Raw genomic sequence first — 134479 nt, 5'->3', positions numbered from 1 at the left:
GACTTGGTGGCCTGGATAGAGGTCTCAGAACTTTAGCCAGGTTTGTGAGTGAAAAACCTGTTGCTTTAAGATGCAGAATCAATTTTGAAATCCCCTCACATCCACGCTTTCTTCTGCTCACATCGTCACATTAAAGAGTCATCTCTTTTTTTCTTCTTCCACATTTGGCCGTTGTCTCTCTCAATATTGTGTTTATTTACTGTAAATCATATTCATATTAAATCAATGGTATTGTTTGATGCGTGTTTGATTTCTCACATCTGACTTTTTATGTCTATTTTTCTTATTTTTTGAAGCACATTATTCGCAGAAGTAGCTACAATGCATTAAATGAACTTTTCTCTCAATGTTCCCTCTACTTTCCAATTTCCCACTTCCTTCTATTAAATCAAATAATGAATAATTTCTTACATTATTAAAAACCATAAAGCCAAATTGTTGATCTTTATTGCACAATATGTTGTATGTGTTGAAGATGTATGTGTGTGTGTGTGTGTGTGTGTGTGTGTGTGTGTGTGTGTGTGAGAGAGACATTTCAAGTTTATCACCATTAGAAATTAGAAACTGGATATATCTTCAACATATTAACAGGATTATAATGATTTGACATTGAAGGGAGTGGATGTCCAAGAACATGCCTTCTAATTTTAAACAAAGGAAGCTTAAAATAATATTGACACATTCCCGTGATCTGTTTTCTGACATCCCCCCCACGCTCCCTCTGTGTTGTACCTGCAGCTCCAGCCAGGAGGGAGGCTGTGTCCTCGTCCCGTTGACAAACGTCCGTCTCAGTCTCTCCTCACAGTACGGAGCATAACCCGGCGGTCCGCTGTTGATGAAGTTCCTCAGGTACTGTTGGAAGAAATGCAAAACAAAAAAGATGTAAATTCCTGAGGTAGCATCCAGAGGGCAATATAAGAAAAACATTTGTTTTACAATAAATGACACAGCGTAGGATCGGGTTGTAAATGTAAACGTATTATCTTTTATCACAGAAAAAGAAAAACACTCCTTCAATCCTTCCTGCTGTATTTCTAAATTAGGATCAATTCAGGAAACAATCAACTGTGGATCTATGTGGACTTTAAGACGTCTTCCTTCCTGCATATTTCAATTGAGTAGAAAATAAAAATCCTAAATCTTTGTCCTGACCTTGACAAATTTGTCTGAGGGGGCGAAGCAGCCGACACACAGAGAGATGAGGATCCAGCCACGAGCGTGAGAACTCTTGGACGGGTTCTGACTCAGCTGCTTGCAGATCTGACAGTAGATCTCGTCCCTAACACACACGCACACACACAAACACACACACCATAAATTATAAATCCACAACATGTCTCAGAATCCGTGTGCTTTCATTTCTCTCTGCATGGCAACCACTGATCAGATATCTCCTGGGCTCTCTCTAAAGTTTAAGATAACGTTTAAATATCTGATTAAGAAAATCTTTTCCTGACACATTTGGATACATAGAAACATTGTAATGAATTGTCTGTTCTTCTTTGCTGCTGCAAATTAATTCATTAAATGTCATTTTAGGAAACCACAGCCTCATGATGATGTGAATTAATTTGTGTGTGTGTGTGTGTGTGTGTGTGTGTGTGTGTGTGTGTGTGTGTGTGTGTGTGTGTGTGTGTGTGTGTGTGTGTGTGTGTGTGTACCTCAGTCCTGGTCTCAGGATCCCGTTGCCGATGATGAAGTGAAGTTTCTCCAGGTTGGATGTTGGCCGGTCCTCCAGCATGCTGTTGCCGTGGAGACCGTGCTCGCCGTCGTTAAGGCGCTTGGTGACCTGAAAAGCATCAGATTGTGACTTTTCTGCAACATGCTGCCGACAGATGGATCCACCAGAAAGGTAGTTTTTTATTCTCTCTCTCTCTCTCTCTCTCTCTCTCTCTCTCTCTCTCTCTCTCTCTCTCCCTCCCACCTCCTCAGTGATCTTGGATTTCTTCTTCAGGGTGAGGGACACCAGCTTGTGTCGGACGCTGTTCTTCTTGTGGCTGTCAGCGTGAGGCGTCTGAGGGCAGAACATGGCAGGACAGAGGTATAGTAAATGACCAGGATGTTCACTCTGTGAGAAAAACTGCTTTGATTTGACATCTAACATAAAGGCATAAAAGACATGCTGAGAATATGACAAGCAACTGGACAAGAGTATTAGATTTTAATTAATTAATAAATCTTCTATTCTGCCATTCCCGACTGTCTTGCAGAGTTTGTTCTGTTTTGGAGGGGCTTTTTTCTTATTTGTTTTCTTATTTCAAGCAAAACTCATAGATGAGAAGAAGATAGTTTGAGCGAGTGAAGAAATAAAGAGGGAACGGTTTGACGTGAAGTAAAATGCGACAAAGAAACGCCTTCCTAAAGCGAACTGGTGAATCCTTCAGTTCTGGCATGAGGCCCTGTGCGGGTATTCTTGAGTCTGAACAGTTAATCATAAAATAAGTACAAAGAACATTTTAAAAGTATTTCAGAACTCCCTGAGTTCAACTAGCAGTCTTCTTCTTCACGTCGCTCTGTTTCTTGATGCAATACGGACACTTAATCTTGTAGATTAAATCTTTAGTCTCCAAAATCAATGTCATTATGCTGCTCACATTCAAAGTGTGAGAGTATGGACCAATAACAGGTCACAAGCAACATGGAAACTAGTGGATCTACAAAAAACAACTTCATAAGATTCATAATCTATTGGGAACAACTGAAAACCAATGCTTAAAGAACACTGAAGAAAATGCTGAATATAGAAAAAATGTTCAGTTTTAAGAGAAATACCTAAAAGGTCCAAGATTTCAAAGATCAATTAAAAAAGAGAATATTTAAACATATTTTTGCAGATAATCAATAAAAAAAAAATGTCATCAGAGGAAGTGCATTTTTTTGTTATATATCTCCAGGTTAGAAACTATCTTTACACTCTTAAAAGTTATGAAAAACGTTTAAAAAAAAGTTATTTAAAAGCATATTTAACATTTTAAACATGGACAAGATGAAGATATACTGCGGTTGAAAGTACAGGGCCGATGAACTAACTGTATGAATATATAATATATATAAATTCCCTCTCCTCCCCCTTACCTCTCCCTCCCCCTGCAGCGCCTGCAGCTCTCTCTTGTACGTCTTCTTCCCCAGCGTCTCGTAGATTTTGGTCATGACGGGGATCTTCTCGCTCCCGTCGCTGATGGCCGTGTGGTACTTGGGCTCCGGCAGATCTCCCATGAACCTCAGCACTGTGATCCACACTGCCAGAGCAGCCTGGGCCCGGAGACACGGAGGATACATTTGTATTCATCAAGTTTATCAGATGGAATCTTATGTCCAGTTGAGAAAAACCCTCCTACTTCTGAAACAAAATAAACTATTTGAAAAGCCTCTCGATCAGCTGGAAAATGTAGCGGCACAAAGCTGAAAACATGATTCATTTGAATGTTTTTGTTTGTTTGGTTACAATTTCAGAGCATGTTTAAAAAAAGACTTGTCAGCCAAACACAAGCCTATTTCAGACCAACAGTAAATATCTGTACAGCTGTATGAAACGGGTTAGACCCACCAGCTGGTCTCCCTCGTCGTCGTGGAACAGCAGAGGCTGCTTGAGAGGCCGCCGGACGTAGGTGTGCGTGGTGGTGCCCTGGAAGTAGGTGGCAGCGTACTTGGCGAACTTGTACTCCGATAGATCCTCCTCGTCGTCGTCCTCAGGCAGAGGAAGAGCCTCGTCCAGATCCTCCTCCTCCAGCTCCCGATGGGTCCGCTCCAGGTCCTGCGGAGGAGACAGGGGCTTCAGGTGAGACCATCCAGACTGAAACTTTGGTGTTTGCTTTTCAAACGAGACTCTTCTCTTCAGTGATAAGACAATTCTCTGACCTCTTAGTCAAAATAATGCGCCGTCACATATCTGTTAAATCAATACGGTTATTAATTAAATGTCATACTTCCCCTCACTATTTTCTCCCCCTTTCAAATAATACAATTAAAATAACATCAGACATTATGCAAACATAACTCCTCTATGTCTCTGTGTTACATCTGTTTACCTTGACTCATATACATATACGATTTTAATGCACTTACAGCTGAATAAATGTAAACTGTCACTTGCTGTACTCAAACCCAACACGTAAACACTGTAAAGGAAAAGTAACTGCAATACGCTTTGTTATTCTATATGGAATTGAGGTCAAGAATATGCAATACAATATAAAAAATTGAAACAATTTACAATCGGGAGGGTTCCCTACAGTTTTTGATTGTTTAAATAACTTAAAGAGAATATATAATATATTAATCAATGCAAGATTCTTTTTTAACCCTAAAGACATATGTTTATATGTTTTGTTGACTCACCTCAAAGCCGGCAGGGGCCTGTCCTTCCTGGCCCGGGAAAGAGGTCGTTGTCCCCAGGAAGCCGAACATTTTGTCCACCAATTCGGAGTCGTTGACGGGCTCCAAACGTGCCTTCTCCATCTGCTCCACCAGCTCCTTCTTCCTCCGGGCCTCCTCCTTCTCCTTCTTCTCCTGCTCGGCGTCCTCTTTGGCCAGCTGGGCCAGACGCTCCTAGGAAAACAATAATAAGAATAATATCTGTAAACAAAACAGGCATCCACGCTCTATTTTTCACTTGTTTCCGCTGCTGGATCGATTCGCAGCTCAGAACAGGAGGAAGGTGCCAAAGTTTTAAAAAAGCTCACAATCCGTGTGGTCACATGCACCTAAGTAACCCGATCAATCTGCACTGAAGAAAAAATATCAATAGTAATGTTAAGTATTTATGAAAAAAAAAGTGTAAAAATATGAAAAAGCAGGAAACACAAGCACATGGCAAATTAACATACAGAAGTGCTGTCCGAACATCTGTTAAACATACTGATTAAGACCAGGATTATGAAGAAAGTCAAGATATCCCGAACTTGGGTGATGCATTACAATCCATTTGAAGATGTTTTAGAAAATGTCTTCAAATATCAGAGGTCTTTGTTGAACTCCCACCTGGTGTTTGCGCTCAGCCTCGGCCTTCGCTCGCTTCGCAGACATCTGATTCCTCAGTTTGGTCTCCTCAGCCAGGCGTATCTTCTCCGCCTCCAGCCTCCTGTGGTACTGAGAGAGAGGAAAGAGTCAACTGTCAGAAAAGAACAACGAGATACCAAAAACAACACAGGCACAACCGCGGCGGGTGCGGCTGTAGCTCATGGGGGGAGTGGTCGTCCTGCAACCACAAGGTAGCCGGTTTGATCCGCAGTCTCCCCATAGTTCGCATGTTGAAGTGTCCCTGAGCAAGAAAATGAACCCCCAGTTGGTCTCCGGGCGCTTCACTAGGGGCAGCTCACTGCTCCTTAAAATACTAAGGATGGGTCAAATGCAGAGAATAGATTTCCCCACTGTGGGACTAATAAGGGATTATTCCTATTCCTGTCAACATCTCAGTTAAAAATGGAGTGATATGGATAACATTAACTTAATGGTTAGAATTAAGCAACTAAGTGATACAAAAATCATATAAAAGCTATCATTCAAAGTCCACCCGTCCTCATCAGTGTGTGTGTTTACCTCCCCCTTCAGCCTCTTGTACAGCCGGCGAGCGATCATGCCTCTGGTGAAGGCCTGGACGGTGATGACGGCCCACAGTCGGTGTCTGAACGCCCGGCGCACCAAGAAGCCCCGACAGCGGCCCTGGAAGCCTGTGATTCGCTGACGGGCGACGTTGTACGACGCACACAGCTTCCTGGAACGAACCAGAGCCTGGAGGCGAGAGAAGCCCGCTCGCATCTGAAGGGGCATAGGAACAAAACAAACGAAGAAGAAGAAGAAGAAGAAGAAGAAGAAGAAGAAGAAGAAGAAGAAGAAGAAGAAGAAGAAGAAGGATTCGCTTTTCAACCTTTTCTGATAATAATGAATTACTCGAGCTGAGTTGCATCATGGATCACAATCATGCGGGATTAATGTGTGTGGGTCCTCACAGCTCCATAGTTCTTCCGACACTGGTACCCTCTCCACATCTTCTGGATCAACACAGCCGACTTCTTCATCTTCAGGAAGTTAGATCTGACGACAGGAAATGAAATGAAAAATAAATGACTTTAGTTTGAATCCTTACATGACAAAATATTTTATCACCTAAATAAATAAATAACTGCATTCATCAAAATGTGATGGGCGGTTTTAGAGAGTGACACGCAAGACTGGTTCAAATTCCAGTTTCATCCAACATTTTCACGAGACTGGAATCAGTTTTTTAAAAGGCCGACCTGTCTTTGAAACCTCGAACCACCTTCTGGATGAGGATGACCTTATCTGTGATGGCCTTGTCTCTCTCGATCTCCAGCAGCATATCATGGTGATCCTAAACAGCCGGAGAGATAATTTGTATATAACACAAAATACAGTTTTAAGTTTTTTTTAATCCTGTTTGCAGAAACAAAAAGGTTCACACTTTGGATATTTTTGGTGAGGAAATTAAACAAGGATTATCACTGAATATTTAAAAAAATACCGTGCTTCTGTTTTACAATTCAAGTAGACAAATTGATGACAAAATGATCAACAGCTGTCTCATTATATAACTAGATAACTAGCTAACATCATTCCATAGAGGGATACAAAAAACACTAACATTTTAAGAACTGTGGGTAGAAACTGTTCTGCAATACCAAAGTAGTGCACAAATGAAAATGTTGACCTGCTGATGGGGCCAGACAGAAATGTCAGGAGATCACAAGTCAAAATACTTTAGCCTCTAGAAACCATAAATGTCTGCACAAAATGTCATAGTATTCCATCCAGTAGTTGCTGAGATATTTCAGTCCCAAAGTAACTCCAGCAGCTGAACCAACTTCAGCAGCTAAATATAACCACCTTCCCAAATTGCTGAAACTGATTTGTTTGTCATTCTGAAGTCAGGACGCAGTAAACCAAACGCGATACTACAGCACTTTTCCCTCAACACGCTTTGATCTGACAGCTTTCCAGTTTGCTAACACGACACCTAACAGAACATTAACTTCTGTCTCCTCCTCCTGTGATCTGTCCATCCGTCCTGTTGGAGGAAGTGTGGGTACTGCCCTGCCTTCAACCCCCCTGCTCTTTCTACTTCCTGTTCTGCTTCCTGTCCAGGCGAGCAGTAAGGCCTGACAGAGATTAGCCTTAAATCCGGAGGAGCCAAGACATTTGTCTGAAAATTGACCTGAATAATCAACTTCCAACACAATGCAGGGACGTGATACAGAAAAGTGTCCTCCAATCTCCAGTTACTCGGGAGCCGTAGATTCACCCGGTTCATCAATGTGAAAACTTTCTCTCTACCCACCCACATCATTCTCTACAGACAAAGCCAGACAAACCACTTGTGGCTGCTGCATTTGTTATGAAGGACACTCTCGAGACCAGTTATACAAATCATAATAATTTTGCTTCTATATCAACGCTGTCTCTTTACAGTCTAGTCTAGTCTTGACAGTCCTCGCTGATATGGAACTGAAGTCGTTACATCCATCGAGGCTTTCTTCAAAGCCGCAAGACTCTATAAACAAAAACAGTAACATTACTTTGCAAAACACAGGAGTTACTGGCCGTCCGCTGCCTCGATTGGTTAGTTAGTGTGTGTTATTGTGTGACTAAATCATCATCAGCTGATATTTTCATTTAACCTCTAGGGAAAGGAGTGACAGTGTCACCATGGCGACTGGCTAACGGATGTGCCTCACCAGTGACCTCTGGACAACATCTGTCCTCACTGGGCGGGAAACCAAAACACACATATGCAGCAATACTACTCATAAAAAGTTTAAATACACACAGAAACATATACACAACTGATGGGAACTTAAACACTTTTGGTAATTTTCTCTTGTCACACACACACACCAGGAAACTGAAACACACACACTTTCCCGTCAGCAGACATGTGACCTGGAAACAAATACAGCAGAGCCTCACTACTGGGATGAACTGGTTCATTCCCAGTCAGCTGCTGCTGCTGAGCAAGTCCCCCTTTGCATAACATGTTGAACGCTCAGCAAAACAACTTAACAACAACTAGAACAGTGCACTCAGTAGAGTGCAGATCTCCAGCAGGTTTGTCTGTAATGACAACTGCTGTGAACGAGTACAACCAGTGCTGTGAAGCCTCGACAAACCGTGAGCTGTCAGCCAAACCCACCGTCCAAAACTGTGGTTTTCCCCCAACTGTGTCTCCGAGCACAGCGGCCACAGAGTAGCGGCTGGTGCATTTAGCCATGTTATCACTCGTGGCCCCTGGTAATGGCAGTATAAAACAATGAATAAAAGCTACTTTGAAAGTGTGAGTCAACACAACCCATCGAAGTCCTTGAGCATTTAGCCATAACTGGCCACCCAACATATGATGCGGTTTACTGCAACAGAATGGGAAATTAGTCGTGGACAGACACAGAGGTGCACGCTCGCTCACAGCCACAGACGCACGGACTCACGGACTCACAGACTCACACAGTAAAACACATGAGCGAATGCATGACCTCTACCCAGGCCGAAGCCGAGATAATAATGTGAGACGCTCAGCCGCCACTTTATTAGTCACACCTGTTGATTAAAGCAAATATTCATGTGAATGATGTGTCAATCATGTGGCAGCAAGTCAATGCATAAAACCACCAAAGGTTCCACTCTTCTCGGCTAAGAAAATGTAATTAAATGCCAGCAGTCATGACAACAAAGGACTTACTTTAACCTCACCCATATAGTCAAGTTTCTTTTTTAAATTCAAGGTCAGATACGGATTTTCTTGTACTTTATTTCTCCTCAGGATCCACCCACATATCGTGCTGTTTCATCTTATCGTTCATCAGATCGCCGAATTGAGCAGAAGTCGTACCTTGAGGAAGATCTTGGTCTTTCCCATCTTCCAGTCATCGTCCCTGCCGAGCACCGCCTCGGCGATCCTCTGGCAGGTTCCCCTCAGGTCCTCCTGGTGGGCGGGAGACACCACAGCTGTTTGACATGTCTTAACTTGGAGTGCCTGAGAGGCTTTGAGCTGACTGTTACAAGTTAACATGCTAACATGCTCCCAGTGATCATGTTGAAGAAAAAGTTTATAGTTGTCTGACACCAACGATAATTGTGTGTATTAAAGCCTAATATGTCTTCTCCCTTCCTTCCATAGAGCTAAATTAAAATACATCAGTGAGTCACACTGTTGCACTGGGTGACATGCTCCTTCATTACCATGAGCACATGCACACTGTAGTTTATTCTTCTTCAGCCAGATCACAGGAATTCAACAGTATTGAGAGAAGGACTAACATTTTGTTGGTTTCGGTCTTTTCATGGGATTTGTTGACAACAAGTAAAATATAGAAACATACCAAACTGTGAATTAAGACACACACACACACACACACACACACACACACACACACACACACACACACACACACTACTGACATCATAACCAAAAACAAAAACAATACACGCGCCTTATTTGCTACCGTGGACAGGCTAACAAACCCTCAGGTGTCGGTAACGGCTACGCTCCAATCCACCTGGGCATGCAATCAATTTGCCTCCTATTTTGCTGATAAAATTCAGAGAATTAGACAAGCAGTCGGTGGCTCCACACCAACCACAGGATATGTGTTGTCCCCATCTTTAAATAGCATCCATTCAAATATCATGATACAATTTCACTCAATTAACCAAAGAAGCCTAGGAGACATTATACAACATCTGAACACATCCTCCTGCTGCTTGGATATTCTACCAACACACTTTTTCAAAAATATTTCACACTGCATGACCGCTGATCTTTTACAAATTGTAAACATATCCCTTCTCTCAGGTGTCTTTCCACAAGCCCTAAAAACTGCAGTTATTAAACCACTTCTAAAAAAATAATGAAATAATGAAAAACTATAGACCAATATCAAACCTCCCATTCTCAAGTAAAATAATGGAAAAAGCGTTTTTTCAACAGCTGAACAACTTCTTGGCCCAAAATAACTGTTTCGATGTCTTCCAGTCCGGCTTTCGTCAGCACCACAGTACTGAAACTGCTCTTGTTAGGTTAAGGTTGTTAAGGTTTAAGTGGATGTCAAAGACATCCACTTAAACACAGGCAGTGGCAGAATCTCAGTCTTAGTATTATTGGATCTCAGTGCTGCATTCGACGCGGTTGATCATGACATACTACTAGACAGACTGAAAGTCTGGGTAGGACTCTCTGGCGCAGCACTTAACTGGTTTGAATCCTACTTGAAGGGCCGACAATACTTTGTGTCGGTAGCTAATTACACATCAGAGCTGACTAGGATGACATGTGGTGTTCCCCAAGGTTCAATACTGGGGCCTCTTCTGTTCAACATCTACATGCTTCCACTGGCTCAGATTATGAAAAACAAAAAAGTGTGTTATCATAATTATGCAGATGACACACAACTCTACATAACTATATCCCCAGGGGACTATAGTCCCATACAAGGGCTGGCTAAATGCATTGAAGAAATCAATAACTGGATGTGCCAGAATTTTCTTCAATTAAAACAAGATAAAACAGAAGTAATTGTTTTTGGTCCCAAGGACGAACAATTGAAAGTCAGCGCTCAGCTTCAATCACTAATGTTAAAAACCTCAAACCAAGCCAGAAATCTAGGTGTAGTTATGGATTCAGACCTCAACCTGAACAGCCATATCAAGACAATTACAAAATCAGCCTACTATCATCTGAAGAATATATCAAGGGTTAGAGGACTTATGTCTCAACAGGATTTGGAGAAACTTGTCCATGCATTTATCTTCAGTAGACTTGACTACTGTAACGGTGTGTTCACAGGCCTCTGTAAAAAGTCAATCAGAAAGCTGCAGCTGATTCAGAACGCTGCAGCTCGAGTCCTCACTAAGACCAGGAAAGTGGATCACATCACTCCAGTTCTGAGGTCTTTGCACTGGCTCCCTGTCAAACAAAGAATTGACTTTAAAATCCTGCTGCTGGTTTATAAAGCACTGAATGGTTTAGGGCCTAAGTATGTTTGCGATCTACTGCTACCTTATGAACCATCCCGGCCACTCAGGTCGTCTGGGACGGGTCTACTTTCTGTTCCAAGAGTCAGAACTAAACATGGAGAAGCAGCGTTCAGCTTTTCTGCTTCATATATCTGGAACAAGGTCCCTGAAAGCTGCAGGTCTGCTGAGACCCTCAGCTCCTTTAAGTCCACATTGAAGACTTTTCTGTTTGCTGCTGCCTTTAATTGAACCAGATTCAATTACTGCATCTCACTACTGCATTTTATTTCTTAAACTGCACTGCAACTTTTATTCAACTTTTATTTTTTATGTTGCTTTTTCTACTTTTATTTTGCTTTTTGACAGTTTTAATGTTTTCTTAACTGTTTTTAAATCTGCATTATGTTTTGATGCTTTTAATGGTTTTATATGAAGCACTTTGAATCGCCTTGTTGTTGAAATGTGCTATACAAATAAACTTGCCTTGCCTTGCCTTGCCTTACCTGTTTGTACGCCGGTTTGACTCCAGGCATGAGCACCCGGTAGCGGTCGACAAACTCCACGAAGGTGTAGCGGATGGGGTATCCTGCGCGGCGGATGCGAATGGTCTCCATCATGCCCGAGTACCTCAGCTGACGCACACACAGCTCCCTGTCAAACAACTACAGACACAAACACTGTGACAGGAAGGCTGATTTTACTGACCTCAAAAATCAGTTGACACCTCAGGTGTTAAGTAAAAGTATGCATTCTCTCTACTGACCAGCACACTGATCTCCTCTGGTTGTATCGAATCTCTATAGAAAATAACTCTACTTCTCTCTTGATTTATTCCCTCAGTAAACATTGTAAACATTAGTTTATGTCTCAATCTCTAGTTTCAAGTCTTCTTCAATACAGCATGATGTTCATTAGTAAATTATGGTCCATTTAGAGCAGACCTGGGCATCTTACGGCCCGCGGGCCGTCAATCAAAAATGAAAAATAAATAAATAAGGTGCACGCCATGAATGCAATACAAATGGCACTGCTTTTACTTATAAGCGATTTATTTATGTGTGCGCGCACGCGCGCGCTTATGCAGCCTCACGACGAGCAGTGTTGCCGACTTGGAGACTGAAGTGAAAGCGTATTGTTATGCAGTTTCTGTCGCGAGACCCCCGCCTCCCAAGGAGCCTTGCGCTGCAGTCTCTGCCTCCAGATTGAAAATGAATCGCGCAAAGCCGCCGCGGATCTGACCTGCGGTCTGATACACTATGGCAGAGCACTTTAAGTCAGGATCACTTCTGGATTTTTATTCTTCTCTCAAAGAGGAGAACGTTCCTCACATGAGGAAAGATGCTCAGAAGATGTTGGTTCTCTTTGGATTTACCTACATGAGAACAAACATTCTAGTGATGAAGTTCAACAGATCAGATCCTCTCTCTGATACCTGACAGCTGTCACATCTCCATCTCATTCAACCAAACTTCATGCTCTTGTTCAAGCCAACACAGACTGGACTTTTCTCACCGAGTAAGAACAACTGAACTGGAAATCATCAAAAGCACTTATTGCTTTTGCTTAAAGTTAATACATTGCTGGTCTTTAACATACATATTTAAGGTAAGGTTTAAAATTACATTTGTTTTACTTATTTTCATAGCCTTATTGTAACATGCATTCATACCAGTAGCAGCTCAAACCCATATAATTTACAGTTTTTTAATAAAGTAATAACATTAATATTGAGTTAATTGAATTAAGTTCAGAATTGGTTCGGCCCTCCACAACGGTCCAAATTTCTCATGTGGCCCTTTGAAGTATGAATTGATAACAGACATATCTGACTCCTTCATAACTGCTGCATTTAACCTAATGTGACCTCCTCTGTGCATTAAGATATTATGAGACTTAATGTGATCACGTTATTCTGTCTACCCCACAACTCCGTTTGAATAGTTAGAGAACTTGCTGAGAAATGTTTTGCTTTCTAGCTGCTGCAGAGTCAATCGACGAGTAACCAAGTTGTTTCACTTCTATTGCCCTTGCTTGTCAACTACAATCCCTTAAAAGTAAACTTATTCTATTTCGATACAGAGTGCAGACACTCACCATGGGTTTCTTGTACTCGTTGGGTTTGATGCAGCGAACGAAGAAAGGCTGACAGACACTCAGAGTTCTCATCAGCAGCTCCAGAGATCTCTTAAACTGACTGCTCAGAGTGGGTGAACGCTTCCTGGTCTCTGCCCCCTAAACACACACACACACACACACACACACACACACACACACACACACACACACACACACACACACACACACACACACACACACACACAAGTGAGACAGCACAGAAAGTGTCAGGGTCTGAAACAATGAGGACTCCTTTCTCTCTTCCTGAGCTATGACACTAACCTTCTGTCTCTAAATATAAAAGTATTTGTCTGTCTAACAAGCAGCAGCTAAATTTGAGCATAAACAACAATAACTAGTCGATTAATCGATGAGTCGATCAACATAAAATTCACAGAAATTGTTGGTTCAAAAATGTATATTTGTCAGTGGGCTCAAATCAAACTTTTAATTGATTAATCCAGAAAAGAATGAACAGATTAATTTATAATGAAAATCATTGTTAGTTGCAGCCAGAGGTCGAAAAAGTATTCAGATAAATTACTTCAGTAAAAGTACAAATAGTCAAAGTCCTGCATTCAAAACCGTACTAAGTAAAAGCTTGTAAGTAGTATCAGCCAAATGTGCTTTAAATATTTGAAGTAAAAAGTGTTTTACTATCATGTGTGATGTATCTGGATTAATATTACTGCTGCATTAACGTGTCTGTTACATTACGTCTGTTACGTGTCTGAACCGCGTATCTCTAAAACGATATAAACAGCTGTTTTCAGCTTTGTGACAATGTATTTACTCCCCACCAGTGGTCACAGTGCGGAACTACAAGACACTATGTTCAATTAGTCTGCTGTTAGTCTGCTGTTCGTCTCAGTAAATGGACCAGTGTTGCCTCCTTTCTGCAGAGATGTGGGTTAAAGAGGGGCGACCCGCCACAGATGCCCCCCCTCTCCACAGAAAAACGTAACAAGACGACAGCGCTCTACTGCAAAGTTGTTACGTTCAAGTTCTGAAATTGTTTTACAGAGGTTCACTTCAATAGCGGAAAAAGATAGCCCAACAGGCTGCATAGTCAATAGGTCCACTGTGGTTTGTGATTTATTTTCATGAATAACAACTTTGTTCATTTACATGTAGGAACTTGATGAAATAATCCCACATGCATCTTGTCCTCCGCGTCCTTCTCTACCCCTCATTCTGTGCGTGTGTGTGTGCGTACGTGTCCATTACCATAGCAACGTCAGCCTGGAAGATCTGTTTGATGAACTTGTTCTTGGAGGAGTGAACCAGCTGGATGATGTCACCGTATAAAGTGTCTCTGTTCTTCTCCAAGAAGCCTGCAGGACGTGCGCACACACACACACACAGACACACCCTGTGTCAGAGCGAGCACATAAAAAACACAGACGCATGTAATCATCGAGTCACAATAATAAATAATAGCATAGCTCGAGAGATAGAACAAAAGGAAACGCATCAAACTGGCTTCACTAAACATCTTATAAGTTCCTACAGTCTTTATCGCCTCCCGGTGTTATGGAGTGACTCTGACCTCTCGTTTCGTAGTAAACCACTCCAGCAAAGTGCTGGATGCCAAACTGAGTCTCGTGGTTGTTCTTTGGAGGGATGTAGTACGTGTTGAGCTTGTGCTGAAAGTTCAGCTTGTTCAGCATGGTGGTGTCTGTGCCCTGCAGGACACACACAGAGACGGAAACAAAAAGGCAAATGTGTATATTAACCAGATGACCATGTTGGTGTGGTGAATATAAGTCTGTAATTTACTCTCTTTCAGCTCCGGTTTAGGTCCCCACCACCTTCGGTCGCTTCACCTGCTAAATGCTCCACTATCCACTGTTCACCAGCTAGTGTCTAACTCTGACTGTCTGTCTGTTTCTTCTGCTGAGCAGGTATAGTACAGTGGTCTTTTACAGCTTCTTTTCCATAAACGACACTTCAAAAATGAACCAGAATAAAGTTTGGTGCCGGACAGATACAAATAAATGAGCTGAAACTCCCGATATAGAGTTCCTCAAAGCTGTAGATTCATCTGACAGTTCTCTGTAGGTTTATCACTGAAGGCGACAACTTTGACTTTGTCATTTGACACAATATTGTTGTAAAAAATGTTGATTCTAGCTACTTTATGTATTCCCCTATAACAATAAATATTCAAGCAATAAATAAGCAGCACACAGGGCTAATGTAAGACCAAGTGATGGTGTATCATGTAAATTCACTGCCTCCCGACAGCAACGCTGTTTCCATGAAATCAAAAACTTGATGTTTAGATGGTACTGACTAGATTTTGAGTCAATCTGATTATTTCTCAAAAAGGAGTTCACAGCAGTTAAATATCTGCGTCCCACCATTCAACCACCCGAGTGTGCGTACCTTGGGGAATCGGCTCTCCTCGTCGATGAGCGAGATGATGTTCATGGGTTTGATGGCGATCATGTCCAGTGCGTCCTGGTTGTCGGTGAACTCGATGTGCTGCCAGTTGATGTGCTCCAGGTTGTACTCCTCCTGCTCCAGCTTGAAGACGTGACGGACGAAGAACTGCTGCAGGTTCTCGTTGGCGAAGTTAATGCACAACTGCTCAAAGCTGGATGGAGGGGCGAGAAGCGGCGGGAAACAACAGAGACAAAATTATTTTGTGCTCGGTGGCTCATCGAGTCAGGAATAAGCGAGGGTGAGAGGAAGAGGTTTGACTTGACATTTATTGAAATTGTAAGAGGCCAGTTTTGACAAATCAAGTTGGGATACAATAATCAATAAGATTGATAAGAATTAATCTAGATCTAATGTAAAATCAATGCATAATATCAGAGAACATGCGATTGGTCCTATAAAACTCTCTTAATGTGAAAATACAAGTGCTATTAGGAGGACGCTAATTAGCTCAGCTGGTCATGCTACTGCAATAGTCCCGTCTGTGTCAGGTCTGAATGCTGGTCTTTGAGACGTGTTGTACCTGTTGACAGTGAAGTTCTCAAAGCCGAAGATGTCCAGCAGTCCGATGGAGCGTCTGAGAGCTTTGGGCTGTGAGGACGTCGGCTTGTAAATTGCCGCGTTGATCTTCTCCACGATCCACACAAACAAGCGGCCGTAAATTCCCTGCATGCACACACACAAAAAGCGGGACTTAAAATACTGAAACACATTCAACGCGACAAAAAACTCCACAGTGCGTCTTTTACCTCCTGTAATGGATCTTAATTTCGGCTTTATATTTAAGGTCGTATGTAAGGAAAAGATGAATACAGGCGTTTTAATCAAGTGTTTCACCTTAACGAAAGCGTCCCGTACATCCAGAGCTTGTTCACTGCTGAGTGGGGTGGAGACGGTCTCTCCTCTGGTGATCAGAGTTCGGCTGGTCAGACAGTTCATCAGGTCTTTACCGTCCACCTAAACACACACACACACACACACACACACACACACGTTTCATCTCCTTCAGTAAGACAGTATTCTTTATATAGTGCACATTAATCAGCATTTCCGTTTCCACCTCAATGTAATTGTGCCAGAGTTAGATAGAGTCCCTCGGCAGGTTATTACAATTTAGTGGCCTCGTATTATCAGTACAGTTCAACAGCAAACACTATGGTACAACACTGTACAGCACAATACAACACAATGGTATACAATACAATAAAGTACATAAATACACTATAAAAATAGCCGATTGGCAAAAACAATGAGAGTGATGGCAGTGCCAGGGATGAGGTAGTATGATTGCAGATTTGGTTTGCTTTAAAACATCTCTTTTGTTTTTGTTTAGAGGTTAGCTAATTCAACCTCAACTCATCAAACTAAAATGAAAAATACAATTTCAGGATATTGATTATTGTAAAAGTACACACAATTGCTTTAATTTAAGGTCAGGTATTTTCCAAGGTTTTTGATTTGCCAGTATTGAAAAGTAGCTTGGCCTCAAGGGTACAATCCAGAGGCCCCTGAATTATATATATACACTGTGTGTGTGTGTGTGTGTGTGTGTGTGTGTGTGTGTGTGTGTGTGTGTGTGTGTGTGTGTGTGTGTGTGTGTTTGTCACCTCCAGCAGCGTAGCAGCAGTGGTGAGGTGAGGGCTGCGGACCACCTCGCAGGCATCCAGGTTGTCGTAGGTACGAGCTGCAGGGCCAGAGGTCAACAGCTAAAAGACTATGAAGCTCGTCAAGTGGCTCACTCAATGTTGGAGGAGGGTTATACTGCCATACCATAATAATGCTAGCATAACAGAAACTGGAAATGCTTTTTAAACCTCTGTGATGCAACCTTCCTTAAATACCTTTTATTTTCTTTGAAGATATCTGATACTTTCTGATTGCATTTGCATATTTTCTACAAAGATAATTTACTACTTACTACAAATTTGACTGTATCATCTTAGGACAATATTAATTGTCAATAAAAATATAAACAAATAATTTTTCTTAACCCAAAAACATATGCTGTCAACCTTTTCCAGTCCTGAATAGTGGCTACTGGTATTCAACAACCAGCATGTGTGTAGCCTGAAGCCGTAAAGACCCTCGCCCCCTGCTACTGCTAAGCTTTATAATCGAAGGTGTTCGTTAATGTGGACTGTGGTGGCTGGACAGAATGAACAATGTCCAGAGAGGGTTTCGTGAGAAAACCAACCTGGAACTATGAAAATATGATTCATGCTCCTGTTCAGAAGTGCAATAACAGAAACGAAGCACAGAGGAAGACTGACTGGAAACATACCAGAGCAGCAACAAACCGATGAATTGTGTCGGAAAATTCACAAAGAATCCTTTTAACTGTACCTTCGTATGTGAGGTTCCCCAGGTGTAATATAGCAGCCAGCAGTTTAGAAATCTCCCAGTTCTCTTTGTCTGTGAACATTAGCACCTGCAGAGCAACGGCAGTCATTTTCAGTTTATTTCAAAACGAAGCTTTTAATCCAAGAGTATTATTTGACTTTAAGCAGCTATTAAAGCGCTAAAGTTATACATGGAGCTAATGTCTCTTTGCTGTGGTATATTCCGTGTGTGGATTTAATCAGTACCTTCATTGCAGAGCGGATGTTGGAGTACTCTTTCATGTCGTCACGGCCATCACACACTGTACACTTACCCTGCAGAGAAACAAAGAGAGAAAGAGAGAGAGGGAGTCACTTTGTGGTGATCCAATTTTTAATATCATTGATTTGTATTGAGCATTTTGTCCTTTTATATTTCAGTTTAAGGGTCTTTGCTGTTTGACAGTAAAGGACAAAACATAACACATTGTTCGTCCCCAAAACCTTCTCTGTTATCAAACTCGTAGTATAGCTGAAGAAAGCATCTCACCGTCTCTTCACATCATCTGTTTGGTCAGTGTTTAGGGGGGACGTTTCCCCTTTAGAGCTGTTGTGAAGTGTGTTACGTGCACTACCTGAGCGGCAGGATGCCCTGACACAACCCCGCAGAATAAAGGACAGTGTTCTAGTTTACAAGTAGAAAAAGCAACTGAACGTTCATGTGTTTTTTTTTCAGACTTTTCCTGTTTTTTTCCAAACAGTGATTCCCATCTTGTCCGACATTCTTAAATGTACAAGGTCTACTTAAAGATTATAATTTTTTGAAGATGTCATTCATAAGCTGTTTTCACAATTTTCTGGTACTCCAAAACCAGTTCCGTCTGGAGTATTGCTCTCAGTGGAAGTATCTCAACTTCTTATCCGATCATCTCTGTTTTATCAGTGTTTCAGGGTGAATCTGTTTGTTGTTGTTGTGCTTCCACTGAGCGTTTAAATGTCCTTACAGTTGTCTTCACTCGAGTGACCGTTCACTTACTGTGAAATGTCAAAGTCTCAACTGCTGCAACAGCTGACTGGTTGCTCACTCAAGGATGGAGGTGACGCAGTACTCACCATGGTCAGGTAGGTGAAGTCGGTGGCCTTGCTCAGACCCAGTTTCTTCTTCTCCTCTGCAGTCATGCCCTTCAGCATGCAGTAGAAGACGTGGTAGTTTCTTTCATCGTGGGCCTGCAGAGAGATAGAGAGAGAGAGAGAGAGAGAGAGAGAGAGAGAGAGAGAGAGAGAGAGAGAGGGGGAGAGAGAGAGAATACGTGTTGCACCGTTAAGTCAAAGTGAACATTAAAATTCACATTACAGCAGCACAGACACTGGCTGGGGTAAGAAGAGGGCTAAGAAGCAGATGCATAACTATTTGAATGGGATAAAAATGAAATAAGAAAATTAAAAAATATATAATACATCCCCAAACTATTTATGCAAGTTGTGTCATTATTTTTGTGAAAGAAATCCTGGCTGCAGAAGTATATATATGATTATGTACATAAATAATAATGTATTGAAGTAAAAAAAAAAGAATCCGAATACAGTCATTATTTCAGTGTATTTGTATCTAGAGATTGGTGTTTAGAAAAAAAGGATGTATTCTTTATTTGCCTTCTTCACTACTTTATACCCTGCAGGAAGATTATAGAAACCCTCACAGTTTGTCTTTCAAAGTGTGCAAAGGTTAGCACACTCACCGTAGCATCTTCACTTTAGCATGCTAATGTTAGCATGTGAATGTCTGAAGGTATCCACTCATGAAATGAACAACAAGTGGACATTTAAGCAGACCATTTAGCTGGTAAAAGTTGTTTGCCATGTTGTCAGAATGTTGTGAGCCGTACCTGTCGACAGACTCTGGATTTCTCCAGCAGGTATTGTTCGATCTTGGCTCCCTCTATGGCTCCTCTCTTGTTGAAATGGATGTCGATGTATTTCCCAAAACGAGACGAGTTGTCGTTGCGGATGGTTTTAGCATTGCCAAAGGCTGGAAGAGAAACCAGTGGTGATGATGTCACATGTACGCACAAATAACCCAGCTGCAGGTGTGTACTTCTGTGAGTATTTGTGTGTTTTCATAGAGTTTTGTACTCTCTTCTTTCTTGCTTGTGTGTAAACGTGTAGCGTCATGGAACCTAATGAAAGCACACATCGAGTGTTGATGTGTGCTTTCATTAGGTTCCATGACGCAGAACCGAAAGACTTTAAAAGACTGAAACATTAGATTAGGGGTGGGCAATTAATATTCCCAAGGGGCCACATGAGAAATTGGGACCGTTGTGGAGGGGCGAACCAATAGGCTGAACTTAATTCAATTAACTCAACTTCAATTAATCAATGTTATTACTTTATAAAGAAACACTGTAAATTATATGGTTTTGAGCTGCTACTGGTAAGAATACATGCTATAATAAGGCTATGATTTTTTTTTTTTAAGATACCATAAAGCTTTAGCGTAAATATGTATGTGCAGCAATTGATTAACTTCATACAAAAGCAAAAAGTGCTTTTGATGTTTTCCAGTTCAGTGTTTCTTACTCAGTGAGAAAAGTCCAGTGTGTGTTGGGCTTGAACAAGTGCATTAAAGTCTGGTTGAATGTCTGAGGTGGATATGTGAAGGACAGCTGACAGGTATCAGTGAGAGAGGATCTGATCTGGATTTGTTGAACTTCATCACTGAGAATGTTTGTTCACATGCGTAGGTAGATCCAAAGAGAACTAACATCTTCTGAGCAGGCCTCCACATGTGTGGAAAGTTATCCTCTTTGAGAGAAGAGTAAAGATTCATAAGTGATCCTTAAAGTGCTCTGCCAGGTCAGGATCAGCGGTGGCTTTGCGTGATTAATTTTCAATCTGGACGCGGAGACTGCAGCTGGGAGTGGACTGCCTGTGAGAACTTTGGGATCGACGGAGGGGCTCGCACAGGGGCTCACGGCAGCACCTGCATAACAAAACGTGCTTTCACATCAGTCTCCAAGTCGTCAAGTTGGCAACACTGCCTGTCGGTGAGACTGCGTAAGCGGGCGCACACACATACATAAATCGCCTTCAAAGTAAAAGCAGTCCCGTTCTATTGCATTTATGGCGTGCATCGTATTTTTATTTAGTTTTTCTACCAGACTGGGAGAGCCGTAAGATGCCCAGGTCTGTATTTGATGCATGTAGCTTGGTGTGATTATTATTTTTTTTTTTGAGGCGATCACACTGTGCTGGATCAGAGTGTAAATGAGGCATCCGTCTCTCGTCCCCATAGAGAGCAGGATCGACGTATTTCTATCACCTGCTCAGACATAAAGTACACCTGAAAAAAAAAATATATATATATATATATGTGGTATGCACACATCACTAGGTGACCATTTTATTATCTTGTGCCAGAGTTCAACCGAAGTGGACTACACTGTCAGTGTGTGTGTGTGTGTGTGTGTGTGTGTGTGTGTGTGTGTGTGTGTGTGTTCTTACCTTCTAGTATAGGGTTGGCCTCCAGGACCTGCTGTTCTATCCAGGAGTGTTGACCGCTGATGGCTGCCAGGAACTGCAGGATCAGTTTGGTGCTTTCTGTTTTCCCCGCCCCGGACTCACCACTAACAAGTCACACAGACACACACAAATTGTTTTGGTACCTGCACTTTTGTCAATGCCTTAATTTGACTAAACAGATTTTTTATGTTTTCTACAACATACTAAACTAACTTTTTAAATGCACCAGTGTTTCTACTTATCTACTTATCCAATAGCTAGTCAAGTCCTCTGTTTTGACAGAGGACTTGTACATGGCTATTTCTTTGACATTATGTACATATTTTGGTCAGTACATTTGAAAAATGTCCTAGGTTTAATTAAATCCTCTCTCCTTTTGGACCAGTGTGTGAATGTCTACACTACACCGCCAGAGTGTGTTTTACTGTTACTGAAGATTTCTAATGTTACTAATCATAATGATGTCATAGGGCTCAAAGGTGAAAGTAACTAAAAGCAGAATATAAAATGTCAGCTTCAGGGTGATCACTGTTTTGCACAATTATCCATCCAATAGGGGTCGAGATTTTTCCCTGGAGGCCAACCCTATACTAAAGAGATGGAGCAACCAACCGACAGACAGTCTCAAATCTTTGCCACATATTGGAGATTTGCACTTGAGCAACTTCTACATTGCAGCCTGAACTTCCTCCTACCTGATGATGCAGCACTGGTCGCGGTTGTTCCTCTGCATGTTGAAGTAACAGTTGTCAGCGATGGCAAAGATGTGGGGCGGCATTTCGCCGATCTTCTTGTTGGTGTAGAGGCGGATCTGGTCGGCCGTGTAGATGGGCAGCAACTGGTACGGGTTGACGGCCACCAGGATGGAGCCGGTGTACGTCTGCACACAGAGAGGAAGAGGAGCCGGTTTAAGTCTGAGGATGACAACAACTTTGAGCCATTTCATGCCGATGATTAGTGAACACAGTAATGTACCATTTTTGAATGATTATATTTTTGGAATGAATATCATGTGTGCATGAAACATATGAGGTTCTGTGTTGTCTGCTTTCACAGCAGGGTAAAACACATGAGGTTCTGTGCTGTCTGCTTTCACGGCAGGGTCAAACACATGAGGTTCTGTGCTGTCTGCTTTCACAGCAGGGTCAAACACATGAGGTTCTGTGCTGTCTGCTTACACAGCAGGGTCAGGGGGGAGAGAGCAGCGAGCAAGCTCGAACTTGGAGGAAGGGTGGATATGGAGACGCAAGGCGTCGCAGCTCAGGTGGTGAGGGACGACAATGAGGACGTATCAGTGTTCGCTACGAGAGAGCGGACGGCCATGTTGGAAACCAAAACAACATGTAACGTCCAGGCTGGAGCGCTGGGAGAACCAGCATCGTAAAACAGGACACCTTTACAGCTTCAGCGATTTGGAAAAGCAGCTTTTTTCCCCCCACTGCGAGCCCATTTAGTTTTAGCTGTAAGCCATGACACAAACTGTATTTTGTGACGATAGCAGTCACCTATCACAAACATCTAGATGCAAAGTTTGTGCAGAGCAAAGTAGAATAAATTGACTTTCAAGTTTCAGGCTTTAAGAACGTATGAGACCACTGACATGAAACATTCAAAATGTGCAACAAACATGTGCATACAACGTGCAGTTTGCAGATGCAGTTTGACAGGAAATACACTGCATGTTGCTGTTTCTGAGGCCGTGCAGGTGTTTGTGCATTGAATACATGTGTTAGGTGCATCATTTTTAGCCGAGGTCGGATCCGTCTCCAGCCATGCTTGACGTGCGGGAGCTGACTTACCCTGCCACCACAGTTTGTCTTCAGAGGCCACAGGGAAAAAGGAAAGGAGAAGGAGAAGGAGGAGAAGGAAGGGAAGGAGAGGAGGGCCACAGAGAAGATAAAGAGGCAGGAGATTGAGGTGAGAGCAGGAAAAACAGCCACCAGCAGACGTCTGAGGTTGGTTTTGTGAGATAATAATAAGGCAGTCTAAGGCCTGGTTAAAGGTTTAAACAGCTCTGGTAGTCCTTAAAGAGGTATGAAGATAACGTAGGAGCAGTGTTGGTGTGATGTAATTTATGAATGGACTACGGTCACTGTTCAAGTTTTCGAAACCATTCACGTTTACCTTTATATTGTTACTTTACCTTTGCACACTTACTGTTTACTAACTGTTTACATCTCTGTGTATATGAAGTATATGTATGTATGTATGTATGTGTTTATATCTATATTGATTATTATATTGTTTATAAATATTTGTATTTCTTTTATCATGACGCAAATACATTAACTACATTTGTTATGATGGGGTGTGTTTTGTGTTCCTGTTTTATTTTGTAGTCCTTGTCTTGTGTGTCCTCTGTGTTTCCTGCACTTCCTGCCCCTGTGATTGCCTGTTGATTGTCCTTGATTGTTCCCTGGTGTGTCCAATCACCTGCCCTCTCCAGTGTATTTAAACCCTGTTTGTCGCCTGCCTCAGTGTGGGATTGTATGGTGTGTTTGAGTGTGAGTAGGCTGTGTTTGTCCTGTCGGATTCCTGGGTTTTTGTGAGTCTTGTTCCTGTCTGTTTTTTGATTCCTGTTTTTGTTTCTTCCACCGTTTTTCCTCTCGGCATTTTGGAGGCTTGTCCTTAGTTTTTTTTGTAAATAAATATTATTTTTTAACTGTTGCTTTGGCCTTTGGGTCCTTTTTCGTACCCGACCCTGTAACAACATTCCTGTTTACTTTACAGTTAATTCACTTTGCAATTATGTACTACCACAAATACATGTTATCTTATATTATACATGTTATATTTCATAACTTCTGCACTATTTTATTCTGAATAATTCTCGTTTCTTAATTGCATTTTTGTTTTCATTATATACACAAATCAATGAGCTTTGTTGGAGAAAGCCTGAAAACTAATATCTTTATTTCCAACTACTGCTTGTCCAGTAAATAACTTCACCAGTAAGTGATCCAGAAGTTTATTTACTGTTTTGATTGGCATAATATCAATGGAGCTATCTAATCAATTAAAATATTTGTTCTCCACACTTCTCAAGTGAAATTTGACATCTGTATCTGGATGAGACAAACGTGCTGTTGCAGGTATAAATGTGTGCAGAATGCCATGTGATCGCATATCAAATGCAATCTGCACAAATTGGACACACTTAAAGAATAAACACCCAGGTCACCTACAGTACATTAACTCTACCAACTGTACTTCTCTGCCAGAATGTGTCGTATTAAAATATTTACGCTTGTTAATAAAAACGCAGGTGAGCACATATCATTACTGAGGTACGGCATGTTAATAATGGGTTTATGGTGGACTGGTGAGTTTTTTTGTCACTGATTAGAAGGTTGTAGTTGACCAGTGTCATGGTGCAGCAGTAGTATTAGAGCAGTACTACTCACATATATGAGCTTTTCTCGGTATCTGATGAGCAGGTTGCGGAGGATGCCAGCTTCGTTGAGGTCTCCCAGGCGGATCATGTCCTCCACACCGTGGATGGAGGTGGGATGCATTGGCTTGATGTTGGTGGCATTCTGGGGGGAGATCCAGTGCTCCTGATGGGGGGGGGGGGTATCATAGTGCATTATACACAGTTGCAGTATTGTGTGTATGTATATGTATATGTATATATATGTATGTATATATGTATATATATGTATGTATATATGTATATATATGTATGTATATATGTATATGTATATATATATGTATGTATATATATATATATGTATATATATATATGTATATATATATGTATATATATATATATATATATGTATGTAAATGTATATATAAATATATATATATTGCATGCTCCCACAGACAAAAAGAAAAGTGAATGTAACAACATATATAAATATATATATGTATGTATATATATATATGTGTATATGTGTATATATATGTATGTATGTATATATATATATGTATGTATATATATATATGTATGTATATATGTATGTATCTATATATATATATATGTATGTATATATATATGTATCTATATATATGTACATGTATGTATATATATGTATATGTATGTATATATATAAATATATATATATATTGCATGCTCCCACAGACAAAAAGAAAAGTGAATGTAACAAGAAAAGTGTTTCAGCACTTACGTTTCCTTCGTCATCCAGCACCTGGATCTGTCCCGAGTCACAGAGTTTGACCACCGCACCGATCGGCACTTCAAACTCCCGACCGGTCTTCAAGTCCAACCAGACATAGTCGCCCTGGGGAAAAGAAAAAAAATCTCAAATTAAACTCGAAACCAGGATTAGGATTGTGATCATAAATGAGTCGAATCACGGTCAGAGAAAAAAGGGAATCAAAATTCTAAATCAAGGTTAGAGTCAGAGCAATAAGGCAGATTGCATGATAAATCATAACCATAAATGAGCGACGCCTTTATGACATGCAAATTGATCAGACCCGTGATTAGAATCCATGTTTCTTTGTTTCAATAACCAAATCATAACCATTTTCACATTGCACCCAGACCAGGCTTAATGCAGTCTGGAGACGTGAACCCTTTCAACCCAATCATTTCCTCAGTCTACAGCTATGGGCTGAGCTGTACTTCCTCTACTATGTTACATTGAGACCCAGCAGGGCTAGTGATTTCATTCTAGTGTTTTAAATAAATGGTGCAGTCTGAAGACGGTGAAATGAACCCCGGATGATCTCCTAGTGCAGCCTGGACTGGAAGCTTCTGGAAAGTACAAGACACAAAATGTGTACCAGGAATTTGCCGAGGTGGACCGGTAGGACATCTAACCAGAAGACAGTCGGGGACAGGAGAGAAGGGTTAGTACATCAGAGGTGTTTACACTCTGTCAAACCTTTGAGTTTCAAGCTTTCCGCCCGTCGGCCTGAACAGCGTCTCTGAAAAGTTACTCCCTCCTGGATGCAGGTAGTCTGTACTATAAACCCAGCTGGCAGTTTAACAAAACAAACTGCTGCTCTGAAGGGTTCTTCTAACATCTGGCGAAAAAATAACTTTTTTGTTAGTTTCTTTTTTCTTCACCCCATGTATTAATAAAACATTGTACCCAGAAATAACATATGTCATAGCTTAATGCAGTGGCGGGCCGTCAGGGCCTGCTAAGCCTTCTCTGCTGGTCCTGTGGACACTGTATAACACCTTGTCTGTACCCAAAAGCAAGAACATGAAATAGAGTCCAACTGGAGAAACAGTGTGAAAAAAAAGGGTTAGGAATATAGCGCTACAGTTTTCAGTTTGGTTATTTTGTTTGCCAGCAGGATCACGGACAAAACTACTGCCTCGATTTCCATATAACTTGATGGGCAGAAATGTGGGCACACGCATTGTTTTTGCCAGCGCTGGAAACAGCCAAGGCGGAGGTCTGAGTGCCATTTAGGTTTTTTTATAACATGGGATGCTCAGCCCTGTGACCGATTTTAATGTAACACTTAGTAATGCATGAGAGGTAAAGACTGGGGCGAAGTCCCCACATGGTATCGAAACAGCTGTCTGTCGCTCACATCCAATGCTAATATTCAGAGGTGCGTTAAACAAAGAGAAACAGCTAACCAGTACAGTAAGAAAGTTTTTTACATAATTGCAGAATTTGTATCTTGTGTTTCTAGAAGGTTAAGCATACAGAGCATCAGAGGTGAAGTTTGTTTTGGAAATCGCTTTGGATGTACAGTAACTTACCACTGGAATGTAACGTTTAGTTTGTGAATTGTGATACAAACTTTCCAGATTCACCTTTTTAAGGCTAAAGGTGGTGAGGTTTTGAAAAGTTAGATTCTGTTTTTTTGTTGTACCTTGTTTTATTTCATGACCCCGTGCAGTAAGTTTTCTTGCAGGAATAGTAGATATTTTAAGAAGGGTGCTCGTTTTGCTTCTTTACTTTTTCTTTGTACAGAGCCAGTGTAGCCCCGTTCCCAGTCTCAGCTCAGCTCACCGGCTGCTGGCTGTGGCCTTATGATTAATATCTGAATAATAATTGATAATCTCGCTTGGAAGGAATAAGCATATTTCACAAACTGTCTGACTGTTCCTCAAAGGTGCATAGGAGAAAGAGTTTGTTGCTTGCAAACATGGCCACAAATCGTTGCCTTTGTGCCACGGTTTTTAATAACACACACACACACTAAAGACTTAAACACAGTTTTTAGATATACAATTATGATTCGTAACTCCGAACCGATTCAAAACAGAAAGCCACACTTGTGATTCATGTATAATTATGTCAAGGCACAGTTCTGCAATATTAGAGAAGACAGCATGTCTGTCTGTCTGTCTGTCTGTCTGTCTGTCTGTGTCTCTCTCTCTCTCTCTCTCTCTCTCTCTCTCTCTCTCTCTCTCTCTCACACACACACACACACACACACACACACACACACACACAGTTGCGTACCGGCATCAGCGTGCTGTGTTTCATCACAGTGTTGACGTTGCGTAGCAGCGCCCATTTGGCCAGATCCTTCTCATAGAGTTCCACATATTCCCGGCGCTTGTACATCTTCACGTGCACAGAACAAACTCTCCCACACTGACAGCGGAATCTGATGTGAGCAGACTTCTAGTCCACGCGGGCGTTGAAAATATCCACAAAGCACAGGCGGAAAGGTGTGTGAATATATCGGATGTTTGTATGATCGCTTCCTAAACACACGGTGATCAATTTCCAAATATCCCAAACAATAATGGTTCAACAGCTTCAATTCATCACATCTTAAAGAAGACCTGGTCCAGTATCAGACGTCTTAATCCAACAGGGTCAAACATCCTGGTGTGTGACCTCCAGCCCCATGTCTCTCTGTGTACTCCTGCTTCACTTTGAGGAAAATCGGTTTAAAAATATCCAGAACATCCAGAACATCCAGCCTTTCTGCTGATTTTCAGATCACTCTGAAGTTTCCACTAGAGCAAACAAATTTGGGACAATCCTCCCGCTCGCTCTCTGTCTCTCTCTGTCTCTCTCTATCACACTCACACTTTATGAACCCCCCCCGCCCCCCCCAACAACCTCCCCTGTTGCCCATGGCAACAAGATGTCACTTCCTCCTCAGGTGTGTGGTATGTTTGGTGTTGGATTTCTGTCCAGATAGATACAGCCCACACTCTTACCGCAATGTAACTTCTTAAGTTAAGCAGGAAAAAAGTACTTTGTATTTTCAAACTGAGAAACATTTAGGACAATACTAGTATACTAATAATGCAATCTGATAAAACTAAAAGTTTAGAACCTTGCGTTACCTTTTCCTGAGGGAGACATGAAGGCACAACATTTCATGGTCATCCATATAATGGTTGTTGGGATGTTTAGGATATCTTAGACTGACAGACAGATCGTTATCCCCAAGCCTAGAGCCATGTCGCATGTGTGTGGCTCAAAAAACATGCCAAAGCTTTGCTATTCATGGGGAAATGTTTATAGTTAGTTCATATTTAGCTTAAGGTTACCATTGACGGCGGTATTGTTTTCACCTTGTGAGCCTGTGTACGAGTCCTCGTGGTGTTTACATGACATGGAACTACCACCGAAGAGATAACTTTGCCAGGTGTTTATACTTCTGTCTCTCTGAGGACACATTTTGTCACCAAGTTAGCCACCAGGAATCTGGGACTGGTTTAACGAGCACCGTGGCACCGTTTGAGGAGGTGACTGGGGGCCAACTCTAAATGTAACATTTACAAAACTGCAACAAAGCAATCCTACTCATTGTGCCTCAGTTATTTGACTACTGAACTGTACATCTTTGGAATTAGCAATTAAGATATTGATATTGCCTGACACACAACAGGTTTAGTTTTTTTATGGAAATATTTCGACAACTGTTGAATGGATTGCTGTGACATTTGGTTTGCACATTCATGGTCCCATGAGGGTGAACTGTAATAACCTTGAACCATGCTGCTGTTAGCATTTAGCTTTAGCCTATCTTGTGAGATAGATGGTAAGAACACTACTGTGTGTAGCATGAGATGTGAATCGGTCACTAAGGGTTGAGTGTGTGTGTGTGTGTGTGTGTGTGTGTGTGTGTGTGTGTGTGTGTGTGTGTGTATGTGTATGTGTATGTGTGTGTGCGTGTGCGTGTGACTGTAGTGAATGGTTTTTGAGTGTGTGTTACTTATATGTCAGTTTAATTAAGTAAATACTCCGTCTGGCAAACTGAGCCACCTGAACATTACACCACCAAGCACCTGTCTCTCTCTCTCTCTCTCTCTCTCTCTCTCTCTCTCTTTCACTCACACACACACACACACATACACAGTTGCGTACCGGCAGCTTGTGACAGAGCAAACCGGGGCAAGCAGGGCCAACTATCAGAAACCGCAAGCTGAATTATTTAACACAGAGGATCTGTTTGGTGTCTGTCTTTTTGTCTCCTCTGTTATATTTCTTCCTCAGTGGATCTGTATTTCTTTCCCTTCACCTCTTTCTCCATCCCATCATGCACACATGCATCTCTCACAGTGCTGATGGATAACAGGTGAGCTTGGTAACTGACCAGCTTGTAGAGACAACACTGCACTTCTGAGTTGACTTCAGTTTAAAGTACCGTTCCTGTGCTCATGTGATGTGAGATGACAGAGTTCAGTTTGGGATATACTGTTAAACATAAAAAACACAATTATTAAAAAACTAGCAAGAAAACCATCAAACCAGTCAGCCACCAACACTATTAGTATTCTGATGCCATTCTGTAGTTTTGTTTTGGTCAACAAATAGCCTCAACTATCAATGAATTTTGCGTAATTTACAATATTAATAGTATTCTGCGTGTCTCAAAGCCTGATCTGTCGTATTCCTCTGTACCATATAGACTCAATTGTTGTCCAAAGAGACACACCATGAACATACACACACTATAGTTCACGTTGACTCAATCCCACATACACTATCCTGCTGCCACAAATACTCAGTAAAGCACCAAATGTGAAATATAGGAGGATCACACCAGCTTTATCCTTTAACCTCATTAACCTGCGCCCCTTTTTTTTGATCTCACGGAAATGAGGAAGTGTGTTTTTTCAAAACTAAAACTGTACTAACTTCTCATCCACAGTTGTGAGAAAATACGTGTCCGTTTAACTTTTTTTAAAAGATCGTTACATTTTAATAATTTCTTAAACTCCTCAACATGAAAAACATCAAAAAGCGATTATAACGTTTCACTAAAACGCTCCTAAGTACCCCTAACAACGGCTCAAAGTACCTTGCCTGTAACCGTAGGTACTGTGTGAATCTAACAGTAGTAGTGAGAGCACAGTGTGTGATCAGTATTGGGGTCTCTGGCTGCGAAGCAAGAACAAGAGTTTTGTTTCCTGCTTTTCGAGGTCCTGCGATCTCATTGGTTCTCAGACTCGTCTGAAACCGCGTCAAATGACACACGTGGAAGGAGACGGTCATTTGAAGTACACCTAGCTCATGGTGTAACCAAGATTCAGGTCAAAAATGTAATTTTTCTATTTCTGAACCGAAAAACACGGTTTTGGGACTGAAAATGCTTCAAAACATGTGAAGGCTTGTGTTTCTTGTGATTATTATTGCAGATTGAGATGATGTAGGTTGTAATCTTTCTAAAGAGGTGTAATATTACTATGGGGGATGATGGGAATACACCGAACAATACAATAAAAAAACTCGAGGAGCAACATGTCTTTCCTTGAAGCCTTCAGTGCCCCAAATAATCTGCAACGGTCTGTAGAGTTTATAATGAATTTAACAGATTTGACGCTGATTTTAAACTGACCAAAGTCCATCAAATTTACCAACAAAATACAGCGTTTGGCTACGCTCTATAATTACACATTTAAGCGTTTCTGATCAGCAAAGAATGTCTGTGTCTTACGAATCCATTACAAATGTTGACAAATAAATAATTACGATGTGACAACACCAAAAGTTAAAGAAATAATCTTCAAGATTTTCATTTGAATAAATGTTTGTTAAGTCACTGTCTCCTAACATAATGGTGACAGAGTGTAGGGCCCACTGATGAAAGCCCTTGCATTTGCAGTTTTACAAACTCTCTGTATGTGGCGACATTCTAGCGAAAAATATCAGAGCGGCGACATTGTTTGTATCTCTGGTCAGTGAGATCCATCCAGTACCGGCCCATCTCCAACCTCCCCTTCATCTCTAAAACACTTGAAAGGGTGGTTGCCGCACAATTACAGTCCCACCTTGACATAAACAACCTCCATGAACCATTCCAATCTGGTTTCCGTCCAAAACATAGCACTGAAACAGCCCTGGTCAAAATCACCAACGACCTCCTCCGTGCAGCAGACTCCGGACTCCTTACAATTCTCATCCTCCTCGACCTCAGCGCAGCATTTGACACCATCTCGCACCCTCTGCTTCTGGACCGCCTGGCTGGCATTGGAATCACTGGCGCTGCACTTTCTTGGTTCAAATCATACCTCACTGACCGCCAACAATTCGTGCAACTAAGGAATCACAAGTCTGGGTGTTCGGGTGTTTCACTGGGAGTGCCCCAGGGGTCAGTCTTGGGTCCCCTTCTTTTCACCATTTACCTCCTCCCCCTGGGCACACTCCTCCGTCACCATGGGATCCATTTTCACTGCTACGCCGATGACACACAGGTCTACATCTCCTCTAAACCGACAGCTGCCATCCCTCCTACCTCCCTCATCACCTGCCTTGATAACATCCGGAGCTGGATGAGCAGGAACTTCCTAAAGCTAAACGGCAATAAAACTGAGGCCCTGCTCATCGGCTCCAAATCCATCATCACCAAATCCCTACACACCCCAGCTCCACCCATCATCATCGACGGATTCCCTGTACCCTTCTCCCCCCAAGTCAAGAGCCTCAGCGTCATTCTGGACAGCACCCTTTCATTTGCACCCCATATTCAAAACATCACCCGGACTGCATTTTTCCACCTTCTCAACATCTCCAGACTCCGCCCATCGCTGACCCAGTCCAGGACCGAAATCCTGGTCCACTCATTTGTCACATCCCGCATCGACTACTGCAATGCCCTGCTCACCGGACTCCCCACCAAACTCATCAACAGACTGCAAATCATTCAGAACTCAGCCGCCCGGATCATCACCTGTACCAAATCATCGGACCACATCACTCCTGTACTCATCCAACTTCACTGGCTCCCTGTACAATACCGCATTGACTACAAAAACCTTCTCCTCACCTATAAAGCTCTCCACAGTCTAGCCCCCACTTACCTTTACGACCTCCTTCAGGGATACACTCCCTCCCGCACTCTCCGCTCATCTTCTTCTGGACTGCTATCCATCCCCACGCCACGCCTCAGTACCATGGGTGCCCGAGCCTTCAGCTGCTCAGCACCCAGGCTCTGGAACTCCCTTCCCCCACACATAAGACAATCAGACTCCATCACATTATTCAAATCTCAACTCAAAACTCATCTGTTCAAACTGGCATACACACTATAACTGGTCCCTGTGTACCTCACTTGTTTTTATGTTGATGCTCTGTTTTACTGTTGTTTATATCTTTTATGCTTATCTTTTACCCTGTATTATTTTATTGTAATTGTAAGGTGACCTTGGGTGCCTTGAAAGGCGCCTCCAAATTTAATGTATTGTTATTATTATTATTAGTTGTATTAAAGTCTATGAGAAAATGACTCTTCTCTCTTGATTTATTCTCTCATTATAAACATGAGTTTATGGTCTCAATCTCTAATTTCAAGTCTTTTTCAATAAAGCATGATGTTCATTTAGTCAATTACGGTCCATTTAGAGTCAAACAGACCATGAAGCAGCTCAATTCCAAATATGGTAACTCAGATGTAGTTTATTGGTTTAGTTTATCAGGAGATACAAACCAATGGGTGAAGTCACGCTGACTACGTCCACATCTTATATATAGTTTATGGTTTAGGCACAAAAACAACTTTATTCGGCTCAAGGATTAGTGACTGTTTCATATATTGTTATATTAATGAGCATTTAATGTACATTTATAATGTCTTTCTTTTGGACTTTGCCTTAATGCTTTTTATATTTTATGTAAAGTGCTAAAGTCAATTACCTTGTAGCTGAAATGTGCCATATAAATTGCCTTGCCTTACCATGTCCCAAATCCATGCTACATACTATAAAGTAGGCGGATATACTACAGACATTAAGAAACAAAAATATGAATGTATTTGACATTTTTTTAATCAGGAAATAAGACAGTACGTGAAACTTTGGAAAACTAACTGGCAATTCAACTTCCCAAAGACAAGAGACTCAAACCCATTAGAATCAGTGTGTAGCATGGAATGAAAACACAGGGAAGGTTTGGGTTACACTACGTTTCTCAGGTGTAAGGAGCTGTTAAGGTCAGGAAACCTCCGCTGTCATGGTTACAGTAAATTAAGGATGTGGAACGATATTTTAAGCATGTTCATGCACAGTAAGTGTCAGTCTTATATCTTGTTGGTGGTTTTCTTCCCTCTGTTATTTTTGGTTCCCCATTTAGCAGCTATCATTTCCTCAGGAGTTAGTGGGGACCAAAACTAAAAGAAGATGTTCTACTTTATATTTATCTGGTGGACACAACTCCAAATATGATTACTAACATATTAACCAATTCAACTTCATAAGTTGAATTGGTTAAGTTGTGTTTCTGTTGAACAAGACGATGTGATGGAAACACAACGCCCAGGTGAACATGCTAGTTGTTTACACAAGTCGCTAAAGATCGACGAAGCCCCCGGGTCAGCTAACCGGACACCACCGCGGTAATTCATGACCCACTGGTTGTCAGAGGATCCAGCAGAGTGGCTTGTTTTCAGCTCCCGGCTCGCAGGTTTTTGGAGGAAGCCCTCATGCAGGAAACGTTATATGATTTCCATGAATCGTTTAAAGATCTAAAAGTATTTAAATATGTTTCTTCCTATATATGTTTATTTATTTTATTCAACCTCGTATAGCAGAATCAGGCCGTGTTTTGCTTTAATGGAAGTTCATAATAATGAATCAACCTGGGTCTGTTAAATAAACTCCCCGACCAATATTGTAACTCGTAGACCTCTTATACCATGTTGCTAACACGTGAACATAAATGTTTTTCACAGGACACATTCAGAGAGGAGGACTTCCACCATGGATACAACTACTACCCTAACATCACGCATTCTGCTGCTTTGGACAAACGAGATCGAGACAAAGCACGGTGTGGTGTTAGCTGGACGGCCGTGATGTCATGTCCTTGCTGGCTGCGTTGGATTGGTGCATGGGTGCTAATCATCCTATTCTTCAGGTAAATAATTCAAGCCAGACATGAGCCGGGTATTCACTTACCCCTACTAATGTCACTCCTGTGTGGAAAGGTTGCAAAACCGCACAGAGGACAGACAGAGATAGTGGTTTCAGGTTAAGATGCCGACCGTGAACCACGACATTGCTGGTTGAAATCAGCTTGGGCGCATTTGTTGCACGTCTCTCTCCATGACTTCCTGTTACACTAAAAAGGACAAAAAGTTAATACAAAATAAAAAAATGAAGAAGAAAAAGTGCTTTCACAGATCACCCCCTTCAAAATCGATGAAAATATAAAATAATCTTCTTTTAAAATGGTTTTGGTTTCTTGTTTTTGTGAATACACAGTTTTTCTACTGTTTCTTCCAAATTAACTGGAAACGTTGAATGTATAACTGCCCGCCTGGAATTTTTGTTAATGTGTTCTCAAACAGATAAAACCTATTTAAACATTCAGCAGATATCGAACAACATTATCATTCATTCAAAGTCATGTTGAGTCATTGTAAGTCCAATATTCACTCATCTTTTAGCTCGGTTTTTGGTCTCCACCAACTCCTGAGAGGAATATACGTCTCTTTCGCTGCTGAATGCTCTGCTATGTTCATCAGCTAGTCTCTAACTGTGTCTGCCTGCTGTCTGATGCTGAGCAGGTGGAGTACAATGGTTTTATAAAGCCCTGTCTCTGAAAACAGCTACCGGCTGTAGAAAAACACAACACTGTGAGAGAAGTGAAAGTGAACTAAAACAGGTCGTGTGACAGGAATCCAAAACAACCAGCTGTTGCTATATAGCTCCAAAGAGGGTTGGTTGGGTCAAACAAGCAACAGACTTTCAATCAGGACACCAATGTTTGTATCCTATGTGTAACCAAAAGAATGTTGTTATGCATTGTGAGTTTCTGCTAGCATGATATAAGGCTGATATGAAACATATTTTGTTCAGGAACCTCAACATTCCTCGTATCCCGCGATTTGCAGAAACCTACCTACAGTGGTAAAAACATGTCTGGCGACTGGGTTGTAAAGACACATTTTGCAAACAAGATTTTATAATTCGATTAGATAACAATATTGTACAAGTTATCATTATTATTTTTTCAGAGGACTCCGTAACAAAAAAGTTCATGAGATTGAGTTACTGACTGGTAATCATAAGCTTCCAGAGTTAGCTACGGATGATCTTGATTTATTTGTGTGAGTTTTGTCTGATGTAATGCAGAACACAATTCATTCCATTGAAAATAAATCTGATTATTTATTGTGTGATTCTGCACAAATTTGCGAATATCATGACTTATATTATTACTGGAAATTTTTCATATAAATATAAAGATATCGACTCGAGCCATATCGCCCTGATGTATTGACGCTACTAATTCTTCATACACTGCTGTGTAGTTAAACCAAATTGTTTGGGGTGGGAAATGTGAATCTTCAAAGTAACAAGAGTAGAAACTGTAGTGGAGTAGAAAGTAGAAAAAAGCAGGAAATATAAATACTCAGATGAAGTACAAGTACAGAGGCCCATCTTATAGATTCTGTCATTTCAGCTCAGGCTTAAGTCTTGCTAAGAGCAACTTTGTAGTATCTTGTTACCCTCAATGTGTAGTAGTTCAGTATAAGTGTACACTAAGAAGTCTTTTTCCCGTACGGGTCTGCCCTCTGCTGGTTTTTATGACATTTTATTACCACTTAAAAAAACGTATTACACTTTGTGCGGCGGAGTGTTTCCAAATATTTGTTTCCCATGAGACAATTTACATTTAGACCTTTACGGGATGCTGAAACTCAGTGTACCCCATTAATTAACAGGGGAGCGTCACCCTGGTCACCCTAGAAGGTCTGAGGTCCACCCTCCCTGGTCTCACAAAATCCTGCAGACACTGCAGATCATCCAATTACTTTAGAGTTAGGAGTGTTTTAAGGCAGGGGGACACAAGGCTATTAAAAGGCCATGTAATTAATAACGGCATTTCCATCTCAACCTCATTTGCATTTAGATTGATCATTTTGAAGTCAAAGGTTCTCTGGGTGAGATATAGTGACAAGCAAATTTGTCCCTGAATAAACTCGCCCGTAAAAAACACAGAGACCAGCTCCCTCCCTGCCCGCTTCAGTGGACAATTAACATTAACATGTTGTCTCTATTTGGCCTCTACAAGACGGCAAAGGGACAAAGCCAGCAGCCACAGCCAAAATGCTGGGAAAATATTATTATTGAAGAAACAGTGGTGGAAGATTCAGATCTTTTACTCCAATAAAATAACACAAGGCTCATCATTCTACCAGTTAAGCTCAGTCTAAAGTCTCTCTAACTGCGTAGTAGTATCTTGTTACTCTGAATGTGTACTAGCTTTCAGTACATGTTATATAAATGTACACTGACTGCAGACTGCAGCTCAGAGGTCTTCTTCAGGTACGGGTCTGCCCTCTGCTGGTTCATGACACTTTTTTTAATCACCACTTTTATCAAAACTCTTAGTTCTCTACAGTTACTTAAGAAGTAACATACAGTTACCTCATAATTATACACTTAAAAAAAGCTCCTTGTTATTTATGCAGCCCCATATTGTCATGGTTTGAGTTTTTCTTGTTTCCTGTTTTATTTTGATGTCCTTGCGTCGTGTATCCTCTGTGTACTTCCTGCCCCTGTGATTGTCTGCCCTGTTCCTGATTGTTTCCTGCTGTGTCTAATCACCTGCACCTTCCCCGTGTATTTAAACCCTGTTTGTCTTCTGCACCAGTGTTGGTATGTACTGTGTGAATGCCTGTTAGTTTCCTGTTCACACCACGTAACACATATGGGCTGCTATTGCTGATTGTTTGTGAACTCAAACGCGCATATGAACCCACATAGACAGAAACACACGCACACACACACACACACACACACACACACACACAGATCTCATTGTGTGTGTCCAGTAAATGAGAGAGAGCTGCAGAATGAATTAATGAATACCAGCACTCCACCGCAGTGGAACTTAACGTGACACTGAACACAGCAAAGACAGAAAAACAACCACTAAACAAAAGATATGAACAACAAACAAACAGGCTTCGTGGAAAGTTTTCTAAAGTAATTGAAATTACAGTTGGTATCATCATTTTGCACATCATCGGTTGTGAATACGAAAAAACAACAACAATTAAAGTATCATGTGTCTCCCGAATATATAATGTGGCTGGTAAATAAGTCATTGATTTACATCATATTTAATTTGTTATTATTTGTTATTATAAGGTTACACTTTTATAAGGTGTAACCTTATGGATTCATGGTTGTTGCTTTAAATAATAAAACAAATATATATAATACAATTTCAAAACCTTTTAAGAGACAGGTTACAGTTATATAATGATTTACTCAAAAATCTAATCTTTTTTATATGGAGTGTATTAATGCATCATTTAAACTCCATTAATTCATTAATCTTTTTTTTTTTTAATTAAAGAAAAACTAAAGCTTCAAACTAAAGCTTCAGTTTCGAATATAAACTTAAAATGTGTCTGCTGTAAACCCATCGGGAACTCTGGGTCATGGCCTTCCAGGCCCTTTACATTTAGCAAGAAAAGGCTTTTTGGGCGATTAGATTGCATTCGAACAGTGCTGGACCGCGTGACAATGAAGCAGCCGTTAGCCAGTTAGCGGGCGAAGCTACAAGCAAAAAAAGAGTTCATCAAATCTCTGCAACATAATAAGTGAATAAAAAACAAGCACAATTGCCACCAAAGGACTCACTGACAGCCTCACTTGCCAGTTCATAAGCCAAGAATAAAAAAAAAAAAACATATCCTTTGGTGATGCAACAGAATGGCAAGCAAAACCCTCGGTGGGAAAGTCAAGCAAGTGCACTGAGAGCATCGTACTTGGTGGCTAACCGTATTGCTAAGGCGAAGAAACCTTTTACCATCGGTGAAGAATTGAGTCATTAAAGTCATTAACCACGTCAAAGCACATGCCCTTGACTCGCGTCTGTTCGAGCAGCTTTGTGAGGAGATGGACGCAGAGTACAAACGCCTTCTCTTACACACAGAAGTAAGATGGCGGCACATTTCTGTAACAAGGAATGGGTCTTAAAACACGTTTACTTGTATGACATATTCAACCTGCTCAATGAACACCATCTGTCACTTCAGGGGAAAATGACAACTGTCTTCAAGTTGGCCGATAAAGTCGCTGCATTCAAAGCCAAACTGGAATTGTGGGGATGGCGAGTGAACAGGGGAGTATTTGACATGTTTCAAATATTGACTGGGATATTGGAAGAGACTGAGGCTGAGCCATCATTCTCCCAGCTGGTGCACGATCACTTGTCTTTGCTTTTAAAAGAGTTCGAGCGGTATTTCCCAAACACAAAAGACCCACGGACTGCGAAGGAATGTATCCGCGACCCATTTGTGAACAAACTCGCTGAATTGAGCCTGTCCATGCCAGAAGAAGATCAACTGCTCGAGATCGCAAATGACGGTGGCCTTAAAAGTACATTTCACACAACAACTCTGCCGGTGTTCTGGACCAATATCAAGGCAGAATATCCCAAGATCGCCAAAACAGCACTGAAAACCCTGCTTCCATTTCCAACGTCATATCTTTGTGAAGTGGGGTTTTCTGCAATGACAGCAACCAAAACTAAGTTAGGAGTAGACTGGACATAAAAAACACACTTTGGGTTTCGTTGTCTCCCATCACCCCGAGATGGGACCGGCTCGTTGCAGATAAAACAAGCTCAGGGCTCCCACTAATTCGGCGTAATGGTGAGTTGTATTTTGATGCACTTTATATATCTGTTTTTATGCCGGTCGTATCATTTTATTACGTCATGTTTATCGCCCACACTGTGAAGGCCGGTCCGTTAAAATATTGTCCGACAAGAAACCGGGCCGTGGCGCAAAAAAGGTTGGGGACCGCTGATATAGAGTTTAAACCACAGACTGTGGTGGAAACATAAGTATGACAGAATCCTGCACAAATCAGAAACCCTGGGCATGTGGATCTGTGGTGACTTTACATTTGTACGGGGTCGACTCCGAGCCTGAATCGCCCTGAAACTTTGTGTTTGTAAAGCAAGTTTTCTAAAAATAAAATCAGCGACAATCTTTTACCTGGATGAGGGTGGCGTATCTGAAGGTGAGGCTGCGTAATTTGTCGTCCGAGCCCTCCAGCGACCAATCAGATCCCTTCCCGTTCATTTTCACTGCCATGGTTACCACCTTAGCTAAGCTCGACCACCGACTGAAACAATGATCGCTTCCTTCTTGTTCTGATGTGTCAATTGGTGGATGTTATGTTGTAAATTGGTGACAACCGGTCTCCCAACCATAGTTATCTATATATTTTTTAAGATCTTCTCTTAAAATCTCTCTTAAAAAATCAGACTCCCAATGCAAAATATCCTTGGCTTGATGGAAAAAAAATCAAAATGAAGAGGAAATCGTTATAAACGGAGCTAGAGCATCTTCAGAAAATCTTTCATTTTGTGACAAAAATACTTTACGCTCTTTCAAAATAAATTTCTAAATGAGCCACAAAAGAGAATATAAAATATCATCCACAGTCGCCGTCTTCTTCTTCCTCTCTCGTATAAAAACAATGAATAATCCTTTGTGTGATCCGGCGACAGAAGAGTTTGATTACACCTGAACAGTTTGGATGGAGGTCAGAGTGTGTGTGATGAACATTCACATAGAGGGGCTGATCTGTGTGTGTGTGTGTGTGTGTGTGTGTGTGTGTGTGTGTGTGTGTCTGTCGCTTGTTTTATTGGCTCGTCCCATTTGGGCCTCCACAGCGGGGGAGCGCTGTCAGAGCTGATTAGTCGATCAGAAAGGCAGACAAGTTCAGCAACGCATTAACCGAGAATCAAAAACACCGACACTGAGGCCAACGCATGCTTGCACACACACGCAAATGCACTCAGCGTCTAATTTATGTGTGTGTGTGCGTGTGTGTGTGCGTGTTTGACTACAAAGAGGGTTTGGTGGAAACAATGCAGCGTAATGAGCAGCTGATTCCTAATGAGTATTTCTGTGGCTTCACTGCTACGAGCTGCACACTGTGGTTACTTTAAAAAAAGTTCAACCGTGTGTGTGTGTGTGTGTGTGTTTGTGTGTGTGTGTGTGTGTGTTTACCTGCTGTAGAATGACCATGGTTCTCGTTTGTGTCCTTATAACTGGACATCGGCAGTCACCTGTGGACACTGAGAAAGACAGAGAGAAGGATAAGAGCATCTATTGATCACGATCATTGAGTATTGTGTATTCCTACAGGAAGGCTATCATATCTTACATTACATTGCACACAGCAACAATATAAATGCAACAACAAGAAAAGAAAAGAAATAAAATAGGGATGACCAGTCCTCAGTGTGCAGGGCAGCTACACACACACACACACACACACACACACACACACACACACACACACACACACACACACACACACACACACACATACACACATGTAAAAAGAAAGAAAAGTCTGTTTGTTTTACCTATAAACATGTTCAAAGGAGCAATAGACACATAAAAGCTGTGCTTGTTAAAATGCTCTTGGTTTCAGACTAAATTAAATAGTAGTGCCGAGTCTGCTAATAGGATTCATGTAAAACGCTGTAGGTAACACACACACACACACACAAACGCACGCTCGCACATACACATAGACACACACGCACACACGTGTAAAAAGAAAGAAAAGTCCCAGAAAGAGCAGCGTTAAAATGTTGATTTAGAATGTAAATGTCAACCTCATGAACGTAAAAACGTTCTTATGAAAGGTGGGTCCTATATAGGGTTGAGTACCGAGAAACCTACTGGTTTCCCTACGCGTGCGTGCGTTGTCTTCACTTCCCAGCTGCAGCGGTTTTCTGTCTGGTCACCAGATTCGTCACACATTCACAAACATATTGCTGGAGATCTTCAAGCCACATTTCATCTCCATTGCAGCGATCGTGATTGTATAAGTGAGCGCTGCATCACAACCACGTATGAAGAAATACATTAAAGAAAATATATTTATAAAAAGATCGCAACGACCTGGATTCGATCCCTGTCGAGCAAAATGCAAATCTACTGAAAGACGGTGGCTCAACCTATAGAGCCACCTATTATTAAAACAACTCAAGTCATTTCAGGTATCACTCATTTATGTCACATCTCCTCTGTGTCCAGGGAACCTCTTGGTCTAGGTGAGCTGAAACAACTGGTTACCTATATTAATGGTGACGTGTAGTCCAGTAAAGCAGCATTTTGTAGAATCCAACAGTGTCTGAGTTCTGTTGCACCAGTCCCATCAGGCCACCTGATGCGTGTGTCTGTTCTTTTTTTTAAATATATATTGTTTATAATTTGAAGTTAAAAGGTTTGAAGCTGTAGTTTGAAGTCAAGTATATTTTGCATGTATTTATTTATATTTATAATATACTTTAAACAGTTAATTATTGTTCAATTTGAAGAAAAGAAATTGCCTTGGCAATAAAAAAGTATCGGTTCAGGCACCGTTTAGGCATCGGTATCGTTTTAAAAGTATCGGTTTAGCACCGGTATCGGAAAAAACCCAAACGATACCCATCCCTAGTCCTATATAGAATATGAAGCCTGTTGGGCTATCTCTGGCAGCTGTTGAAGTGATCTTGTGATCGTTAATGAAACAGCTTCGGAATTTGAAACTTAACCTCTGCATTTGCATGAAAATGTTTCTATTTACTATCAATCAGTTGCAGATAAAGATCAAGTGTGCGGTCGCAGGACGAACACAAAGACACACGTACATGTGTGTGTGCACGTGCGTTTAAACGGCTGAGAGTTGTACTGACACACACAGACGCACAAACATACACACATATGTAGCTTTTAGGAAATAATCACATGCTAGTATGTACATCGTCCTCCATGATCCTTTCCAGCCGCCATAGTGTGTGTGTGTGTGTGTGTGTGTGTGTGTGTGTGTGTGTATTAGCCCTAGTAAATTATTCAGCCGTCCCTTAATGAAGCTTTAGTTTGATCCTTTGACTTTTTTGACACATGGCAGCCGTGACACCTCGACCTCATTAGACGTTTTGTTCGGCCTCCTCTTTGAGAGGCGAGTCAGGGTTACACCTGAGCTACCAGACAGAGTCTGAGTTTAAAGTTAAAGTCCTCCCTCCAGAATGCAATGTCGAGTTAGACCCTCTTCACAGATAAGACGGGGAACAGTTACTCTTTAAACATTACTCAGGGAGTGAAAAGGGATTTGGGGGATTCTAAGGCACCAACAACAAACATACGCTTCAAGTTTCAATAAAACATTCTTAGTCTTTCTCATGAGTAATCACACAAGTGAACAATGGTAAGTTTATTATCACAATTAGGTCAATAGTTGCAGTCAACAGTTTACCAATGTGGCATAAAACCTGCATGCGTATACTTAACCACAGTAAATTATTCACTCTCTCATTATCCAGCTTTAATTGGATCATTTGACCTTTGACATCTGGCAGCAGTGACAGCTGCCTTTCAAAGGGACAACTGACTCTTTGAAAGCAAAAACTCGAGCTAGAGAACGAACAAACAAAAAAAACTTCTCTGTAGAATAGACTGTAGGTATAACCGGCGAAAAGCCATAAACTAACCTTCACAATAAAGAGGAGGGAGTTGAACTCCATGTCTTCCAGCATTGTTGTCTGTTGGACTTCAGTGACTGACATGACTGGGCACTACAGTGTTGAGGTTTTATATTGATTATTTCAATGAACATATGAAATATTAGTATGTAGTTATTACATAGTCAGTCTTGCCTAAGATATAAATAAAGGTATCCAAGTTGGAATAGTGTTTGTCTGTATCTTATTCAGTTTTTATTTGTATTCATATATTTATACTTCTTTTTAGCTTATAAATTGTTTCAAAAGAATGTATAGAGAATATGGAAATGAAACTCAGTGGCCGCCAACAAGAGCAGTGGAGCAATATGGTGGCGAGAGAAGTCGGCCAAAGTCGGACAAGCTAATTTTGATCAGGACATACATTGTCTTTTGTTTTGCTGTTGTTAACATCATAAGCCAACAAGGATTTATGATATAATGTGTACAGCACAATATTGATTGCTGTTATTCCGTGTGGTGTTCCTCTTTACAGAAATGTACCGTAAATCAACTGATTTCATAGCACAGCTTAACAAACCCCTTGTAAATCAAGAAGGGAATTTGGTTTCAGCTTTAGATCTCCTGCCGCGTCTCACTTCTCTCTCTCTCTCTCTCTCTCTCTCCCTCCCCCCCTCTCTCTCTCCCACTCTGTTGACTCTCCAATAATGAAAAGGAATGCCATAAAAAGGTTTAATAATAGTAGAGTAATAATAAAAATTGTGTGAGTGACCACCACATGCACGCAAATACGCACACATTATGAATATAATGAATGCAAGCGTGCCTCTCTCTGTCTGTCTGTCTCACACACACACACACCACACACACACACACACACACACACACACACACACACACACACACACACACACACACACAATTAATATTTCAGCATCTAATTACCCCAGCAGAGGTCTGGGACAAAGGTTGTGTGCAACCACGGCCTCTGTGTGCGTGCATATGTGCGTGTGTGTGTGTGTGTGGTGTCTAAACATATCAGATTTTACACCTGTAGATTAAGGACAATTACCCACGTTTTCAGACAGTCTCTCCTGGAAGCCGTTTATAGTGTTGCACTCGTTCATACACATCAACAGTGACAGAAATAGATGTGTAAAGGAGGGCAAACCTCCTTTACACGCAATTTGTCGCAATCTGTGAGCCCACATCTAATTCCTTCCCACTCACCCCAGCCCCACTGGGGGAGGCAGACTGGCAGAGTGAAACACTCTAATGGGACAGCTGTGGACTAATATCGAACCCAAAAGGCAATTGATTACGAGTAACTCTCTGAGTCGACCCAAATGGAAGTGAAAGGCGTAGGGCTTTTACTGTGCAAAGGAGGTTTGGACACATTCAAATTTCTAGTGCAGTTTGGTTGTTTTTGTTTGTGCAATATGGGCAAATAAAATTAATGGAAATGATAAATAGAAAACTTTTACGAGAGAAGACGATAAACTATAGCACCGTATTTAGCTTTGTGAAGCTGTTGCACGGTGTTCTAAAACGTTTGTTTTGAGCACGTGGTTATTCTTGTGCAACAATGTGACGTAGCTACGTACTAACTTTGTAACGTGTGTGACTTAAGATAACTTCTTTTCATACAAGACACAAACCGCGGCCCCCTGGGTGAAAGTTCTACGGGACTATTTTGGTTGTGCGGATCTATCTGTTTGAGTAAAAAATACAACATCGCTGGTTCTGCTTTTGATACTTTTTGATTAAAGTGTCTATCGTGAGTCTGACATCAGTTGAGGTACACATTTTTGAGGTACTGGACTTTTAGATAATTTTACATCTAAAAATTATCTATTGCTGGTACAGTACAGTAACCAGTGGTGCGTTGAATTTTCATTTCCATGATTCCCTTTGCGTGTGACTTTGTGACATGGAGTTGATGGAGATCAAAACAGAGCTAAAAGAGGAGCGAAAATTACATTAGGAGTAAGGCTCTGACTGTTGTTTGTGGCTCATAAGTGTACCTGGTACCAGAACACCTTAGGCCGGAGATCAATGATCGACTTTGTAATCGTATCATCTGATCTGCGGCCGTATGTCTTGGACACTCGGGTGAAGAGAGGACCAGAGCTGTCAACTGATCACCACCTGGTGGTGAGTTGGCTCAGATGGCGGGGGAACCGGCTAGAAAGACCTGGCAAGCCCAAACGTGTAGTGAGGGTGAACTGGGAACGTCTGGCAGAGGATCTGAAGAAGGAGGCCCTTTGGACCTGGCTGGCCCATGGATCTCCTGAAGCAGCTGAGAGGTACCGGCAGGCCAGAAGGGCTGCAGCTGCGGTGGTCGCGGATGCTAAAACTTGGACATGGGAGAAGTTCGGGGAGGCCATGGAGAAGGACTTTCGGTTGGCCTCAAGGAGGTTCTGGCAAACCATTCGACGGCTCAGGAAGGGAAAGCAGGGCCTACTCCAGGCTATTCCTAGCGGGTAGTGGGGGACTGCTGGCCCGGACTGTGGACATTGTCGGGCGGTGGAAAGAGCACTTTGAAGAACTTCTAAACCCGGTCAACATGTCCCCCGGAGAGGGGGCAGCGCCTTAAGAGGTAGTCAAAAAGCTCATTGGTGGCAAGGCGCCGGGGGTGGATGAGATCCGCCCTGAGATGCTGAAAGCGCTGGACGTTGGGCTGTCTTGGCTGGGGGTCGGGAACAGTGCCCATGGACTGGCAGAGCGGGGTGGTGGTTCCCATCTTCAAGAAGGGGGACCGGAGAGTGTGCTCGAACTATCGTGGTATCACACTGCTCAGCCTCCCGGGAAAAGCTTATGCCAGGGTGCTGGAAAGGAGGCTCCGACTTGGAGAAGGCCTTCGACCGGGTCCCTCTGGGGTTTTTGTGGGGGGTGCTGCGGGAATATGGGGTGCCGGACCCGTTGGCACGGGCCCTCCGATCTCTGTATGCCTGCAGTAGGAGCTGTGTTCGTATCCTCGGTAATAAGTCGGACACGTTCCCGGTGGGTGTTGGCCTCCGCCAGGGCTGCCCTTTATCACCGGTCCTGTTCATGACATTCACAGACAGGATATCTAGGCGCAGCCATGGGGCAGAGAAGATCCGGTTCGGGAATCTCGGGATCGCCTCTCTGCTGTTCGCAGATGATGTGGTCCTGTTTGCCTGCTCGGACCGTGACCTCCAGCATTCACTGGGGCGTTTTGCAGCCAAGTGTGAAGCGGCAGGGATGAGAGTTAGCACCTCCAAATCTGAGGCCATGGTGCTCTGCCGGAAATCGGTGGATTGCTTCGTGTCGAAAGGAGTCAACTGAGGTGGTTCGGGCATCTAGTCAGGATGCCTCCTGGATGCCTCCCATTAGAGGTTTTCCAGGCACGTCCAACTGGCAGGAGACCCCGGGGAAGACCAAGGACACGCTGGAGGGATTATATCTCCTGTCTGGCCTTGGAATGCCTCGGGATCCCCCAGAATGAGCTGGAAAGTGTTGTGGGTAAGAGGGAAGCCTGGGTCGGCCTGCTGAACCTGCTGAACCTGCTGACACTGCGACCCGACCCCGGATAAGCGGCTGATAATGGATGGATTTGACAAAACTTCTTTGCAATTGTTTCTCTTTATCTAAATAAGCAGCTGTTTGCTAAAACATTCACACATTTTTATTTAAAGTGACAGTATCAGATCTTGCTTCCATTCCCCCAACGGGCCAAAAATATAAATTAATTCAGCTTTAATGAACTGACGTTGCCGTGTCCTCAGCCGGAAATTTGCCCACATCGGCAGGATTGTGTTGAAATGTGACGCGTTGGCACAACCTCGGCTACACCCAGCTCAGAAAATGATATCGTAGTGTGTACATCAAGATAAGCGTATAAAAGCGTTGTGAGTACTCAGGGAGGGGCCAGGAGTCAAACCCAGCCTGCTGCACAGTCTGCTCAAACTCAGAGGTTCTAAATAAAACTTCAGTAAAAGTTTTGCTAGTTTTTTTTTATACACAAACATGTAATAAATAATATAGCACAATAAATGTATTTAGAAGTTGTGTTATTACTACACTATCTATCAGTATTACTTCTAAAATTATTTATTCCAACTTAAAATCACAGTAAGCCCTCCCTAAAGCATACCCTGCTTTTTGGTCTATTTGACTCTAAATGGACCATAATTTACTAAAAGAACATCCTACTGTATTAAAAGAATACTTGAAACTAGAGATTGAGACCATAAACTCATGTTTACAATGTTTACTTTCAAGAGAGAAGTAGAGTCATTTTCTCATAGACTTCTATATGATCAGGCTTCTTTTTACAACTGGAGGAGTCGCCCACTGTTGGTCAGTAGAGAGTAATGCAAGTTTCAAGACACTTCCGCATTGGCTTCAATGCTGCCCAAAAAACAAACAAACCTGGTGTTGATTGGAAAACAGGTGTTGGTGTTGGACCGACATCTCTCACAATAATGGAAACGTCTACCATTAACACGTAATTAGCATGACTAAGAGCTGTTTCGGTTTGATTAAACGTTGAATCACTAAAAGCAAACAGCTGGAGGTGTGTTGGGTTTGTGTTCCCTGCATTGTTGACATATCACAATACACTTCTGGAGAAACCTTTATATTAAATATTTAACTGCCAATATGTCAGCTGGACATCAGAGCAAAAATACACCATAGCCCCCTGTAAAATGCGCACACACACACACACACACACACACACACACACACACACACACACACACACACACACACACACACACACACACACACACACACAAACAAAGTAAGGAGATTATGCATAAAGCCACCGTGCCTCTATAAGCCTACTGACTGTTTGTCCTTACCCGTTCGTGTGATCTGAACTCTTCTCGTCCTCTCGCTCTTCTGTCCTTCCTGTGTTCCACTTTTGGTCTGATCAAAGACGTCCTCCTCTGCAGACGCAGGGATGAAGAACCAGTGTAGAGAACAACACAGTTAATCCCAATGCAGGAGCTGTAAAAAAAAGAGGAACACCTTCATTTCTATTTTTCCTCCACCCTCAGACCTTTGTGTTTATGTCCTCTTCTTTCTCTCTCATCAGTGTGACTCCCTCTATCTATCTCTCAAAGATCTTTGCCTCTTTGTTTCACTCCATACTTCTTATTCTCTTCTTCTGTTCTTTCCTCCTTCTCTCCTCTCTCGTTCATGTGAAGGTGTACAGAGGTGGGAGTGAAGGACTCCTTCCTCCTCCTCCTCCTTCCCACCTCCCCCTTTCTTGTTGGTATTAATGGTGACACGGCAAGCTGCTCATTCACTGCCACTGATCCCTGTTACAGAGAGAGAGTCAGTGGGGGGTGATGAAGACAATAGAGGAGGTTGTAATTAGACACAGTGGCGCACACACATCCCAGTAGTGGAAAGTACATTTACTCATGCACAAATACTGTATTACTTAATACCGTAATACTGTACTTGTATTTACTTCAGTATTTCACTTTTTAGCAATGTTATACTTTCACTCAACTACATCTTTCAGAGGTAAATATTGTAATTTTTATTCCACTTCAATTGGCTGACAGCTTTTTGCCCCTCTTTCCTGTCCACTGAAAACTGTATCGCCAGATGTGTTGATGTTGAATGTTTGTGATAAACTGAAGGATGAAGTGTTCCTTTATGTGTTGAGTAAATCCTCCTACTTCTTCAGCTGAATAAACTCTTTAAAAAACAAACTCTTGAATCAGCTGGAAAATCGTCACAAAGCTGAAAACTGTTTTTCTTTTTTTAGAGATAGATACATACATATACACATATGCATACATATATACATACATATATATATATATACACATAAACATATATATATATATATATATATATATATATATATATATATATATATATATATATATATATATATATATATATATATATATATATATACACATATAGGTGAAGGGCTTTTAGTGTAAAGGAGGTCTGGACACATTAAAATTTCCAGTGCCATTTGGTTTGTGGAAAATGGGGAAATAAAATGAAGTTAATGTGGATGATAAGCGGAAAAATATATTTTTTTTTTAAAGAGAAGAAGAAGATAAACTATAGAACACAGTTCTATTTAGCTTTCTGAAGTTGTTGCACGGTGGCAATGTTTGAGGGGACGGCAGCGCCAAGTTGTCCTGGAGGACCGCTGTCGCCGGTTCCGGTTCCAAGGACACTCGCCGATCATCCCTTCGTTTATGCCCAGCAGCTGAGGGATGCAGCAAGCGGGTGGCTACAGACAAGAGTCCGCTGGAGCGGAGGGTGCTGGAGAAGGTCATTAAACAGTTTGTGACTTCCTGCTCCCCGCAGGAAGTCCTTCACTCCGGCCTCGGTTCAGCATCCCACACCAGCTCACCGATTTCAACCCAAACCTAACTCTCCCTCTGTTTCCACCCATTTCCAGGTTTCAGCTGTTACAGGCACTGTTCCCAACCCCACATGGGGCCCTTCAGGCGCAGGAGTGTTGTTGGTGGGGGCGGCCCAGTCACTTCCGCAGAGAGTGCCCACTCATGGAGGTCGGCCAGGTGATCCGGGTTGCCGGCACCCTCCCCCTGTCTGAGGGGGACATACCGGTAAGGATTCAAGGGGGTGTACACCAGGCGATGGTGGATTCGGCTGTACGCAGTCTATGATTCACCAGAACCTGGTATGTCCCGAGGCTTATAAGGTGTGTGTCTGGGGACGTTCACAGATATCCTGTTGTTCCAGTGGAAATTAAACACAAAGACAAAGCGCATAGAATTAGGGCTGCACACCCACTGATTTTAGGCATGGATTGGCTGGGTTCCATAGATTGGTGGGGCAACGTGTGCTGTGCTCAGTGGTGATGTGGGGGATGTGGTCATCATGGGGGAGAGGGAACCTGTGGGGCCTTCACAAGGGGCACTTGAGCAGTCTCGCAACAATACTCTACGCTTTGCCTTCGACCAAGTGATGAAAATGTATGTGTTCTACCCTGAGACACCCCTGACATATCCACACATTTCATTGGCTAGGGATAAACTGTATGGAGTGAGTCAGGACACTCAGACAGGAGAAGAAATCCCTTAGTGCCGGGAAGCCGTCGGGAAATGGTTTTCCGGGCGGCTCACTATAATCCAATGGTGGGTCACATGGGGTATGACAAAACACTAGACCAGATAATGGCCCGATTCTATTGGCCTGGGATTCAGAGAGACGTGTAGTGTTGGTGTGCCTCTTGCCCTGAATGCCATCTAGTGAACCAACCGGCCATCCCAAGAGCCCCATTGCGGCCATTGCCACTAATTGAGGTCCCATTTGAGAGCATTGGCCTGGACCTCCTACGGGGATATCGCTTTGTCTTAGTCCCAGTGGACTTCGCAACGCAATATCCTAAAGCGTTGCCGCTGCGCATTATCTCTGCAAAGAGTGTTGCGCAAGCACTGTTTCAGGTCATCTCCCGAGTTGGAATCCCCAAAAAGATTCTGATTGACCAGGGCCCCTCGTTCATGTCACGTACAGCAAGGGAACTGTACGGATTAGCGGGCGTCAAGGCAATTCAGACTAGGGTAAACAGACATTTACGGGTCTCAGATAAAACACAGCAAGAGCCTCAGGTTTGATCTCCACAGGCCTCCTGCTGGATGTGTAAGCTTCTAGAAAGTAAACTTCCACAATGTAAACCGACTCCTTGTGCCAAAAAGTTAACCCTTACAAGGGCGGATTGGAAAAACCTGCAACTTGGAAAACTTGCGGGCTGGACGATTTTATTTTCCGTGGCGTGTCTCAGATGTTGGTGAGCACCGGGCTGGTCACTATTGCGACAGTGAGGGTTCCCGACAGGTCGTTGTCGCGGCGATCGCCCTTGTCCCTCAGGTGGAGCGTCTGAAGGAATTTGCCCTGCTCAGCGGGCAGCGTCACCTGACCCAAGAAGGAGTCCATCAACGTGTGGTGGTTGTAGATCTGAAAGGCACGGAGAAACAGGAAGTCCAAATTTAGGTACATTTTTTACGTACTTGTATTTAACACATTAATGCATCAATAGTTCCAATACAGCTGTTACGTGTCAGTGTTGTGTTCTCCCCTCCCCTCTTGTTTTCCCCCACAGGTTTCTATTGGCTAATTGTTTGCCACCTGTGAAGGCCAATCGGCGAGACGGTCGGCCATTTTAAAAGGAGGAGGTCGGAGGAGGTCGGAAGAGTTCAGGGCGGATTTTGTTTGTTCATTCCTGAATGCACACTGACAGGTGGAAGGTTTGTGGTGAGAGGTTGAGGGCAGTAGGTAAGTTTGGGGTACCCTGTACACTGGTGCAGACACGTAGGTACTTTGTGTCTAGAAACACTAGGTTATTGGTCGGTGCTCCCTCTGTATATGTTTTGATCAATCTTTTGTAGAGAAGTTAGAGAAGCCATTTTGTTTGTTTATTTCAAGAGGTAGAGAGCTAGGCCTAGTTTTGTTTTCTTGATTTCTATTTGTTTGGCACGATCAAAAGCTGTCCCCAATCTCTCCCACGTGACAGAACCTTTTCTGTGTTGTGAACCGCCAGCGTCGAATAAATATTGTTTCTTCGTTACTCCTATTTTCTGACTTTGTTTCCTTTATTCTGTGGACTGACCTGTGTTCGTTCCCCCCTTATCCCCTAGACGGGAAAGGGGACGAAACAACAGCAATAAAATATATATTGTTCTATATAAATATTCATTCTGCATGAGTAGACTACGTTACACGTTTGGTTCTTCAGCATATTTTGTACTTTTACTGAAGTACTCAAAATTTGAATCCAGGGATTTAACTTGTAACAGAATATTTCAGAAGTATTGCTACTTTGACAGAAAGTTTAGTTTGGATCTTTTAAAGTGGGGTTGTATGAAGAGTACCAGCACGGAAGTATAGGGCTGCGGATGTATTTTAGACATCTAACAGAATCAATTTCAGTTTAAATGGTCGCTACATTTACAATATTTTCACATCTTTACCTTGCCTTCAGACAGACTTTACGTCGGCAATTAAAACCATTATCTATGCTTAATTCATACCACTATAATTTTACCTCGCAGAACACAAGAGTTTATTGTCTACCGCTGTAGGTGTATACACCGACTATAGATAAGTACCTAATACAACCCCACTTTACAACAACACTACAACTACAACAAACAACTATCCCTTGAAGTAAAATATCTGAATGCTTTGTCCACCTATGTGCAATTTTCTGTCAGACACACACACACAGACCTCGATTCTGATTGGCTGGTTGGCTTTCTTCCTGTAGAAGAGCCCTTTGGTGTCAAAGTTGGGGCTGCGTGTGTTTTTATGGACTGGTGAGCGAACCTTCTTCCCTTCACAACGAATTATCACGTAGGGGTCTGACACTGGAGAGAGACACACACACACCATCTCTTTCAGTTTCATAAACTTGATCCATTATTGTTCGATTTAAGATTAGGAAATGACATTTTTATATAATTATATTCTGAAATGAGTCATTCTGTATAACGAGAGCTTTTGGTACTTTAAGTATTCTTTGATGAAAATACATATCATTTTGAATAACCGCAAACACAGCATAACCTAGAATGAATACAAGCCTTGCAGCTGTCTGCTATCATGACTGTTTTACATTCAGACTGGTGTAAATTGCTGCTGTGCAAGAACTCCAGCAGCAGTCGCTGACATTACAAAGTTGCTACTGCCATCAACTGGCCAAAAACCAGTACATTCAATTGTCCCTCTCGAACAAAAACGACATTGTGCTACAGACAGGGGTGTTTCTAGGATTCAAAGAAAGGGGGGGCTTAGCCCCAAGGGAAGATGTTTGCGCTGTCCGTGTAGTTTTTACATACCAGTGATATTTTATGCTCATGTGGACACTATCACTGAGATAAAGATGAACTAGTTCAGTGTCAAATATACCATTCAATGGAGAGAAAAAAACACATGAATAACAAAAATAAGAACATTTTAAGGGGGCTTTATGTATAATTAAATGCAACAATAATCTGTTGATGGTTATGGAGCAAATATCCTGTAAAGTGTCTAATGATGACTCAAGAACTCAAAACTACCTCCATCAGAGTCTTGTCCTGCGAGTCCATTTGCATTCAGTATGTGGACCTGAGTGACCAGAGAGGGATAACCACACAACCCGGACCAGCAGGTCTGTGCTGGCTCATGTAGAGTCAACTCCCTGCAGGTCAGACAGACAGACAGACAGACAGACAGACAGAGTGAGATGGGGAAAGCGATACTTGTATTAGTTCTTATGTTTATGTTGTTGTTGAAAAAGGGCTGCTGCTCTGTCATGAGCTTACTTAAAATCAGGTGTAAACTGCACCTGTGTGGTTTAGTCCAGATACATTTCTGTGTCTTGAAAAAGGTATCTGCAATGCAGCCAGAGATCATTGTAACTGAGGTGTAACTTAAACCTGCTGCCGACCTGGAGACATATTCACAAAACACCTGAGGACTAAAAGTAGCTCCAATGCAGAAATACTGGAGATGATGGTTCTCACAACTGTATGCTACTTAAACAAGACCGCAGCTCTGATGATCTCAGATCTGTTTGACAGTTCATTGAGTGCACATTAAATAATCAGCAACTGCAATAAAAACACAAACGCTGGATATAACATGACAATCAATCATCAAGTGAAATCGGTGCAATATATAGTAATCAAAAGAAATTGATAATCTGTTTTGTCAACTGAGGAAAGAATATTGTATGAAAAAAAGGTATTGATGCCAGACGCAAACTATTTAGTTAATATTTTACTGTATTTCATGTTTGCTCACTCAGTAACTAACTAACAAAATATAATTATATAAATGATGTGTTTTTTCTTTTTTGTAATTTCACAATATCAGTTTTTTTTTTACAATATCCAATAATGCTGCTGAACAACAAACTCTGAAACGAAACAAATAGAAAACAACAACAGCTCAAACTAAAACGAGCCCATTGAGTCCCCACTCACTTGCAGTCGGACGCCACGTCAGTGAAGGTACGGAGCAGGAAGTCTCCCTCCAGGTCAGGGTCAAAGGTCGTGGTTATGATGACGTACCGGCCCTCCGTCAGCTTGATGCGTCTGAACACAGACCTTGAGTTGATGTAGAGGCTCCCGCCAACCTCCTGCTGGGTGACGTGCATACGGTAGATCCTGTTGAACTCCACCTGAACACAGAGAGAGCGCAAAGACTTTAATACCTGAAGACCAGAACAGTATTTCAATATTGTATTGAAACTGGCAGGGGCGTGTCCACGGAGTGACCTGGGGTGACCCCAGTATCCTAAACTATGATTGGTTTTCTGCACGATCAAAGGCAGGACCTGAGCTTGATCCAACCGTTTGATGAGTATACTGGATTTATGTATTGGTGCAACTCAGACTTTAAGGAGTAATTCTACCCCAAAATGACCATTTGCATATTAATTGTACTAACAGTGTTACCTTAAGTTACAGAAGACAACTTTGTGTTTATCTCATGCCTCCACGCTGAATGAAGATCAAAAAATTGAGAAAAGTCTAGAATTGAAGTAAATTATATCAAAACATGTGTTTACAAACTCTCACAAGACTCGTGCAGTTTAAACCAGGTCTCATTAATCCAATCAACTTCTTACAGAACTTCACCTACATTTTCAAATTATTGTAGGTGTGAATGTGAGTGTGAATGGTTGTCTGTCTCTAAATGAGTCCTGCGATAAACTGGTGATCTGCCCAGGTGAACCCTGCCTTTGCCCAATGTCAGCTGGGATCGGCTCCAGCGTACAATTACTGTGTTCACCATTGTCTGAACATTACATTGCATTTCATTTCAACAATCTTCACCCGAGTTTTATTAAGTGCTAGCTGCCCCCGCGCCAGGGCTCTGATTGATAGGTCTATTTATCTTTTGAATTAAGATTCTAAAGACAAGAATGTACAAAACTTTAATTTTTGTTTTTTTGTGCTGTATTATATACACTCACTTGCCAGTTTATTTTATACACTTATTTACAACTAATGTATTCTGAGAAGGCTACAACAGCCCTGCAATGCATGTTCAGTTTAATGTCTCAAAAACACACACACACACACACACACACACACACACACACACACACACACAGCGAGCTGACCCTGTGTATCTCGAAGCCAATAGATAGGTTTTCTCCTCGTCCATCTCTCAGCGTGGCTCTGCGGTCTTTCTGCTGCAGACAGATCAGAACCTCATCCTCCGGCTTCTTTACGTCAAACACATACTGCAACACAGAAGAAAAAGAAATGCACACATATCGTTAAGAGTTCTGCCCTTCAGAGTCGCCACTATCGTAAAGCAACACCATATTGGATAATCCACAATGAAATGAGAGAAAACCACACCTGTGGGTTCTGGAGGAAAGAGTGCTTGTTGTTGGTGCAGCCCCCGGCTCGGTTGAGCAGTGGGTTGTCGTGGCGCCACCAGGAGCCCCGCATCACGGCCTCCTCCCAGGTCTTGTGGAAGCTCAGGTAGGATGTGTTGATGAGGCGACACAGGATGAGGTCCGTGAAGTTGGCGATGAAGTCGTCAAACGTCATCCTATTTACAATGAGAGTAATAAGTGGAAAGTCAATAAAATGTGTTTAGAAATGACTTAAGATTCAGTACAATGATGTATTAGATCAACAAATTAACCCTTGAGAGATGGAGATTGAACTGATCATTCAATATAGCAGATGTCTAACAGTCTAAGGCCCAATCCCAGTGTCCCCCCAAAGGCCTCCAACCCTGAACCCTCAGGGACTTACTGACGTCACTAGAGATGGGCAAACAATACCAGTGCTCTAAAGCTTGTGTCAGAAATATTCAATGCACAGACGCGAATGGTTGTGAAAAGACGGGTGGCGCCGGGTGGCGCGGTAGAGACAAAAAATATTCGCTTTTCCACTTTTTTTTAAATATTTAAACTCTGGCGAAAAAGCAGAAAAGCAAATCTTTTTTGCCTCTATCGCGCCACCCGGTGAAAAATTCGCCCGACGCTGAGTTGCGAAAGCCAATCAGTGTTGAGAAGCTCCGCCGTCGTCACTGCCATCCTGCCGTCGCTGAATCAAACTGCTGCTGGTCTGCTGGAAGCGGCTTCATTCAGACACTCGTCCTGGAGGAGTCGGAGCTGTGTGCGACTATGGATAATATTATAACGTTTGTGGGACTTCCTCAACAAGTATAAAGGAGAACTAGAGGTTATTTCAATGGTGAATGGAGGAAATGGTAAATGTTTTTACAAAATAAAGCCACGGAGATAAGCCACGCCCCCTTTCCGCAGCGAATGGTTACGAAAAAACGAAAAAGCGAATTAACCACATAAAGTCGAGCGAATAAACTCAGGCGAAAAAGGTGTTTTGGTGTGAACACGGCATAAGTGTCGGAGCTTGAACTGTTCCGTGACTGATGACGTCCAAAGCTTTGAACGTCACTGGCTCCATTGGTTAGACACGTTTGACAGCTTGAACGTTTTGGCACCTAAATATGCTACATATGATGAGTCAACAATGTGGGTTTTGAGAGAGGAGATTAATAGCGAGAATTGTGAGTTATGGCAAGTATTGTAGGAAAACGGCATTCTGTGCGGGAGCATTTTGATCTGATAACACCGATTCATCAGACAGTGAACAAGCCCAAAATCCAGCACTGTGGAGAAAATATTATTTCTAAATAAAAATCTGTGATTAATACAATGTTGCACAAAACACTGCCACTTTCACCATGCCCAGGTTCATAAGCACTTTCCACTGCCACTTCTATGAAATCTTGCTTCACTACTATAAGCTATAAAGGACAAATACTATATATAATTCTGTTGGCATAAAACTTTAGGGCTATAAACATATACAACATTTACTGTATTGTAGATGTTTGTTTATAGTCTAGTGCAGGGGTGTCCAAACTATCGCGGGCCAACTGCGGCCCACGGCCCCTTTCTTATTGGCCCGCGGCAGATTCTAAAAATATAATGGAGAGAAAGTTAAGCAAACAGCAGCTAACCTGCTAGTTCAACAATTGTATTTTTTATTCCCTGAGTCTGACCTCTCAGGGTTTTATTCCCTGAATCTGACCTCAGGGAATAAAACCTCTGCATCGCTGAGCTGACCAGTTTTTGAAAGAGAAGGACGACCTCCTCATGAGCTGAGTGACACAATATGGTTGGCAGACCTGTCCTCTAGTTGATCGTATCATCATCTCACACACACTTGTTAAACTTCTGTGTGGAGAGGCTAAAATCCTATCATGGACACGTCGTTTCATATTATTGACCAGCATTTAGTTTTATTGCAATATAAAAAAACGACAGAAGCAACATCGATAACGATTGAATATAACGAAAACTACGGTTCTATGAATCCTGGATGACAGCCAGAGGCAGTGCTTAACACTGGATATCTTCCGTCTCGCGCATGCGCAGGTCCAGTATTTATAACAACAAAGTCACCTATGACCTCGGATGACCCCCCAGCCGGGTATAAGTTCCGGCGTCATCCTGAGATAAAACCTGCGGAATCTTCTTGCAAGAACACGAGATTCCGAGTGACCAAGAACTCTGGTGCTCGGACAGGTTTCATAGAACCGTAGTTACCTTCGTATCTGTCGTTATATTTCATCCTTCTTGACCGCCAGAGGCAGTGCTTAACACTGGATGTCACGAGGAAATGGCAAAGAACCTACCTCGTATGACTCAAGCAGAGGAGTTTGGACATAGAACCACACCGATAGGTGAGGGGTGGGATGCCGATGAGGCTGCAGCACATATATCCTCCACGGGCACACCTCTCAGGGTTGCTCCTGGTAGAGTGATACAAGCGTGCAGGCACTTTTGGGAGAAATGCAGCATTAGGCCACAGTGTGACACCCGAGCCATCTGAGCTCCACCTCAGACAGGATTCACTCACCGACAGGGCGTGTAGCTCACCTACTCACTTTGCCGAAGTGATGGCAAGGAGAAAGACAGTCTTTGCCGACAGCCATCTCAACTATGCCTCTGCCAAGGGTTCAAAGGGAGGCGAGCATAGGGTGTCTAGTACCACGGGCAAGTCCCATAGGGGAGCCCTCGGGGTGCTCGGAGGGCGCAGTCGCTGAGCATTTTTAAGAAGGACACCAGCCTGTGGCTCCCTACAGTGTCATTGTCAACTTTAGCATGCTGCCATGAGATAGCAGCTACGTACACCCTCAGGGTAGAGGGAGACCGGCCCTTATCTAGGAGGGACTGCAGAAACTCTAGTACAGTAGGCACAGGGCACTGTACTGGGTCCTCGTTGTGAACCACATACAGTCGGAAAACAGCCTCCATCTATATTCGTACTGTAGACAGGTGAATGGTGCTCTGGCATTCAGAATAGTCCTTCTGACTGGTTCTGTGCAGCTGCTCAGCAGCTGGTCGGGGCCTGCAACGGCCAGGCCCATAGTTGAAGGCGGCTGGGGTCGGGATGCCAGATCCGACCTGCTAGCTGCGGTAGGAGGTCCCTCATGTCGGGTTTTTGGTCAAAAATCAATTGCTTTTTCAGTCCACTAGATGGTGGTGTGTTAAAGTCCACGAGTCTGTGTGTATGGAGATTTGGGCCCAATCCCAATCTCCCCCCTAAACCCTCAAACCCTGAACCCTCAGTGGTTGAGTGTGAGAGTCTGTGAGGGCTTGAACTGGTGTGAATATGAATGGGACAGCACTTTGCTGCAACATATCACGTGACTACATAAAAACATATTGTTTACAATTGTGTATTTATTTTATACTTTTTATTCACTGATTTGAACGTCTTCCTCACGAGATGAGAAGTCATTTTTAATGATTTATCTACTCGTTTTTGTAAAAACAAAATGTTTGATGAATGTAAAAAATATATTATTATATATATATTTTCTGCTTGCATTCCTCTGATTTCATGTGTTTTTATGTTCCATCTTAAATCCGTAATGTTGTAGTAAATGTATTTTATCAGGCTGAACGCCCACGTGTCTCTTTGTTTACCTTTTTTTTTTTCTTCATGCTTCCTTTGGGAATTGCGTGTTTAACGTCACATTGCTATGAACTGTATGCAATTCCCTTAGGCAAAGTCAGCATTAGATGCTGACTTACGGAAAGGGATCATAAAGGGCTCAAAATATCTGCCAGAGAGCCCTCAAGCACTCTACGATGTGACAATGGGACACCCCTAAACCCTCAAGGACTTCAAGGGAGCGCGCCTCAAAGTCTGTGAGTCCGTAAAGGTGGAGATTCAGATTGGCCCTGGGATTGGGCCTTGGATTGTGCCTCTGACTTTAGGATGAGTCACAAAACTCCAGGCACCTCTTGTCTGCCAACAGGGGGCAGTGTTGGACTAAAACTCACCAGAACTCTCTATCCTGCACAGTGATGCCGATCCTCTCCCTCTCTCTTTTACTGACCTTCTTCCACTCTTCAGAGCTGCGAACAGGCAGAAAAAAAGATCTGTATCCTTCTAGTGATGGCAGATGCGAAATGTTACTTTTAATGTATTTCCAAACTGGGCAGAATTAACGGGACAGACATAGTTTGTAGTCGAATCACCTGGGACTACTGCTCTGGACAGATTTCAAACATTATTCCGACAAGATTTACAATCTGTGTGGAAAACACAGTCTGTGGTTCTCTCCTCCTCACCTGTCGCTCCAGGCCCCGTTCCACTCTCTCTCTCCCCAGGGGTTTCTCATGCGAATCATGGTGAGTTTGTCAGACCGGAAATAGGCCAGCAGGACGTGGCCCAGCCTCACCCTGCGGACGTCCGTCACCGCGTAGGCATGGCCCTTCACCAGTCCGCAGGACAGCCTTGCGTCCATGTCGGCCGCAGTGGTTGCCTGGACACAGCGGTGGTTCAGTGAGCCTGTAAAATTATTCCTGAATCAAGCCACTCAATCATTCAGCCGCACCACGTTTGCCCCTCTCCTCACCCGGATCGAACAGCTGATGAGGCCCCCTCTGTCGTGGACCTTCAGGACTCTCTCAAACAGCTCGTTGTGCTTCACGTCGTCGTCTTTGAAGCCGTGCTCTGCTAAGTCAATTGGCTCCAACACTCCGCCGGTGAAATCCACGAGAGCATCGGCCGTGTTGCCCCCGGCGAGCGCCTCGTAACATCCGAACATCCTAGAAAACACATCATTAAGGCATAAACACAGACTTTTTATTTATTATCGAACCTGTGCTGGCGTTAAGAGGACGGTTATGCATTTGAGTATGGAATAGGTTTTTAATAAAGCAATGATCACCAACAACAATCACCAACAACAATCTGCTTTACAAACATAACCTTGGTAGGCCAAGATATGTATAGATCATATTTTATAAAAAATAAAATATTTATTTTCCCACAGACAATGTTAAAAACTCTTGGATAAAAAGTCAAAAGTAAAAGGCCTGAGGACATAAAAACCTCAGAGAAGAGGTTCATTATGACTCTCAAGATGCTTTTCGGGAACTTAAAACTCTTCAACGCTAACAGTGGGCGGGAGCTTAAAAAGACACAATTGAGAAAGCTGATTAATCTGCAGCTTACATACATTTTGGATTGCGGGTTCAATTTAGATTAATGGCATTAAAAAACGGATTAATTGTTTTACCACTGCTTTAGCAGACTACTACCAAAGTACTATTATATTTGAATATAATATATTGTATTTTAAACATATTTTCTTCGATTCCTATATTGTTACTTCATACATTTTGGCGGAGCGTTGTTGGAGAATATGGATTGTGAAATAAAACACACACAGTGGAAGTCTTACTTGGCATAGGCCTTCTCCATCAGCGCGCTCCAGAACTCGTTGCTGTCCTTGGAGTGGCAGTACACCAGCTCCCCGTTCGCCGTAGGCAGCCGGTCGTCGATCACCACATCCACCCACTCACCAAACCGCCAGAACCGAAAGTGGAAGATCCCGGCGTAGGACTCCGGCATTCCCTCATCCCACTCCTGGTCCTTCCAGTCAGGGATCACCTAGGGAAAAAACAAAGACCACACAATCCTCTTCTTGTCAAAGCTCAGGGTTTATTCCAAAATGGAAGAAAGAAGAAATTATCCTCAGTAATTAAGGAGCAGTGTGCTGCTGTGAGGCGCCCGGGGAGCAACTGGGGTTCAGTGTCTTGCTCAACGACGCTTCGACATGCGAACTATGTGGAGACCAGAGATCGAACCGGCTACCTCGTGGTTTCAGGACGACCACTCATCCCCATGAGCTACATACATTACAGTGTTATGGACTTAAGTAGAAAGTGAAAGTGTGTTAGTGAGGTCTTTGTTTCACTTCGTACGATAATAGTCAGGACACTAACTGCGCTAAATCCCGGGTTCTGGTTGGTGACTTTCCCAGAAAACAGAACTACATTTGGCATGAAAATCCATGATCTCTATTCCCATTATTGAGAAGCAAGAAACTCTCAGGGAATCTGAGAGTGTCTTCTTGAACTGTGACGTCTTGTGAGTGATCAACAAATCAATGAATATAAATAATAAATGTACATTTTCTCTTTATTAGTGGGATACTGTGGACATTCAGAAGTTTAACACTCAAAAAAGAGGATTGGAGTATATTATGAAAATAAATAAATCCATAAAGTAATACAATAAAAAGTATTATTTCATCAGTATTTCTTTTTTTTTTTTTTTTTTAATCATTAAAAACAAATCCTGTCAACAAAAGTAAAACTAAATCAATCATTTCTATTCATTTTTTTCTTTTCAATTTAAAATGTTGAGGTTTTATATTGTGAACTAATACAAATCGTGTAAAAATACTTTTCTTTCTTTTCTAATTTTCTTTTTTAAATTTTTTAACGATCTGAAAACTCTAACATAACGTAATAATCTGTATAAATAAATAGGCAACATATTTAGTCAAATACAACTGTTGTGCAATATAAAACAGTACACATAATAATATAGAGTAAAGATACAGGTATGAGTCACCAACATAATTTAAAATTAAGTAAAACAAATTAGAAGCAAAAGCTTCGACCAATAGCTTTATTCCATTCTTTTCAAAACAATTACTTCAAGTTACAACCTCAAAGATTGAGGTTTTGTTCTCTATGGCGATACGCAGTAATTGCAGGTGCATGGCCCCCTGTGATAATGCAAATGCAAGAGCTTTCATCAGAGGGCCATTGTGTGACAGACAGTGACTTAACATATTCATCTAAATTATATTATTACTTTAAATTCCCCTAAAGTAATAATTACATCTGTACATATTCTGTCCACTTGTTAGATTGTAAAAAGTTGAAAAACATCTGCCTCTCCACTCGCTTCCCCTTAATTAACCCGAGGATGTACACCGTTTTTAACAAGGGAATACCATCCACCCATATCCTGAGCTAAGATCCCCACTGACAACACACACACACACACACACACACACACACACACACACACACACACACACACAGACACACACACACACACACACACACGCACACACACACACACACACACACACACACACACACACACACACACAATCATCAGTGAAACGAGTGATATAAATAAATAGAATAAATAAGTGCTCCATTGAGCCGCGACCAGTCGAGCTCCCAGAAGCCCTCGGGAAACTCCCAGAGTTACCTCTTGTACGTCACAAGCGCCTCCTGTTGCCTAGCAGCCTCACAGATCACCCACCTCTGTAACATCTTTAGAAATAAAAAATAATAAAAAGAGTATTTTTCATTTGATATTCAGACATTTCAAATGGGATCCTCATAAAATAATTAAATGCTGCTTAAAAGGTTCCTTCGTAATAGTGCAAGGGCTCAAATTAAATTGCATATTCTAAAACATAAATAATATAGAGTATAAATAGAGTATATTTGTGAATATTTTTGCAACCGTTTGGTGCAGAAAGACTGGAAGCTTGGCAGGGCTGAAAACTAATTATTCCGACTGCTGTTTTGGCATTGATCCCCTCCACCAACGCTCTCCCTTAGCCTCTGTCATGTTATGTGGCTAATCAATGCACCCTAACTAATTCCCCCTGTTGGCAGGAGGGCGGTTGAGGAGGGGGAGGGAGACAAAAGTGAGCAAACTGCCTCTCTGTGATGGAAATAGTTGGGGAGGGTAGGGGAGGGGAGACAGAGAAGGCGTGTGAAGAGCCTACGATGGAAAGAGTGAGAGTGAAATATGAAACTCTCACCAGAGCTCCGTCATTACAGCATCTATCCAGAGCAAACCAAGACTTGCCTGCTGCCGTAACCCCAGGATTGTAACCTCAAGGTCGGACATGGACAACGGCAACACCCCCTCCAACACGCTGGTGCTGGCGTTCAAAGAAGACCCCGCTCTGACCGAGGTTTGGTTCTCATACGTCTGGTGTCACAATATGTGTGTGCGACGTTTTTATTTCTTTCCTTGATAGAAAAATGTAATTTAATGGACAAAGATTAAAACTAATGTAATAAAAAAAAAGATCGTAACGAAAGATGTTTGAAATTTAGCGTCTTGCTATTCTTTTTATTGTTGGCCGACTTTTCAAAGTTTACTTTTTTTTAGATTCATGCTACTTTTCCATTCAAACTCTTCCCCCCTGCTTTGATGAACCGTCTTCAGAACATCTGTTCTTGAATTTGCTTTGATTTCTATACTGTGCTTTGAATGTTAGTGATCAATAGCTCTACTCATCAGAAACATTGACGACTAGCCTGGCAGTGTGCCTCAATAACTATTGTAACCGACCGTCTGGCTGCCACAGTGGAGGTCAACAGCTGTTAATGTGCTGAAAGAAAAGTGGTTTTAGAGCAACAGCGATCAGTTGAACCAATCCATCGGAGAATCGAAAGAAAGTTCGTCAGCAATTATTTTTGACAATTCGTTTAAGTAATTTCCAAGCACGAGAAAAAAACAAGAAAAAAAAACTCGCTGGTTCAGCACCTCATGTGTGAGAGTTTTTCTGATCTGCTTCTCTGATGTGTTTAATCACCTTCTGTTTATGAAGAAGTGGGGTTAATCTCAGAATCACCATCAACACTGACAAAATGTTGTTGTTTACATTTATTTTTCTTGATAATTTTCATGTTCTTATTGATTCGTCTCTACTGAATGACAGACAGTAAATATTTGCACTGTTCTATTTTCAGCCCTCCTTAAAACGATGTTCGTTTGATGTTTAGCAAAACACTGGATGAGAAGCCCATTTTCTTTTGATCCTGAATCAGAAGAGGCTTAAACTTTGCAACTATTTGGATAATTCAATAATCATTTGAGTCACTTTTCAAGCAAAATGACAAACTTTCTTTTTGGCTATCATTGAATATTTGATTGAAATAAAAGCTTTACTTTGTATTATATCCTAAAAATATATATATCATTGGGGAAATGACACGTCATCTTGGGCTCTGAAAAATTATGGTAGATACATTTTCTTGAGAAAACCACGTTACATGATTACTCAAGAAAACAATGGTTGGATAATCAAGAGTATCTTGATGTGACATCTGGAGGCTTTGATGGTATTTTGTATCAAATGTTTAAAATTGTGATAAAAGTATATAAAAGTATGAATGTATGACTATTTGTGAAGTGCAAGTTTTTCCATAGTGTCATAGCTGTTCCTTTGATAATGAATATATATGAGGAAAAAGCTGCAGCTTCTACACCATCTACTGTACCTCTTCTGCCTTTCTGCTTTATCAAGTATGGCCGAGCAGTTCAGAGGATGAGGCCGTGCTGCGTGCAGAACAATTCACTGACACTACTCGCCATTAAAAAGCTGTTAACCAAGTACACATTAACCATACTCGAGACCCCCCTTTACAAGTGGAGACGGTACACGATGTTCACACTAATCAAACTAACTGGACTTTCGGGTCAAGTGTACTCGGATCCGGGTCGATATGAAAGCCTCCGAAATGTCAGAGTGTTCCTGAACTGAACTCTAAGCTAAGAATTTTAGAGGTACTTTGGTGTCAGTCTGACAGAGCTTCTCAAACATATCTCTGTCTGTCTTTGCTCGAGGGGCGGAGCCTTTCTCTGAAACACACACACACACACACACAAACACACACACACACACACACACACACACACAAACAAGCAAACAAACAAACAAACACATTGTCTCTTTCGCTCCAACCCATTTCATCCATCTCTCTCTGTGTGTTCTTTGACTTCCTCTGCAGATGATGCGTCTCCGTGTGTTGTCTCTGCAGCGCTCGGGACAGAAGCGTCAGGACGGCGAGCGTCTGCTTCTCCCCCACGAGGCCGTGTACCGGCTAGACTTCCACAACCAAGAGCTGAACTTCTCCCGCTGGTACTTCTCGCTCGCCGCCCACGGCCGCGTCACCATCACTGGCATCTCCCAGCACTGGACCCCTGACCTCACCCACCTGATGACCCGCCAGCTATTGGAACCAATCGGAACGTTTTGGCGAAACGCCGAAGACCCGGAGGAGTCACCGCTCAAGTGGCTTGAGGCGGACATGCAGGAGTTCGGCGAGAGGATCGCCGAGCTGGCCAAGGTCAGGAAGGTCATGTACTTCCTGTTTGCTTTCAAGGATGCCGCGGAGGCGGCGAATCTCAGCTGCTCGGTGGAGTTCACACCCGACAAATGACGCTTCGCTGTTTGTCAGTAGAATCCTTTAAGTGCTGGAGAAGCATCGGAATATTTTTGTTAATTCTTTTGTTCTTTGACCTTTAGAAAAACCTCCAGCCAGGACTGAAAAAAAACATTGGATCTCCCCAAATCAAAGAAACACATCATTTTCATATTTTTTCCCTCAAAGCTTCCTTTTCATCTCTTAGTCTCATTGATTAAAGTGTAATTTTGCAGTAACAAGATTGTAGTTCCACCTTCTTTGTGCACTACTTATTTCATGTTGCTACTGTGCTACAGGATTGGGGCCGTATTAGGCTGGAAACTAAACTTCCTCTTGTAAATATAACACGACCTTTGCTGACCAGCTGAATATTGTGATGGTATTTGTTTTTGAGTTGTTGACAATTCTAGTCGTTGTATTTAGTTTTCTGAAGTCCTCCGCCGGCCGCAGGAGAGGCAGCAACAGTAGCAGCAGAATAAAGTAGCAGAGAATGTCAAATATTCACTTTGCATGTCCATCGGCCTGACACAAAGCACAAATCAATGGAGTGACATCTATTAAAGATTGACTGAAAGCTGCCTGTGTGCTCTCATTGGTGCTGGTTGTTAACAGTGTTGCTGGACAGAGGAAAGGACGAGAGAGGAGGAGACTAGGAAGGGAGGAAACAAGGAGGAGTGGTATGTAACAACAGCTAGATGAACAACTAAAGAGTGTCCGTCTCCCTGTGTTTTTAGTTGGACAGGACTGAAGAGAAGCAGCAGGGAACAATCCAGGTTGGTGTGTTTACAGCTACAGCACCTGCTCATAAATTACCAAAGCTCCCAATTTGATTCCAGTCAAACTTTCCACACAACTGGAGCAATAGGCTGACAGTAACACGTTTTTTACACTGCATGTTTGCTTAGTAAGAGAGACAGAACTGCTTCAGTACAGACAGAAACACGACAGAAGGGAAAACATCAATACAGGTTAAAAAAATATAATCCCCAAAAATGTATTTAGGATTTAGTAAGTGAGCATTGACTTTAAGATTTATATTTTTTTTAGGGTGCAGGAAGACCATGAGATAAAATAAAAGTGAGGGACTATATATTTAAAACTGAATTGTAATCTTTGCACAATTTTGAGCTCGTCATAAAATAGAGCTGGTTGGAACACTTCCAATTTTTTTAGCAAAACAAAGAGCATGATTGAATGCATCTGTAGGAAATACATCTCCCCTTTACATTGCTAAATCAGTGATACAAATAAGTACTAAAATGATTAATATCTTAAAGAAACACACCGTGTTCTGTATGTGAATCAACACATCTTTTAACTCTAGAAACACCCTAACCACCTAGATCACCAACCCTAACCTTTAACCATTGAGCTAATTTTGTCCCACAGGACGGCGGCTTCCGGGTCTCTGTGCCGTGGAAATGTCGTCATAATTGACGTCAAAGTGCCTGCGTAGTTGTCCTTATTCACACGAGGGGCTTAGTAAGTGTTTGGAAGCGGGTGTCAGGACAACTGGCAGCTCCGCCGAGGCCTAAAACAGGCTTCAGCTTCCCTTCAGCTCATGGAAAAGTGAGAGCTGCAGAAGACCTCCGAGACCAGACCGGCAGAGCGAGGTAACCAAGAGTGGAAAAAACACACAATACACACAATACACACACACACACACACACACACACACACACACACACACACACACACACACACACACTGTGGATCCTGTCCAAACGTGTGTTGAATTAGAATACATTCATGTTGGGACATTCATGTATTTCTGCAACTAGTGTAAAAATAATTATTCCTGTTTTTTTTAAAGAATGTTATTTGTGAAAATAAATATATTGACTGTGAAGCCTGCAGGGCAATTTCATGCAGCCTTTAAAAGTGAACTATGATACTACAGTTTGATAATTAGAAAACAAATCGCAATATTCAAATCCTGATTTTGACATTGATTACCATCGCAACGGTCGAAGCCTTTAGTCAGCCATGTAGCAGCAGGATGCATGCATACGTACATACATAACACAAATAATCACGTGTGTCTCGTCTACCATGACCGCTTCTATCCTCCATCCGTGTGTGTGTGTGTGTGTGTGTGCGTGCCTTTGTGTAAAAGGGTGACAATCTGTGACAGTACACACAAATCTTAAGTGAAAATACCCAGTCACACAAATCTGACACCCATATAATAGCACATACACATGCCCCACACCCATCAGAGCGCACACACACGCACACGCACACAATGTGTGCATGCATCCGGCTTTGGTTCATATATTTTAACACAAGTATCTAACTGACTGTCCTGAGCAATGCTATGAAATATTACCAGATCCATTGAGATGATGCACTTTTCGATGTAGTTGTTTTATTGTGTTGTATTTTGTTGTCTGTTTTTTTTACAATACTTAGACGGTGTGTGTGTTCGCAATCTTGTATTCTTATGTAAATACATTGTGTATTGTTTGGACCCCTTTCAGTACCATGGATAGCTCCACTAAGCGTGCCAATACACTTCTCTATGGACTTCAATATTCAACAGAGAATAATCACAAAATTCAATAGCAGCAAAAAAGATTTAAAATAAAACATGGCTGTATCACACCTTCTGCCATAGCGTCCCTCCAGAGGCCAAACTGGAGCAGGCGGCTATGAACCAGCAGTTTCCCAGCTGGCCCTGGTGCAGGTCATGGGCACTGATGCCGTCCACAAACAGATGGGGGTTGTCGCATAACTCCTAGAAGGACAAACATTATAACAATCAGTGGTACCTCGTTCTTCTTCTTTTAAATAAATAATATCAACTCAGCAAAAAGAAGGAGAGGGAAAATCTCCTTTGAAGGTATTGATGTAATAGGAGTGTCCATTTAATGGTTTATAAAATATAAAATAATAGTTCCATAGATAGAATCCAACACACGCTCACGCTCAAAACTTTAGGTGCATTTTAAAATACCAGCAAAAGCCAATCAAACTAATAACTAACAAAAGTTTGACTGAATAAGGAATAATTTTTTAACATGACATAATTGGAATGTTCACTTGATAAATTGAGTTTTTAAAATTAATTTCCATCTGAAAGACGTGAAGAAACATAGTGGATTAAGGCTAACCACCCTTGAAATAAAAATAAAAAGAATGAATTCAGAAAGCGACTTATTATTCTAGTATGTAAACAAATAGTCTTTCTTGGGCAACAATAAAAAAAAAAACACAGTTGGCTACATGTTGTGAAAAAGCTGCTGTTTCCGCCCTCACTTGTGAGGGTTGTACGGCTTTTGTGAGAGTTCTCAACGAGAGTTCTCTCTGCCATGATGTGAGTCTCACGCTGTACTGAGCCGGAGTCTGTGTGTGTGTGTATGTGTGTGTGTGTGTGTGTGTGTGTGTGTTTTAGAGTAAAGAAAGGCTGTTGAGCAAAGACAGACACAGAGAAAAAAAGAGGAGCTTTGCAATGTTTCTATTTACCGAGGAGATCTCGCTCCATAACTTCTAAAGTACCAATAGCAGAACCGTTAACTCCGGGTATTATACTAATTTGGAACCAGTTCCCGTTTAGAACGAGGTTTGGGAGTGCATCCCTAATTGTCAGACAGTTCTAATGACATCACAGCTCGTTCAGCTGCTGCCGTCTGCTGTAGCGCTTTCCTTCAATACTGGACCAATTTCAAAAATCATGGTCCCCATTAGTCACTTAGACACAACCATATAAGACAGTAGGCTCCAGGTTGAAAAATAACAGAGTTGCCCTTTGTTAGTGACACTGATCCCCAGAAGGTTGGACCGGGGACTCAGAGAGACAGTTTAACTTTAGGGTCCAACGGCACGAATGTTTCCCCTCTCAACACTCACTGGACAAATCCATAATATTGATCTATGGGAGAGCTTTAATTTTCCTGTTTAATTATTTACCAGCTCAGATCATCAATGATCGACAGTAAAAACATGTTATAAAAGGGGAAGGCCAGGCTTTAGCTCAGGGTTGTCAAACTAATTTTCACCCCGGGCCACATCAGCATCATGGTCTCCCTCAAAGGGCCGCTTGTAACTGTACAGTGGCGGGCCGTGGATTTTCTACCTGCGCTTCAGTGGATCAGCTGTTCGGCTTTTTTGTCACAGTTGAGAAGGACATAACTCTAATAAGAACATGCATGTGGTCTGGGGCAGTGGTCCTCAACTGGTCTGGCTGCAGGACTCACCATCACCCCTGAATGACCCACCGAGATCCAAAGCGAGGAACATTTTCAACTTCTCAATTTGATTTAATGGAAATATGGTGCAGTTTGAACCTGAGATAGTACACATAAATATTCCCTTGTACACTCAATAAAAAAAAAAGTGCATCTTAAGGACACAAGGTAATACAACACACATAATAATTTAATAACGTCAGCCTTTTTTAACATAACATTAAAGAAAAAGGTCGGGAATGAAGCGAACTATCACAAATAGTTCGGTGTGTAAACTCACTCAAGTAAAGTGTGTTGTGAACGCAGCATTGAGGAGTGTGTGAATATTCAATTCAATTCAGTTTATTTTGTACAGCCCAAAATCACAAATTAAAATGATCCTCAGAGGGTTTTACAATCTGTACACATAACATCCCTGTCCCAGGACCTCACATCGGATCAGGAAAAACTCCCCAAATAAAGATAGTAAAAACCCTTTCACAGGGAAAAAAGGAAGAAGCCTTCAGGAGAGCAACAGAGGAGGATCCCTCTCCCCGGATGGGCAGAAGCAATATATGTCATGTGACCAGAATGAACAACGTAACAGAGTTACAGCACATTACATGAATATGCCAGAAATTTAATTGAATAAACGTCACTCATTGCGGCATTAAAAATTCCCTTCAAAATAAAAGCACAGGATTATTTTGTGCCCATGCTAAGACCGGTGACCGACTGAAAACATTACATTCATAATTATAAAGTTAATAAAGCAATGCTTTCTTCAAGCCTGATGTTGCTTTACACATAAATAAATGATTGTGGTCACTTCCACACAGTGAGGCATGCAGCATGTTAATTTAACACGGGTATCGGGTCAGAACTCCGACATCCAAAGTCCAGATATCAGTATCGGTATATGTGGACTGAAAAAGTAAGTTCGATGCATCAGTAAACTGTGGAGTTAATTTGAAAGAGAATGAGTAGAAAGTAGAACGTCCACTTCCTGTGGCGGCCGGCCCATAGAGGGCAACGGGGCTTGGCCCCACCCACCCTGAGCCACCAAAAAAATAAATGTATTTGAAAAATTATAAAAATGTTAATAAATTATACAAATTGTCAATATTTGTGTTTTTGAGCTATAGAATATACCCAGTAATATTTTTAAAATAGAATATCTGCGCCAAATATATGCTTTTCCTGTTTGTCCTGCTCTGCTCATGCAGCTCTGAGCTGCATGTCTGTGATGCTCATGCACGTCCTCTCTGCTCCAGCACGTCTCTAATGCGCGTGCACGTCGTGGGGCTCAAGCGATTCTGCCCAAGGAAGACGGGTCTAATACGCAGTTTAGCCAATCACTGATTAAAGAAATAAATGAATGACATACAATTCATCCAATCAGCGCGCTAAAAAAGACTTCCGGGAGGGCTATTCTGATCAAGAATTGTATTATATCATTGTATTAATAAGTGTTGGAATAAATGTTAAATATTTAACTGCAAAGTAGTAATGCGTGATACCTTTTTTGCATTGAATCATACTGGGATTAGATGGCCCCACCAAAAAAATTGCCACCAGCCGCCACTGTCCACTTCTTATTTACAGTATATGTGCCTGATGCACAACAGCTAAGCTAAAGAAAAGTCAAACCACTTCTTTTGTTCTCACCTTCGGCCTTTTCCAGGTGACACTGCCGATGCAGTTGCTCTGGTAGAACAGAGACTGGCCGGTTGTGAGGAACAGGGGGTCTTCAAACAGAAGTCCACTCTGCTGACACTGCCTCCTCAGGGCAGAGAAAACCTGGCCCTCGTATGGAACCACCATCCTCCTGCACACAGAAACTGACTGACTCATCTTTTTATTTTTACCTTATAATTCTGACAATATTTTGTATAATACAAACTACAAACTTTGGTGTGTGAAAACAAACTGAACTAACCTGAAGCTTCCTAATTTTCTGACATGGACATAATGGGGTCACAAAAATCCTGTGGAAATGTTAGCTAATCAATGAAGGAAATGTTTTTATTACAGATCATTTTCAGCATTATTATTAGGTAATATTACAATTACAACAGTGGTGTAACTTCAAATATGATTATTATTGGATGTTATATAGTTTACAAAATAAACTTGACAAATTATTGCTTAAATATAGGTATTATCTATCTTTTGAGCTATCCAAGCCCAGTACCACCACGAAAAGGGGAGCAATACATTTCACGGTCTGAGGCTGGCGGATGACTCACTGGACCTCAATAGTTAACAATTTATATCCTGTTTTACTGTAGTACTTTTTACTTTTTTAGTGTCCTTTTCTAACGCTTCCAACCAATGTTTAAAACGTGTTTTTCTACGAGCAAGTTGTTAAAGTTAGATTGTGTAAAATGAAAATGAACGACGGAGGTTCAATTTAACTAACTTCAGCTTCTCTGACGTAGAAAACCGACCGTTAAAAACGATTTAGAGAGGTTTCTCTTAGCTTCAACTAATTAGACTTTACCTGAAAAATGTTTGGTTAAATGTCAGCTCCCCGGGGGGCTCAGGCGGCTGTTCTCTCCCTTTTCTGTGTGTTTTTGTATTTGTTTTATTCCCTCTCTGTGTTTTCCGCCGTAGTTAACGCTAAGTTAGTTTACAACCGTCAAAGTAAAACACACATGCGCGAGCGCACTGGAGCTCCAACCCGCATCCACTCAACTGAAGGCTGGAGTCAGACTCTGGGATGCCTTCATGTGCGGCAAGGACAAGTCGGAACTATGGACAACTGTTTTGGCTAAAGTTAATAATGGCAACAACACGGTGTAGAAATACTCAGTTCCCAATAAAATCCTGCATTCAAACTTGTACTCAAGTCAAAGTATCAAAATCTACTTAAAGTACTAAATGTAACCATTTGAGAATCATATATATGTTAATGATGCATTCATGTTATATTCTTGTATTATTTATATTTCCTTCAGGATCTGAATCTCAGTTTGTTATTTACAAACAAACTCACTTTTTTTAATTCATATTTGCAAAGTGATAAATTAATGTTAATATAAAACTATAACACCTACAATTGTGCACAGCCCCTCAAACTTTTGGGGTCACCTGCCACAGCAGCTGGATTGTACTGTTGTATTGAGTCAGATCTCTGAGAGGACTACTCTATATGCCTAAATGGGCTTTCACACTTTTAGTTTGTAGAAAGCTTCCTGTTTCAGTGTCAAGTGTTTCACAATAATACCACCTGTAACAAGCTGGAATAATCAACAGGTGTCCTGCTTTAGCAAAGAGAATGGTATTTGGGGTAAAAAAAAAATGTTTCTAACAGCATTGTCCCTTGTCACGCAACACTGTATGGACATCAACTATAACACACGTTCTTAACTATTTCATTCTTCTTTTGTGGCCAAAAGTATGTCAAATGTAAATAAAACATTGGGTGTCTGAATTATACTGTTTGTATCTCTGTTTATTGAAGGAAAGATGAATACAACGTCAATATAACAGGTGACCCCATATCTTTGAGTGAAAGCTTTTTTTGTATCCGCATTTTGTCACATTGTCATGAATAAGATTGTCACAGAAACACCCTGAATAGCTGAGAAACGGAGCGGACTGTTCCTCACTGTGGACACCTAAATCAATATGAGCAAGAGGTCATTATTACTCAGGTAACGTCCAACAAACATGCTGTACATTACACATTACTAAAACCTGGTCACAAGTGATTGACACATCTCATTATTAAACATAATCTAAATGTCCTCAATTGGCTCCATACATGTAAACATAAGTCTATATTTGCTTTGCTTTAATATTAACACTTTCACACAAAGTCACATATACACACACACACACACACACACACACACACACACACACACACACACACACACACACACACACACACACACACACACACACACACACACACAGCTACAGTGTGTTTATTTTTGGTTGAATTATTGGGGAATCATTGCTTCAGTAAGAGTGAGATGAGGGTTTAGGGTTTGTGCAGAAGGATGAAGAGTTCCAGAGGTGAGTGGCAAGACGGGGACATAACAAAAGCACAGAGAGGCAAACGAGAGACATGGAAGTCACAGTCGGAGGAGGGGACAAAGGGGCCCGGTGGTGGCAGCAGGAGGTTGGGGTCTTATCACTTCATAAATGTAATAATGGAACAAAAACTCTTCAGTTTAACCACTTAGTAGACTGCAGAGGGCCCAAAGAAAAACGGAGAGACTCAATATCTAGAGCCCAGTTGCACCGTTGTGGTTCAATAATGATGGAGGGTCACTGAAATCAAATTCAACATGCAAGTACAACAGTATTCTTCCCGTCATGGAACAGTGCGGACATCGGTAAATAAAATAAAATGTAAAAAATAAAACATTTGTTGTATAAATGATGATATTTCTATACCTGCAAACAAGAAAACAATTCAATATAAAATCAGATTACAAAATGTTGTAACATTTATATTTATTTGATATATTCTGACAAATGTAAACTACAACTTGTAATCGGACTAAAATACCATTGTATTTACCCAGTGTGAAATACTTAAAATCTGTTTAATCAACAACCACAAAAAGCCATCAGGGTGCACATTACGAGTAACTTAGCATCTGACAAAGGTTATGGAAAATGTAGTAAAATGCTAATGCTAGCTATCACAATGGCAGATTTTTGCCGGTAGCTGGCTGTGTTTAAACATGATGTTTTACTACTGGGTAAGGCAAGTATATTTGTGTAGAACCTCTCAACAAGGCAACACAGGGTACAGGTGTACAGGAGACAGGATAGCAAAGAGGCCCTTATAAAAAGACACGTCAATAGGATTTAAAAAAGGCTAAATTAAACTCAAAAGGGGAAATAGTCATGACACAGTAGAATACAAATGACAGTAAGTAGTGGTTAATAGACATAACATGAAGAAGAACAAGAAGAACTGCAAACACTGACTTTGTTTACATGCACACTAAAATTCCGCTGTTGTTCTGAACATGATAAAAGTCTGAATTTGATACGGATCATGTGAACAGCAAATTCCATTTAAGACATGTGTGATATGCAGATATTATTCAGGTTTTATTCTTTGAGTATTCTTTGGAACCATATACAGCGCCCTCGGACTATGTGTCTCAACTGAATTGAGGAGCATTTGAATCTGATATGGCACACTGGTACGAGCTTACTTTCAGAAAAAAAATAAGAGATAGTTAGGATGAGAATCCGAAAATGCTTTTGCGTGTGCCCCATGTGTCTTTTACAGAATCAGAGCAAAATAACTGAATATTTGTGTATGTAAACGTGTATAGAAGCTAGCTAAAAATCATTTTTAGGATAATCAGATTCCCCCAATACAGGTACTGTAAATCCCTTTGTAAACAGACATTTACGGTCGTTTGAACTCCACAGGCCTTCTGCTGGATGTGTAATCTTCTAGAACGTAAACTCCCAAAATGTAAACCCTCTATTTGTGCCAATATTTAACTCTTATAGGGCAAAATAGGGTAAAACTTGAGCGAGTGGACTGGACGATTTTATTTTCCGTGGTGTGTCTCAGATGTTGGTGAGCACCGGGCTGGTCACTATTGCGACAGTGAGGGTTCCCGGCAGGTCGTTGTCGCGGCGATTGCCCTTGTCCCTCAGGTGGAGGGTCTGCTGGAATTCGCCCTGCTCGGCGGGCAGCGTCACCTGACCCAGGAAGGAGTCCATCAACACGTTGTGATTGTAAATCTGAGAGGCACGGAGAAACAGGAAGTCACCGCTTGAACGTGACGACAAAATGCATGTCCACAAGTTCAGCGGTGGAATAGTAAATAGTGCGTGCACACACACACACACACACACACACACACACACACACACACACACACACACACACACACACACACACACCTCGATTCTGATTGGCTGGTTGGCTTTCTTCCTGAAGAAGAGCCCCTTAGTGTCGAAGTTGGGGCTGCGTGTGTTTTTATGGACTGGTGAGCGAACCTTCTCTCCTTCACAACGAATTATCACGTAGGGGTCCGACACTGCAGAGAGAGACACACACCATCTCTGTCAGTTTCATAAACTTGATCCATAATTGTGAGATTTAAGATTAGGAAATGACGTTTTGTATTATTTTGTTTTTATCATCAGCTTCTAAGCTCCAGAAGCACAAACACATCTCCATTGTGACTTAGCAGCTACATTCTTCTAGCAAACACATTGTAGAGAGCAGAGACGATGAAAAGGACCGTAGAAGAAAGACGGAGAAAGATTCAGGCAAAGCTGGGTGTCACCAGTGGTACTGTACTTCAGTACCATTTTGAGGTACTTGTACTTTACTTGAGTATTTCTATTTTCTAATACTTTATACTCCATTACATTTATTTGATAACTTTAGCTGCTAGTAACTTACTAATATTGAGGTATTATGATGAATTGAGCTACACACCAGCAGTACAAAGTATTTTAATAACCGCAAACACAGCATAATCTAGATGAATGCAAGCCTTGCAGCTGTCTGCCATCATGACTGTTGTACATTCAGACTGGTTTAAGTTGCTGCTGTACAAGAACTCCAGCAGCAGTCACTGACAATACAAAGCTGCTACTGCCATCGACTGGCCAAAAACGACATTGTGCTACAGCTGCTTCAGAGGACAGCAGGTCAGTTTTAAAAGCTACCCAAAGTATGTAAATAACAACAAAAGCACAATAATAATTCAGGAGATAACAGTGGCATGTCCAAAGTGCCAAAGAAACACCCCAAAGGACTCCATAATATAATATAATACAAAATATAATATATTCTAAGAAAATACTTCATAATTAAATTATAATACTTTCATATTTTGTACTAAAAATAAATACTAAATAAAAATAAAATGTTTTGTAGAGCTAATACAATTTAATTGGACCTGATTACAACCAGCAATCTGTTGATGGTCATGGAGCAAATATCCTGGAAAGCGTCTCATGATGAATTATCAAAAACTCAAACCTACCTCCATCAGAGTCTTGTCCTGCGAGTCCATTTGCATTCAGTATGTGGACCTGAGTGACCAGAGAGGGATAACCACACAACCCGGACCAGCAGGTCTGTGGAGGCTCATGTAGAGTCAACTCCCTGCAGGTCAGACAGACAGACAGACAGACAGACAGACAGACAGACAGGCAGACAGACAGACAGACAGATTGAGACGGGGAAAGAGATACTTGTATTAGTTCTTATGTTTATGTTTTTATCTAGAACTGTACGTTTATGTTATTGTTGGAAAAAGGGACTGCTGCTCTGTCATTAGCTTGATATCAGGTGTAAACTGCACCTATATTCACAAAACATCTGAGGACTAAAAGTAGCTCCAATGCAGAAATACTGAGATGATGGTTCTCACAACTGTATGCTACTTAGACAAGCTCTGATGATCTCAGATCTGTTCGACGGTTCATTGGATGCACAGTAAATAATCAACAACTGCAATAAAAACACAAATACTGGATATTACATGGCAATCAATCATCCAGTGAAATCGGTGTAGTATATAATAATCACACAAAAAAGATAATCCGTTTTCTCAACTGGGGAAAAAATATTGCATGAAAAAAAATTATAAATGGTATTGATGCCAGACACAAACTAATTTTTACTGTATTTCATGTTTGCTCACTCAGTAACTAACTAACAAAATATAATATATTTTGTTCCTCACACGCCTGTATATGACAAACTGTGAAACAAAAACAAAAAAGTATTGTCATTTCACAATATCAGTTTATTTTTTTTCAATATCAAATAATGCTGCTGAACAACAAACTCTGAAACGGTCGAAAAGAAAACAACAAGAGCTCAAACTAAAACGAGCCCATTGAGTCCCCACTCACTTGCAGTCGGATGCCACGTCAGTGAAGGTACGGAGCAGGAAGTCTCCCTCCAGGTCAGGGTCAAAGGTCGTGGTTATGATGACGTACCGCCCCTCCGTCAGCTCAATGCGTCTGAACACAGACCTTGAGTTGATGTAGACGCTCCCGCCAACCTTTTGCTGGGTGACGTGCATACGGTAGATCCTGTTGAACTCCACCTGAACACAGAGAGAGCGCATAGATTTTAATAGCTGAAGACCAGAAAAGTATTTCAATATTGTATTGAAACTGGCAGGGACTTGTGCACGGAGTAACCTGGGGTGACCCCAGTAGTGAGTGACACAGTGATCCTGGGAGCTATGTTATCCGTGGCATCAGCCGCTAGCAGGGTCTCCCAAGGCAAACAGGTCTTGGGGGAGAACCCAGACTAAGAGCGGTTCAAAAACCCCTGATGTATAGCAGCCCATGAAACCACCCTCCCAGAGCCAGAACCAGGAGGGGAGCTTGCCAGCGAGCGTCTGGTGTCCGGGCCTTCACCCACGGCGCCCGGTCGGACTCACAATATGGAGCAGCCACCATGTGGACCCACCACCTGCCGGGACAAGCATCGGGGTGGGGTGTAATGCAGACCAGGCAGCAGGCCGGGCAGGGGCCTGGGCGGGGGCATTGGCGAATCAATCGCCGGCAGCATAGCTCTCGGAATGTGTACCAGCTAGATATAGTTGGGCTCACTGGCTCTGGATCCAAGCTCTCTGGAAAGGAGTTGGGCTTAGTCCTCTTCTGGAGTTGCCCAGGGTGAGAGGCAAGAATGGGGATACTCACGAGTACCCGGCTGAGCACCGTCATGTTGGAGTTATCGCCGGAGAACGAGAGGGTCACCTCCCTGCGCCTATGGGTTGCATGGAGTAAGGCTCCGACAGTTGTCTGTGCTGATGCCTCCGGCCTTCTTGGAGTTGGTGGGACTTCTCCGGGAAGTTCTCCTGGGAGACTTCAACGCTCAAGTGGGCAATGACGGAGCTACCTGGTGATTGGGGAAGAACAGCTTGCCCGTTCTGAACTTGAGTGGTGTTTCGTTATTGGACTTCTGTGCTAGCTACGGATCGGCCCTAACGAACACCATGTTTGAACATAAGGTGGCTCATAAGTGTACCTGGTACCAGAACCGGAGATCAATGATCGACTTTGTAACCGTATCATCTGATCTGCGGCCGTATGTCTTGGACACTTGTGTGAAGAGAGTAGCAGAGCTGTCAACTGATCACCACCTGGTGGTGAGTTGGATCAGATGCCCAAACGTTTAGTAAGGGTAAACTGGGAACGTCTGACGGAGGATCCTGTCGGGGAGATCTTTAACTCCCACCTCCGGAAGCACTTCTCACACATCTTGGGGCAGGTTGGGGACATGGAATCAGAGTGGACCATGTTCAAAGCTAGTGGACGCGGCCGCTAGTAGTTATGATCAGAAGGTCATCGGTGCTGGTTGTGGCAGCAACCCGAGAACCCGGTGGTGGACACCGGGCGTGAGGGAAGCCGTCAAGCTGAAGAAGGAGGCCTTTAGAGCTTGGTTAGCTCTGGGGTCTCCTGAAGCAGCTGAGATGTACCGGCAGGCTAGAAGGGCTGCGTCTGTGGTGGTTGCGGATGCTAAAACTCGGGCATGGGAGGAGTTCGGGGAGGCCATGGAGAAGGACTTTCGGTTGGCCTCAAGGAGGTTCTGGCAAACCATCCGACGGCTCGGGAGGGGAAAGCAGGGCCCAGGCTATTCTCAGCGGGGTTGAGGGCTGCTGATCCAGACAAGGGACATCATTGGGCGGTGAGAAAGAGCACTTTGAGGAACTCCTAAACCCGACCAACATGTCACCTGGAGAGAAGGCAGCAGAGGGGGGGTGTTGCACCCATATCCCTGGGGGAGGCTGTTAAGGTAGTCAAAAACCTCCTTGATGGCAAGACGCCCGGGGTAGATGAGATCTGCCCTGAGATGCTGAAGGGCGCTGGACATTGTTGGGTTGTCTTGGCTGACACACCTCTTCAATGTCGCATGGGGGTCGGGAACAGTGCCCATGGACTGGTCGAACTATCAGGGTGCTTATGCCAGGGTGCTGGAAAGGAGGCTCTGACCGTTTATCGAACTTCCGAATCAAGAGGAGCAGTGCAGATTTCGTCCCGGTCGTGGAACAGTGGACCAGCTCTTCTTAACCCTCGAAAGACTACTGGATCGGTCCTGGAAGTTTGCCCAACAAGTCTACATTTGCTTTTTGGACTTACTTGGAGAAGGCTTTTGACTGGGATAAGCGAAAGACTAATAATTAATGTTATCTTATAAGGCTCCAACAGCCCTGCAATACATGTTTAGTTTAGTCTGAGACCTGGAGGGTCACACACACACACACACACACACACACACACACACACACACAGCGAGCTGACCCTGTGTATCTCGAAGCCAATAGCAAGGTTTTCTCCTCGTCCCCCTCTCAGCGTGGCTCTGCGGTCTTTCTGTTGCAGACAGATCAGAACCTCGTCCTCCGGCTTCTTTACGTCGAACACATACTGCAAAAGAAATACATACGTATCGTTAAGAGTTCTGCCCTCCAGAGTCGTCACTATTGCAAAGCAACGGCATATCAGATAACCCACGATTAAATGAGAGAAAACCACACCTGTGGGTTCTGGAGGAAAGAGTGCTTGTTGTTGGTGCAGCCCCCGGCTCGGTTGAGAAGCGGGTCGTCATGGCGCCGCCAGGAGCCCCGCATCACGGCCTCCTCCCAGGTCTTGTGGAAGCTCAGGTAGGATGTGTTGATGAGGCGACACAGGATGAGGTCCGTGAAGTTGGCAATGAAGTCGTCAAACGTCATCCTGCAGGAGGGGAGAGAAAGAGGGTCCTTGAGTCACAGTCCATGAATCTGTGCATGTGGAGATTGTGATTGGCCCACTGACTTTAGGGTTAAAGTCACAAAGCTCCAGGCACCTCATGTCTACCAACAGGGGGCAGTGTTAGACTAAAACTCACCAGAACTCTCCATCATCCTGCACAGTGACGCCGATCTTCTCCCTCTCACTCTTACTGACCTTCTTCCACTCTTCAGAGCTGCAAACAGGCAGAAAAAAGATCTGTATCCTTCTTGTGATGGCAGATGTAAAATGTTAATTTTAAAGTATTTCCAAACTGGGCAGAATTAAAAGGGACAGACATGGTTTATAGTCGAATCACCTGGGACTACACTTGTTCCAATAGTTGGTGCTCTGGACAGATTTCAAACATTATTCCCGTGTGGAAAACACAGTCTGTGGTTCTCTCCTCCTCACCTGTCGCTCCAGGCCCCGTTCCACTCTCTCTCTCCCCAGGGGTTTCTCATGCGGATCATGGTGAGTTTGTCAGACCGGAAGTAGGCCAGCAGGCCGTGGCCCAGCCTCACCCTGCGGACGTCCGTCACCGCGTAGGCGTGGCCCTTCACCAGGCCGCAGGACAGCCTGGCCTCCATGTCGGCCGCAGTGGTTGCCTAGAAGGACACAGCGCCGGTTCAGTGAGTCTGTAAAATCATTCCTGAATCAAGCCACTCAATTCAATTCAGTTTATTTTGTATAGCCCAAAATCACAAATACAAATTTGCCTCGGAGGGCTTTAAAATCTGTATACATACGACATCCCTGTCCCGAGACCTTACATCGGATCAGAAAAATAACTTTCACAGGGAAAAAAGGGAAGAAACCTTCAGGAGAGCAACAGAGGAGGATCCCTCTCCCCGAATGGACAGAAGCAATATATGTGTATAGAATGAACAACGTAACAGAGTTACAGCACATTCAATGAATATGACATGATCCATGTCAGTAGAAGGAGGTAGAGAGGAGGTGCATCAGCAGGGCCGCCATGGCAGGAGGCAGGACCGGTGCCAGACAGTCACGATCCATGGAAACTTGAGGCGAGGAAGCACAGAGACTCCCGGGAAGAAATGGAGTTAGTAATGTGCATTGAAGAGACATGAATTCATCCAGAAGGAGAGAGAGAAGAGGAAAAGAGGAGAGAGGAGCTCAGTGTATCCTAAGATGTCCCCCAGCCGTCTAGGCCTATAGCAGCATATCTAGGGGCTGGACTAAGGCAAACCTGAGCCAGCCCTAACTATAAGTGCGATCAAAGAGGAAAGGCTTAAGTCTACTCTTAAATGAGGTGACTGTGTCTGCCCCCCGGACTGAAAGTGCAAGCTGGTTTCACAGAAGAGGAGCTTGATAACTGAAGGCTCTGGCTCCCATCCTACTTTTTAAGACTCTGGAAACCACAAGTAACCCCGCATTCAGTGAGCGCAGCTCTCTAGTGGGGTAATATGGTACTATAAGCTCCTTAAGATATGATGGTGCATCACCAGTTAAGGCTTTGTAGGTGAGGAGAAGGATTTAAAATGTGATTCTTAATCTTACAGGAAGCCAGTGGAGAGCAGCTAATACAGGAGAAATGTGATCTCTCTTCCTAGTCTAGGAGCTGCAGCATTCTGGATCAACTGGAGAGACCCAAGAGACTTACCGGAGCAGCCTGATAATAACGAATTACAGTAGTCCAGTCTAGAAGTAACAAATGCGTGAATCAACTTTTTTGCATCGCTTTGAGACAAGATGTTCCAGATACTTTGAAATGTTACAAAGGTGAAAAAAGGCAGTCCTTGAGAAATGGAGACCCTTTTATATCAGGTCAAAAAGGTACAAATCAAGAAAAAAACATGGTATAAATCCCCCAAAAAACAACAACATCATAGGTATCAAATTAAACATAAAAATCAGGGCAACAATAATATATAATCCCCATGTACAACCTCTAAACAGAACTCAAAAAATAAATAGGATTGGGGTTAGGGTGAGGGCTTAAAGGGCTACGGCGCGCTTGAAGTTTAGCGACTGGGTTGATTTCATCTGGTTTGATCGATAGATATAGTTGAGTATCATCGGCATAACAATGAAAGTTTATGGAGTGTTTCCTGATAATATTGCCTAAAGGAAGCATATATAAGGTGAATAAAATTGGTCCAAGCACAGAACCTTGTGGAACTCCATGACGAACGCCGGTGGTTATCGAGGCTTCATCGTTTACATACAAGAATAATTCGGCCGTCCCACGTTTGCCCTTCTCCTCACCTTGATCGAGCAGCTGATGAGGCCCCCTCTGTCGTGGACCTTCAGGACTCTCTCAAACAGCTCGTTGCGTTTCTCATCGTCGTCTTTAAAGCCGTTCTCCATCAAGTCCATCGGCTCTGACACGCCGCCGGTGAAATCCACGAGCGCGTCAGCCGTGTTGCCCCCGTCAAGCGCCTCGTAGCATCCGCACATCCTAAAAGACACATCATTAATAAATATATGTATATTATATATCGTATTTTAAACATATTCTCTTTGATTCGTATATTGCAACTTTATACATTTTGGCGGAGCGTTGTTGGAGAACAAGGATTTCTTCGTCATCGGCTGCTCCACTGTAACGGTTGTGCGTGTGATGAATAAAACACACACAGTGGAAGTCTTACTTGGCGTAGGCTTTCTCCACCAGCGCGCTCCAGAACTCGTTGCTGTCCTTGGAGTGGCAGTACACCAGCTCCCCGTTCGCCGTAGGCAGCCGGTCGTCGATCACCACGTCCACCCACTCACCAAACCGCCAGAACCGGAAGTGGAAGATCCCGGCGTAGGACTCCGGTTTTTCCTCATCCCACTCCTGGTCCTTCCAGTCAGGGATCACCTGGGGACAAAACAAAGACCACACAATCCTCTTCTTGTCAAAGCTCAGGGTTTATGGAAATGGAAGTGTAATAGCAGAAAGTGAAAGCGTGTTAATGAGTGTTGGAGCCAAAATTGTGTTTATTGTTTGAGGAAACACTGGGTGAATGGGGGCATGTAGTTCTTTCATTTGAACACAGGGTGGCACATTAACTGCATAAGGCAGCGGTTCCCAAACTTTTTAGGCCACGCCACGCACCCCCTTCTACATCCCGACCGGGTTCACGCACCCCCAATCCCCCACACCTTAAAAAAAAAACGCAACAGAGCCTATTTATAGCCGCATAAAATCGGACCAATGCGAGAACTGTTTGCTCGCGCGTGGCGTTTGTTACAAGATTTAGTCCGCTGTATACATTTCAGTTTCACAAGGCGTCACTTTTAAAGAGCAATAAAGGGCCGTTCACACCAGACGCGACTCTCAAAAACGCGTCGCTAGCAAAACCATTGTTTTCCTATGGTACGGCGCGCCTTTCATGCGCGCTTTTTAAATGCCGCGCGACGCGTTTTTCTAGCGTTTTTTCGGCGCGCTTAAAAATTGAAATATTCTCAACTTTAAGCGCCTTCCGCGGAGTCGCACAGCTCAAACGCACAGCTCAGTCGCACAGCTCCCTGGATGGCGAGGACACACGCACAGGCTCAGAGGCAGATTGCATTTCACATGTATTTACTTAAACACAGTAAGCCACGTAAAGAACAAAGAGTGGCACATGCATAGGCTCAGAAACAGATATAAATAAAAAAGGAGGAGTCCATATGAGGATGTTCACATGCAGCGCAGCCTGCAGCAAGAGAGATAGAGAGGGAGAGGGAGAAAGTGAGAGACTTTGAGAGACTCACGTGAATGAGACTGCAATTGTTTTGGGCTGTTTTGTAACTCTTCCAATTTTGATCTAAAAAATGTAAGGGGCTTCTGACTTGCACTGGCATGATTGGTGTTCAGGTGTCGGCGCAAATAAGAGGCTTCAGACAGCTGTTAGCCACAACCTCACTGCACAACACGCACTGTGGCTTTGGGCAATCTGCATTGCCAATCTAAGTGAAGCCCAGACCCAGATAATTGTCATCATGTTTCCTCTTTTTTTTCCCAGTCTGATGCTCACTCTCGTCTCCTCTTTCTCCGACTCCCGGTCGATTTCTTCTCCCGGTCTCTCCCCAACGCACCTCTCCGTTTCTCTCCCTCCGGTTCCTCCCTCTCTCTCTCTGTCCCTCTCCTCTTTTATTTCTGATAGCTTCAGATGTCCCACCTGACAGCTTCCCCGATTTCAGCCAGTTGAACATATTTTCATGGATGTTGCTGAATGAATGAAATGACGTGAGGTGTACAAGACCGTAAGTGCATCTATTTATTAAATTGTACGTTTTTAATTTTAAATTTAAATCTTACAAAGGGACATTTAATAATTAAAAAATCCTACTTAATTTTTGTATTTTTATTATGTTTAATATTAATTATTACACCATTAGACCACCATTACATTTTTCCTCTCGCGCACCCCCTAGAGGCAGCTCGCCCACCCCCAGGGGTGCGCGCACCACACTTTGGGAATCCCTGGCATAAGGCATATAGAGAAGTGCCAGGTAATGGGAACAGGTGTGTGTGGATGGGAAGCAAAATAGTTTTTGACCGTGGTCGCGTCAACGTGGTAGTGCTGTATCCTGTCTTGTGGTATCTTGTGCTGCAACATGTAAGACTAATTTAATTCAAGTATATTGGACATTGCTGATTAATAAATGGATCAAAGAGACACAGCACACTGGACAGTGGATTTGTTTGTGGCAGAACACGCGTCCAAACATGTTCTCCCGTTTGCCCCCCTAGTGGCTCGAATACTTTAATGGATTAAGGTTTGAGCCTCTACATTAAGGTTTGTTTCACTCCATATGATAATAGTCAGAATACTAACTGCGCTAAATCCCGGGTTCTGGTTGGTGACTTTCCCAGAAAACAGAACTACATTTGGCGTCAAATTCCATGATCTCAATTCTCAGTATTGAGAAGCAAGAAACTCTCACGGAATGTGAGTGTCTTCGTGAACTGTGACGTCTTGTGAGTGATCATCAATGAAAATAAATAATAAATGTTCATTTGCTCTTCATTAGTGTTGACATTCAGAAGTTTAACACTCAAAAAAGAGAATTGCAGTATATTATGAGAATAAATAAGTCAATCAAATAGTAAGTAAAACAAATAAAGTAATCATAACAAAGCTACATAACAAATTTATATTTATTTTTATTTTCAATTTAAGAATTTGAAGTTTTATATTTCTCAATGGGGTGAGAACCAATACAAAACATGTAAAATACTTTCTTCTTTAATTTTAACATAAATAAATAACACATTTAGTCAAATACAACTGTTGCACAATATAAAACAGTACAAATACTATTTAGTAAAGATACACAAACAGGTATGAGTCACCAACATAATAAAAAATGAAGTAAAACAAATTAGAAGCAAAAGTATCGACCAATAGCTTGGTGCTTTATTCCATTTTTCTTTTTAAAATGACTTCAAGTTACAACCTCAAAGATCTCAGTTTTGTTCTCTATGGCGATAAGCAGTAATTGCAGGTGTATGGCCCCCTGTAATAATCAGCTTTATTGGCCATGTGTGTTTACACATAGATGGAATTTGACTCCTTTGTACTTAAATATAAATATCAAAATGCAAGCGCTTTCATCACAGGGCCATAGGCTCAACCACCATTGTGTGACCTCATTTGGCATCAGATAGTGACTTAACATATTCATCTAAATGATGGGGAGGGGAGACAGAGAAGGCGTGTCACGAGCCTACGAGGGAAGAGAGAGCGAGAGTGAAATCTGAAACTCTCACCAGAGCTGCGTCATTACAGCATCCATCCAGGACAAACCAAGACTTGCCTGCTACTTTAACCCCAGGATCGCAACCTCAAGGTCGGACATGGACAACGGCAAGTGTTCAAAGAAGACCCCCGCACTGACTGAGGTTTGGTTCTCATACGTCTGGTGTCACAATATGGCTGAGTGCAATGTTTTTTTATTTTTCTTATGAAATGGAGCAAGATTAAAACTAATGTGATAAGAAAAGTTCATAACGAAACATGTTTGAAATGTAAACCTGATAACCTTGGTCTGGAGGCCATACCACGTCGCCCAAGTATTCGGTTGGGGCCGTATTTGGCTCCAAACTGAACTTCCTCTTGTAAATATAACACGACCTTTGCTGACCAGCTGAATACTGTGATGATATGAGTTTTTGAGTTGTGAACTCCTTGTCGTTGTATTTTGTTTTCTGAAGTCCTCCGCCGGCCGCAGGAGAGGCAGCAACAGTAGCAGCAGAACAAAGTAGCGAATGTCAAATATTCACTTTGCAGGACCATCAGCCTGACACAAAACTCAAATTATAATAAAACATCCCTGTGCTTTGTCTCACCTTCTGCCATAGCGTCTCCCTGGAGGCCAAACTGGAGCAGGCGGCTACGAACCAGCAGTTTCCCAGCTGGCCCTGGTGCAGGTCATGAGCACTGATGCCGTCCACAAACAGATGGGGGTTGTCGCATAACTCCTAGAAGGACAAACATTATAACAATCAGTGGTACCTCGTTCTTCTTCTTTTAAATAAATAATATCAACTCAGCAAAAAGAAGGAGAGGGAAAGTCCTTTAAACGTATTGATGTAATCGGAGTGTCCATTTAATGGTTTATAAAATATAGAATAATAGTTATTGGTTACAAAGAATCCAACACACGCTCAAAACTTCAGGTGCATTTTTTAAATATGAGCGAAAACCAATCAAACTAGTAACCAACAAAAGATTGAACGAGGAATTATTTTTGAACGTGACATAATGGGAAAAGAATTTTGTAAATGAATTTACATCAGAGAGACGTGAGGAAGTATAGTGGATTAAGGCGAACCACACTTGAGAGATGTGGTCAAATACTGGGCAGCTGCCAGTTATGCATGAATGTGAAGCAGGGCGTTAGCCGGAGCAGTCAGCCAACCATAAAGGTAAAGGTAAATACAGGGAAAAGAAAACAATATACACCCTCAGATTAAATAGAAATAGCTTCTAAGTGTTCAAAGCAAAGCACACCACAGATGTATGGGAGGCAGACTATCAGGACGGCAGCCAAATGAAGGAGCCGGGATGAACCACAAAGACCACTAAACATGTGGAGACAGACGTATACATGAAGCTCTGAACATGGTACATGTTCAAATACAAGATATAACCTGTTAATAAGTGAGCTTCAGTGGTGCAGATTTAGTTTATCTGTGGACAGAGCAGGCTAGCTGTTTGCCCCTGCTTCCAGCATTTGTGCTGAGCCATGCAAACAGGGTGCTACAATAAGCGTCATGTTTAGCATGTAGCTTTTAGTGGTGTCGATCTACTCATCTCACTTTCTGCCAGAAAGCAAATGGGTACATTTCCCAAAAGACTCTCTTTAGTAGTTGCAGATACATTTTTTGGGGTGTTTTCTGTTTTTAATTAAATGTAATTATGAAGTATCATCTTATAGGTGTTGTATTTCTTTTTGTAAAGTCACATGACACACTGACCGATTTATGTTGATTTCAAGTGCCCTGGGTTTATTAGTAATAGGTTATATATGGTATTGCTGCATAATTTAGTTGATGCATCATTATAATTGAAAGAACATTTGCGTGCATCTACACCCTTATGTGCATTATTTCTTGTAAATCTATTTTTCCATGCACAGACGGACATGTTTGTGTGTCTTAGACATTGTAATTGCACTGTAGGTTGAGCATCTTTCAAGAAAGAAACTTTAAATGCCCCTCGCTGTGTGTGCATTGTCAAATTAGAGGTTGATCATACTGTAAATGCCACCCCCCACACAGTACCATAAATGTACTTGTCTGTTCAACCACAAAAAAGACACACACACACACACACACACACACACACACAATAAATAGCCTGGGGGCGTCTCCTTTCCACACTCTCTTCATTCTCCTTTTTCTTCCTTAAATATACACAAAGCATGCTAAATTTGACTTGTTTGTACAGTAAGATCACACAAAAATACTGAAACCCACATAGAATCACAGTCTTTGAGAAAAAAGAAAAAAAAGAATTGTAAACAGTGCAATGGTTTGTTACATGATTGTGTCATGATGATTGACAAAATCCACAGTCTTCAGTCTATGTAGATGTATTGTGAATTTTAGCAGGTGATATAAGGCTTTTCCAGTCAGAGTTCAATAAATGAAGAGGGCTTTTTCCAAAGTTACAGTTCTTAGTACAAAGTTCCTTCTTTGTGTTCGCCATGCATCTTCATGCATATCGGATAGCTTTCTGATATAAAAAAAACACCAAATAATGTAAATGCAATCAAGAGCCAGTATAGAGAGAAATCTGATCCAAGGAACTCCAGCCAGAAGTTAAAAAGGTGTACGTGCATCCAGCGCTCGGAGACCTGTATGTAATCTCAACTCCTACCAAATGTCCATAACATTGTGCAAAAGGATGGTTATCGTTTGGATGTTATCAATACTAGTGCTCGTATTGCCTATTGTTATGATCAAACTGTGTGTGGCATCACTAATGTTACCTGCAGTGGACGAGGACGGATGGCTGCTCAACAAACAGTAGAAAACTGAACATTTCTGCAGATTGATGTTCTGCTTGTTGGCTACATGTTATGATACAGCTGCGGTGTCCTCTCTTACTAGTGAGGGCTTTACTGCGTTTGATACGAGAGTTCTCAGAATCTATTGGAGTGAAATGTAGCCTCACTTTGGATCTTTTTCTTCTCTCTGCCATGATGAGAGTCTCTGTGTGTGTGTGTGTGTGTGTGTGTGTGTGTGTGTGTGTGTGTGTGTGTGTGTGTGTGTGTGTGTGTGTGCATGCGCGTGCGTGTGCGCGCGTGTGTGTGTGTGTTTCACAGTAAAGAAATGCTCCGCCCCTCGAGCAAAGACAGAGATAAAGAGGAGCTTTGCAATGCTTCTATTTACCGAGGAGATCTCACTGCATAACTTCTAAAGTACCGATAGCAGAATTGTTAACTATTTTACTAATTTAACCGTTTAGAACCGAGTTTCCTGAGGGCATCACTAATCGTCAGACAGTTCTAATGACGATCTGAGTCCATCACTGGCAAAAACAAGCAGTTTTTCGTACTCGACGATGAGGAGTTTCCCGAGAGATTACATCACAGCTCGTTCAGCTGCTGCCGTCTGCTGCAGCGCTTTCCTTCAAAACTGGACCAATTTCAAAAATCATGGTCCCCATTAGTCACAACCACATAAGACAATAGGCTCCAGGTTGAAAAATAACAGAGTTGCCCTTTGTTAATGACACTGATCCCCAGAAGGTTGGACCGGGGACTCAGAGAGACAGTTTAACTTTAGGGTCCAACGGCACAAATGTTTCCCCTCTCAACACTCACTGGACAAATCCATAATATTGATCTATGGGAGTGCTTTAAGTTTCCTGTTTAATTATTTACCAGCTCAGATCATCAATGATCGACAGTAAAAACACGTTATAAAAGAGGCAGGTCAGGCTTTAGCTGGTTGTTTCTTTGATATAGTAAATACTGAAGGACGATTGGGAAACTGTTCAGATTCACGGTTGGAATAAGACTTAGAACTTGAATTTCTTTTGACATTTCTTTTATTTTTTTAAATCATCAGCTGCTACAGAAAGACATTTTAGCACATTATATGTCCCACAACAAACTCGTGCTCATACTGTGTGTTTGCGTGCGTGCGTGTGTAATACAAAGACAGTGTACAGTTGAAATAGCAGCAGATAGAAGCTGGAAAGCCATTGAGCAATATCTCCATTACGAGCATTACATTTTCTCTTCATCTAATTTACTGACTAAAACGCTGCAGTGGTTACTAATGCACAGCATAAAAACCTTCTTAAAAACCACAAAGGCTCAGTGAAATACAGCGGGTGTTTCTGGAGCAAACAACTCATATCAAACAAATCCAATGTTTGTTCTGGACTGAGGCCGTCGGTCGAGTAACTGGACGCCCCTTTGTAACAAACTCAAACATTCTACAAGTTTGAAACGGAAAAAATTAAACCTGGACGTGTGAAGTCCGAACAAAGTGAGGCAAGCAGACCTATGTGGCCGGTTTATCATCTCTAAATGTGGCCAGAGGCTCCCGGCCTCATTAGCTGCTACTAGAAAGACACACCAAAACCTCGAAACAAACTGTCGGCAGTCCCGTTGCATTGTGGGTCATGTGGGCACCAAGTTTTAAAAAGGAAAAAAAGAATAGGGGGAGTGGAAAAAGACAATGTCTCCGGTACTGCTGCATCGACTTTGCTTTGCATTGTTGTATGTTGTATGTTGTATAGTTGTGTGTGTATGTGTGTGTGTGTATATATATATATATATATATATATATATATATATATATATATATATATATATATATATATATATATATATATATGTGTGTGTGTATTTTTTCAGGGAGTTGCTTTGCCATGAAGGGAAAACATTTCCTCCTGCAGGCTGTGAACAAGTCTTAAAATCAGGACAGAAAAGCCTCAGAGTCTTTTTGCAGAGGATTTGAGGAAGTACTTGAGGAAGTACTTGAGGAAGTACAGTTTTGGATGCAGAGGTTACTTAAGGTCACAGTCTCTAACAGACGCCTACATCTACTCTCCTCTGTTTCATGTCCACCGACATCAGAAACGTCTCTAGCTCTTCTGCCTTGTTATTTTGTATCTAGCCATGAATTTGTCCTGAACAAAGCCTGATCCTGCTACTGGAACACATTTGTTAAACTTGGCTGATCCTTAAAAAACTGGACTTGAATACAAAGGAAACATAGAATATATCCGTTAAGGATAAGCAGAACCTTTACAGCAGCGGTCCCCAACCCCCGGGCCGCGGCCCGGTACCGGTCCGTGGGTCCCTTGGTACTGGGCCGCAGAGGAAGAATTTATGAAATAAATCGGAAAAATGTTTTATTTCGAAAGATGACCGGATACATCCGTCTGTGCGTAGCCTCAAACGTAACCTCTTGACACATGTCAAGAGGTTATGTGATACGTTTCCCCAAAAATGAAACTTAAAAGTCTGTTATAACTCGGTGTTCTGGATTAAGATCAAGGCAGAGTATACTGAGATCGCCAAAAAAGCTCTGAAACCCTGCTTCCATTTCAACATCCTGTCTTTGTGAAGCAGGTTTTAATGAAGTTACTGATTGCACATAAAGGTTTAAGTTACGGAGTAGAGTCAGTAGACTGGACATAAACACACGTCGGTCTTTTTCTCCCGTCACACCGAGATGGGACCGGCTCGTAGCAGAGAAACAAGATCAGGGCTCCCACTGATTCGGCGTAATGGTGAGTTGTATCTTTGTGCACTTATAATTGTCTTTATGCCGGTTGTATCATTTACGTCATATTTTTCGCCCACACCGTGAAGGCCAGTCCGTGAAAATATTGTCTGACACGAAACCGGTCCGTGGTTGGGGGCCGCTGCTTTACAGGATCAGGTGTGTTTGTTTTTTGGAAGAGGACATCTGCGAATTCCTTCCAGATGACAACTTCCCCATTAACAGGGACGTGTGTCATAAGACAACGCATCACAATCTTTCTGTAGGACTAAAACATTTAAGGTGAAATATGTTGTAACATGGTGCATTTTGGGGTGTTTCCCTTTAAATCCTGTGCTTTTTTCCCCCCAACAAATGATGATTTCCGTTTTTCCTATTTTATTCCCCCAATGAGTCCCAATTCAACCACACACATGAGAATTACCGGGAAGTAAATCACTACTGAGAGACTCTCAGCATGTTATTCTGCTGTCCAAATATTTGCTGAAATATTGCATCAAAGAGTAAGGTAAACACACACACACAAAACATTTCCAGGTGTTGGAATGGGATTTCAGTGGGGTAAAATAAATTCCTCTCCATATTCAGTAACCTCCTTTCCTTTCCCTCTCTGTGCACGCTCTCCATTGTACTCGTCTCCCCCTTACCCACCTGCCGCCTCTCCTAGTAATATTTGGAGATAAAAAAAGAGTTCCTTAATTAAAGTTGTATATTTGCGCAAGGAAAATAAATCTCTAGTTTCAAGTCTTCTTCCGTACAGCATGATGTTCATTTTGTAAATTATGGTCCATTTAGAGTCAAACAGAACATAAAGCGGTGTATGCTTTAGAGGCGTGGCTACTTTGTGATTGACAGGTCGCTACCACAGCATTGACTGGTCTGGGAGTTGTCCGTGTTTTTGTCTTAGAACATTAACCCTTTCACAGCGTGGATTCAGTTCATGAAAGTTAATTGTAACACGTTGGTTGTTTAAAAACATCTTATTCAGCATTCAGCTGCACTTAGCTCCACCCGCTTGCGCTACTTCTGGTTGCAACAATCCAAGATGGCGACGGCCAAAATGCTTCAGAACGGCTGTCCAAAAGCCCGTGGCTTCACGGTGACTACGTCCACTTCTTATTTACAGTCTACGTTCCTGATGCACAACAGCTAAGCTAAAGAAAAGTCAGCAAGAAAAATCTAAAACACTTCTGTTCTCACCTTCGGCCTTTTCCAGGTGACACTGCCGATGCGGTTGCTCTGGTAGAACAGAGACTGGTCGGTTGTGAGGAACAGGGGGTCTTCAAACAGACGTCCACTCTGCTGACACTGCCTCCTCAGGGCAGAGAAAGACTGGCCCTCGTATGGAACCACCATCCTCCTGCACACAGAAACTGACTGATTAATCAGCTTTTTTTAAATCCTACAATTCTGATCATATTTTTTAATAATACAAAAACATTAAAAAGGCCCCTACTGTATGTTCAAATATAATATATACAAAGAAATACAACCAAACTAGAAATAAAGGCAGGGCTAAGACAAAAACAGTGTTGGTCTTAAATTAAAATCACACACACGATAGTCTAACACACATTACATAAACGGCTACCAGTCATGTAACAGGATGTCAAGCAGAAAGTCGGACAGTCATGTTTGACTACAGATCACCAGCCAAACAAACGCATGACGAAAGTTTCTTTATGGAGCAGCGTTAAGAGGCAGAGCTGGTGAGGGAAGTCCTGAACAGCGACTTCCTGTCTGCCGAATAAAGTGGGACAATGAGAGAAGGAGGACGTGTGTGTGTGTGTGTGTGTGTGTGTGTGTGTGTGTGTGTGTGTGTGTGTGTGTGTGTGTGTGTGTGTGTTACATTTCAAAAGGGGCTGTTTACTCCAAAAGATGCTGGTTTCATTATTGTTTAGTTTACCATTACATTGACGCCGCAGCACTAGGTAAACATGAAATAATTTACGTCTCCTTTTTCTGATTAAGATCACTTTTGATGAATCGTAAAAAGGATAATAATAGTGATATAATCTAATAGTAATATAATTGTATTATTAATCGAGAAACACCATACATGATAGTAACTTTACTCCAATATCAATACTTTAGGTACATTGCGCTCATAATACTTGCCTACTTTTACTGCAGTAAGGGGTGCAATGCAGGACTTTTACTTGTACTGGTACTTGTACTTAATTACAGGATCGGAATACTTCTTCATCCACTGACTGCCAGGGTGGGGGTTACCATGGAGACTGTTCATGGGACGCATCAGGCCACTAATGATATCAGTGTCAATTAAAGGCACTAAACACAGAAAGGATACTGAACAGAGCGGACAAAACAACACTTACTATCTGCTCGATGGGCAGTTTCAATAAATACTAGTTTGTCCTTCGTGATGCTGAAAACATAGAAAAATATTTCCTAGAAATACAAAAAGCAACTTGTCTTTCAAGAAAAGACCTGGTTAGAAAGAAAGCAATTATTGGAAAGTTATCTGGTCACACAAATTGATAAAACACACTATTTGCTTGCTAAAGTAAAAACAAAGTAGTATATTTGAGTAATTAGGGGTTAATAAGGAGGTAATAACCCTTTAACATCGGGGATGTCCTGATCAATCATCCACTGAAGAGAATAGTACAGATGAGAATACTATCACAGCTGCTAAGAAGAAGCTGAGCTGACCTTCTTCTTCTGCAGACAACCAGCATGACTGGGACATGACTCATCATCAGATGGGGGGAGGGGCAACGTGTTCCTCTGTGAAGTGGAAGTGCATTTAATCATGTGGTTAAACAAAAAATGTAAATAAACGGAAACCTGGCCGAGGTGGCCTCTTGTTGTTGTGTGTTTGTGACCAAATGTAATGTGGAGATGAAAGAACTTGAAGTGTGTGCAGTCAGTCGTGTCGTGTGAAAACCACAATGAATTTAAGACTCCCGATTACACAAGACAGCAAGTTGAGTAGTGTGAACAGTACAGAGATCTGATGACCAAGTGTGTATTTAGCAAAAATAAATAAAACATCTATATCAGTTTAAGTGTATATATTATAATAGAATATTTACACCACTTTATTTTCCATCAGACACCCTTTCCGACGGGGAAAAGGATATTTGCTCTCTTCAAAGTGACAGGACTCCTTTGACAAAAACAGAAATTCTGCCTCTCAGAGCGCAGGAGTCTATCGCTGCCTTCATGGGTTAGGTAGTTTGTGTTACTTTGGTGAATCCAAACGAAATCTTTAAAACACCAAACTTCCATCTTGTTTTGGCTTTTAAGTATTATGGCAAGGGAGGCCAGTGAGCGAGGCCAACGGCGTCACCACGGTTTCACACTCGGCAGGTCACCTGACCGCAGTTTTGGAGAGGGAAGAATGAGCACACTGTCCCTTATTATTAATTAAAAATTATTTTACAAGATAGAAACATCTTTTCTTTACGTTTGACTCCATTTGTTTTTTGTGACCAACATATGTATGTTCTTGGTGGGATATTCTACATTATATGGGTCAACGAACGATATGACATTGTTTTTTAAATTACCTCAAATCTTTGGCATTTCTGTACTGTATCAGACATTTATGCCGGTATCTGATCAATCTGCAAGCTGATGAAGGTCAATATTCATATATTGGCCCGACCGGTTTATTAGGCTCTGATTTGAGGATGTAACCCCGGGCTTGGGGGTGTGGTGACTTCTCAAAAGACAAATAAATAAATACTGACAATAAACATTGGTTGCAGGGGCTGAAATATAAAAATGTAATATAGAACTGTCACCACTAGTGAAAACCCACGATTACTCAACTCTGGTTCTGACCAGATGAACTACTGTCAACAGCCCGGTTTACTCCTCTTTCAAACAGCCTGCAGCATTACCAGATTGACTTCCTAACATGATTGTATGATAACTGTATTATGCTCAGAGCTTAAATGCCCCACACAGCTCACTTTGGGTTCATTTTTATTGATGTAAATAGAGAAGACACCAGACCTCAAAGGATCACCGCTGTTGATCCACAGCGGTTTGATTATTGAGCAAGAAAGAACAGAAGGCAAAACAGCCAAACATGGGTGGGGATTTTGTAAAGGAGATTCATGTGATCTTCAGCTGTGTAAAGCCACCAAGAGTAAGTAAAAACAATTACACCGGAAGTTGGGGAAAGAAATCCTTCAAAGTAAAAGTACAATGCCTGTCAAAGAAAAGAAAACAGTATTTGTGCAACTTTACACTTTTACTTTACTTAATTTATCTTCCAACTTGATTTACTTTGCAGATTCAGATTATCAATACAAAATATGAATCAACAAATAAGTATAATATATTTTATAGATTAAGAATACATTTCATTGATCTAATTCACAAACTACCCAACAGAATATTAAGTTATTAAAATAACTTAATATTCGTCAAGTGATGTACACACTCATGCAACAATTATTCTAATCAAATAGATTATTATTCTGAAATACGATACTATAACTATAACTTTTAGTTTTGGTACTTTTAGTATATTTTGATGCCAATGCAGGACTTTTACTGGTCACAGAGTATTGCTACACTTTAATGTTGCTACTTTTGGTAAGTAAAGTAAAATATCTGCGAGTCTGCATCCAGCAACGCACAGGACTCACAAACCCTCCGCGCCGCCTCCAACATAACTTTATTTTGAAGGTTATTGCCGAAAACGTCTTTGTTTACACGACTTAGCTTGAAAATGGCCAGTTTTTCTTCTTTTTCATAAGATTGTTCATCTTCTGTGAAGGCGGAAAACGAAACTGTGAACAATTGATATCCTTTTTTACTGTAGTACTTTTTACTTGTTTAGTGTCCTTTTCTAACGCTTCCAACAAACGTTTAGAAAACATGTTTCTACGAGCAAGTTGTGAAAGCTTGTGTAAAATTAAACTGAACAATGACGGTGAAATTAAACTAATTTCAACTTCTCCGTTAAAAACGATTTAGTGATGTTTCTCTGGCAGACTTCAGGTGATTTAAAGGCATTTCAGAGCTAAGTTAGCTTAAACTAATCAGACTTTACCTGGAAAGTGTTTGGTTAGATGTCAGCTCCCCGGGTGGCTCGGGCGGCTGTTCTCTCCCTCTTCTCCCGGGAAGGTTTCTGTCTGTTGTTGTTGTTGTTGTTGTTGTTGTTGTTTTTGTTGTTTTTGTTGTTTTTATTCCCTCTTTGTCTTTAAGTCGGTGATACGCAGAGCTTTCCAGCCGTAGTTAAGTTAGTTTACAACCGTCAAAGTAAAACACACGCAGAAGGAGCAGCAACCGCCTCCACTCAGCTGAAGGCTGGAGTCAGACTCTGTGATGCCTTCACGTGCGCAAGGACAAATCGGAACGAATCAATATTGCTAACGTTATTAGAGGCAGAAGAAGTATTACGATCTCTTTTAAAGTTGCAATACGATGAAGAAATACTCAGTTACTAGTAAAAGTACTGCATTCAAACTTGTACTTATGTAAAAGTATGTCATCAAAATGTACTTAAAGTACCAAACGTAACCCATGAACCATTTGAGAATCATAAATGTTATTATTGCATTTTAATGAATGATGCATTCAGGTGTTCATCACGTTAATGTTGCAGTTGGTAAAGGTGGAAATCATTTGAACTACCTTAAATAATGCTGGGTAGCTTAACCTATATTAATAAAGGCGTATCATAACTAATTGATTGACTTAAACATTTTGTGTTAATTCTCTAAATCTGCAAAGTAACTGAGGCTGTCAAATATGAAAATAAATACAATATTTGTCTCCAAAATGTAGTTGAGTATGAACATGAATTCTAACATGAATATGTGAGAATACTTTGAGACGAATTCCTTCTAAGTTTCAACATAGTAGATTCAGATTTGAAGTTTACAAAAAATATTAATATATATATATATATATTTTTAAAGCAGTGTTTTGTTGCAGATTCAGCATTAACCAATGCACATAATGCAAAATAGAGTCGTGTTCATTATACAGTGCCTTTACTCAGTGCTTTAGAAAAGTGGTTTAACCGTTGAGTTTAAGGTCTTATAAACAAGTGCAAAGCGTCGAAGAAAGGATACCACAGACCGGATAATGTCTGTTCAAACGAAGCCGACACTCTAGAGAAACAAATAAAACATAGCAAATGCAGCACAGGACGTTTTTTAACATAAACCCAGAAACATAAAAGCACCTTTAACATTTTATGACCGTCAGAAGGATATTGCATTAGATGGAAAGCCTGGAAACATACACCATCGCCCTCTGGTGGTTACTGTAGTAATTACAGGAATAACTGTTGGGCTTCCATGTGTCCAACATATAAAATACTATTGCTTCTACTACTACAAATATTAATATCTCACCCTCCCCTGCAAACCAACAGCATGATTGTATAATATTACATGATATACAATATAACCAATTTGTAATACTAATAATGTCAGTAAGGGGCCCTATTTGGGTGCCATTTGGACTGTAACAACTTAACTTGTGGATAGATTGCCATGCCAATTTAGTACAGACACAGCCATGGTACCGAAGAGATGAATGCTACTGGCTTTGGTGATACCCTGAGAAGTCGTCTAGGTTCAACACACATTTGTTGAACTAGCATCATCATCTGCTAGATGGATTGGCACATTGGTTGAAACATTTCACTTAAAACCCACAAATGTTACCATTCTTTTATAGTTCATATTATGCAGGACCGCTCCATCCGCATAAATCTGAAAGTGTGAACAATTAGCTGATAAAGGAGACATCTGCACACTTTATCTGAGCTTTCCTTCTAGATCAGTGGTTCTTAACCTTTTATCAGTGATGTACCCCCTGTGGAATTGGTTTTCAGCCAAGTACCCCCTAAAAAAGTGCAAAGCATTTTTGGTTGAAAAAACAATGTAATACACAGCGCTGTGCCATCAGTGTCTGATTTAACGTAGAATATATACAATTCAGTTTATGAACTTACACTTATATTATTGAATATGTATTAAATAACTATTTAAAAAGGATTTTTGAATTGATGCTAATATTCAATATAAAAAAAAAATCTCAGGCACCCCCATTTAAGGACCTTCACGCCCCATTTACTCCGTGATGAAATTGTCTGATATTACTTCAGAGTGCTTCCTGGTTGTGTATGTTTTTGCTATATCCGCTGTGCTCCACCCTCCTCACAGAACTCCATTCAGCACTTAAAGGCTGCAGTTTCCAGGAGGCGGCGCCTCTGCCACCAGGGCGTGCAGAGGTGTGTTGCATACAATGACTGGAATGTGACTGTTTTTTTCTTTCTTTCCCTGCCTTTCCAGTTGCACTCTGGATGCTCTGGTGACGGTCCTCTAGCCCTCTGGAGTCGGGGGTCATTTTCTTGATTTTACATAATTTCTTAAATTCACTTTTTAAAGTCACTTGCATATGATAGATACCCATGTGTTTTACATTTACAATTGGAGAACAATCTCAGCTCTCTATATAATGAGGCACCATTGTCATAAGGCAAAAGTGTAAAGAGAAATATTACTCTAAAGCTGAAAAATGTAATCTAGATTTTGGAAAATCTTCATATCTCTTGTGAAAACATAGCTTTACTCAGGAGGTCGAACTGTTTTGGTGCTTGAAATTAGTTTACCAAAGGTCTTAGGTTCACAAAAGCAGTGAAATATATGAATATATGAATGGTAGAAACATGTAAATAAATGTCTAAAATCAAATTTATTATTATATGGTGAGGTGATGAGCTGTGGCTGGTGTTGTGGCCTGCAGTGATGATTTGGCAGAGACGGACTGGAGGCTGCTAAAGCGATGCTGCATGTTGTCCTCTGGACCCTGGCAGCTGCAAATCCGTAAAATACATTACTAATAGTTAGTATAAGTTCACTGAAAGAAAGTAACATTTTGTTCCGCCTCATTCTGTTACACTGGTAAATTTCAGTTGTTGTTGACATATTGTTTCGTTTCATTCTGTTACACTGGTAAATTTCAGCTTTTGGATTTATGCTACTGTCAAAGTACCTTTCCGTGTTGTTATTTAGCATCACTGCTCAAAATGCTTAATACTTACTTGTTTACTATAAAATTTAACCTGTTAATCCCTTTTGGTTGTTTGTTGCACGGGAGCCAGCCCTTGTTCAGGCTCGGGTAGTGAGGGATTAGACTCGATGCACTGGAAGTTTGAGATTATTTTTTTCCTGCGGTTTTCTTCATTTGGCGAAGTAGATCTAGGACCGTTTTATTTTGGGGTTTCTTTTTGGGGAGGTAATATGGGTCTGGCCCACAATTTACACTGTAATGCAAAAATACAATGAATACAGTTATCACAAGGACAGAACTGAGGGACAGAACCAGATGTGATTCTCTTTTTCATTTTTCAAAACATTATCTTAACAATCTTTTCTCTGACTAACCTTAATGTCCCCATTAATGGCTAACTTTAGCAATCCCTCTGATACTCTGAGGGTTGGAGATAACTCTGTTAGATTTAGCTCATGGAATGTAAAAGGTGTAAATGGACCGGTAAAATGCCAGGGTGCTTACATACCTAAAAAAACTTCAAAGCTGATGTAGTTTTCCTCCAGGAAACGCATTTAAAAAAATCTGACCAGATCAGACTACATAAAGCTTGGTTTAGCCATGAGTTCCACTCAGATTTTGATACCAGGGCACGTGGGGTTGCAATATTAGTCAGCAAAAAAATACAATTCACTCCAACAAACGTTGTCTCGGACTCTTGCGGCCGATACGTGATAGTGACAGGCTCTCTATTCAATATACCTGTTCTGTTGGTTAATGTATACGCTCCCAATTGGGACGACGTCAACTTTGCTAGCAGACTTTTGGCCTCCCTTCCAAGCCTAAATACACATCAACTGGTGCTTGGAGGGGATCTAAATTGTGTAATGGACCCTAGCCTGGACCGCTCATCCTCTAAAAGAGTTTCCCCCACCAAAATGTTCAAATCCTTTTCAATGTTTATGAATGATAATGGTTGTGTAGATCCTTAGAGGTTTTCAAACCCAAGCTCAAAAGGTGTTTTCTTTCTTTTCACATGTTCACTCCTCCTACTCACGAATTGATTACTTTTTTTTGGACAGAGCTCTCATTCCTTACGTTAAGTCTGTGGAATACTTACCTGGTATTATATCGGACCATGCTCCTCTACAATTAGACATCTCCTTCACCCTGAATCAGAAAGACCGTCCACTATGGAGGCTAAACCCCCTATTGCTCTCTGATAAAGACTTTTGCAATAAAATCATTTCCTTCACATCATACTCAAACAAAATGGGGAAGCAACAACTACAAAACTTGACTGAATCCATTCACAACCTCGATAAGCAGTATGTTTCTAATCCATCAACTGAACTTCTCAAAAAAAGGGAAAATTTACAATTAGAATTTAATCTACTATCGACCAAAAAAGCAGAGCAACTACTGTTGTACTCCCGTGGACATTCATACGAGTATGGGGACAAGAACAGCCGGTTGCTGGCTCATCAACTAAAACGGGAAGCAGCCTCACAACTGATTCCTGAAATTAAAGATAATCATGGAAACTTGAAAACTAGCCCGCAAGAAATTAACAAAGTTTTTCAGACGTACTACACAAAATTGTATACCTCTGAATCTACCTCAAGTAAAGGACCAATGACAACATTTTTAGACGGCCTCGACTTCCCATGTCTTGAATCAGATAAAATTACAGAACTAGATCGGACAATAGAATTGGAAGAAATCCAGGCAGCAATTCCACTGATGCAGAGTGGCAAGACTCCGGGGCCTGATGGCTTTACGGCAGAGTTTTATAAAAAATTTAAAGACAAGCGTTCTCCAATTCTTCTCGGAATGTATCGGGAATCGTTGATTATGGGTACTCTCCCACCAACTCTCTCGCAAGCAACCATCACATTTTTACTAAAAAAGGACAAGGACCCGTCTGACTGTGGATCCTATCGACCAATCTCCCTTCTTAATGTAGACTCTAAAATCATTGCAAGGTACTGTCACGCTGACTTGAAAATATTACCCCTTTAATTATTTCTGAAGACCAGACTGGTTTTATAAAAGATCGTCCCTCATTTTCCAACATCCGCAGGTTACTTAATATAATTTACACTTCCCACTCCGCACTTGTTCCAGAAGCAGTTATCTCATTAGATGCTGAAAAGGCTTTTGACCGGATTGAGTGGGAGTATCTATTAAAGGTCCTTCAGAAATTCGGTTTCAGTGATGTTTTCACCTCCTGGGTTAGACTTTTATATTCATCTCCGCAAGCATATTTCTCTTTAACGAGAGGCACACGCCAAGGATGCCCACTTTCCCCCTTGCTATTTGCAATTGCGATAGAACCACAATCCATTGCATTGAAATCATCTCCACTTTTGCAGGGAGTACGACGGGGAGGAATAGAACATTGTGTATCACTGTACGCCGACGAACTGTTGTTGTATGTGAACGACCCAGTGGCGTCTTCTCCTTCAATTGAATCGATTCTGATGGAATTTGGTTCTTTTTCAGGATATAAATTAAATTTAAAAAAGAGTGAATTGTACCCAATAAACAATTTGGCTTGTCAGATTCAACAATCTTTAGTACCTTTTCGTTTAGCCAGTTCAGGTTTCAGGTACCTTGGTGTGAACATAACCCGCAGTCTTGCCTCTCTTCATACAGCTAACTTTAACCCCTTGGTTGAAAATATGAAAAATGACCTTGCTAGATGGCGCAACCTTCCCCTGTCACTGGCAAGGTGCAATCTATAAAAATGAATGTATTCCCCAAATTTCTGTACTTGTTTAGATGTTTACCAATATTCTTGCCAAAATCGTTTTTTCAATCTATTGACAAAATTATTCTAAACTTTATCTGGGCAGGAAAGTCACCAAGCGTGAGCAAGATCTTTCTCCAATGCCCGAGGGACATAGGTGGCCTGGCTCTTCCTAATTTCATTTTTTTATTATTGGGCAACTAACACTCAAAAAATATCATTTTGGATTAATGCCCCGGAGACTGACTGGTGTCTTTTGGAGGCTCATTCCTGCTACTCTTCATCTCTTCCTGCATTGGTGTACTCATCTCTTCCGATAAAACTGTCCAGCCACTCTTCCAACTCGATTGTCCTCGCTACACTTAGAATCTGGATTCAGTTTCGTCGTCACTTTGAATTCCAAACCGCTTCCTCTATGGGTCCGATTAGTAAAAATCATCTATTCCCACCGTCTGTAGTGGATAAAACTTTCTCACAGTGGGCAAACAAAGGACTGATGTGTTTCAGGGATCTTTATGACGATGACTACTTCTCTAGCTTTGACTCTCTTTGTAAGAGATATGACCTGGACCGTTCAAATCTTTTCAGATATTTTCAGGTCCGCCACTTTGTAAGGAAACACTTCGAGTCATACCCTGACCTCCTTTGCAAAACACTTTGGTAAAGCCTACCAGGGGCGTCTCTAGGATTTTGACACATCTGGGGCTTAGCCCAGATGAGTGAAGCAGCGAAATGTTTAGACATAGAAACACTCTCCACATACCCTACAGGTACCTGCTCTTCTGGACTGAATTGAGGCATTTCATGGTTACCAGTTAATACCAAATAGGCTAGCAATTTTCACAAGCACAAAAATGCCCCATTCATCATGTTGAACATACCAACAGCAACCATTCAGCAACAGTACAGATTGAGATGTTTAATGAACCATGCATCTTGTCATGTACAGTATATACATTGTTTTACTTTGTACATTTAATGCTCTTTACATACTCGTATGTATTTATTCTTTACATATTCTTTAACATTATGTAACATAACATACTCTTTAACATAACATTTGTAACTCTTACAGGTCTGTTTCTTGTACTTAACTTTTACTAATGTACTCTTTACATCTTTTTTCCTTGTTCATTTATCTTTAGTTTTACTTTAAACATTTGTCTTGTACAGTATATCTGTCTTAACTTGCACTCTACACTTGACTTTACTTCTTTCTTCAGTCATCATGTACAATTAAGTCGGAGAAAGAAAGAGGAGACGAGAGTGAGCATCAGACTGGGAAAAAAAGAGGAAATATGATGACAATTATCTGGGTTTGTGCTTCACTTGGATTGGCAATGCAGATTGCCCGAAGCCACAGTGCGTGTTGTGCAGTGAGGTTCTGGCTAACAGCTGTCTGAAGCCTCTTATTTGCGCCGCCACCTGAACACCAATCATGCCAGTGCAAGTCAGAAGCCCCTTACATTTTTTAGATCCAAATTGGAAGAGTTACAAAACAGCCAAAAACAATTGCAGTCTCATTCACGTAAGTCTCTCACTTTCTCCCTCTCCCTCTCTATCTCTCTTGCTGCGCTGCATGTGAACATCCTCATGGACTCCTCCTTTTTTATTTATATCTGTTTCTGAGCCTATGCATTTGCCACTCTTTGTTCTTTACGTGGCTTATTGTGTTTAAGTAAATAAATGTGAAATGCAATCTGCTTCAGCCTGTGCGTGTGTCCTCGCCATCCTGGGAGCTGTGCGTTTGAGCTGTGCGACTCCGGAAGGCGCTTAAAGTTGAGAATATTTCAACTTTTAAGCGCGCCGAAAAAACGCTAGAAAAACGCGTCGCGCGGCATTTAAAGACCGGGAGAAGAAATCGACCGGGAGCCGTACCATAGGAAAACAATGGTTTTGCTAGCGACGCGTTTTTGAGAGTCACATCTGGTGTGAGCGGCCCCTTAATGCTCTTTAAAAGTGACGCCTTGTGTAACTGAAATGTATACAGCGGACTAAATCTATCCATAATGAGCAAACAGTTCTCGCATTGGTCCGATTTTATGCGGCTATAAATAGGCTCTGTTGCGTTTTTTTTAAGGTGTGGGGCATTGGGGGTGCGTGAACCCGGTCGGAATGTAGAAGGGGGTGCGTGGCCTAAAAAGTTTGGGAACCGCTGTACTACACAAAGACAGCAGGTTGCTGTTGTCAAGTGCGCCTGCTGCCTGACTGCGCTGTTTTGGGTGAATGACGTCACGTGCGACCTGGAGGTGTTAATATTCGGGGCTAATTAATCCCTAGCCTAGGGACGCCACTGAAGCCTACTAGACACGCATCCAACTCAGAAGGGGCTGATCTCTAAAGTTTACAACCAGATCATAACGACAATAGATACCTTTTCTACAATCAAAGCCAAATGGGAAAGTGAGTTGAATGCAAACTTGACAGAGAATTGGTGGGTGGGTGTACTGAGGAGGGTGAACACATCCACGTCTTGTGCCGGACTTGTTCTTATTCAATTCAAGGTGGTCCATAGGATGCACTTTAGTAATAGCAGACTAGCTAAAATGTTCCCAGACCATGATGTAGGATGTAACCGTTGTGACTATCCTCAAGCAGATTTACCACACATGTTTTGGGCATGTCCTAAACTTGGACAGTTCTGGTGCTATGTTTTTAATATCTTATCTGTAGTTTTAGGGATCAAGCTACAACCGTGCCCTCTTCTGGCAATCTTTGGTATCCCTGCCAAACCTATCCTAGTAGTACCAAAGAAAATGATATCATTGCTTTTACTACTCTTCTGGCTCGTCGCAGAATACTGCTTGCTTGGAAGTCTCCAGGTCCACCATCTCAGTCTGCCTGGCTTAAGGATGTAATGTTTTTCCTGAGTCTTGAAAAAAATCAAATATACACCTAGAGGCTGTAATGACCATTTCACGAGGAAGTGGCAGCCTTTCATCTCCTATTTCCAAGACCTGTCAGTGTTACCCAATGATTGAAGCGCGTTGGGTTCTGTCCATCTGTCTGATTTATTGCAACGAAATCCATGTATTACAAAAATCTTTTATTAAAAATCTTGTATTACAAAAGCTCAGGGGGATGAGTGGTCATCCCGCAACCACAAGGTAGCCAGCTCGATCCCCAGTCCCCCCATTGCTCACATGTCGAAGTGTCCCTGAGCAAGACACCCAACCCCCAACTGCTCCCCGGGCGCCCCCCAGGGCTGCCCACTGCCCCCCATCCAGGGATGGGTCAAATGCAGAGAAGAATCTCCCCAAGGGGATTAACAAAGGATACTTTCTTTCTTATTTGATTACACCCCGTTCAGTCTCATAACCAGCCTGTACCCATTTAGCTCTGCACTGCTACTTCCGGTTAGCGCGCAGCTAATCTAACAACATGGTCATTTCAGTCTCACAAACACATAACAGAGATCCCACACTACTAAGCGTACTACGTTCGCTGAACGAAAGTTAACAGGGCTCGTGACAATATTTGAACACCCACCGTTCACTTTTTTATCCACCTTGTAGCCATATATAAACCCGTTAACGACCGTTAGCTCGCTCGGTATCTCCGTGTGAGCAGCAGCTAACGTAAACACTACGGCAGTAACGATTAACAGACATATAACACTACTAAGCGTACTACGTTCACTGAACGAAAGTTAACGGGGATCGTGACAATATTTGAACACCCGCCGTTCAATTGTATGCCGTGTTCACACCGGACACGGCTCGAAAATTTGCGCCACGTCCACCACGGAAGTTTATTCGCGTGAGTAAAACGAGGGTGTTCACACCAAACGCGAAAAATCGCGGCGCAAAGGGGGCGTGGCTTAGTTCTGTTGCTTGCCTCTGTGAGAGACAAGCGACGAAGCTTTCATTTCCGCTATCGACCATGGAATAAATAACCACTAGTTCTGCTTTATACTTGTTATGGAAGTCCCAAACATATTCGGAACATGAAACGCCCTCATATTTGGGTTCATAACATCATCCGTAGCCGCACACAGCTCGGTGAATTTCACCGACTCCTCCAGGAACTGCGTCTCACGTATCTCCGTAAAACGATACCGATTATGCCATCCACCATGGAAATAACCACCAGTTCTGCTTTATACTTTTTGTGTAAACTCCACATATGTCGGAACATCAAACCCCATGGTGTCTGGGTTCATAATATTATCCGTAGTCCCACAACAGCGTCTCAATTAAGCCGCTGTCAGCGCTGGTTCAGGCGGCGCAGCAGCAGTTTCATTCAGAAACGGGGAGATGGCGGTGGTGACGGGCGGAGCTTCTCAACGCTGATTCTCAACGCTGATTGGCTGCCGCAACTTTGCATCACACGATTTCTCCGCCAGAGTTGGGAGAATTCAACTCACGCAAATTCGCGCCGCGTCCTTCGCTTTGTTCGCCCCAGGTCAAACGTTCTGTTTGCGCCGCCTCAAACGCGTCTCTCTCGCCGCGGCGCAAATAAATCGCCAATTCGCGTCGCAGCGCGTCTGTGGATTGACTTAACATGTAATCTGGTCGCGCCGCGTCCGGTGTGAACACGGCATTATGCTGTGTTCACACCGGGCCGCCGCGTCCACCGCAGCAGTTTACTCGCGTGAGTGAAACGAGGGTGTTCACACCAAACGCTAAAAATCGCGTTGCGAAGGGGGCGTGGCTTAGCTCTGTTGCTTGCCTCTGTGAGAGACAAGCGACGGAGCTTTCATTTCCGCTATCAACCATGGAATAAATAACCACTAGTTCTGCTTTATACTTGTTGTGGAAGCTCCAAACATGTCGGAACATGAAACGCCCTCATATTTGGGTTCATAATATTATAATGTTCATAATATTATCCGTAGTCCCACAACAGCGTCTCAATGAAGCCGCAGTTTCATTCAGGAACGGCAGGACGGCGGTGATGACGGGCGGAGCTTCTCAACGCTGATTCTCAACGCTGATTCGCTGCCGCAACTTTGCGTCACGCGATTTCTCCACCGGAGTTGGGAGAATTCAACTCACGCGAATTCGCGACGCGTCCTTCGCTTTGTTCGCCCCAGGTCAAACGTTCTGTTCGCGGGTCACAGGTCCCATTACTAACGTAAATATGCTATTGCAAAGTTCAGTAAATACACTTACACATTTTCCAATGGATCCCTTTGCTTGGCGTTGTCCTGTACATCTCAGGGATCGACTCCTTCAGGCTCTATTTATGGTTGACGCTGCACCGTTCTCCAGTATAGTTTCTGTGTAGACATCATATGCCACGTCTGGGTGTGTAGAATACTCTATCTTGCTGTGTGAATCTCATATGATCTCACGGACACAAGGCAGAGGAAGCTGAAGTTTAACTAAATCTTGGAGACGTGGAACCATATTTCTGTGCAGAATTATCGTGACGGAGTGAATATTTTCAAAACGGCAGTATCGTATAGCTCGTCGGCGCGCTCGATAATCTCGAAGGGCTAGACCGAGAATTTAAATAGTTTTTAAGTTCTCGGTCTGCACGGGGTCTGCACATATCTCCATCAGCATAATGCATATTCTAAAAATATGACTCACATGCTCTCAAATTTAGAGATTTGATGGACTTTAAAACGTCAGGATAAAAGTACGAAGTAAAAGCTCAAGATACATCCAGATTATATATTATGTATACATTATATATTAATTTGCATGTTTACAGAAACAAAGATTGGAACAGTCATGTGTTCATTTGTGGAATAGTTTCTAAACATGAAACAGAATAATAGATTTAAAAAACTACTTAAAAACAACATGGTCAACAAACAAAGCTGAGGTATGAACACTGGTGTGTATTATTGGTTGGGACTTTGAGTGTATATAATATACATATATTTTGTTAATATCGTTCTTTCTATGCATTTATGAACTTGTTTCAGTATTTCAAAATGCACCTATAGCATTTGTCTTTGAGTAGTTTAAGTAAAAACATTTTAATAAGACAAAATAAACCCCCCGCCCCCAAAAAGTGTCCTCTCCAGGCTTTACTGATCACAGTTTAACCTGAGGTTGAGAACTGCTGTTGTTCAGAAAACAGGTGGCTTTATAAAACAATGACTCTATTAATCTTTAACATCAGAGGACACGACATCCCCGGTGTCATGTGAGAAACTGCACTTTACACTTTGGAGAAGAGACTGGAACAGACGTCCATCAGACGATGTGCGATCACACACGAAAAGGAACCGCACGGCTGAACCAGGAGGAAATTACACAAGCTGTGACAGGTAAATATCACAGACTTGAGGACTTGTTCCATCATCATTTTAACAGTAAGACTTATGTTTAAGTTATTGACTTAAGTAAGGCCCAATATGTTTGACAAGTTCCAGTCAGGGTTTTGCAACCGGCACTCGACTGAAACCGCTCTCCTGAGGGTTTCAAATGACTTATTAATGTCATCTGATGCAGGTGACTGTTCTGTTTTAGTGCTCCTCGACCTCAGTTCTGCGTTTGACACCTGATAGCATCCTGATTGAGAGGCTACGTGGTTGGGTGGGCATATCTGGCACAGCGTTGGAGTGGTTTTCATCATACCTCGCAAACAGAAGTTTTACTGTCTGTGAGAGAATTTGTGTCAGACATCTCTCCACTGTCTTGTGGGGTACTGCAGGGCTCGAACCTGGGGCCTCTGTTATTTTCTTTATACTTATTACCTCTGGGACAGATCATTAAAACCTATAATGTTGCTTATCATCTATATGCAGATGATATCCAACTCCATGTCTCCCTTAAACCCAGTGAGGCTTTCAGGTTAACCAACCTGTTAGATTGTGTCAATGCTATTAAGGGCTGGACAGCAGTAAATTGCTTGCAACTAAATAAGACGAAGGTTGTAGTTATTGCACCTGGTGATGCTGTCCCTACGATCAAGTAGAGTATTGGTCCACTCTCCTCTGCTGTCCACCAAAACCTGCATAATCTCGGGGTAATATTTAAGAAATCCTTGTCGTTTGACCCCAATGCGAAGCAGCTGTCTAAATGGTTGCAGGTATTCCAAAATGCTGCTGCCAGATTACTGACGAGGACAAATACACAGTCTCATATCACCTCCATTCTAAGGTCTCTTCACTGGCTCCCCGTAGAGCAGGATCCACTTTAAAATCCTCCCCCTCACATACATAGCATTACACGGTCAGACTCCATGTGTGGCTGCACTACTTCACCCTTATTCAACAGCCCGCAACCTCAGGTCCAACCAGTTAAACCTTCTGTCCGTGCCACACACTCGCCTTAAGACCCGTGGGGACTGAGCTTTTGAGGCAGTAGCACCAAAGCTTTGGAATGCTCTGCCTGCACCCCTGCGCTTTGCTGTTTCTATTTAGAAACCAACTAAAAACATACCCGTTTACACTGGCGTTTGGGTGAATATGACCTTTTATATTTATTTATTTTCATTATGTGTTGTGTATTTTACCATGCTTTCTTAACTGTTGTAATGTTTTGGCACCTGTTATTGTCAGTCTGGTTTTTTTCTTGACTCTTGTACAGCTCTTTGTGACCTTTGTCTGTGAAAAGTGCAATATAAATAAACTTACTTACTTACTTCGGTGCTTCATGCATGATCCGTGAAGTAATAGACAGTTTACAGACAACAAACGCTCGCTTCAGATGTATCATGTGGGTTCTTCTTGGGACATCTTACAAGTCAATGTTCCCTTTAGCTTTCAGAGGGATTTTTAGAGCTCTGTTATTGACAGAAATGACTGAGCCCTTTTGACTGCGACAAGAAATGCTAAGTTAATAACAGCGACTTCATGCAGAAGCTCTGGCTCAGGGGTCCCTTTGAAAGTTGTGTTTACAAAAGCACAAATCCTGCTCCTTCTGCCTTTATTAAGTATCCGTTACACTAATTATAGATTTAATTAATGTTTTTTTCCAGTTGCAGCTGGTAAAGATGGAGGTTATTTTAACCACTTGATATACAGCTTTATGTAGTGATATATTAATTGATTTATATTTTTGTATTAATATGACTCTGTAAAGTAACTAAAGCTGTCTGTAGTAGAGTAAACGTACAATATGTGGCTTTGAGATGTAGTGGAGTAGAAGCATAAACAAAATTGTACTCTAATATAGTACTTGAGTGTATTTGCCACTGCAGCAGTCCTGCTATGACTCCAGCTGTCACAGAGTCATTTACAGCACGTGAGCCCTAAAAACACACCTGACTAACTTCCTGTGCAGGTTCAAAATGTTAACCGGGTGGTTGACTCTCACGGCCTTTCTGGCCGCCTCAGCGAATCCAGAAAGAGCAGCTATTGGCCGCGGCGCTCTGACTGTCGCACCAACCCACAGGGTCAAAGGTCATCCAGAGGCTGCGCTGACTTTGAACTGTGGAGACGGAAAGAACGCAGGTCAGTGAAGAGGATCGGACACAAACGAGAGAAGAGTCCTGCCTGGTTCGTCAAATTCAAATCTATCAGATTCTGAAAAGGAACAACTACATGTAAATATGAAACACTGTATTAGCAAGGCCGATCCATAGAACAAATTTAAAAGATATGCCTGACCTGTATTATAAAACAAACAAACAATGTATTATCTTTACAATGCAAGTGTCATCCTAAAATATCAGCAGATTGGTTCCTAATGAAATCTGTAAAAACAATTAAATTAAATTTTAAAAAAAGGCCTAATTAATACAGCTGGTCACTGTAGTTTATAACAAACAACTCAAACAGGGTGAAATAGTGCATTTCTTTTTTCAGATCTGCCCAGAAAATCTGGCCAGAAAAAAAGCACTTTCAGGATGATTATTTCTTTGGAATGATGCAGCTGTAAATCATAGCACAATATGTGAACAGTCTCTCTGCAAAGGTTGACTTCGATAAAGTGAAGCAGAACAAAGTTAGAGTGTGTTTAGTACAGAGAAAATTCAGGCGAGGACTCCAAAATTTGCATTTGCTCACATCTGTGACATTTGAATTTCCTCACCAAACCATATATTTCACTTGTATATTACTGGTGTTGAATACACCCAAATACAGCAGTTTTTTTTTTTTTTTTCATAAAACAAGCTATGATATACAGTTTTATATAACAATTGCTTTTTTTAAAAGGTTAAGTGTGTGTGTTCATGATAAAGAAGGCACATGTGCAACACCATAGCTCAGTAGATTGGATACACACTGTTTAAGTTAGAAAAATATAAAATATGTCCAGACTTATCTCTTCATTTCAGTTTTAGCACGGCGGTCACACAGCCAGCATTCGCCTGCTGCTCTAAATCCTCACCTGTAACCACTCCTCCTTTCATGTCCAGGTGTGGTTCAGTACTGGCACACCCCCTTCGGACACCTCCAGACCCCCGGTTCTCACGGGGAACCGAACCCCGTCTTCATGCAGGGCGACGGGAGCCTGATGATCCCCAACACCGGCCGCCTACACAGCGGCGTGTACTACTGCCTCCTGCGGCACACAGAGGGAACGACACTGTGGCCCTACGAGCTCCACGTTGACAGCGAACACAAGCGGAGCGAGGCGTTAAGGTTCAGCAGGGATGTCGGGCCGGCGGGGGTTTCAGACGGTCAGCTTGCGGGAGCTGTGGCGGCATCAGTGCTGTTGACGTTTGTGGTTGGCTTCGTCGCTGGAGCTCTAAGCAGGACTCCAGTTCTCAGGTGCATTCAGGTGTGAATATGTGAGCTGTAACCGGTTTGTAGTAAATGAGCTAAGAGACAGAAAACCATTAGTATGTTATGAGTCCTGTCTAGTTATGATCGTCATCAGATTTAACAGTGCGTAGCATTTAGCAGGACATATTGGCAGAAATGGAATATAATATTACCAGGTAGGTTTACTTTACCTTTAGAATGAGCTGTTAACATACGGAGCGGGTCTTGTTCATGTAGCCAGTCGCCATGTTCCTACAGTAGCCCAGAAAGGACAACCTAAACACTGGCTCTGGAGAGGGGCCATTTGAAGGTTTCATGTCAGCCACCGTGGGTCCCCTACACGCTTGGCACATGGACATTTTAGTTTGCAATCTATAGACTCACCACTAGACGGTGCCAAATCCTACACACTGGCCCTTTAAATCTGTGGTATCTGTGGTAGTTGGAAAGAGAACTTCCTTCTCCATTACAGCCATAGTTTGTGATTTAGACTGGAACGATGGCTTAAGTGCCAGGAAATACTTTGGAAAGCCCATGAGGTAATTACTCGTCTCCTTTCCCCATGCCGTTCAATGTTTAAATGGAGTTGCATATCCCCTTTATAAACGTCACTATGTGCCTGCATATGTGGCCGTTTACACGTGTTAAATGTTACAAAATAAATTGTTCTTTCCCGCCTTGATTGAAGGCAAAACAACATATCTGTGGATGATATCCTTAGGCAGAAATTATAAAAATTGTAGAGCAAACATCTTTAACAGGAGATGTGTACCGTTTCCTCTAGGTGTTTAGGGGCGGTCTCTACAAGGTTACGATCACCACGGCAACAACGTTGCCGAACTGAGGTCACCATGACAACCCTGCCGCCAATGTACGACAACCAGGCCTTTAAGATGGCGCATGACGACGACTCTGCAACCACGGAGACGACAACCACACCTCCCCCTGTCAAACCTCAGAGAAGCTTCCGGCAAAAACAGAAGGACGCCAGACACCACAGGCAGGACGCCACGGCCTATCTGGAGGGATGTGACCACATGGAGGAAAAGGAGGAGGCAGGAGGAAGTCAGAAGGAAAGGAATAGAGGGTGTGATGGGGAGGCAGAGGAAGAAAGAGAGTCTGGTGGTTTCTATTTGGAAGATGGAGGGAGTCAAAGAGAAACAGGCGAGGACGTAGAGGAGAAAGATGGAGAGAGCGAGGAGGAAAATGAGGGGTGGAGACAGAGGGAGGTGGAGGACAGGAGCAAGGAGGATGGAGGGAGGAGAGGAAGTGCGGAGGAGGAGAAAGGGAGAGGTCAAGAGGAGGTAAAGGACAGAGAGAAGAGGAGAGAGGAGGATGGAGAGACAGGCAGGAGCAAACATGACGAGGAGGGAGGAGACACGTCGTCCTCCCCGGGGCGCCGCAGCCGCGTCATCCGCCTGTACCAGTACGACGAGGACGGCCGGCGGTACGATCACCCTCCGGAGGCCGCCGCCACCGAGCCGCACCCTGTGCCGAGGCTCAAGCAACGCTCCCTGTCATTGACGCGCCTCAACGCAATCATGAGCGCCGCCTCGGCGGGACCGCTGGACACGAGAGAGTCTGGGAGGGGAGAGGAGAGGCCCCGCTTCCACATGGAGATATAGACCCTCTAACAAGCAGGCGTCTTCAACAAGAAGAGCATTCACATGATGGCGTCAGGAGGCATTTTGCCCCAACATCATGTGTATGGATCAGTCACCACGGGACTGGACCTCTACACATGAAGTTCAAGACGATGTGATGTCACATCAAGACAATCAACTCTCAGCCTCACTTTTTCCAGTTTGTTCAATCAACTCAGGGTGGAGCTTGATACTATGATTATTATGGCAACAGGTAACTAAAAAGGTAGAGCCTCCATAGAGATTAATGCAATAGTATTCACCTCCTTGGCTAACTAAAATTGATCTTTATTTTATGTAATGGACAAACACACAATAGTCCAAATTGGTTTCGTGAAATGAAGAAAATAAAAAGATGAAATAATTATGAAGCCCCTGGGGAATTGCATGCCAGTGTTACCACGGTAAAATAACCAATTTTAGTTAGCCCTCTTTCTAGAGCCGAAAGCCCAGAGCTGCCCCTCATCTCATGGTTAACCAAGTCTTCACTAAACCCTCTTTCTGTAACGGGTCTCAGCTTCATAAAGCCTTGAGGAAGCCCAGATACTGCATGCATTCTTAAAAGTGTTGTACCAATTACTACGAAGCGTCTTATCATACTTCCATTTCCTTTTTATTACTGTGAAAACATCTATAAACAAGACACAAAATGGGGAGAAAAAAAAAATAGTTATTAAGAAAACATAAATTCCTCAACTCTTCTCAGTTCATTTTTTGTGTTTGTCTTCTTATCTTAAGAACATTTTCTTTTCTCCAAATTAACACTATAAAAAGTCGACACCGAGAGAGAAAGGCCTGTTTCCACGTAGGGATGATTCTGTAGTCCGTGTGTGTATGTATGAGAATTGTTAAAGTCTGTCAAAGTGAGATCTGAAACTGTTGTTTTTTTTCCTTCCCCCCCGCAGGTTCCTGCAGTGTTTTGTGGTTTTTGTTTTCTCTCCCTCCTTCTCCTTTTTTTTTGGTGTTGTGATGTTATCTGCTACGATGCCGACCAAGCTTTCTGCCATTCCACAAACTCGTCTAGCAGCACTGGCCCTGCGGACAAAAACAACATGAAAAAAAAAAAAAAAAAGATAATTTAAAAGAAAAAAAAAAAATACAGCATGTAATAGTCTAAAAACATACAAATAAATCCCTTTTACCATAGTGATCAGTGGCATGTGATCAATATTTAGTCACTTCTCTGTACTTCATTTGGGAAAGTTTACAATTTGGAAAATTATACCTTTTTTGCATTACTGTAACTATGTAGTTACACTTAAAGTCGAACTTGCTTTTATTTTTTACTAAATGTTGGATCCGCAAAACATCAAGGCAGAGCTGACCTTTGAGGGAACGGAGAGAACCAGAGTCTAAATGGAGGAAGCTATCATATTAGCTGTGTTGCATCATGCAGTGTCGTATAACTCTTGCTCTGATGAAGGAGAAGCAACAGAGATCTCCTCCACCAGTGAAAGTAGTCACAACTAACAGTGTGACTAGTGGTCTTCTTTCTTCAAAGAAAGTCATTCCCAAAATATATCAAATGTAAAGAAAACATTTGTTGTCTGAATTACACATATTTTAAATCTCTATTAAAATAGTTATCTTTGAAGGAAAACATAAACATTACTATAGCAACTGATTGAAGTGTCTTAAACGTGCATTATCTCTATGGTTGTATAGAAGTCTGAGAAAATGACTACTTCTCTCTTGATTTATTTCCTTAATAAACATTGTGAACATTAGGGGTGGGAATCACCAGAGGTCCCACGATTCGATTTTATCACGATACTTGGGTCCCGATTCGATACCATCACGATTCTGCGATATATTGAGTATTGCGATTTTATTCCCTTTTTTTCACCAGCAAATTGTCCCCAAAGGAAAACTTTGTATCTAAGAAGATAACGTTTTCAGTCTGTTCATCTCCCTTCAATCATTTTTATTGCAACAAAATGTGATTGTCAAGCAGAACAAACTGACCAACACTTTCATAAATGTTGCACCTGACTGTGACTTGTCGCGTCATTCGAGCTGGACGGGCCAGAGAGGGGGCGGAGCTTATCTCTGTGGTTTATAGCCGTGCAAAAAGTTTCCATTTCTGCCATCCACCATGAACATAACTATTATTTCTGCTTCATACTTTTTGTGGAACTCCAAACAAGGTCAGAGCATCAAACTCCGGCGTGTCTGGGTTCATAATATTACTTCTCCAGGAACTGCGTCGGGATGACGGTGTTACGGATTAACAGGCGGCCGTGTTAACTGGCGACTTTCGGCCGGAAGTCACCAGTTAACACGGCCGCCTGTTAATCCGTAACACCTGCCGCTTCCAGCGCTACGAGAGCACCAGCTATTTATGCTTGAGTTAACGTCTTTGACCAGCGCCGTGTCACGGACTTTGTCCTGTGCGCCGTGCAACATGTGCAGCAGCGTCGCTACGAGTGACAGGAAGTCCAGACGTTTGATTTACACGCGGACGGCGCATTTGTCCGATGCCTCCCATAATTGATTACATAAAAAAAAATTTAAAAAAAAATCGATACTTGGCTTCCGTGTATCGATACAATATCGCCACGCAAACTATCGCGATACTATGCTGAATCGATTTTTCCCCCACCCCTAGTGAACATGAGTTTATGGTCTCAATCTCTAGTTCCAAGTCTTCTTCAATACAGCATGAAGCTCATTGAGTATTATGGTCCATTTAGAGTCAAATAGATAGTATCTTCCTTTGATTAACAGATGGCTGCCACGTCATTGTCCTGTGAACTTTAACCCTTGCGTAGTGTTTTCAGTTAATGAAAGTTTGGGCCGCCTAAAACCGTCTTATGCTACGGTCACTTAAACTAAGCACCACCTCCGTTGTGTGCCTTCTGGTTGTAACCAGCCAAGATAGCGATGGCAAAAAATGCCAAACTCTAGGCTTCACAACGTCAGTCTGCCAGCATGACGGCTACGTCCCCTTCTTATATACAGTCTATGGGCCAGGGGGCGTGAACTCATTGATCAGTGTCATTTTCTTGTGTGACTAAAGCCTCGATGTGGTGCCGCCGTTAGCGAGTTGCTTGTATACTCACAAGCTCCGTCTTCATCGTAGTTACTGAGGTCTGTGTTGATGGTCCTGCTGAACTCAAGAACGTTATACCACTGGTCCTTGTTCATCCCCTTGTACTTGGACTGCTGAGGGACAGATTAATGGGGAAGACATGTTTTTGCCATTAGAGAAAAATGAGTTAGTTATTTTGCAAAGAGAAGCTACTGGTTTCCCCTATAGGAGCTTTCATTACAAAACTAATTATTGCAACTTTTCTCTGGTCCTTCCAAACAAGTCAGGGAACGGGGATTTACCTCCAGGAACCGGTGGAAGACTGGGAAGAGTGGCCATGTTCTCTCCAGCAGCAAGGCCAGCATGGATTTAGCCGTGTCCATGTCCAAACTCCTCTGGTCCTTATCCTGAGGAAAGGACAGATGGCACAAGACAACAGCGAGTTACAAAATACAATTTCTGTTTTGAAGCTGTAGCGTTTCTACAGAGCTCTCAGGTAATGTTTAATATATGACTGTTGGAAAACAAGGCTGCACATTCATTGTATGGCAGGAGCAGTACACCTGCACATCACTGCAGACGAGTGGTGAAAACAAAGAGGCCGGGATAAAAAAAAAAAATTATTCTTTAAACAAACCAAAAATGTTTTTTGAACTCACTCTGGCGAAGTCGAAGGCGTATCTGTAGACGTTTTTGAAGACTACAGAGTCGTTGAGCTCACCACGCAGGTAATCCAGTTTGCTCTGTAACCTCTCCGTGCAGTCACACCTGCAAGTGAGTGATGGGCCAAACGCAACAAACAGTTACAGCACAATGGGGTTTTCTTACAGACAACTACAGACGGAGGGGTGTCGGCAGAACAATATTAAATGTGGGTCTTAAGAACGAGAGTCTCATTTGTGACATTCATTTTCAGACACATAAAAAGTGACTTACTGTAATAACGTCATTCCCCTGAGCCACTCCTCTTTCGTGAAGAAGCCCATACTTACTGCTTCTAGATGCCAGGCTAACACTAACATGATAATCTGCGAGAAGAAGAGAGGAAATGCATTGACTCTTTGCCCACGTTTAAAGCAAACACTGGTACATGTGCACAGGGTTCTTCATTTCCTCCACCGTCTCTGTAATCGCTCTACAGTTTGCAAGGTGGTGGACGTGAAGGAGAGTTGAGCACAAAACTAGTTTTGAACAGGTCAGAACAGAAATGTTTCTAATTTGCATGTCTGGATGCTGTAAAACTGCATCGTCTCAATCTCGCCCAGTCTTTCTCCTTGCTGAAAATCAGCGTATGAAGCTTCATAACTATATTTGAAGTAGGAGTGACTTTAGTCCCCTGAGAAGCTTGATGAACACCCAGGTGACGACTCACATTCTCTGGTTCCACGCCGATGTCTTCACAGAACTTCTCCATGGCTTCTGGACCGACCACCTTGTCGGGGCCGGCGTATGCCTGGAACCAGGCCAGGCACTTCTTATTGGAGAACAGCTTTTCAGCGCTGATGGGCCTCGCACCTCGGATCTGAGGTCGTGTGAAACTGTAACACAAACCAGAGCTTTTGGGTTCAGAAATTACACAACACTTTTAAAATGAACGAACGAACCTCGATTTTGTCCTTGAACAGCGTCGCCAGTCACCATCTTATTATCGATGCAAGATGAATATCAAACATGCTTATTGACGCGTTAAAGTCATATTGCTTATCGTAATTCTGAGCAGCCAAGTGAAAGAAAAAGTCCTCTGGAGCATCAGGAATTTGTGACAGCTGCGATAAATCAAAGAATGTTTTAAATGCTAAAGAGGAGGGTGGTGGGTTGGATCAAATATCCGAGTAAGTCTTAAAACCTATAGAAGGGGCAATATTTGTAACTGGCAACGCATCAATGTCCATTTATGGATTGATTTAATATGGGCCCCATGTTAACATTCACAGGGCACGACACCTGTTAGTTTCCCGCAAATGGGCGCCGGTCTCTCTCAAGAGCAAAATTAAACCAAACTGACATCCCTAGAAAACACTTGAAGTGTTAAGAAAATGCTACCACATAAGACCCAGTAACATTAGCCTCTGTGTGTTTTATTAATAAATAATAATGAAAAAAAATTTAAAAAAAAAAAATCACATATACATACATACATACAGCATTATTATTTTGCTATTCTGTTTAAGTTCTTTTAAAAAAGACAAACACCATCAAACTGGCAGCCGTCAGGTTTTGTTTTTACAGGTGTTGATTCATCTTTATTGCCGTTTCTTAGGATGTAGTGTGCAGTGCTCTTAAAGTGTGTTGTGTTATACAAAAAAGTGTTTCTAATATTGTGTGCACCCCATTAATAACCATCAGTATAGACAAGCTGTCCCTAATAAACTGGCAACTTGGACACTTCTCTCCAACAGTCGTCCTGCCATGTGGGCTGAGGCAGTGCTGATTAACAGGACGAGTACTGTATGCTGCGTTTCCCAAGCAAGCAGAAAAGGAACACAACTCTGAAAACAAAAGATGGTGAAAAACAACCCTGCCAGTCCTCTTTCAAGCTTATGCAAGGTTCAGCAAATGACCATCTCCTCCAGCAAGTAGCGTCTTACACACTAGCTACTCATTACTGGTTGGATCAACAAAACACATTTCATGCACTGCAGATAGATGACCTCGGAGAGGACAGACATTCACTCACTTTGTAACTTTGCGTCTGCTTACCTTGTGATTTTACACTTGCGCTCATTATCATCTGCATCAGGGAGCTTCCTTTTCTTCTTCACCACAGGCATCACTGAACCTTTAGTGGGCTTCACTAGCTGGGCTAACACATTAGGGAAAAAAATTAAAACCACACGTTGTCAAACACCTCTCCATGACAATACAATGATCTATTTAAGGATGAAGCCCATACCTGTGTACTTCTGGCTGCCTTGTCCATTCAACTCTAAGATATTCTAAAATAAAAGAAAGCAAAATCTCAGGTGAAAAAGGTTCCTGCGAAACATAGGCCAGAGATTAACAGTGCAGCTGTGACATCACTGTTAAAATGTTGCACTGCATTAGCTGTGCATGGCATATCAAATTGTTCATTATCATACCTGTATTTTCAATAAGTTTAAACAATTATAAAAAAAAATCTTAACATGACAATGGTTATATTCTGACTTGTTGACGTACCGTTACCCACATCAGCAACAAGTATGGTTGACAAAAAACATGAATTAATGTAAATGTACATTCGTATTCGTAACATAACAGCCTGTCAAAATAAAAGCAGATCCGTGTCTGTGTGCGCAGGTCACGCCTGATGTACCGAGTGACAAGTTACAGCAGGAGACTAAATAATATATTTATATTGTGGAATTAAGAGGATTAAAAGGTAATATGCACTTCAGATTTGTGGTCGATTATATTTTATTGTATTGTTATTATTATAATATATTATTATACAATCTGGCCCTCCCTACCTTTCAGACCTCCTCCCCCTCCACGTCCCAACCCGTTGCCTCAGGACCACTGATGCAAACACTCTGAAGACCATCAGGACCAAGCACTGGACCTGGGGTGACAGGGCCTTCTCAGCTGGCTGCCTGCCTGCCTGCCTGCCTGCCTGCCTGCCTGCCTGCCTGCCTGCCTGCCGCCCCCCGGAACGCCCTCCCCATCCCCATCCGTCAGGATCCCACACTATCATCCTTCAAGCAAGCCCTCAAAACACACCTCTTCAAACTCACCTTCACCTGCTAACCCCTGCTCCCTACCCTCCACTATAGGACTCATTCCGTTGCAGTTTTCATTTTTAAGCAACATTTTTCTGTTTGTTTGTTTTGTTTATTTATTTGCTCCATTGTCTTTCTATTTTTTGTTTTGTTCCGTTTGTCTGTCCTATGTAAAGCGTCTTTGAGCATTTTGAAAAGCGCTATATAAAAGTATTATCATCATCATCATCATCATCATCATATGTCTGAGACTACGCTATATGTCGGAATGGCCTTTCACACTTTCTGCTTGTAGAAAGTGCTTACTGATAAATATTTTGTTTTGGAGAACGGTTCAACCAGACTGACAACTAAAAGATCCCTCTGAGCAGCAGTTCAATAACAGAATAAATCAGCTGTCATCAGTGAAACAAACGAGAAGCTTTAAATCAAAATGTGAGCAGCTGTAAACAAGAATGGCTTCCTGTTTCAGTGTCAAGTGTTTCACAGTAATACCATCTGTAACAAGCTGGAATATCAACAGGTGTCCTGCTTTAGCAAAGAGAAGGGTATTTGGGGTGAAAACATTTTTCCAACATTATTGTCCCTTGTCACGTAATACTGTATGGACATCAACTACCGTATAACAAAAGTACTTAACTATTTCATTCTTCTTTTGTGGCCAAAAGTATGTAAAATGTGAATAAAACATTGTGTGTCTGAATCATACTGATTTTCTTTCTGTTTATTGAAGAAAAGGCTAGAAAGTCAATATAATAAAGCGTATGTTCTTAAAATGTATATAAATATATATTTTTAAAACCAGTATTTTGTCACATTGTCAAGAATAAGATTGTCACAGAAACACCCTGAAATATCATCAGATTATTTTAGGGCCACATCGCCCGAGCCCATCGTCCACGACATTGAAAGACAAACATGACTACTTACAAGCTTGTCCAGCGTTACTGATGCTGTACCGATGGCTGAGAAACGGAGCGGACTGTTCCTCACTGTGAACACCTGAATCAATACGAGCAAGAGGTCATTATTACTCAGGGAACGTCCAACAAACATGCTGTACATTACACTTTACTAAAACCTGGTCACAAGTGATTGGACAGCATCTCATTATTAAACAATCTAAATGTCCTCACTTGGCTACATAAATGTAAATGTAAACATAAGTCCAAGTCCACACCCAGTACAAAGCAGGTTTACTCGACACTGAGGCCTTACAAAAAGAAAAAAAGGACAATGTGCCAGCAAATATGACTCCTACTTTTCCAAATATCAGTATTTTCTGAGTAATGTTAAATACGTCAGTTTAAACACGGGGTTTACATGGTCTTTGATCGGTTCAAATGCTACCATCTGTAGTAGTAAGTACTATCCTTTACTTCAGTTTAAGTATTGATACCATATTGTTAAAAACAAATAGATAAATAGTCAAATACAAGAGGTCAAATACCTCTCATTTGTACTTCGGTACAGTACTTGTGTAGCTGTACCACCACTGTTCAACGCGTCACGAGCCAAACAGGGTTTATGTAACGCTAAAAATATTTGGTTTATTAGGACGACGGCCTTCACGAGAAACGACTCACCCCGATTATAGGAGTCTTCTATGTGAACTCAACTGCTACTGTAACCATAACTGATGGCTAGCTGTTGGGAGGAGATGCTTCATTTAAGTAATAAATTATGTAAACAAACCCGCAGTGGCCGTAACACATATTTCAGTGAAAAATCTGAAAGGAGTCGAGATTATGTCTCACATTCTTTCATCACACCGCATCAGGACAAACGCGTGTCACGTTACTAAAATGAGGATTCTACTGTGACGACTGTTTTAACGGCCAGTTACCGTTAATTAAAACGGCTCTGGGACTCTGCCGTATAGCTTGACCCAGCTAACGAGGTTAGGGTGACCAGGTTAGCTTACACAACTCGGGACCAGAACCCCCACCCGGTTGTAAATTAAACGCCACAGAGACATTAACTACAGCACCAAACACACAGTGGTAGTTCTACATTATTATGGGGTTCAGTCTTCAATGCTAGGACACTTCTTTTGTCTGTTAGCTAGCGGAGCGCCACGGGTGTCAGCGCTAACGTCACACTGCTAACGTTAGCTAGTCTGTCAACACACCAAATGCTCACAAACCCACTAGTTAAAGCGAAGTACGAACGAGTTGTTTGTTTGAAAAACCGACAATAGATGAAGTCATTAAAATAAGTCCAAACTCTTACCCTTGTTATACTTGAGCTGACAAATCAGTTCCACCTGCTTCTGCTAGTACACCGGGGTTTCTTCTGTCGCCGGCGTTTCCGGGGAGCGGATGATACCACCGGGGCGCTTTATGGGGGTGTACTGCGAAATAACGTTTCCATGTCTATGGAAGTCAATGCATTCACACGCTTTTACAAATTGGGAATTATAAAACAATATTTTAAATCTTATCTAAATAACTTATATTAGTAGTAATAGTGCTCCCCCGTGAGGAAAGTGGTTAACACGTTCATAGGGTGAAACCGGCATCATTTATAAAGGAGCAGTCCGTTATATAGCACTCACATGTACCGCTCAGATGTTGTTCAGGAGACTAGGCACACTGAGGCTATCTGACAGTGCAACATTAATGAAAGAACAACACATTTTGGACAACTCTGGCGTACATGTGTATTTCAATTTGTGGAATGGTGTGAATGCAGAACTCAAGCAAAGTACACATACATCAGTATAAAAAGGTGAGGAAGGAGAGTGTGTTTCTCTCAGGACTCTGATGCTAGTTGTTGATGTTGTTGTCGTTATTGTTGTTTTCTCTCTCTGAGAGTTTGGACATGCTGGATAGGCCCTTGCGCCATGAATAGGTATTGTAAATAGGATACACATTAAGGTGATAATTTAAGCTATATTTGATTAAAACTGAGGTTCATATTTATGATTAACATTAAGGTAATTATTTAAGTTTTACAAATGTTGTGCAACAAACATTTTTTATTTTCAGTTGTTTATTATAATACAATAAAAAAAACAAGAACTCCTATAATTGAACCTACAATATGTGTTGAGTGACTTCAAAGTCGAACAGCTGAAATTATAATTTTATAGAGGTGATAGAACATGGTGATAAAAAAAAAGAATTAAGGAATTGAATAAGGAAATCCAAACTGGATCCAAACATAAGATAGGAAAAAAATCTTACTGGCAATTTTTCAGGGAAGGATTTCATATCAAAAGAATATAATGCGATTAATAACAAATCCTTTACTACTGTTTACTGCCGTTTTAACACCTCAAGCTCCTTGTGATGACACACTTTCAGTTTACACAAACTCATCCTGTAACTCACAACTCTTCGAGCACTGATCAACAATATCTGATTAATAACACGCGCCGTTTCTAGTTGGAGCGTTTTAAAAAGAAATGTTGGAGTCAATGTCTCTGTTTAAGCTAAAGACATTTTTTTATTACTAAAGTATTATTATCTAGTGTGCAACATTTAAAAAGGAGGATAAATTGATCACTGAATGTACTTTTCCTACCACTGGTTTGATTTAACCCTTGTGTGTTGTTCATATTTTGGTTATTCAGCCAGTGTTCGTGTGTCTGGTGGACCGGCTGCATTTTTGGGTTTTTAATTCAACACGATCACATAAAATACTCAACAGATGTTTACTTCATCCCAATTACAAGCAATATAAACAGCATATATGGTTAATATTTGTCCTTAACCTTTGCTAGATCACATTCATGAACTAATGTGCTACTCATTTTTGTTTTATTTATAAAATGTAATAAAAAAAGAAAATCAATTATAATCAAGATATGAGTGATGCTGCTGTGCACATAGTCTCCCATCCCTGTTTAGTGTACTCATAGTACCACATTCCTGCCCTCCTTTGGCACGTAGGGTACACAAACTCGGAAGAGTTGACGGCCTGTTCTGTGTAGGCAGCAGTTGGGGGCAGCTCAGATTTGTTTTTCTGTATCGTTCCCACCAAGGTCAGCTTCCTCTTTAAGAGCTCCTTTTCCAGCTTTTGCGAGGTAAAAAAATTGTCGCATGTGATGTTGTGTCCACTAAGTCCCTGAGTCATGTCCAGGACAACTCTCATTCTTTGATTTTTCTGAGTGGCTCCTCTATCAGGCTTCCATCTGTAAACATGTAAGTTCCAAGCATATGAGGAAGTGGCATCACAGGCAGCCTAGATCTTTATTCAAGAAGACCATTAAAAAAAAAAAAATTGATATCCATATTTCTTCACTTGCTGGCTGCTGAAAGGTTTGTTCTGGTCCTGTGGCTCATCTTCATTTTGGAACTAGCTGAAATCAGAGCATATAACCCTGAGGTCAAAGCATAGAACCCTGAGATCAGAGAACCCTGAGGTCATAGCATAGCATTAGTTCTGACCTCTTTTTAGCATCTGCAACCACCGCAGCTGCAGCTCTTCTGGCCTGCCGGTATCTCTCAGCTGCTTTAGGAGACCTCTGAGCCAACCAGGCCTGAAAGGCCTCCTTCTTCAGCTTGACGGCATTCCTCACCCCAGGTGTCCACCACCGGGCTCTCGGGTTGCCACAACGACAGGCACCGATGACCTTCCGACCACAGCTCCTTGCGGCCGCGTCCACAATAGAGGCTTTGAGCACGGTCCACTCCATGTCCCCAACCTCTCTTGGGATGTGTGAGAAGTTCTTCCGGAGGTGGGAGTTGAGGACCTCCCGGACACTATCCTCCGCCAGATGTTCCAAGTTCACCCTCACTACCCGTTTGGGCTTGCCAGGTCTTTCTAGCGGGCTCCCCCGCCATCTGATCCAACTCACCACCAGGTGGTGATCAGTTGACAGCTCTGCTCCTCTCTGCACCCGAGTGTCCTAGACATACGGCCGCAAATCAGATGATACGATTACAAAGGCGATCATGATCTCCGGCCTAAGGTGTTCTGGTATCAGGTACGACCATGGACCAATATCGAGAGAACGCTTGGGTTGAGCCCAACCGGGCCCCATGGAGGAAGGCCCGGCCACCAGACCCTTGCCGGCGAGCTCCCCTCCTGGGAAAGTAACTAGTAAAGTAATCTAGTTACAATTTTCAGAAGTAACTAGTAACTTGTAACTAGTTACTTTTTCTGAGTAACTACCCCAACACTGCCCACAGATACATGCGCGCGCACACAGGTGAGCGCTGAGCACACACACCAGCGGACAGAGCGCTGCGAAAAATATGTTGCGTGAAAAGTAGACCGCTATATCTGCGTTTTAAAGCTCCCATGGTGAAGATGCAACAGCAGCTCTCATGTGAGGAGCACCGGAGTTCTCCTCGCACCGGAGCAGCTCTCTGAACCCGGAGCAGCTCTCCTGCTCCAGGTGAAACAAGCCAAAGTGCTCGTGTTTTCTACCAACAATGAGCCTGCTGGCTTCACATATTACACAAGCATAAAGTACACGGATATACAACGAAGTCATTAATAAATACATGGACAAATGCCTGTACTTTCGGGTAAATGGTTACGGTACGCCTTCAACAGGTTACGCTTGCGCATGCGCGATTTGACGTGACTCCGTGAGCTCGTCTTTTCCTGCTGTTGCGTTTCTCAAAATAAAAAAACAGATCTAAGCTCAATATTGAGCATGAATTGAGAGAGGCCGTATCAAATCTACAACCCCGTTTATAACATATGTGTCGAGGAAAGCAGCTCACTGCAGCCACTAATACTGATACAACGTGATGGCTCACATATCTGCACTCATTCTGTTTTGTTTGGCAAAAAAAATTAAAATCTTATTGTTTTCCACAATGAGCTATTTAGTAGTAACTAAATATGAGTTATTTTTTGCACAGATAGAACTTACACAAAACATTGTTTGATGGGGCAATCTGATTTACTTGAAAGTGATTGCAATTTTCTTTATTCTGTTATTTATAAAAGCACAGATGAGTCACACAATTATGTTATTTACAGAAAAAGTTTGAGAACCACAGCTTTAAGTGTTTGTGTCGGAGTCGCCGCCGCCGCCTATTTTGCACTATTACAATACTTATAGGCAACTAGTTATCATGTCTTCCGCTCCATGAAACGCATGTTAATGCTCAGTACATATATGGTACTTTAATGTATTTGCATTGTAATAAAATGTGATAATTTTAAATGGGCATACAGTATATGCAGCTGAAACAGGTAGCCTAGTGCATCCCACATTTTTCAACATTACATTTTAAAACATTATAGTCATTATGGCCTTTAGAAAAATGATAGTTTTGGGGGGAGGTGGGGTAGTGCACTCTAGGCCCCTGAGACACGGCTTAAGAGTGTGTCCTTAATGGAAAAAAAATTCCCCTTACATTACTTTTACTTTTATACTTTTAAGTAGTTTTGAAACCAGTACTTTTACTTAAGTAAAAAGCTTGAGTTGATACTTCAACTTTTTCAGAAGTATTTTTAAACCCTAGTATCCTTCTACTTGAGTAATTAATGTGAAAACATTTGACACCTCTGTCAAGAACACTCCTTTGAGTGGATTTCAAAATGTATATTTTTACATTGACTTCCAGGTGCAGGAGCAGCAGAGTTACATCTCGCTGCAGATCCGCCGAGAGGTCGAGCAGAGACGGCAGCGTGAGCTGGAGCAGCTGGAGCAGGAGCTGAGGGAGGACTGGGAGCGACAGCAGAGGGAGAAACTCCACACGCTGCAGAAACTCTACCAGGAGAGCCTCCAGCTTGTCGGTCAGGGACACAGGAGTGCAAAAGAAAATGTAAGATGAATTTGGAGACAGCGAAAGTGAGATTAACATCCAACCAAGAAACAGCTATATATATATATAAAACATTAGCGATGTGAGACAGCACACAGTGTTGTCACAAGTTAATCTGAGCAGATCACAGTTTCCCACAGCTGACAGTAGCGATATATCTGGGTGGAAACACGTCTGCACGTTTCACTTACACACTGTATGAAGAGTGAACTCGTCTCATATCGACTTGATGTATGACTTACATATCAGACGGACAACAAGAGCGTTTTATCTAGTTTTTATTGACGTTAGTAGCATATTGAACAGGCATCAACAGAGTCACCTACTGTTTCGTTCACTCTTGTCCGCGCACAGCCTCACGGACAAGTAGGGCATTTTACAGTAAACTGTTCCGTTTATAGTCTTTAAAAAGATACACTAAGAAGAATGTGACAGAGAGGCTATGCAATCGAAATGTGTATTTCCTAGTTAGTCAACACGGGTCCTGAGAGGCCACTCCTACGACACATCTACCTCACGCACGCGAACATAAACCAGTTAATTCAAAAATCAGTTAATCGGTAACATGGGCCTCTGGGCCTTTTCTTTGTCCAATTTAAAAAAATGGTAAAATTAACCTCAAGAGAATCACATACATAAATATAATGTTTTTGTGTTACCTGACTATATGTTTTCATTTAAATATCATTAACTATAGTAATATTTATGGTGTTACAGGTCAATTTAGACCCATATATATTTACTTCAAGAAAAAGGCTAAAAAGTATTTTTCAGCAATAGAACTTTAATACAAACACAAAATGAAAAGCAGAACAAGTCATAACACAAAATATAGATTTGCAAGGTCAAACAAACAACAACCAATCAAGCAAATCTTATTTTTATAACTGGGTCGAAACCGACCCTAACAACACAAAGTTCATAATTTCAACCAGAGCATTTTATAATTTAGTGAAAAAATAGTTTTTGTTTTTATTTTGTTGAAATAGAGGTTCATGACAAAGTCAAAAAGCCTTAATGCAATAAACATTTATGTGGTTATTTTATGAATTTAAAAACCTTAAACGGGTCGGTGCCGACCCTAACACAAGAGGAAGGTTAAACAGTGTATGGAAAAAATACAGCACTTATAATTGTTGCAGGTTTGAATATGATATCATATTATATTCAATATAATTATAATATAATACTAATGCTGTTGTGCTTGGGCTGGCAAGAACCTTTTGAGGCCCCTATTTTGTGAAACTCCTCAGTATACGCATTAAACTTCCCTAGAAATGTCATGATTTATGGGTATCCCCCTCTTAACACATTCTTGTCTCATCCGAAGCTTGTGAATAGGAGTTACAAATAATTCCACCACAACAGTTTGACGGTGGATTGACTGAGGTGTTGTTGACTGAGGCAAGAAGAACTAAGCTGTCGTGTATTTCCTGGAGGGAGTGATAGCTATAGGTTAATGGACCAACATGAGCAGGTAGATGGGTTGTGAACCTGAAATATCACTTTCAAAGTCCAGTAACGGTACAAACGTCAAAATTAACTACACGGCTCAACTGAACTTAGTTATTTTGCTACTTTTGATTTTGTGGTGTGAAGCAAATCTAATTACGTATTTACATTTTGTTATGTTTACTCAGTTCATCAAGCTGAGGAGGTGCCGCTTCACCGGGGACAAAGATTTAGCAAGTATCGTTAAGCCATTAGTCCATTTGTAAAAGTACTTCAGGGTACAGTTAAATGAGCTCTCATCCTACACACAGCCTTTACTAATAAGACAACTAGTATATAGGAAAAACCCTTTTTTTTGAATGTGTTTGTGTATTGCTGTAACAGAGATGCAAGTTGTGACTTTATATTTTATTTTTTACAAATAAAATGTCAAATTTGTTCATCTTCAAAGTTTGCATCCTTGTGTTGACATTATTGATAACTGTTTCTCTTTTGATTATTTTCTCAATGTGATGAGGACAATATTGGAGAGAATGTGCCTGCAGGGGAGGGTGACTCCTTTGCAAATAATAAAGAAATGGGACAAGAGAAATACAAAGTATGTGTTACTACAAGTCAATAAACACGTGTTTCACCTGCACCTGCACCAGCTGTTTAATGAGGACCATCTCAAGACATTCGAGCAGCTGAAAAAATATTTTGATCTCCCCAAAACAGATTTCTTCAGATACCTACAGTTGAGAACTTTTTCTAACAATGCAAAAAGAGTGGGGAAAGCTTGTGAAACATACGCCTATAGAAAGGGTTTTAATAGAAATACAGGGAGGGAGCGTCAGTCATTAACATAAATGTTTTCAACATATTTTACGTATAGTTCCTACACAATGAGCATCATTCCAAAAGTAAATTATTAATATTCCTGAAATTCCAATTAACCAATACATACATATCTGGCCCCTAATGGTTAAGCTTGAAGATTAAACCATTACCAAACAACTGAAATTCAAAAAGCCATCAACTGAATCAAATATCAAACTAAACAAATATTCATAAACACAGCAAATCTAAGTCTTGTTTAACAATATTTTTCTCCACATTTCTTCATCATCGGATCTTCTTGTGTTTACATTGCTTCTTGCTGTAAGCGCGGTTTATTTACAGGTCTCTCCAGTGTGCTGGTTTTGGTCTGCAGCTTCACTCTGCGTACAACTCCACTGGAGTCGGTATGGTTTGGATTATCCTTCCCATTATCCATGTGTTTCGTGGTGACAAACTGTCAACTACTAGCAGCACATCTCCATGCTTGAATTTAGTGGCAGCTGGTGGATTTTTTTCCCCGGTAGGGCCATCTAATCAATTTCAGCAAACATCCCAGTATGATGCAATGCAAAAAAAGGTGTTAAACACGCATTACTATTTTGCAGTTAAATATTTAACATTTATTGCAACACTTTGACATAATAAAGACATCTTATTCATACAAATTTATTTATTTATATATATATATATATATATATATATATATATATATATATATATATATATATATATATATATATAATGTAGCATAGCCCTCCGAAAAATGGTCCTGCACTTGACTGATGATTTCAAATGTATTGATAAATTACCAAAACCAACGTAAGAGCTGTGTACAAAGGCACAAAAACGATAAATGTTAGCTTACTCCTCGTTTGCATTAATACAGTAGCTAAGAAAAATGTTTATGCTCCACCGTCCCAACAAAATTGTAACAAAATGGTCCATGCTGAATTTTATTGAAATCACTTTTTGTGACTCCTCAATCTGTGCTTTTTCAAATAATAGAATAAAGGAAAAATTGCAATCACTTTCAAGTAATCCGGATTGCTCCATCAGACAAAACAAATAAAATGTGCAATCACTTTGTTGGAACAATTTGACAAAAATTGTTGCTCTCCTGAAGGTTTCTTCCCTTTTGTCCCTGTGAAAGGGTTTTCTCTATTTTTTTGGGGAAGTTTTTCCTGATCCGATGTGAGGTCCTGGGACAGGGATGTCATGTGTACAGATTGTAAAGCCTTCCGAGGCAAATTTGTATTTGTGATTTTGGGCTATACAAAATAAACTGAATTGAATTAAATTGTTCTTTAAAATGACTTCCACACATTTGCATTACAACTATTAGAATCCATTACAAAAGTATTGTTGTTTGTGTTTGTTTTGTTTTTAGATCTGCTGCAGTACAAATTAAACAAAAGATTCTGTAAACAAGTAGGAGGAAAGTCACAAATGTCCCGCGGCCCAACAGGAAGCGACCCACTAACTTGCATCATTACACGTCACTGTACACGTTTGTGGATCGTCTCGGTTACCACTACTGAAATAAAAGAAAAACAGAAAACATTTGTCTTTACGGTTGCTTACAGCTTTATTTTTTGCCAGGAAAATTAATGACTCCACTTTCCCAAAATATGAAACAGTATCGTCATGACGCAAGGGCGACAGGTAAGTGTGCCCACCTGTGGGAGGTCGGGGGCCGATAGGGAGAAACACAGCGACCATGGCAACCACAGCCCTCTCCACAGGCTTAAAAAAAACAAAACAAAAAACATTTTGAAATCCTTTAACCTCGACTGAAGTTCAACCAGATGTCTGCGGAGAGGTTTCAGCTATTGATTAGACAGAATATCACACATTTCCACTATTGTTGAACATGCTGTAAAAGACCGAATGCCGAATAAAAAAAGGGCAGTACAATAAGACTAGTTCCTGTATGTCAAAAACAAAAGTTACCATGGAGGGAAGTGACACCTTTTTGTGCTTTAGAAAAAGGCTAAACTATATATTTTGTGCAGTTTGTTTAAAGCTCTTCAGGCGGCTCAGACTCACTGTGATCATGACAGTTTTTGCAAAGAAGACAAAACTGGAGCATCATTCAATATGACCAAATCTTTTTTTTTTTTTTAAGAAAAAAAAGTGACATAAGTTTTGTAAATTTCAGAAAACAAAGAAGCCATAACCCCGTGGTCACTATATTAATTACACCTGTACAGACGATTCAATCCAACTGTTCTGCCACAACTTGTGCTTTTATGATACCCAGAATGTTCGGTCTGTCATGGAGGTCTTGGCCTTATACTGGACTCTGTTTTATTGAGAGACACATCTCAATATAACGGACACCATCTTTAACTATGACCCTCAATATTAAAACATTAAATTGAATTTACACATTTCCGACATAAACTGAGCATTAGATTGTACAGGTGTGACGAAAACAGCGGCCACTGAGGGAAAGCGAATGGAAACGCAAATGTGCCGTTTGAGAAATGGGAGATGCTAAAGTTCATCCTCTCGTGACCATGAATATCTGAACATTGTCGTGGAAATCCATCCGGTAGCTGTTGAGATATTTCAGGCCCAAAGTGGTGGACTAACAGGTTGATGGAAAACATTCTAGCTGTAGAACATTTTTACAGAGTCCAAATAAAATGTGTGCACAAAGTATATCAACAGTAAGGTTACATTAAAATGTCCCGAACATGAGTACAGATTCACAGCAGGAAACTGCCAAAACCACCTTCAGTGTTTCTGTAGTCACACGTGCACAGACAATAATTAATTACTGCAAATTGAGGCTTAAAAGCTCAACGCTGCAGATTGTTTCTGCAGATTTCTTAATTAACTTGCATTCCTCTTAGAGGGTTTTCACAAGAGGTTGCAAATCAAAGCAGATGAAATGAAGTTCAGAGCATCTGGAAATGTCCTGGAGTTCATACGCAAAGAAAAACAAGTTAAGAAAATAAAAAGTAAAATAAAAAAATTAAAAATTGACCACAAAATCTTAATTTTATTATTTTCCTGGCATCTCAAACACATCCAATTTTAGTAATAACCTACATTTCCCAGCATGCCGTATGCTCTCATTCTGCAGCTTTCAATCATATCTGGCCGTTAGGATGTGGTTATCGACTATGTGGTTGTGCACTCTTGTTGCAGTTTGTTTTGATGATCCGATGTGAGGTCCCGGGACAGGGAAGTTATGTGTACAAATTGTAAAGCCTTCCGAGGAAAACTTGTATTTGTGATGTTGGGCTGTATAAAATAAACGGAATTGAATTTTGCCTTTGCATTGCATTCTGGGACCATTTTTGTCAGAACAAATGACTCCTCCCTCTTTTATAGAGAAGACAAATGTAGCAAACAACACAAGTAACATCCCCTGCAGTAACTGCACTGTGCATAGAGAATAAAACTGTATAATGTGATCGACTTGGGGAGTTCGTTTCATCTCGAGGCCTAAAAACAACCATCACCACATTCAGAAAAGAGTTGCTCGTAACATGAAGAACTCTTTGTGGCTTTACGTGTGCAAAATGTAAATGTGATGATCCCCAACATCCTGGACTCGAAGTCACAGAGAGTGCCAGAAGCCATTTCAGCATTTGGACAAACTGCAGGTGTGAATGGAAATCATTAAAAGTGGAAGTGGCTGAAATCTTAAAAGAGGAGCGTGTCGCAGTGAATAAATGCTGCGTCAGCTCTGTGGATGCACACTGAGAAAACATCTGTTAAAAAAAGAAACAACAACATTTTGATTGATGAAAGTAATATTTGTCATAAATACTGAATAAATATATATTTTGTTAAATTAAATCCCACACATTCACTGTTGTCTTTCCTCTTCTTCCCAAGTTCAGTTCAACAGGAAATCAAACAATCAGAGCAGAACGACACACGCTCACAAACTTAAGTCACCGAGTTAGATCACAGCAGTAGTCGGGTGACAAATGGACGTATCCTCTTCTTCTTGTTGTTAATTGCAGTGTTCTTGACATGCAAAGCACTCCTCTGATCTCAGTGCAGATGAATCAACTAGTTTCGTCTCAGCAGTAGCACTTCACGTCAACTCCCAACAACTGCCTCTGGTAAACACTAAAAACCTTTTTTTTATGCCGGATATTTTTCTGTGGAGAATTTTGGATTTGCAGCCAATAAAAATGTGCGAGGCTCCCGAGAATAAAAGCCGTGAGAAACACAATGAACACAAAAGTATTCTTTATACTTTAATCTTTTCGTCTCGGCATGAACTACCCAACGGAAAATGGAATCCAAAAATAAGAAGCAGCGTATATTGAGGTCAATTGTCACATGGTGAGTGTTTAGGATCTAGATTTCCATTGCTATGTATTTATCTTAAACTCTGACATATACAAAATACAAAGGGAAAAACAGTTGAGTTTATCTGTATGTAGTTTTCTATGTTTGTTAAATATTGAATATCTCATTTTGGAATTAGGGTTCAGATTTAACACGACTGTAGAGAGCTTTCTCACTTCAAGTAACCCATCCTTCTCTTCATACTGGTTCTCACTGGCGCCCAACATCCAGCTGAAGCTGTGGTTTATATTGAAGGGGACATTTTTCACATTTAAAAAAACAGAACTTATTCTCTGATGGAGAATCTTTGACATTTATGTACCGCAGTTTCTTGTTACTTGTTGGCTGAGATGCAACAATGGCTCTACTATACGCTGCTGACCACCATTCTGCCTTCATAGCTGGAAGAAAAGAAAAGGTCGAGCTTGACAAAACCTGTGGCTCAAACAAATGCAATGTCTTTGCATCTGTCCATCGTGTTGTAGTTCCTGATGCACAAAAGAAAAGCTAAGGCACCTTGCATGGTAGCTCTGTCATCAGTGAGTGTGTGTGTGAAATGTAGTGTTGAAAGCGCTTTGAGTAACTCTCTCTATACACACACACACACACCTCTGGAAAGCATGCATGCATGCGCATAA

The 134479-nt window shown here is 41.8% G+C and overlaps 5 protein-coding genes across 6 annotated transcripts in view; 1 reads left to right on the top strand and 4 right to left on the bottom strand.

Annotated features, from left to right (window-relative positions):
• The window catches only part of myo7aa (myosin VIIAa), a gene marked incomplete at both ends in the record, with an annotated part of 52598 nt that extends 11801 nt beyond the window's left edge, over positions 1 to 40797 (bottom strand). Inside the window, 31 exons of one of the 2 annotated variants that reach the window (XM_079225125.1) lie at positions 1 to 11; positions 733 to 852; positions 1153 to 1279; positions 1662 to 1789; positions 1925 to 2014; positions 3076 to 3252; positions 3548 to 3754; positions 4339 to 4548; positions 4981 to 5088; positions 5539 to 5757; positions 5949 to 6033; positions 6237 to 6331; positions 8840 to 8932; positions 11466 to 11624; positions 13057 to 13194; positions 14305 to 14411; positions 14627 to 14762; positions 15466 to 15676; positions 16046 to 16188; positions 16360 to 16479; positions 17130 to 17206; positions 17866 to 17950; positions 18108 to 18176; positions 18954 to 19067; positions 19727 to 19869; positions 21345 to 21466; positions 22058 to 22242; positions 24767 to 24919; positions 25493 to 25606; positions 26115 to 26146; positions 40749 to 40797. The exon at positions 1 to 11 is cut by the window's left edge and continues 163 nt beyond it. In XM_079225125.1, the coding sequence (XP_079081251.1) occupies positions 1 to 11; positions 733 to 852; positions 1153 to 1279; positions 1662 to 1789; positions 1925 to 2014; positions 3076 to 3252; positions 3548 to 3754; positions 4339 to 4548; positions 4981 to 5088; positions 5539 to 5757; positions 5949 to 6033; positions 6237 to 6331; positions 8840 to 8932; positions 11466 to 11624; positions 13057 to 13194; positions 14305 to 14411; positions 14627 to 14762; positions 15466 to 15676; positions 16046 to 16188; positions 16360 to 16479; positions 17130 to 17206; positions 17866 to 17950; positions 18108 to 18176; positions 18954 to 19067; positions 19727 to 19869; positions 21345 to 21466; positions 22058 to 22242; positions 24767 to 24919; positions 25493 to 25606; positions 26115 to 26146; positions 40749 to 40797 (3827 nt within the window). Of the gene's footprint in view, positions 12 to 732; positions 853 to 1152; positions 1280 to 1661; positions 1790 to 1924; positions 2015 to 3075; positions 3253 to 3547; positions 3755 to 4338; positions 4549 to 4980; positions 5089 to 5538; positions 5758 to 5948; positions 6034 to 6236; positions 6332 to 8839; positions 8933 to 11465; positions 11625 to 13056; positions 13195 to 14304; positions 14412 to 14626; positions 14763 to 15465; positions 15677 to 16045; positions 16189 to 16359; positions 16480 to 17129; positions 17207 to 17865; positions 17951 to 18107; positions 18177 to 18953; positions 19068 to 19726; positions 19870 to 21344; positions 21467 to 22057; positions 22243 to 24766; positions 24920 to 25492; positions 25607 to 26114; positions 26147 to 27763; positions 27869 to 40748 lie in introns of those variants that run through there. The other variant, XM_079225124.1, reaches the window with a different exon arrangement.
• Positions 40798 to 50947: 10150 nt separating this feature from the next.
• Positions 50948 to 71692, bottom strand: LOC306742312 (calpain-5-like; the record flags this gene model as incomplete). Its single annotated transcript, XM_079224668.1, has 12 exons — positions 50948 to 51124; positions 52397 to 52533; positions 53227 to 53348; positions 54136 to 54332; positions 55281 to 55403; positions 55525 to 55720; positions 59499 to 59573; positions 59790 to 59983; positions 60077 to 60269; positions 60908 to 61116; positions 68308 to 68439; positions 71537 to 71692. 12 exons carry the CDS (start codon positions 71690 to 71692, stop codon positions 50948 to 50950), a joined length of 1911 nt encoding a protein of 636 aa, XP_079080794.1.
• Positions 63392 to 65717, top strand: ompa (olfactory marker protein a; the record flags this gene model as incomplete). The annotated part of the gene is made up of 2 exons (XM_079224670.1): positions 63392 to 63460; positions 65286 to 65717. 2 exons carry the CDS (start codon positions 63392 to 63394, stop codon positions 65715 to 65717), a joined length of 501 nt encoding a protein of 166 aa, XP_079080796.1.
• A 1645-nt stretch (positions 71693 to 73337) lies between the features above and the next one.
• LOC306742907 (calpain-5-like) lies at positions 73338 to 97011 on the bottom strand. The gene is made up of 13 exons (XM_079225359.1): positions 96826 to 97011; positions 92991 to 93150; positions 86889 to 87020; positions 83221 to 83429; positions 82835 to 83027; positions 81017 to 81210; positions 80721 to 80798; positions 80371 to 80566; positions 80138 to 80260; positions 77735 to 77931; positions 76858 to 76979; positions 75761 to 75897; positions 73338 to 75598 (listed from the first exon to the last, which is right to left on the bottom strand). Exons 2-13 carry the CDS (start codon positions 93144 to 93146, stop codon positions 75422 to 75424), a joined length of 1914 nt encoding a protein of 637 aa, XP_079081485.1. The 5' UTR covers positions 93147 to 93150; positions 96826 to 97011; the 3' UTR covers positions 73338 to 75421.
• A 17181-nt stretch (positions 97012 to 114192) lies between these two features.
• Positions 114193 to 122834, bottom strand: dcun1d5 (DCN1, defective in cullin neddylation 1, domain containing 5). The gene is made up of 10 exons (XM_079225221.1): positions 122752 to 122834; positions 121450 to 121521; positions 119715 to 119757; positions 119522 to 119624; positions 118194 to 118359; positions 117758 to 117849; positions 117481 to 117589; positions 117124 to 117228; positions 116853 to 116955; positions 114193 to 114825 (listed from the first exon to the last, which is right to left on the bottom strand). The coding sequence occupies exons 4-10, from the start codon at positions 119590 to 119592 to the stop codon at positions 114770 to 114772; spliced, it is 702 nt and encodes a 233-aa protein (XP_079081347.1). The 5' UTR covers positions 119593 to 119624; positions 119715 to 119757; positions 121450 to 121521; positions 122752 to 122834; the 3' UTR covers positions 114193 to 114769.
• Between the last annotated feature and the right edge of the window lie 11645 nt (positions 122835 to 134479).

Source organism: Taurulus bubalis (genome assembly GCF_910589615.1).
Source record: "Taurulus bubalis genome assembly, chromosome: 10".
NCBI classification, from domain to species: domain Eukaryota; kingdom Metazoa; phylum Chordata; class Actinopteri; order Perciformes; family Cottidae; genus Taurulus; species Taurulus bubalis.
The sequence above is the reverse complement of the archived record's forward strand: the minus strand, read 5'-3'. Positions and strand labels throughout refer to the sequence as shown.

What these genes read in the sequence shown, in the direction of transcription:
- LOC306742907 (XM_079225359.1), bottom strand. Translation starts at nt 93,146, where the DNA reads ATGGTGGTTCCATACGAGGGCCAGTCTTTCTCTGCCCTGAGGAGGCAG. An exon ending in TCATCAGCTGCTCGATCAAG is followed by an intron (nt 81,211 to 82,834) that starts GTGAGGAGAAGG and finishes GTGTCCTTCTAG; the next exon opens with GCAACCACTGCGGCCGACAT. An exon ending in CAGGATGATGGAGAGTTCTG is followed by an intron (nt 80,567 to 80,720) that starts GTGAGTTTTAGT and finishes CCCCTCCTGCAG; the next exon opens with GATGACGTTTGACGACTTCA.
- dcun1d5 (XM_079225221.1), bottom strand. Translation starts at nt 119,592, where the DNA reads ATGCCTGTGGTGAAGAAGAAAAGGAAGCTCCCTGATGCAGATGATAAT. An exon ending in ACGCCTTCGACTTCGCCAGA is followed by an intron (nt 117,229 to 117,480) that starts GTGAGTTCAAAA and finishes TCCTTTCCTCAG; the next exon opens with GATAAGGACCAGAGGAGTTT. An exon ending in TCTTCCACCGGTTCCTGGAG is followed by an intron (nt 116,956 to 117,123) that starts GTAAATCCCCGT and finishes TCTGTCCCTCAG; the next exon opens with CAGTCCAAGTACAAGGGGAT.